This window comes from Neltuma alba, unplaced genomic scaffold (genome assembly GCF_004799145.2).
Source record: "Neltuma alba isolate B1F8T4 unplaced genomic scaffold, ASM479914v2 tig00010377_pilon, whole genome shotgun sequence".
Taxonomy (NCBI): Eukaryota; Viridiplantae; Streptophyta; class Magnoliopsida; order Fabales; family Fabaceae; genus Neltuma; species Neltuma alba.
Window position 1 is genome coordinate 118,937 of NW_021635281.1, and position 144,179 is coordinate 263,115.

Below are 144,179 nucleotides of genomic sequence, written 5' to 3' on the forward strand. Positions count from 1 at the left end.
TTAAGAAAAAGTCAAATCAGTCTGCCTCTATGGAAGTGTTTTCAAAAAATTGCCCATCTGTCATATTTTTTTAACGAGAGAATCACAATCAAGCTCTATGAAAGAAAAAAAAAATACAAAACAAGTCTTAGAAATTGTCATTTTTCACTGTAAAACTTATCATTACAGGTTTCTTATGTTGTTATTGGAACCTTTTAGTAATTATTTCTTTTCTGTAGGACTTGATTGTAATTCTCATTTTCTTAACAGACATTTGGGCACAACTAAGTATGGGTAAAAAATTGCATCATAAATAAGACTACATCTATTTTTTAATATAAGACTCAGTTAAATAATTTAAAAATATTAAGAAAGCTAAATAAATTAATTAATTAGAATATATATTACATGAACTACTTATATGCATCATTATATTATATATAAATTTATAAGTAAAAAAATAAATAAAATAATTTATTTATATTTTTCAATATTTTTAAATTAGTCAGCTGAGTCTTATATTAAGCATAAAAGAAGTACTATGATGCTATTTTACCCTTGAATTTTTCTAATGATGGGGGGTGATGATATATAAATGTATATTTATATATTGATTGCTGAGTGGTATTTGAAATTTTCATTAAGTTGACAAAAGGAAAACAATGAAACGGTCATAAGCATAACAAGCTCTTGATTTGCTTGGATATGATTTCAGTTCCTTGGGATGATACACTGGAAAGTAATATTTATTTTAAAAAAAAAAAAGAAAAACGTTTTACAATACATAGAAATGAGATTTTTATTTATTTTGATATTTTTTTATTATAAGTTGACCTATAATTTAATTTTTCACTTGCTTGCGGAAATTGACACCTTTAGGCGCGGCATTCACATGGCCGACCCCAAAATAAGAGACCTTTTATGAATAAATTAAGAGTCCTTTTTTTGGACCTTGGAGCAAAATTCACTTTTATTTAACTCCATCTCTATATATATTAATTAAATTTCTAATAAGCTATACTCTTTGCAATGTATTAACAATGTAATTTGATCATTCTTAATAATAAACCTCATAAAATGATTAAATATTATGAAGATATTATATCATTCATTTTTTGTTTACATTTATTTCCATCTTAAGTTTTAGATTAACTCTTCGACAAAATTTCAATTAAATAAATGTATACAATATTTTAACAACCAAATTTAACTAAAATTTAAGGAAATAATTGTATAAAATATTTTAGGAACGAACTTTTCAATTTTAAATACAACCTTAGTCCTAAGAACATTTTTGGAAAAAATAATAATTATAACATGATAGATTTTCAAACAGTCAACTTAGGGATAGTTAGGTTTGAGAATTTATTAATGTTAATATTAATTTTTTAAAATAAATATAAATATGATTTTTCAATAATAAATTATTATAATCACGGTTTCTTCCACATAAAGATATTTAAATTGATCATGGGAATAAATAAATAATCCATACTTAATATAGTTTGATTGGGCCTAGTTTTCAAGCCCCAAGCCCAGAATTTAGTGAAGAATTTTGATTTTGGGCTTGGACTTTTTATAACAAAAATGCAGCCCATTTCAATTAACTTATTAGTCAACCATCTTTTAGGAAAAAAATAAGGGTCGATATAATGTTTGGTCCTCATAATATATGTTCATTTTGGTTTTGGCCCCTACACTTTCAAGTAATAGGTTTTGGTCTCTCAAGTTTTATTCCATTTATAACATTAGTCCCTGTAGTTTTATAAGAACCTAAACAGTGTTAAGTTTGCTGATGTGTTATTAACACCATTTATTCTACTGGCATGGCATGCTAACTAAGCAAGATGACTAATATGTTATTTTAATTATTTAAAAAAAGCCATAATCTTTTTCTCACCGTGCATCAACGTCATCATCAGAATTGCATTAAGCATTTCCTCTGCTAGCTCTAATGGCGTTCTCCCTTCCTCTCCTGGTTAAAACTCACTCCTTCGACGGTGCCCTCCACAGCTCAAGTTGTCAAACCTCCAATGAAGAAGAGGATTCAGTCTAGTCAAGGTGTCTCTGTCTAGCTCTTCCCATCCTTCTCTCCCTCCTCTTGATGAAGAAGATGATCCCCCGTGACTCCTCAACCCTCCTTCCTTGTTTCACTTATAAAAGGGGAAGCCAAAATAGAGAAGAGAGCAGACGTGGAAAACAATCGGTTACTTGGGGAGGAAAGGTGGAAAGGGGTGAAGAATGTCTATGCTTTGAAGAAATCACCATTGTTTTGAAATTATATGTTCATACGAGGCGTTTGTTGTGGGTTGGAGGCGAAGAGACTACAGAATTTGTTTGAAATTTATTAGCATTTTATATGAAATATATGTCACCTAGCTGGAAAAAAAAATCAATCAATTAGAAAGCCAAAATCACGTGGGACATAGATATCTTATCTAAGTCATCATTAATTTATGGGAGTAATATTATTGGGAAAAAATAAATAGAATTGAAGAATAAGAGGACCACAAAGTCCAATTGCTCTGTCATTGCAAAGATCTTTAGGCTTGCAACTTTCAGATTCATGGCTACGTTAATCTCTGTTTTTACAAAAAACAGAAGTGGCTCATGGAGCAAGTACTTGTCTTTCTAAATTTTGCCCTTTAAATTATTGATCATTTAGAGATTGAGTAATCAAGAATGTTCATGTTACATTACTAATCATCATAAAGATGCATATAAAAAGCCTGAAAGCAGATTTGATCTTGAACAAGACAGTGGAGGAGCACATTGTAGAATCAGAAAGTGATGAGGTAGAGATTATGTATGAGTTTGAGATTGAGCTAACACTTGGCCCCTTAAGTTATTACAACCGTACAAGAAAAAAGCGAGATGATGACAATGAATCAATGGTGCACAGTGAGAACACCCCATTACGCAAAGAAGATGATGGCTTTTTATATATGTATATATATAATTAAAATCACATATCCAGTCATCTTGCTTAGTCAGCATGCCATGTTAGTAGAATAAACGGTTTTAGTGACACATCAGCAAACTTAACACTGTTTAGGTCCTTATTAAACTGCAAGGACTAATGTTATAAACGAAATAAAACTTGAGGGACTAAAACCTATTGCTTGGAAGTGTAGGGACTAAAACCAAAATGAACATAAACTATAAGGACCAAACATTATATTAACCCAAAAAATAAATATTTACATTATAATAAAAGAATGACAAAATAGTACATTTATATTAAAAATTTAATAAAGTGACTTATAAATATGACTAAAAAAAATTCTCTCTGTACCTTATAAATAGAGCTAGATGAGTACATCTTAGAGAATCGATGGCAAAACCAAAATACATACTAGAGAATTACTCACTCTGCTCCTTATGAGTTTTAAATAACTAATTTACGGATAATAAATAATTAGTTAAAATTATTTTAAAATAATAAATAAATTTAAAATATAATTTTGTTTTTAAATATGCCCTTATAATAAATGAGAAAAAGGATAAAGAGAATACGTGGGGAAATATGAAATAGAGAAATAATTAAGAATAACATTAAAAAATATTAAATGTTAAGACAAACCCTAAATTGAAGCTTATAAAATAGATCACATTCCTTCATAAATTTGAAGCTTATAAATAGAAGCTTGAGAGTATTGTAAATGCAAATAATCCCATGTTATGAGGGTTCAGTTTCAAGATCAGAATTGATCAAATAAAAAATTAAACAATTCATATTTAATCTAATTTTTTTATCATTTAATATTTTTATATGTGTAAAGTCTAAAATAAAAACTATCTCCTAGCTGTCAGATCTTAAGAATTATTTTCTTGCTTAAAAACCATCCATTAACAATTTTAAATGTCGACCGTTATTGCAATGATTATCATAATATTGGTCATAAAATTGGTTCCTAGTACAAGCCATTTTGATAAAAGTTGTGGGCGGGTATTTGAGCCATCAAAAGGCCAATAACTTGGCTCCCAAATTAGCTTTTTTTTGTTCCGCTCAGTCTCTTTTTGTTTTCATTTTTAGCTTTTTGTTTTCAATAAGCGCCATCCCAAGTTGTGGATTTTCTTGCTTTAGTAAATTTATTTTCCTAGGAACAAGTCATGTGTCACCATAACTGGAGTAACACGTTCTAAACTTTATTAAATGATAAAATGTTTGCCTATTGCTTTCCTATCTCTCTACCTTAGCATGCTATTATTCGTAAACTAATCCTTCATGCTCTCTGAAATTGGCATCTCCAAACAACAGCTTGATAGGAGTCATTCCTATGACCTTGACTACTTCTAATTCACCGCAAGTCCTGTGGGTGTTTTTGCTAAACTTCAATGATTTTATGCACATGTAGAAATCAAGTTATATACATGTGGGCATATATATATAATGATGAACTGTAAGCTCATAGTCATTAATGAGCAGGAGCATATCAAAATTCTACTAACCACTCTATTCCACTTAATAGTTTTAGGCAATAGTGCTACTGGAGCTATTATTGCTGTAAATGTTTATTAATGGAAAAGGAGACAAAAAAGATTATTTCTTCGATGTTCTTGGTAATAAGCTGAATAATGGAAAAGATGCTATATATAATGATTAATGATTTATGTGACAACCATAATTGATTTACTAACATAACATTTTGCCTTTTTACTGACAGCTGATTTCAAGAGGGCCTTGAAACTCACTTTGGTCAACTTGAAAAGTTTTAAATTGCAAAAGATAAGTTTAGTAACAAAACATTATGGGTAGAGGTGGGTTTGGTGAGGTTGCTTCTAGATATACATTTCTTATAATTCAATTTTGATACCTTATTTAAACAGAATAAGACAAATATCAACTGCAACAAATTAAACATATGGCAGATTTCAAATATAGACTTTGAAGCAAGTCTTTAAAGGTTTCATTTGAGGTACAAAGCAAATACTAAGCCAAATCTCCAAGCTTTTTATTGCATTATTGGCATATCTTTATTCACTAAATGTTGGATTGAGATATTATTGAAAGGAATTGCTAATGGAAGGTTGGAAGATAAAAGCCTTTGAGACACCTGTTGCATTGATGGTCGAGATTTGGGAGATGGGTTCAAGCATGCTAATGCTATTGTGACCAAAAGAATTATATCTCTTGCATCTTTTTGTGATGACAAAGGGAGATGTGAGTCCAAAATATCCTTTAACAAAATGCTTGCTGTACAGGTCTTTGATAAAGATAATATCAAATCTCCAGGATGTCTTCCCATTATTGTTTCTAATGTCACCACCCCAAAACTATAAATATCGCATTTTTCAGTAACAGCTAAGGTGTATGCAAGCTCTGCAATGGGCCAAAAATTAAATAGTCATGTATTTATCCCAAGACAAGTAATATACTATAGAAATAAAATACAACATAGAAGGAGTAGTAGTAGAGAATTAGAAATGCTCACCTGGAGCAACATAACTATAAGTACCAACTAAAAGAGTTTGATTAGATGTATCTAGATCAATGATCCTAGCTGTGCCAAAGTCTGATAAAAAAGCTTCCATCTGTGAGTTCAACAATATATTATTGCTTGTTATGTCTCGGTAGATAATTGGAGGAGCACAGTGATGATGCATATACAACAAAACATTTGTTATTCCTTTGACAACATTCACTCTCTTACTCCAATTCAACTCTTTAGCTTCATCATCATCATTCAACACATAAAAAAGACTTCCTCTTTCCATGTATTCATAGATGAGAAACATACATTGATTATGCAAACAAAAACCATGAAGCTTTACAATGTTGCGATGTCGAATTTCACTCAACATCTTCACTTCATTGTGAAAACTCTTGGCCAAAAATGTGTTTCCATATTCTCTTTTATGGAGCTTTTTCAATGCTACGATTTTGCCACTTGGAAGTTGTGCCCTATAAACACTTCCATAAGCACCGGTTCCAATACAATATTTGATGTCAAAGTCCTCTGTCGCTTCAATGATGTCTTCATATGCAATTTTTCCATCATAATTCCATATGGAAAACAAATCCCCATTTTTTGCTTCTCTTGCCTTACTTATGGATTTCTTGTGCTTTTTGAATGATTCAAATAAGACGAAACCCACAACAAATGTGATGACAAGAAAAATTGTGAAAGGAATAATGATTTTCAGCAAAGACTTTAAGCCTTTATGTATCTTCTCTGGTCCAAGTAATTCTTTATTACCATTTAAAATGTCATGATGAAAAGAGCTATAAATTTCAGTTGGAACATAGCCGCTAAGAAGATTGTATGACAAGTTGATGTACTGTAGCCTACCAAATTCTCTGGGTATGCTACCAGAGATACTATTGTAGCTTAAATCAATGCTACATGATGGTGGTTCACTGCATATAATAGATGGTAATATTCCATTGAATTTGTTGTGACTAAAGTTAACATCAACATCTAAGTAGTTCAAAATGTCCGGTACGTTTCCACTCAGATTATTTTGGGAGACATTTATGTGAAAGCCAATATTGAAATTTCCTAATTTTTCTGGAATGCCGCCACTTAATTGATTTTGAGAAACATCAAAATCTTGTAAATATCTCAAATCGAAAATTGAAGAAGGGATGCCACCTGTAGTGAATAAATTTGAGTATAAATATAAGCTGTGGAGATTTGTCATAAAACCCAAAGTTTAAAGAATGACCCCAATGATTTTTTTGTTTCTACTCAAATCTAGTTATTCTAAATAAAGTTGGGAAGGTTGGAAGGTAGAACACCTGAAAGGTTATTGCAAAACAAGTCCAAATAATTGAGATTTTGAAGGTCTCCTATATGAGTTGGAATGATACCTGTCACCATTCCATGAAAATTTAAATACAATATTTTTTTTATATTATATGAGTTGGGAAAGGTGGAAGGTAGGGCACCTGTAAGGTTGTTGTAAGACAAGTCCAAATAATTGAGATTTTGAAGACCTCCTATATAAGTTGGAATGATACCTGTCACCATTCCATGAAAATTTAAATATAATATTTTTTTATATTATATGAGTTGGGAAAGGTGGAAGGTAAGGCACCTATAAGGTTGTTGCAAGACAAGTCCAAATAATTGAGATTTTGAAGACCTCCTATATATGTTGGAATGATACCTGTTACCATTTTATGAAAATTCAAATATAATATTTTTATAATGTAGTGAATAAATGTGTGCACAAATGTAAGCCTTTTATATTTGTCATAAACCCAGTGTTGAATGAACAACTCCAAGAGATTGTTTCTATTCAAATTGAGTAATCCTAAATAATTAAGGTTGGTAGAAGTAAGTAAAATTATTGCAAGACAAGTGTAAATATTGGATGAATGAATGAAAGGCTCCAATTTGAATTAAAGTTGTACCTGTTATCCCCATTCCAAAAAGATTTAAGTAATTTAGTCTTTCTAATTCAGTGAAGTTGAGATCTGCTATGGTCACTACGAGTTTCTAGTGATGCCTTTTGGATTAACAAACACCCAGTGGTGTTTATGGACTATATGAATAGAATTTTTAGGCCTTATTTAGATCAATTTGTTATAGTTTTCATTGATGATATCCTCATATACTCAAAAAGTGAGGAGGAGCATTGTAAACACCTTAGTATTGTATTACAAATATTAAGAGAGAACAAGTTGTATGCCAAGTTGAGTAAGTGTGAGTTTTGGTTAAATGAGGTAAAGTTTTTTGGTTATGTGGTATCTGTCGAAGGTATGGCCATGGATCCAAGTAAAGTAGAGGTGGTGTTAAAATGGAAAAATTCCAAGTCTATGATTAAAGTAAGAAGCTTTGTGGGGTTAGCCGGGTATTACTGACGTTTCATTAAAAGCTTTTCTCAGATAGCCATGACACTAACTAAGCTGATGAAGAAGGACAAACCTTTTGTATGGACAGAAAAGTGTGAAACTGCATTTCAAGAGTTGAAAATGAAGTTGACCACGGCAACTATCCTCACTATGCTTGAACCATCACTACCATATATGGTTTACACGGATGCATCTTTGAAAGGTTTGTGCAGTGTATTGATGCAAGATAATAAGGCAGTAGTTTATGCATCCAAACAATTGAGACCTCATGAGGAGAATTACCCCAACCATGACTTGGAACTGGCAGTAATTGTGTTTGCCTTAAAGATTTGGGGACATTATCTTTATGGTGTGTAGTTTGAGATTTTCAGTGACCATAAAAAGCTTAAAGTACCTGGTAGATCAGAAAAAGTCAAATAATCATCAGTGAAGATGGATGGAATTCTTAGCGGATTATGATTTTGAATTGAAGTACCATCCAGGGAAGGCTAATGTGGTGGCTGGTGCATCGAGTAATAAGACAGTTCATGTTTTCTATATGAGTGTGACAGAGCATCACTTACTAGAGGAGCTAACAGAAATACCAGTTATAGGTAAGATGATGGAGATGATTGTTACTCTAAATGCAGTACTTAGGGACTTTGACTTCTTTAAAGAGTTGAAGATAGCCAAATAAAGGATGATGAATTAATTAGGGTAACAGGAGAACTAGAAAATAGAGTTATATCACATTATGAAATTGGAGACGAAAGAATCTTAAGGTACAAGAAAAGAATTTGTGTTCTAGATAATGAAGAAATGAAAAAGACAATTCTTGAGGAGGCAATAGAACTAAGTACACCATTCACCTTGAATAACCAAGATGTACCATAATTTGAAGTTAGAGTATTGGTGGCCCAGGATGAAGTGTGATATGACTAATTTTGTACTCAAGGGTTTGACTTGTGAGAATGTCAAAATTGAACACCAAAAGCCATCAGGTTTAATCCAAAACTTGAAAATCCCTAAGTGGAAATAGGATAGCATTTTAATGGACTTTATCACTGGTTTGTCCAAAACTCTAATGGGTTATGATGCAATTTGGGTCATTGTAGATAGACTGACAAAGTCATCCTACTTTCTCCCAATCAACTCTACTTATTCTATGGAAAAACTCGCTTAATTGTATATAGATGAGATTGTGAGATTGCATAGGATACCAAAAGATATCATATCAGACCGAGATTCAAGGTTCAACTTGAACTTCTCTAAGGCAATGCAAGAAGCCTTTCGCACAAAGTTGAAGTTCAGTATGGTGTATCATTCCCAAACTGATAGTCAAATTGAGAGGACCATCCAAACTCTCGAGGATATGTTGACGGGTTGTGCCTTTTGAACTTTTGGGTAGTTGGGATCACCATCTTCCACTAACAGAATTCACCTATAATAATAGTTATCATGCGAGCATCTAGATGGCACCTTATGAAGCATTGTATGGAAGAAAGTGTAAATCATTGTTGTGTTGGACTGAATTGAGTAAAAGAACTATTGTTGGCCCTGACTTTATGGATGCAACCATAAAGAAAATTGAATTAATCAAATAGAGGTTGATGACCACTCAGAGTTGCTAGAAGAGTTATGTAGATCGATGGCGAAGGCCTTTGAAATTTGAAGTGGGTGACTATGTGTTTTTGAAAGTTTTACCAGTGACTGGTATTGGTAGATCTATCAAGGCCAAGAAGCTGACTCCTCGATATCTTGGACCTTATGAGATTTTAGAGCGAATTGGACTGGTCACTTATCGAATTGCTTTACCATCACATCTCTCTGATAAGCACAATGGCTTTCACGTGTCACAACTCAAGAAGTATCATCCAGATCCATCTCATGTAATCGAGACTGAGGAGATTGAGTTACAAGAGAATCTCACCTTTCGAGCTAAGCTCAAACATATTCTAGATGTCAAGGATAAGCAACTCCAGAATAAAGCAATCCGGTTACTTAAGGTTTTCTGGAAAGGCATGTCTCCTGGTGATGCCACTTAGGAAACCGAGGAGTGAATGCGGCATAATTATCCACATCTGTTTTCTTATGTGTTGATGTGCTAATTGTGTACTATCTTGTGTGTTGATAGTATGTGTATGGTGATATTATCTGTTTCTTTAGTGTTGTTGTGTTGCTATATTTCTTACATGTCATGAATTGTGAAGACAAAATTCTATTTAGATGGGGAGAGCTGTAACATCCTAAATGTTATTTTCGTATTAAAAAAAAGTATTATGATTTCAAAAAAATAATTACATCATATAAAATAATAATATTTTATTATTATAAATAATAATACTTTATTAAAAAAAGAGAGAAAGTTAAAAAAAAAAACACACATTTTCCACCAAATTCGGTGGAAAAGGTAAGAAAAGAAGAAGAAAAACGGGGGAGGTTAATAAATAATGAAAGAAAAATGGGATGAGACGGTTGAGTGGGAAGGATAAATAAGAGGAGGAAGTGTTAGGCAGAGAAAAGAAGAGAAAGAGAAAGAGAACGAGAATCAGAGAAAGAGAGGATGAGAGACAAGGAGAGAAACATTAACATTTTGAAGAGTAATACAAGCTTTGCAGATCATTTAGGTACATAAAAGTACTTCTTTTTATTAAATTTTCTTTTTGAATATTTTCTATATATTTAGAGCTTTATATTAGTAGTAGCATTATAATGTTTAGAAAAAATTTTGGGATTTAGGTATGAAGTATTGAGTTTTGACAATAGATAACCATAGAAATTTAGAGGTAAATATGTAGTTAATTTTAATTGGTTCAGGTTTGTCCATTTATTACTTTTGGTATTTGAAATCAAATTTATTTTGTTGAAAAATCTGTCATTTATGATATATATATATATATATATATCATATTTATACTAATTAAAATTAAGTTAAATAATTTATTTGGGTTGTTTGATATATTATTGAAATTTTAATCAGTTTATATTTATTCATTGATTGTTTTGAAAATTTTGCACTAAGATTTTAGTTGAAAATTGTATTATTTAAGGCATATAGGATGTTTTTAATGATTAAATTTAAGTTAAATAACTTATTTGGGTTATTTAATATATTATTAAGATTTTAATAGGTTTAAAATATGAAATAGATTAAGGATATATTATTGGAAAAAAATTTTAAGCTAGAAACTTAAGTTATAAATTGAAAATTTTACACAATTAAATAAAATCAATATTTATTTATAATTTAAATGAGTTATTTGGGTAGAGAAAAATTGTTATTTGAAGTAAGAATTTTTGGGTAGTGAATATGCATATACATATATTATTAATAATAAATCCTATGCAATTTAAGTTATTTATTTGTATGTATATTAAATTGTATCTACATTATTTGTAGATTATCTTGTATTTCGGAGTCTGTAATTTGTGCTTTTCTTTCTCAAGCTATGAGTTAAGCTTGGAGTAGAGGTAACCAGGGTTAATTTATTTTATATATGTTTTGGATTGTAAGGTGTTTACTATGCTTTTATTTTCTCAAATAAATTTGTGAAAGTATGTCTATGAATAAAGTATATATTTTTTTATGTGATAAATTTTGGTAAAGTGGGAAGTATGTCAATTTAATTACGCCTGAATTGTATTTTATTGGGAATTATGTTTTCTATGGTGCTGAATTTGATATACTAGTATTATATTATAAAATAAAATGAAAATATGTTGTACTTTGTTTGAAGCTATATCATCTTACTTTGCATAACTATGATGTTTTTAATATATATTTTGACTATGCATGGGGCTCATATGTAAAGATTGAGATTTTGTTATGTAGAGGATAATTGTTCTTGAAGCCCGCGTGGCATGCCTACACTACTGATCATAGTGTTTGGTTTTTTTTTGTTAGACCCCTGTAGTTCTTCATTTTTCTTGGCCCGAAGTTGAAAACGAGCTCTTGGGTAGATACCCCTTGCACCATAGTGCATTCTTGGGTGGTGTAGGTGCAGGAGGGAACCCATTGGTTGATGTGAGTGGGGTGATCTTTGGTTGAGTTACTCAGGACAAAAAGCCCATAATCTTTTTAAGGAGTCATAAGGAGGAATATGGTGATGGGAGGGCATATTTTATTGTGTTGTTGGATATGTGTACTTTTGCATGAATTTGGTTGTGGATGGTGAGATATACTCCTTTCATGTGGTTGTATTTATCAAAGCATCATTTATTACTTAAATTATATTTAAGCACTACTTCATCAACTTACTATCCTACTTATATATGTGACAAATTAATACTCTGTTACTGAAACTTTATGCCTCACCCCATTATTCATCAATACTTTTTAGGAGAGCCATCTAGTTTGACTCTGCATAAAGGGAAGCAACTAGAGGCATAGGCAAGCACAACCTAGTATTTCTCTTTTGGTTTGGGCATGTAAAGTTATATATATTGTCATCTTATGGCCCATGATTTTGTTGATATATACTTTCCTTGGTTTGGTTGTTGGATAACTGTATTTGATGGACTGCTATTAGAATGGTTGGAGGCCATAAGACTCTATTGTATGTGTTACTATTATGTGTACGACTTGTGGGTTGGGTTGAGCACCTTGTGTTTCTTGTGCCCTAAGTCTTAGTGGGGTGAATTTTTGTGTTGGGTTTGTGGGCGGTTACTGCGCCTTGAGTCCTTCTTGTGCGTGTTGTTAAATTCATGAGTGTTTTATGTACATTGAGTCTCTTGAAGAGCTTGAAGAGCTCCTATTTGTGACGGAATATTCCTTGTCAACAGAGGTATTGGGTTGTAGAGAGATAAATGCAATATTTCAAAATTTAGTGAATTTGCTAGAGTAAAAATGGAAGATACATAACTCACCAGTAAGATTGTTGCAAGACAAGTCCAAATAAGTGAGATTTTGAAGAGCTCTTATTTGGAATGGAATAATCCCTGTCAATAGAGGTATTGGGTTGTGTGGAGGTAAATACAATATACCAAAATTTAGTGACTTTGCAAGCTAAGAGCAAAAATGGAAGATATATAACTCATAAGTAAGATAGTTAAAAGATAAGTATAGATGAATCAGATTATAAAGAGATCCTATTTGTGATGGAATGATTCCTGTCAATAAAAGTATTCGGTTGCATGGAGATAAATACAATATTTCTAAATTGAGTGAATTTGCAAGAGTAGAAATGGAAGATACATAACTCACCAGTAAGATTATTAAAAGCCAAGTTTAAATTAGTGAGATTTTGAAGAGCTCCTATTTGTGATGGAATAATCCCTGTGAATAGAGGTATTAGGTTGTGTGGAAGTAAATACAATATTTCCAAATTTAGTGAATTTGCAAGCTAAGAGCAGAAATGGAAGATATGTAAATCACCAGTAAGACTATTATTACGCAAGTATAGTACAGTCAGATTATGAAGAGATTCTATCTGTGATGGAATGATCCCTATCAATAGAGGTATTAGGTTGTGTGAAGGTAAATAAAATATTCTAAAATTTAGTGAATTATCAAGGTAAGAGTAGAAATGGAATATATATAACTCGCTAGTAAGACTGTTAGAAGACAAGCTCAGATAAGTGAGATTTTGGAGAGCTCCTATTTGTGATTGAGTAATCCCTCTCAATAGAGATATTATATTGTGGGAAGATAAATACAATATTCCAAAATTTAGAGAATTTGCAAGAGTAAACATGGAAGATATGTAACTAATGAGCAAGTCCAGAAAATTGAGATTTTGAAGAACTCCTATTTGGCATGGAATAATCCCTGTCAATAAAGGTATGAGGTTGTGTAGGGGTAAATATAATATTTTCAAATTGAATGAATTTACAAGGTAAGAGTTGAAATGAACGATATATAACTTATAAGTAAGATAGTTAGAAGATAAGTATAGATGAATTAGATTATGGAGAGATCCTATTTGTGATAAGATGATCCCTGTCAATAAAAGTATTAGGTTATGTGGAGATAGATACTATCATACCTTACTTATATAGTACCTTAGCATTCATTTAGAATCATTCCAGACCATATTGGATGGTCTTACACTTAAAAATTTCAATTTGGACGTTAATTTTTGGAAAATTACTGTTCACTGTCTAGTTTTCAAATTATAGGTCCAACTTTAAAAAATCATAACTAATTCTAGAAAAATCGTATGGAGGTGTTCCAAAATTCTATGGAAATCTCTTTCAATACTATTTAAGGGAAAAACATTCAAATGAAACTCATCCTCACTGAAAATGTATAGTTTATTGGATTAAGATTACTATTCGTTTGGTAAAATCTGGACTTTCCAGATTCTGCGCCTTAACTTTGAAAATTCATATCTCTTTGTATACACATCCAAATGAGGTGAATTACCACTCATTTTAAATATTGGGATGTGTACTATAATTATACCAAATTTCGTAGCTTAACTCATTCATATGATAGGTCAAACTGAAGCTTGAAACTAACTACTTCATGACCTACGTTTTATCCCTTAACATCTCTTTACTTTAATTCTTTTTATTTCTTTGGCATACCTAACATGGGCTTCCTTTTTCCCATTCATGCTCATACATTCCTATACACACCATAAGCTTTATAATTAAATGCATGGCATTCACAACATAAGTCATAACATAGGAGAATTATACATTGAATAATAATATCAATCATTAGCATCAATAACTCTCCACTTCTTCTCCTTGCTTTTCATGCCATTAGTGCCCACCATTGATTGACCTAAATGGTTGGTTAGGGGGGGTGAGATTCGGGGGAATCTCAGTAGCAAACAATACCATATTAATTATGCTAAATGGATGCTCATGCACTACACGCAACTTGTTTATTCTCTTGTTAATTAGTGACATACTAGCATGCTCAAAGCTAACTTCTTGATGCATGGCCATGGAGACATAATCTACTCATCATGAATAGCAATTACAACAGCTAAAACATGTCACAATAACATTCAATAACATGTACACGGCAACACACAAGCATACCACATCAAGCAATGACAATAGGTAAGTTCACTACCTTGCACCTCAAGCTTTCCTTTCACTTTTTCTTTGACTCCCTTGACTTTCCAACCATGGTAGCTTTCGCTCAACATCATCAAACATCCTCTTAGATGTTCCAAGATCCTAAACATAATCACATTGGTCACACAACCCATTAGGACCAAGCGATTATATAAAGTTCAAGACTAGCTTTCTTGGACCTCAACCCTTTCTCTTAGTCTTAGGGTTTTCTTTCTAGCTTTTCTAATATAAATCTTATCATTTCCCATCCTTAAGATCCATTTCTTGTCAATTAGGATAACTTTAAATGGCCTTATATTCAAGAAGATCAAATCTGGAAATTTTGGTATGCAGGTACTGTTCACGCAGAATCTCTAGAATATTTTGCTCAACTTTGAAAATTCATAATTAAATATAGAAAAATCCAAATTGAGTGATTCCAAATCTCACTGAAAGGTACTTAAGTTAAATTTAAAGGAAAAATAGTTTCAGGAACCAATTCTACGCTGAACAGCACCGAAATTGTACGGAATTCAACACTCTTCTAAAAGTTCAGCACTGTTTCCAGATTTCAATCTCTAAATTTGAAAAATCACCATAAATCGTACACATATCCAAATGGAGTGTTCTACCCATGGATATAAAGCTCACAGAGTGTACTTTAAGCATGAAAAATTTGAGAATCAGATATGCACAGTAACTAATTCGAAATAGGCATCAAATCAGCACGTAATTCTTCCAATTTCCACATAGATCCACTTGATATAACCTTTAATCCATGTGTTTTAGCTAGATCTAACATCAAAATCATCCTCCCCTAAGCCTATGTCAATTCGGCCAGCACCTCCTCTTAGGGGATCTCACATTTTTCAACCATAAAACCAAAGATTCAAAGCAATAAACAAGAGGAAACAACTTACTAACCTCAGATCTAAACTCGATTGATCAAAGTAGGTGTCTTCCTCTTGATTTAAGCTTCAAGAATCAAAATTGCAAGAGTTTCCCCTTATGTTCATCAGCTTGGCCGAAATGGGGTGAGGGAGAGTGCCTATTTATAGCCAAAAAGTTGGCTTGAATGAACCAAAATGCCCTTGGTAGCTAGAAGAAGGAGTAAGGGCAATTTTGGAAGTTCAAGTAGACTTTTGCATCATCATTGCATCACCTTATTACATCATGCTTACCTAATTCTTCTAGAAAGTGCCAAGTGTCATAAAAGTGGTGGAGGAAAAGGGAGATCAAATCCTAGCCATTGGATCAAACTTGTTTCATAAGCTTCCTCCGACTTTACTTGGTCCACGTTTCTCCAGCTTTCTTTATGGCCTTCCAGAGTTCAGAAAATTTTTCTGTCTACTCCATAAATTCCCCTTCATTCTAGAGAATATCTATGAATTTTCTCAGGCCATAACACTTCCTTTAAGCCTTGTATAAAAATTGTTTACTAAAATACCCTTTTATCGGCAAAACCGGCTCTTTAATTTATTAAAGCCATTCCACTGGCCTTTTCGTTACGGGACTAATTTTATAAATTAGTACAACCTTCCAACCATTTAATCTCATTTTTGTATACATTTTTGAGGTCTCTTGCTATTTTAAATAATTACCTCAAATGGTATACTTTTTACTGACCATAACCTCATAAATTCCATTTAAGCTGCCTCAGGGGTATTTTTGTCATTTCTCTTCACAGAAGAGTCTTAGAATATTATTTTCCTTTTTTTTTTTGGGATTTTCTTGGAATTCTCTGTGTACTCTTCCATTTTTATCCCTGTTGGTTATAACTTTCGGAATTTACAGTTTAGTCCCTGGTTGGACTTAACTTCACATAATCCTTTCTTTGAGGCTTCTAACTCAACCTTTGGCCTATATCTAGTCTTTTTCTCTCTCTCTAGGCCTTCGAGACTTTACTGGAGTCTTTGACCTTTATTATACTGAAACCCCTAAAAAACTTTTACTTTGCAGTTTAGTCCCTGAAACTGCTTTGACTTCCTTTCTCATCTTTGTGACTTCTGCTAAAAAGGGGTCTGGTAGCCTATCCAATTCAGGCTACTTTTGATACTTCTAAGCCCAAAAGTCTAGATGTTACAGATACAATTTTTCCAAATTGAGTGAATTTGCAAGAGTAGAAATGGAGGATATATAACTCACCAGTAAGACTGTTATAAGACAAGTGCAGACAAATCAGATTATGAAGAGATATTATCTGTGATGGAATGATCCCTGTCAATAAAAGTATTAGGTTGTGTGAAGATAAATACAATATTCTAAAATTTAGTGAATTTGCAAGATAAGAGTAGAAATGAAAGATATATAACTTACCAATAAGACTATTAAAAGACAAGACCAGATAAGTGAGATTTTGAAGAGTTCCTATTTGTGATGGAATAACCCCTGTTAATAGAGGTATTCAGTTGTGTAGAGGTTAAAATATTTCAAAATTTAGTGAATTTGCACGGTAAGAGTAGAAATGGAATATATATAACTCACCAGTAAGACTGTTAGAAGAGAAGTCCAGATAATTGAGATTTTGAAGAACTCCTATTTGTGATGGAATAATCCCTGTCAATAGAGGTATTAGGTTGTGGGGAGATAAGTACAATATTTCAAAATTTAGTGAATTTGCAAGGTAAGAGTAGAAATGGAAGATATATAACTCACCAGTAAGACTGTTAGAAGAAAAGTCTAAATAATTGAGATTTTGAAGAGCTCCTATTTGTGATGGAATAATCCTGTCAATAGAGGTATTAGGTTGTGAGGAGATAAGTGTAATATTTCAAAATTTAGTAAATTTGCAAGGTAAGAGTAGAAATGGAAGATATCTAACTCACCGGTAAGATTGTTAAAGGACAAGTCCAGATAAGTGAGATTTTGAAGAGCTCCTATTTGGGATGGAATAATCCCTGTCAATAGAGGTATTAGGTTGTGTAGAGGTAAATACAATATTTCAAAATTTTATGAATTTACAAGCTAAGAGCAGAAATGGAAGATATATAACTCAACAGTAAGACTGTCATAAGGCAAGTATAGTTCAATCAGATTATAAAGAGATCTTATATGTGATGGAATGATCCCTGTCAATAGAGGTATTAGGTTGTGTGGAGGTAAATAAAATATTTCAAAATTTAATGAATTTGCAAGGTAATAGTAGAAATGGAAGATATATAACTCATAAGTAAGATTATTAGAAGGTAAGTATAAATGAGTCAAATTATGAAGAGATCCTATCTGTGATGGAATGATCTCTATCAATAAAAGTATTACGTTGTGTGGAAATAAATATAATATTTCAAAATTGAATGAATTTGCAAGAGTAGAAATGAAAGATATCTAACTCAACAGTAAGACTATTAGAAGACAAGTCTAAATAAGTAAGATTTTGAAGAGCTTCTATTTGTGATGGAATAATCCTTGTCAATAGAAGTATTAGGTTGTGTGGTGGTAAATATAATATTTTTGAATTAATTAAATTTGGATTGTATAGAAGATACAACTTACCAGTAAGACTGTTAAGAGATAAGTTTAGAAGGATAAGTTTATGAAGGGATCATATCTGGCTTGGAATGGTATCCTTCAAACCCATTCCAGAAAATATGAGACATTCTAGATTGGAAAATGCAGTGAAATTGAAATATGCTAAATGATGGTATTGTGTAGTCATTAGTTGATAATTCATGTCAACAAGGCTTCCAAAATCATTGCAAGATATGCCTTCCCAGTGACAAGGGTCTGACAAGTTGTGTATACTGTTGCTGGAATTCCACCATTTGGTCTGAAGCAGAGCATGTTTCTCCTCTTCTATCATGGCAATTGATGCTACACCATTAATAGGAAAGCAAGTTATTACAACAAAGCATAATAAAAATACCACTCTCATTGCACCCATCTTTAGTTCCTTTGTCTACACAAAGCGTGAAGGGAATTGAAAAACGACGCGCAGCGGAAACAACTCGAAATTTTAAAACTTTCATTCCCTTTCCCGGATCTACCGATCGCGTTTAAGTCAGGTAGTAAGAAGCATTACCTTTAGGCGTTCGATTCCCTGGTGACTTGATGATTCGGCCGTTCAGGATGCTTCTGCTCGCCTCCTTTGTCGTTCGAAGTCGACAACTCCGGTCGGCTTCCTCTACCGGTATCCACACGAGTAGCCCTCAACCTCGAACGGCGTGCTAGCGCCTATGTCCGTCTAGGGTTTTAGGAATCCGTCCTCTCTCCTCTCTTAGGCCGTCACTTATCTGTTGGTTCTCTCTTCCTCAAACCCTAGCTCCTCATATCAAATATATAGGATGCTATATAGGTTTAATTAATAATATTTAATTTCGAAATTAACTCTAAATTAATTCCGAAATTAATACAATATCAAATATTGCCTAATCAGATAAGAGAACAATTAAATAAATATGGTTTAAATTAAATCCGTCTCACAGATTTAATTCACCTGGTAGCTATATAGGTTTAATTAATAATATTTAATTTCAAAATTAACTCTAAATTAATTCCGAAATTAATACAATATCAAATATTGCCTAATCAGATAAGAGAACAATTAAATAAATATGGTTTAAATTAAATCCGTCTCACAGATTTAATTCACCTATTTATTTAATAAAGAGATGACGGAATATATTTAATTTATCCTTATAAATTAAATCTAACAATTTATATATATATATATATATATATACGTCCACCCTATATTATTCATTGAATCTGGACATATCTTAGATTCAATGAATCTGGATATCATAACTCGTGTCGGGCTATTTTGTGTGCGACCCTGTAGGCCCATATGAAGTTGGCAGTGGGCCATTAACTATAATGACTCACAAGTCGTAAGCGGTCTCTAGCAAGACATCACGACTACCCAAATCATATGAGGATCATTGAACGATGCAACCTTTCATACAACCATATCACGTCCCTTTTGTCTCACGACATTTTGGTCATGGATGAGGCATGGAGAACGTCATCCTCCTATCCATGACCGTTACTTTCTCGATCCCTGAGTAGTCTGAGTATAGAAATGGAACTACCTTTCCATTATAGTATGGCCATACATTTCTCAGACTCACTCATCGAGGGGCCCAGTAATGTCTCTCTACGAATGTGAGGGACAAATTCCATCTTGACCATTCACATTCCTACGCATGAAAAACCACTAAGCCTGAACATAGTCTTTATGATCACTTGGTCAAAAGTGACTTTTGACTAGGTCAAAGCTAAGCGTTTCTCATGTATGAATCCATGATGATCTCAGGTCAAAGGGCACAGTGACATGGTTTGTATATGAGAGAAGCTTATGACTTACCCCATGCAGCTCTCTCATAGCGGGTCGGTCCAACACCTTGTACTCTTACATGTGCCTATGACTTTAATTTATATCTCTATATATCTTTAAAGTCATACTGGTCTTATTTCATCTTTGCTCCCACATAGATGACCGACCAGGGACATTTAGGATAAACCATGAGTTATCCAAGGATAGTTACCACAGAAAACATGCAAATAATATGATAACGTAATCAATAAATTCATAAATTAACAATGTTCAAAACATAATGATTGGCCCCTAGGGCACAATTTCCAACAAAGCGATCATGAAATGAGTGCATCCATAGAGTCTTTATATATAGAGCAATATTATTGAATCTCCCTTCTGTGTGTCAAAGTCATTGGAGTGTGTAGGTCCAACGGCAAATGGACTAATCATATCATGTGAGATTGCCTCAGTTGTTAATTAATGGTCTTAGTCAATATTAAAGTCTTTAGTCTTTGGAGTTATTATAGTGAAAATGGGCATGAAATTGCCAAACAAGAGATGATGAACACCACAGCATAGTGGTTTGATGGAACTCCGAATTAAAGAACCCATTATTTTTAACTTTTAGGATTATATTTTGAAGGACAAATCAAATCATGGAAATATACCTTTTCTTACCACTAGTTGCTCTGAAACAGAGCATGTTTCTCCTCTGCTATCATGGAGGTGGCCATATTATTGAAGAAAGTAATGGCAGGGCATAGTCATAAAATCACCATTACTATCACAGCGCTTATTGTTGGAGTAGTCAACATAATTTTGGAGAATGCCACTGATTCATGCAACGTGATCACCAAGTGAGTGCAAAGGCTGAGTCTTTATAGAAGCATAAATTTATTTTTCTTAAAAACAAAATTATAACTTCTGAGTGACCTATAAAGAAACGTGTTAACTAACTTTGACTATTAAAAATAAAAAAAACAGAAAGTAAATAAAATAAAAGCTTGCTTGATTTTATACTCAACTTTTATGTTTTTACAACTACCTTTGAGAATAAGTTTTGAATGCCAAAAATAAATTAAAAAAATGTTAGAATCATTATTTCAAAAACCATACGTAAAATGGTGAAATGAAGGGTCAAAACTAGTTTGTTTTATTAACCTGATATAATTAACAGAAATATAATATTCTGCGTCTCTTCCCTAATTTTGTAAAACAAAAGGCAGAAAAATTTAAAAAAAATGTTTTGATTTTTTTTTTTTTTTTTAAGAACAAATTTTGATTTTGTTACGGAAAGCTTAATAAAAATGCCACTATGACGCCTATCTTTTATTTAATTTCCTTCCACAAAGTGATGATTACAAAATGAGTGCAGTCTCAGAGTCTTTACATGGAGAAATATTGAAATGACAGAGTTCAAAGACTTGTTACTCTTTTGTATTGTTATGTGATCTCTATTTCTCTTTTGCAATGAAAGTTATGCGCACTTCATTATTCACTCTGGTTATTAACTGATAGGGTATTTATTAGTATTATGATCATCATATTTAAATTATTCACATCATAAATTGTAAAATGACTTTTAGATATTATTTATCACACTTTTGTTTTACTCAAAATATGTACATTTTTTTATCATAAAAATGGGGCTAAAGGTTAAAAACACTTATGAAAATATACCCAAACTTTACTTAACACTATGAACTTTCTTTGTGATCAAGTCTACCAATCCAAGTTTAAAAAAGAGATTAATAATGTCAGCGTCATTAAAATTAACAAACATCAGTTTTTTTGGTTGTGGGACCCACATTTTTTAAAATAAAAATACCAAAATACCCTCAATTAAAACGGAAAAAAATTAAGAGTTACATGAACTTATACTCAAAGTTGACCAAACACCATATAATATTTATAAAAGTATCAAAATACACCCAATCTTGAAGGGCTATTGTATTAGAGTGTGTTAAAGATTATTAATTATAACAAAATTTTTATAATTAAAATAAATAATATGAAAAAAGTTTAAGCTTGAATTGCATTGCTCTACAATGTTAAGTTATTTATATCCCCAATCTTTTTTTTGAGCAGACATTATGGATATCTTTTGAAAATAAGTTACTTATATCAACGATACATGGAGCTGTATGTTTATTCTCTAGTCTATGTTATCAAATTTAACAGTCAACCTGAAATTTCTTTTATGTTTATGTTTAAATTCTTTGAGAAAATTTAAGGCTATTTTTAGTAGTTACAAAAATATTTAATTATTATGTATAATATTTATGCTATTAGAATATTTTCAACCATAAATGAATATAATAACTATAAAAATAGGCTAGTTTTTATTGACAAAAATTGGCTAATAAAAAATTTATTGAAAAAGATTAATAATCTTTTTTAATTATAAAGATTGGTGATATAAAAATTTATTATACTTAATAATCTCTAATACACTCTAATGCAATAACCTTTTGAAATTGGTGGTATTTTGGTATTTTTATTAAAAATCATATGGTGTTTGATGAAGTTTATGGGTATTTTTGACCCTTGACTTTTTTTTGGTTTAATTAGGGGTATTTTGATACTTTCACTAAAAAAAAAATCATTGGTCCCATTGCTAAAAAAGGGACGTTTGTTAATTTTGATAGCATTGACATTATTGAGCTTTTTTAAAATTTGAATTAGTCAATTTGAACCCAAAAAAATTCATAATGTTGGGTGGAGTTTTAGTATATTTTTATATATATTTTTGACCCTTAACCCAAAAAAAATATAGACACTATGAATACTAGTTTTTCTCTCCACACGGATTTAATCTAGTTAACAAAATGTTTTTTTTTAAACTTTGTACGTATATAATCTATGAGAATAGATGACGGTAATAATTGTAATAGATAGTAGAGTTTCCCCCCCCCTTCTTTTTTGAAAAATCAAAGAAGAATAAAAAAAGAATATCATTGTTAATGGTCTTCGTCAATATTAAAGTCTTGTATGGTAAAAATGGACGAGAGATTGCTAAACGTGAGATGAACACCACAATACGTATAGAGGTCCTATGAAAATTCAAAAAAAGCAAACTCATTATTAAAAATGTGTAAGACGGGCACACATTAGAGTCAAAAGTCTTTGGAAAACATCCAAATTAAGACAATGGACATAAACGTAACGTGTGAGAAGGGCATAATAAAATACAAAACTAGTCTATTGGGTCCCACATAATTGGAATAGGAATACAATAAACTCTCAAGTATGCTAAATAGATTCACATGAATTAAGTGGATGACAATTAATTAGAAATGCCTAAATTTTTTCTAATTAATTGTTTTGGAAAAAACTACCACCCTCCATGAACTTCTACCAAATGGGTCAAGCTTAGCCTTAACATAATGTCTATCTCTAGTAGTCTAAATGGTATCCGCAGCTTCAGTTGATCAAACACAAAGTTTGAACATTTTTAAAATAATAGTGTTGTGTTCTAGTGGCATATGAAAACTCTTTTCTAAAAGGAAGGTCACAGGTTTGATATCCCCTGCAATGTAATCCTAGGCCTTTATTACCTACTCAGCTGTCCCTTTTCATTGGAAAAAAAAAAAGCTTGAACATCTTTAAATAATTTTTTGTGTAAGGTTATGGGTTGGAAGTTTAAAGATGCAAACTAAAATTATGCTAACTCCTGATTTTTTGTTTATAGTAATGCTTAAATCTATATTAGTAGTTGCAGATTAGGGATTTCAATGTCCTGTTGTGGTTCTGTGTGCAGTGCTCAAGTGTCCCCAACCAGAAAAGAAGAGAAAAAGAAGAAGATAAATGTACTCTATAAGAATACAAAAATATCATAAAAATGTAGAAGGGAAACTCGCGCCTGAAAACATCAACTTTTTTAACCCTTGACTTTTTTTTGTTTTAATTAGAGGTATTTTGTTTCTTTCACTTAAAAAAAATCATGGGTCCCATTGCTAAAAAAGAGACATTTGTTAATTTTGATAGCATTGGCATTATTGAGCTCTTTTTAAATTTGAATTAGTCAATTTGAACCCAAAAAATATTCACGATGTTGCGTGAAGTTTTAGTATATTTTCATATATATTTTTGATCCTTAACCATAAAAAATACTACCTCCGGTCCTTCATATAAAATCTTGTTTGACTTTTATTTTAGTCCTAAATATAAGATCACAATCTATTTTATCTATCATATTTATACATTTTTTTCCTAGGTAGTCCTTCTAATGATAACATTTCTAGCCAATACATTTGATTAGCAAGGATATTTTAAGAAAGACAACATATATTTATTACAAATAACTAATTTAACTTATTTTTTTAATCTCTTCAGATTAGTCAACTAGCTCTTATAATTAGGATCGGAGAGAGTATAAACACTATGGAAACCAGTTTCTCTCTTCACGCGGATTTCATCTGTATATCAAATTGTTTTTTTTAACTTTGTATGTATATAATTTGTGAGAATAGATGACGGTAATAATTGTAATAGATAGTAGAGTTTTTTCTCCCTTCTTTTTTGAAAAATCAAAGAAGAATAAAAAAAGAATATCATTGTTAATGGTCTTCGTCAATATTAAAGTCTTGTATGGTAAAAATAGACAAGAGATTGCTAAACGTGAAATGAATACCACAATACATATAGAGGTCCTATGAAAATTCAAAAAAAACAAACTCATTATTAAAGATGTGTAAGACGGGCACACATTAAAGTCAAAAGTCTTTAGAGAACATCCCAATTAAAGTAATGGAAATAAACGTAACGTGTGAGAAGGGCATAATAAAATACAAAACTAGTCTATTAGGTCCCACATAATTGGAATTGGAATACAATAAACTCTCGAATATCCTAAATAGATTCACATGAAGTGGATGACAATTAATTAGAAATGCCTAAATTTTTTTCTAATTAATTGTTTTGGAAAAAACTACCACCCTTCATGAACTTCTACCAAATAGGTCAAGCTTAGCCTTAACATAATGACCATCTCTAGTGGCCTAAATGGTATCCGCAGCTTCTGGTTGATCAAACACAAGGTTTGAACATTTTTAAAATGATAGCGTTGTGGTCCGATGGCATATAAAAAATCTTTTCTAAAAGAAAGGTCACAGGTTTGATATCCCCTGTAATATAATCCTAGGCCTTTAGTACCTACTCAGCTGCCCTTTTCATTGAAAAAAAAACAAGCTTGAACATCTTTAAATATTTTTTTATGTAAGGTTATGGGTTGAAAGTTTAAAGATGCAAACTAAAATTATGCTAACTCCTGATTTTTTGGTTATAGTAATGATTAAATTTGTATTAGTAGTTAGAGATTAGGGATTTTGATGTCCTGTAGTGGGTTCTGTGTGCAGTGCTCAAGTGTCCCCAACCAAAAAAGAAGAAAAAAAAGAAGAAGATAAATGTACTATATAACTAAAAGAATATAAAAATATCATAAAAATGTAGAAGGGAAACTCATGCCTGAAAACATTAACTTTTTATATCTAAAAAACATTACTAAAAGATGAGTTACACCTATAAGAATATGAGTTGTAAATAAGGTATTTAAGTCTTAAGTTATTCTCAGTTATTTACTATTAAAACCGAGATTCTTATATTTGTTGCTGTTTAAATAAATATTTGTAACTCATCGTTCAACAGAGAATTTTTGGAACCTAATTATTAAAAGATTAATTTGTGTGTTCTTTTTCTTAGATAAGAACAAATAAATATGGATAACGGACCATCAATTTCTTCTTAAGTAGGCACGCATATGGAAAACAGGAGGGTAGTAATTTCTTTGTAAATCACGGTCAAAATTTTGTGACCAATAATTTATTGCAGGATGTTACTCGTCTCTTACAATTCATGCAAAACTGCAAAAGATTCAAAAGTCTACAACTACTATTATTATGGTCTGGTCTTAAAGACCATTCCAAACGCGTTTTTTTTTTCTTTTTATGAGTAGATTTTACGAGTATGACAGTTTTTTTATCTTAATTATGTGAAACTATATAGAATTATTATTCAGTTTTTATTCCATAATTTGTTATTGTAAAGTAATAAAGTGATAAGTAGAATACTTTTTACCCAAAAAAAAAAGATTAAATAATACCAACAACCTGGTTAAGCATTAATACATTCTCTTAATTTGTGTAAGAAGCAACTTAAAACAAAGATTAAAAGGGAAAATAAATGTAGCTATATCAAGAAAGTAATCTAAACCACAGTAAATGTTAGAATGATTGGAAGAGATAACTTCAATTATTATCATGGTATTGAAAACGGGACTGGACTGGCTGGTTTGGACCGGAAACTAGTGAATCGGCCAGGTAACCGGTCTTGTTGTCTGTTGAGTCTGTGAAATGAGTTCACGATGATCCGGTGTGACCCGAACTGAACCAGGGTGACCTGCCCGGTTTGGTGGGTTAACTCAAGTCCCCCCTTTTTTAAAAAAAAAAATTATTTTGATGATACTTTTTTAAAAGCTGTTGATAATTAGGACTTAGTGATTGGATAATTATAGGGAGGAATATTTTATTATCATATATCTATTTTGATATTTTGTTGGGATGAATATTTAGTGATTTTAGTAGTATGATATTATAAGAAATTGTAAGGATGTGATTATTTTACTAGTGATTCAAGATATTAAATTGATATCTAGTTGTTAGTGAACATTGAAATTAATTTTTTTTATTTCTCACCTGTTTGACCCCTAGTTTGGCTCTGGACTGATCCATTGTCTTGATCGGTTCAGTTGTGGGTCCGGTTTTTAGTACCTTGATTATTATAGCCTCAATTGGATAAGTGATAATAAATTGCCAGGCAAAAAAAAAAGATAATAAATTGAGAGAATTGCCATGAAGTTCCAAGTGAAAAATATAATACTAGTTTTTTTTTTTTTTTGATATAAACGGAAGAAAAGACAAAATTAGGTGGGGCCTTCCTCATGCAGACGATGAAGCTTTCCGCGCTAAGGATTTGCAGGCCTGGGGCACATTGCAGTGCTTTCTTTGCAAGGAAGTCAGCTTGAGTGTTTGCTTCACGACTGATGTGCTTCAATTCAACGGTCCAGTGACGCTGTAGCATTTCCTTTGTTTCCCGAATCACTGCCCAGTCTTCGTGAGTTTCAGGGGTTTCATTCTTGATTGCATCAATGGCTTCAGTTGAGTCGCTCTTGAGGGTGAATTCTCTGAGACCCAGGTCCCAAGCTCTTTTCAAGCCTAGGAGACATGCCCAAATTTCAGCTGTGAGGGCATCACCGTATTGGAGATTATGAAAGAAGCCTTCTAGCACGCTACCATCACTGTTTATGAGCACACCACCACATCCAGCTTGTTTCGTTATGCGGGAGTATGCGCCATCCACAAAGACAGATGGCTTACCTTGGTGATCTGCTGCCTTCTCGTTGTGATCATTGCTTACATTCATCTTTGTTCCTGCCAGTTTCCTTGTATTTGAGGTCATGCAATTTAAAATTGCTACGGCTCGGGCATGGATAGCACCTCCCTTTGTTTCCCTGTTTGAGTGCACCCGTTCATTTCTGCATTTCCATAACAGCCAACAGATTACTATGAAGAGACTCTGCCAGTTTCTATTTGTCCTGCCCATGTCAGTTTTCCAATTGAGATGTAGCCAATCGTGAAGGTTGCCTTCGAAGAAAGCTTGCTTTAGTTCTTGTTTCACGATAGTCTCCCAGAGGATTTTGCTTTCTTTGCAGTCTCTTAGGACGTGAATCTCATCTTCCAAGCAATCTCTGCATATGTCGCACGCGCCGTCCACATGAAGCCCTCTTTTCCACTTCATTTTATTTGTCACAAGCCGTTCATGAGTAAGGAGCCAAGCAAAGGTTTTGCAGCGTTGAGGTGTTTTGATTTTCCAGATAGGATCCCACCTCCTGGCCGATGGTTCAGTGGTTTTCAGTAGAGAGAGGTAAGCCGACTTGACCGTGAATTCGCCACTTTTGGTCCACTTCCATTTGACCCTATTGTTTCCATCTCTATCCTGATAGTTTTGCAGACCATCCAGGACATTCTGCCAAGTGTTACGAATTCCGCGCCAGGTGTTTGTTCCTGGTTTTTTGCTGTTAATGACAGGGAGTAAATCCTCTCCACATCCATACTTACTAGAGGATTTACTAGTACAGCATGCAATAATAACTTTCAGAGTGATAAATGACAACTACTCATCTGTCATGAGGACTAACTAATAATTATCTTCTTTTTTCTTTGAACCTTATCATAATTCTCCCTAATAAATTCTCACAAAAATAATGACAAAAATGACATCAACAGACATCAATGAGAATATTGTTGGAGACAAATCAGTATGTAATAATGATAAGCTCAGACGTATTAAAAAAACCAAATCATGACCTATTAACTAATCAAGAAACTTTTTAATAATTGAATTATTTATGTGGGACTCCACCATAATTTTCCCAAAATATAACGTGTGGAATGGGTACAATTGGATACAAAGGTATAGTCTATTGATCTAGAGCTAGTGAAGCGGGCTAGCAATGTCGATACGGGCCAACCTACGGTGATGAAGGCTGAAAGTAGCTGCGCCTGCCAGCTCCCTTATATTTTTTTTTAAAAAATTCTAAATTATTTCCACACACTAGTAAATGATCTATGTATCTGTCTCCTCGTCTTTGCAATATATAGCCATATATTTAACAACTAATAGGTGTGATGGAGTTTAAAAAAGTAAAGTTCCAAATGTAAGCCTAATATACCACTATTTATTATTTTTTTGTGCAATATTTATTAATTTTTAGATAAAAAGCTCTTATCATTGCCTTCTAATAAGGCTTCATTTGCTTCCTTTATCTGCATATAAGTCTTAGGTAATGGATCTTGTAACCTCTTGATTCTCTCTCTTGTTATTTGGCGCTTTGATGTTAAATCCTCCACTTCAGATATTTCTATTAGAAATGGTAACAACGCCTAAAATAGGAACCTAGTAAATTGGGTGCCTAGAAAATTTTCCCTACCTTTTGAAACTATTCCATAACAGCACTATAAGATACATTTGAGTAATCTTTATTATAAAACTTGTTTTCTAGAAAGATAAATCAATTTTCTAAGCTTAACGATTATTTAGGAAAATGTTTCCAAGTGGAAGGGTAGAGTGTTCGATAAGAAGCAATTCAAGTTCAGTTTTAACATAAATTGATGGTACTCTTTATTATAAGAGTGTAAGGAGTGGGTACTTTTGACATTTGCTTTTACTTTAAAACCACATGCTATATGCTTTAGTTATAACATGTAATAAATTAAATATCACTTCCATTATCATTGCAATATATATGGCATCCCATTCATCACAATGGTCGGCTGAAGAGTCGTAGCTATTCCACCAGTTGATCAGAGGGGGTATTATATATTTGGCTGGTGCTTTTAATTTGATATCACAAAACTTACACAACTTTACAACTTCTTTTTCTACGTCCTAATTTCTAAACACCTTGTTTGCAAGCCATCATCAACGTCAAAGTTGGAGTATCCCTCACGACAAATGGATATAATCATGACGGTGTGATGGGAAGAGTTGACTTCATTGATATATATGTGTGTGTTTGTGTATATTTGACACAACGATTTTTGGTAAGTTTGAAATGTTAACAACTTTAATTAATTTTAACTAAATCTTTATATTTATACAAAGTTGTTAATAAAGCCTTATAAAAAGAATCAAATGAAGGAATACTTATTAGAGAATTAATGGGTAGATAGAGCTCACCCCTTATACAGGAGATTCAGTTTGGGAATCTGAATCATTCAAAATAAAATTGAACGATCTCGATTTAATATAATTTTATTTTTACGTTTTAAATAATTTTATATTTTTATCTGTGAAAAAATTTAAAATACAAATAACATCTTAATTATTCACATTTTCAAGAAATTAATTTTTTACTTGCTTAAAAATCATTTGTTAAAAAATTATAAATTTAAATTGTTGAAACTACAATTATACATATATAATGTCATTGCAATGATGAGTATCATGGTGATCATTCCTGCCATAAGCACTTTAAACTGGTTCCTATTACAAGTGTCCTGAAAAAAACTTGTGAGCAAACATTTGGGATATCCAAAATCCGATAACTTAGCTACAAAAAATTAGCTTGGTTTTCAGTCTCTTCTGTTAATTTTGCCTCCTTCTATTTTGTATTTTTCTGAAATTTCAGAAAAAGGGATTGATAGATCATCAATATTTTAAAACCTAGATAACCGAAGTTCACAGACATAGTTCTCATAATCCAAGTGATGCATAAAAGGTCACCGACAAAAGCTAGAATAAATAGTAACTTGCTAGTATATGAGTGAGTTTTGGTAACTAAGGGTAAATGTTAATTAATTTATACTAGCAAGATTGTTTTGAAATAAATAAACAATAATAAGATTTTGAAGAGCTCCTATCTATATTGGAATTTTAGTTGTAAATAGATATATTAGATTTGTGGAGGTAGATATAACATTTTGAAACTGAGTGAATTTTGCAAGGTAAGAGTGAAAGTAGAAGGCATATAACTAACTCACCAGTAAGATTGTTATAAGACAAGTCCAAGTAAATGAATCTATGAAGAGATCCTATTGGAGGTGGAATGGCATCTATCAAACCCCTTCCTTTAAGTATCAAATATTGTAGGTTGGGAAATGCAGTGAGGTTGAGATCTTCTAGCTAAGGGTGCTGTGGAGGGATCCGTGGTTGATTCATCATAACAACGCTTCCAAAATCATTGCAATATATCTCTTCTCAGTAACAAGGGTATGAAAAGTTTTGGTGCGAAGTAGAGCAAGTTTCTCTTCTATCATATTAATCTGTTGGGAGAAAGCTGTAGCAAAGCATAATAGAAGTACCAATATCATTACACCCATCTTTCATTAATTTTGCTTGCATAAAGTGATTATCACAGAAAATGAATGCAACCGCAAAGTCTTTATATGGACAAAAGCTTAACTGGCTGCCTTATTGGGATGAAATGATGATTCTCAACCGTCCAAGTCAACACTAAAGTCTCCATCACTTCACTTGTACTCAGAGAACAAAAAAACGGGATCGAACTAGTTGGTTTACCAGTGGTCCGATTCGGTTTGAATATTAAACCGGCGGGAAATTGAACCAGTAGTGAACTAGTCAAAGCAGAGTGAACTAGTGAAAACCGGTGTGAACCAGTAATAAACCAGTTTGGATGATTATATTGTTATTGGTTTTTTTTTTTTTTCATTCAGCTTCTAATATCTCACCCCCATAGATTTAAATGAATTTTAATGATGATTTTGGTATCAATGATTATTAAGTTTAGTTAATGATAAACAATAAAGATCAAAATTCTTAATGTTATTATACTTTATTATTATTATAATCAAACTATTGTTATATTTCGATATATTTTGTTATTAGTGATTATTAATGTTGTTATATTTTGTTATTTTTAATTAAATTATATTATTTTAATATGATTGGTTGGACCTCGAGTTGACCCCGATCCGATCAACTGATCTTTAAACCACTACCTTAACCGATTTAATGTCCGATCCGGTTTTTTATTCCTTGCTTGTACTCCTCTGTCAGTTTACTTATTACTCGCATATAGGGAAAGAAAAAGAAGCAAAATGAAAGTTAACTCAAAGTAAGTTTACTAAAAGAAAATAATAATACTGTTTGGCATTTTCCCTATTAAATTTAAGAGTAAAATATATTACCTATCTTTTTGTTTTATCCAAATTATAGAAATATCTCCTTTATTTTAAAAATGTATATAAATTTTTTTTGAAATTAAAATGTATATCACAAAAACTGCTTTTATATATTTGAGATTTCATTTCCATCTATCCAACTAATAGTTGACCATTAAGATTGATTTTTAAAGTTTTATTTTGATCAAAATATCCCCTCTTAACATAAATATTTTTTCAAAGTTATAGGATGACAATTAAGACAGCTCTTCATCATTAGTTAATGAAAGATTGATCACCAAAAGTAGCATGAAAGCCAATTTAGGAAAGTTGTTATTCTAATGAGGAAGGCTGAGCAAGTTTATTTCCCATTATTAAAAATAGCAGAAGCAAGAAATAAACATGTTTGCCTTTTTTTATTTTTTTGCCAGCGTTGCACTTTTTCTTTAAATTGATGTTTGGTTTGCCTAAAAAATACTTTATAAGTTTTTACCGAAACACTTTATTAATCAATGTGGTGGGCTTATTCACACGACGTTTCAATATATTATCTATTTTGCTGCTTTTTATTTTGATAGCACAATTACACAATTTTATACTCTTTTTTTTCCAGATTTTAAAGCCCCCCTCTTTTATATAAGGCGCCGTCGACATCAAGCCCGCTGGAGTATGTGGCCGCCTCCTCAAAACAAATGGACATAAACATAACGTGTGTGATGAGAAGACTTGATTTCATTGATATTTTTATTTATTTATTTATTGACTAAAATTATTTTAGTTAATTTTAAAATTTTAAAATCTTCAAGTAGTTTTAGGCAATTTTTTTAACTGAAATCATTTGTCACATACTTATTTTTAACACCATTAAGCCATATCAACATAGTTAATTATTGGCAGAGGGAGTTTAAACTACAAGCATCCAAATTCTAATAGATAAACTCTAACGACCTTAGTTAAGTTTACTGAGTTTATATTTTTCCCTAAAGCTTAAGTATTCTCTTCTTAGAGGTAATCTTATTCGAGACACTATTAAGCATTAAATGTAGGCACTTCTGGCATCAGAGATTCAAACATTGGTTCGTCACATTATGAGGGACTAACACCTTTCACTTGACCCAGTTCCTATTACTAAGTTTAATTGAAAACTACAAGGAATACTTTCCTTCTTTCTTTTGTTTTCCCCTTTCATACCATGTTGTTACTAAATTCTTATAAAAAGAATGGGCTGTCAAAAGCACAATAACTCAGCCACCAAATTAGCTTAATATTTTACTGTTTGTTTGGTAATGGTGATGTCAACAATAATTTTTTTATTATAATTTACGGAATATAAAATAAGTATATTAAGAGAGTTTTCTCTCAATTTATATGAATGTATTTATAAGTACTTAATATAAATAGCTCCAAACAAGACATTAATCTGCTCTTCTGATCTTTTCGCATGCTGCTATTTTGCATTTTTCCAATTTCCTGTATTTTCTTATTCTTAACACAGTTTTGGTTTTCACCAAAAACCTCCCCAGATGCTAGACAAAGTTAAAGATTGTTTTTGTTGTTGCTGTTGGTGCCTCCTCTTCCTAAATCCTTCATAATCATATTACACACATGTGCATGCGCGCGCGCACATATATATATTTGCGTGCCTACAGTGTCAAATCTGTCACAATTTGGCAATTTCCATGCCATTTGAGTATTATATTTTTCTTAATCAGTTATGTACAATGTAGGTTTATTGAATTATTATTAAGTTTTTATTTGATGCTTCTACGTACAGATTCCATATAATGCCTGAAAGGTTGGAGATATTCCACCAGTCACCCTAAAGCAGAGCATGTTTCTGTTTCTCCTCAGCCATCATGGGCATGGGGGTAGTAATAATGGGAAGAAAGGAGTGGCATGATGTAATAGTAATATCCCAGTGCTTGATGTTTGAGCAGCGCACATGATATTGGGGAGGTTTAGTCTTTATATAGGAAGATAATTTAATTTTTATTAAAAATACTCATCTAATTTTAAATGTAAGACCTAATAAAAAAAAAAGTTTGTTATTTTACAAATTAATTATTTAATTTCTATTTCAGTTATTTTACAAATTAATTATTTAATCTCTATGTTGAGAAGAAATATAAATTTTTAAAGAGTTAATGTGCAAATTTGTCTCAAAAGTTTTAACTCAAGAGTGCTAAGCATCGGAAAGCTTTTTTTTAATTGCAAATTTATCGTGAAAGTTTAAAATCGTAGCAAATTTGTCCCCTACTATTAAAAATATTAACAGTCAATATTACTATTTAACCAATCAACGTTAGTTTTTTAATAGTAAAAGGAAAAGCTGCTATGATTTTATACTTTCGAGGCAAATTTATACAAAAAAAAAAAAAAAGACTTCCGAGTGCTTAGCACTTATAAGTGAAAACTCATGGAACAAATTTGTACCTTATATAACTCTACCAACACTACCAAAAAAAAAGATCTTTGACGACGGTTAAAATGAGCTTTTCATAACGGTTTTGAAAGTGCAGTGAATTCCGTTAATATTGTAAGGAGAATATTACATGGCGGTTTATAAAAAAAATGTTTTTAATGGTGGTTAAACAAATAACCACCATTAAAAGCTGCATCTCTTTTTTTTTAACATTCTGCGTGAACTTGCTATACAACCTTCCTGCAATTTATAGAGTCAAATACAACCAGCAAAGTAGAAGAATATGTAAAACCATTTTAAGATGTTTATCCTAACACTAACATCTAATCCTTATTCAATTACCTACACATTATAATCAACAGCTACTTAACTAGTTAATAATAAAAAATGAACTAAAATGAGATGAATGACTTAACTATTTCACACTTTAAAACTTCTCAAGTAATGCTGTTGACAGAGTATCCCTCATCAAGTTAATTTCCTCGATGTAATATGGCACTCTATCTTGGAATGTCTGTAACTTAAAAGTAACATAGTCAACTTGATCAAAAACGTGAAAAGAATTGAAGAATTACATACAATGTAATTAACCTATATTTATCTCGTTTAACTTCTCAATAACTCCTGTCTCAATGATGTCATTTATATAGTAGATGACATAATTTCCGCATTCAACACTCTTGGATTGACAACGGTACTAACAAAACGAAATAAAAAATTGAATATTTGACTTTGATTATCTAAGAAAAATTTATAAACATTAACTTTGGCTATTGAAAAAACTTATAAACGTATACTTAGCTCAAAATAACATACTTGTGGGAGAATCCATCTTAGTAGTGGCTTATGTTTCCCCTTGGCCACAACATTGAAACTATGAAAAGTCCTATCAATAATCAAAAGAAAATGACATTAGAGCACATTTTTATAAACTTTACATGTACTAAATATATAAACATAAATTCATGTGTCAGTAACATCTCCGGTTTCTTCTTGTGGACCTCTATGCAAGGAATCAAACCATGTTAGGGTCTAATAATAACTGCAAAATACGAACCATGTTAATTATAATCTTGTATATATAACTTGTATATCTCAAATACAATAATATACTTACCCTTCCACGTAAGGTGCAAAATATAACTTTTTTTTTGTCCGAGTCATTATGGTCATCATGTAAATCAACCTCGCTTCCACAGTATTTACTATTTTCTACACCTTTTGAGGACACAAAAAGCCATATGTGCCCTCAAGTCCTCTATGCCAATAGATGTGAGTGAAGTGCATGTTGTTCAAATAATACACATTAGGACATATATAAGCATAACATGAAATAAAAAAAAATGATATTATAACTTACAAGATAGCCAGCTGCATGAAGAATATATCCAGCTCCTCAAAGTTGAGGAACTGAATGAGGTCCTTCTTATCAATGGTGAAGTCGTATATTACATCTAAACCCACAATTCCCAGTGGTATGTTGAAAGTAAAGGGGTTCTCTATATTTCCCACTATGGAATGAAGAAGCGTCAAACTTCTATATATAACCCCAATGTGATCAAGAAGAGACTGGAGGACAAGATATGCACTCTTTGTCGCCTTCTTCACAGCCACTAGCTTTCCCACAAATCTTTTTGGTCACAAAATGAAATTTCCTTTAGCCTGAACCAGTAGTCGAACCTCATCAGCAATGTTGGGCACTAGTGTACCACCATGACCACTACAGATCTTATCTACTTTTACCCTTACTTGATCCTTCGGAACTTTCTTATCATGGATCTTTGTGCCCAAGAATGCTCAACCATTAGTAATATGAAGAGATGAATCTTCAAAGTCCACATAGAGAGCACACGACAGTCCATTGTCTTAGGCAGAGTCAGGGCTAGAGTCAGTGTCAAACACTGTCAGCTGTTCTATCATATCCCACCAAATTTAACCCTGAGAATATGAATAATAAATTAGAGAGAGGTTTAAATAGCAAAGTAGACTTAGAGGTGAGACAACTTTTGAGTTAAGCCCTAACCCTTGCCCGAACTAATATTTTTGAAATTATTGGTTTATGAAGGGTAAAATAAAAAAATTAGAGAAAATACTAGAAAATTCTCAAAAAATAGTAAAAAGGTGAATTAGAGGTTTTAGAACCCTATTTAAAGCCCTAAAGATGGAAATGGCATGAAAATAAATTATTACAGAATTTTCTGTAAATAGAGGCTTTTTGAAGGAAAAAAACAGTGAAAAATTAGTCCGAAATAATTATTTTAAATATGTAGAGGCTTCAATAATTCAGGAAAAAATATGAAAAAATTATTTAAAGATTTATTGGAGCTTATGAATTTTTTTCTAGGCCTCGGAGGTGAGAGGATTAATTTTAGAACATTTAGTTACAAAAATATTATTGGTAAAGCTCTGTTTTAGAAAAAATTCAAAATAAATACCTAGGATTTGAAATAAATTTCAAAGTTTTTCAGGGGGCTTTCCTATATTAGAAAGGATTTTTTTTTATGGGGAAAAATGAATTTTTAGAGGCCTAGAACTATTTTTGAAAATAGTAACCAAAATAGTGAGTTTTAGTCAAAAATTGATATTTATGGGTGGGCCTCACATTTTTTTTCCTTTTTAAATCAGATTTGGGGTTCATATTGGGTCAAGAGGGTCCAAAAATTTTGTGCAAATAATGGCCCAACAATTAAAGAGTCTTAAACCCAAATTAAGTCAAAATATCAATGGAAAAACTCAAGCAAAGGGACACTTGGACAAATAAGAAAAATTGAAACATTTGATGGCAGGCTATTTTTGATGGCCAATTTTTTTCTACAAGTGAGGAGAGAGAGGTCAGGTTTTTAGCCCATAAATACCCGCTCACTTCATGCATAATTTGGCCAAATAGATAAAAATAGGGGAAAATTATGCCAAAATAAAAACTCAACTCCAAATAGCTCCTAATACCCTCTAAATCCAAGAAAAATTATCAAGCTTGAAGTTAGGATCTATTAAGGTATGTTTAAACTTGATTTTGGTTGGATTTAAGAGTTGTTTTGGTTGAAATTTCATAACGAAATCCCAAGGTTCTATGCTGTGATTTTCCTTCAGTTTAAGGATGGATTAGGGAAGGATAGAAATTATAAATATGAGCTTGAAATTTTATATTTATTTGATATTTGGATTGAATTTTGAAAGAAATCAAAGTTAGCGCTTATATAGCCCCTATTTGGCCACTAAGGTTTCCTAGGATAGGAGTTTGTTTCAATGTGATTTGATGATTCCAATAAGTTTAGAAGGTGTTTTTGTGTAGGGAAATACCAAGAAAAAGTATCTAAAATCATTGGAATTAAAAATAAAAATTTTAGAACATAAATCCTACCTATTCAGCCAAAGTGAATTGAAGGGGAAGGAGTGTGATTTTGTTAAATCTGAATTGATATTTGAATTCTACATAAAAAAAATTGTATAGAAATGAGCTAAGAGATTGATAGAATTAAAGGAGGAATAATTATGACAAAAATCAAGAAAAAGAGGATTTAATTAGGTTTAAGGTTAAGTACTTGTCATCAAATTGAGTGGTTGATAATATGGCTTGTAATTATACTTGGATTGATGGGTTTTGTGGAGAAGGACCAAGGAAAATACCAAATCCTTAAGGAGGCTGAATTGAACCAAGTATAAAAGGAAGCATTGAATCTAATTTGATTGTTTTTCTTGCTTACTTAATGTGTACGCGTTGATTGCTTTGTTTTGCTATGAAATGATTGATTTATACTATGGCACGGAATGTTCTTCAATGCTTGACATGCTTTGGCCAAATGTATATTGATATGAATTATGAATATGTGCTAATTTCCTTGATGGAATAATGTGTTATTCATGAAATTGAGAATGGTTATTATGCATTGTGGCATGTCACATTATGTAAAGCATGATTAACATGATAATTATGGTTCATTACTACTGAGATTTTCATGAAATCTCATTCTTTTATATTCAAATATTTACCAACTAGGAGCTAGATCAAGTAAGAAGAAAGAAAAGGGATTCACCTTGGAAGATAATTAAGCTTAATGCCATTGAAGTTATGTTTTGTAATTACTATGTATTGTTATGTGTATTATGAATTATGTTGGAATATTGTGTTAACGATCAAGAATGCTTTATATGTGAGCAATTAATTTAAGAATCATGTTTAAGTATGTGATGTGTGATTGGAAGGATTATATGGATTGGATAGAGGAGAAAAAGATCAAGAATTGAATGAAAAGGGATAAAAGTTGACTTTTTAAGAGCCAACAAAATTTTGTTTAATTGGATGGTTCTTGAGCTGAAATTTGTCAGACCCGTAGATCATATTTTTAGCTTTAAAACAAGTAATAGTTCATTAAATTTAGAGTTTTGTACAAAAAGTTATGCCTTTCCAAAGTTGGGTATAAATCCTGAAAAATTAAAAAATAACCAAATAAACAGTACCATTTTGCACAAAATCTAAGCTTGATGGATGAATTCTGGATACCAATGAGTATTTTTTTCCTTAAAGATGACATTATGAGCATCAAATAAAACTTGGAACCACCTTATTTTGATTTTTTTAGAATTAGTTATGAATTTTTAAAATTTAGCTTTTATAAGGGTTAAAATGAATAGTAATCCGAATTTAAGAAATCTCAGTTCAAATTTCTCCAATCTAAGGCCATAAGAAATAATTCCAAATAGTTTCAATTGAGATAAAATGAGGTCTAAAAGTAAGGTGTGACATGTTGCGTCTGGTTATTACTTTCCTTCCCACTTTTAATCATAGGTGAATCTCGAAATATAGAAAGAAATTACTTAAGGCAAATTAAATATGTTTAAATGGATGAAATAAACCTTGAGAAGATGTATGATTATTACTTGTGACGGTTCAGACACTCGGGGTATCTGGAATCCGATCGTGCCCATCATCATCATAGCTTGTTGAAATTTGGTATCGAACTCCTCACGCATCTTTTGCATTTCCGCCTTGTGTTATTGACTGAATTGAGATCAAACTCTCTCTATTTCTTCTTTTAATCACTAGTCAAGCTCTTTTTTAGATACCATATCAGCAAAGGATGATCCAGTACTTCTTCGTAAATCAGGGCCAAAGAACTGTTTAATGCCAATCCCTTTAGAGACTGCTTTAACTCTAGCAGGATAGTCAGCCTTTTTAATCACAGTGGCTAAGATATACATCCATCTGTGAGGAACGAATACCTTAGGATAATTGCTCCTCAAATGTATCCTATAACATTAAAGCAACAAATTCAATTTAAGATAATTGAAAAAAGCAATTAATAAAGCATAATGCAATGATATTACTTACAATCCTCTCACCAACAGTAGTAGTTTCTAGAGTGATATATTGACCCTTTTTAACCCTCGCTGCCTTCCAGTTTTCTTGGTTAGAAGGATGCTGGATGGGTAGAATGACTCCAATAGGGTCTGAAGTAGCAGCCATTTGTGCAGCCTGCAAATGTTCCTCTATCATACTTCTTTCCAAGCTGTTGTATCCTCCACAAGACATGGTATATGGGTACACATTAAGCTCAGATATTTGTTTATTCTTCCTACTTAGTGCCTATGACAAGGAAACAAATTCAACAAAGTTAGTTTAATTAAATAAAATATAAATTCATTAATAACTAAATTTGAAGAAACCAAACCTGAAATGCAAGGTTTTCCTGCTGCTTCACAAATCTCTCACATGCCTTGTCATTACTAAAAGAGTATCAATCCTTAGAATGCTCGCCCTTTCTTTTTCTACCAAGATACTCTTTTGTAAGCATGGATTTAAAATCTTTCCACCGTTCATCAAGTTGCTTTAACACATGATGTTTCATCTCCTTTGTTGCGGGAAAATCAAATGTGAGCTGCGATACAATACAATAGAGTTAGAAGTAAATAATCAATTATAATTGAAACAAATAGAGAAAAGAATCCGTAATGTACCAAAATATCCTCTCAAAGCTTGTTCTTTACTTCTTCTTCTTCTATCATCCTCTAATTAGGAATATCAATTTCAATCTTACTGCATGCTAGATAACCCACATAACTATTAAACTGAGTCCCTTCAGGACCTACAGCCTTTAAATCATCAATCAAACTCTACTGTAATCCTTATGGATTGTGTGGTCTCATCATGTAAAGCCAACTTTTTCATACGGATCGGCCCTCTACCCTTTTTCTTACTAGTAAAGGAGTTGTCGTTGTCAGAGCCCTGTTGACTGGATCTGTCTGTTTCCTGTTCAAAGAACAAACATCAAGTAAATTTAACAAAAAAATCATATTATGAATAAATAATAAATATCAAATAAACTTAATAAGAAACATCAAATAATTTATTTAGGCCTTATAATGATTATCCTCCCAAATTCCTTCCCAATGATTATCGCAAACAGCATAGTCATCATTTACCAAATTGAATTCAGTTGTTTTAGGTCGAGTAGCTGTGAAAGGCAGGGTTTCGTCAAGATTGAATTCTGAGTCACTATCATCTCCACCAACTCCTTGTCTCTTACCTTGGAGCATGATAGACAATTTTTTCTTTGCTAGATCGGTGATATAAAATACTTGTTTTACTTGACTTGCTAAAATAAATAGCTCATCTCTATATCCAACCCTCTCAAGATCGACCAAAAAAAATTCAAATTCTTTATTTACTTGTATAGCATTATTATTAACCCACTTACATTTAAAGATGGGAACTTTAAACCTGGTATAGCTAACCTCCCATATCTCTTTTATTACTCCATAATAAGATATTGACACTAACATTGGGTTTTTATCTTTTGAACAAGCAAAATGCATAGCTTTGACTACTACTATCACCCCCGCTATTTTCTATAGTACTCTTATCATCTTGGGTTTTTGTGTAAAATGAATAATCATTTATGTCATATCCACCCCAACATACAACTTCAAAATGAGACCCTACAGTTAGTCATTGTATTGTCTCAAAAGGATTGACATTCTTTAATACTTCTTGTTTGAACCACTCTGCAAATGACTTGTTATGCTCATTAGCTAGTTGCATATCGTTCTTTCTTGGATTTAAGTTCTTCAGCATATTCTTGTAAGCATCCAAGTAAAACCAAACTTCATTTGTGTTGTTTAAGATATATAGATGTGTCTGTATTACAACTTCACGAGACATGGACCTCACTATGACACCTTGTGTTCCCTTACTTCTCCCTTTTCATGTCGAGATTAGGGAAGTCCAAGTGCCTTTACCCTATGAAGATATGCTTTACAAAACTCAACTGCTTCCTCAGCTACATATCTCTCAACAATTGATACCTCAAGCCGGTAAGGATTCTTAACGTACCTTCTTTAGGATTTTTATGTATCTCTCAAATGGGTACATCCACCTTAAACATACAAGGCCATAAATATTTATCTCTTGCATAAGATGAGCTATCAAAAAATGATGGAAGAAAGTGCATTTCCAATTGGGAAAGGATCACATAACCTTCTTTTTCTAATTCATTTAACTCAGCATGATCAATGACTTTGCCAAAGTCTCGTAATAGTACTTCTCAAATCGTTTTTCACAATGTCTCGAATAGCAACTGAAAGTAATTTTTACATCAACACATGACAATCATGACACTTTATACTCATTATCTTCAAATTTTACACTAAAACAAACTTCCTCAAATTAGAAGAATAATCTTGTGGCACCTTAATGCTATTAAAAAATATACAAAAACTTCCTTTGATAATATGTGTAAAGCTAGATGTAAATAAGTCCTCTTACCCTCTCTTTCTTGTGGGTGGAGGAGTTTTCTTATTCCAATTTTGACTAAGTTCTGTCTTGTATTGATTCCATCCTTAGTCTTTCCACTTATATGTAAAAGTGTACTGACAAGGCTCTCACACACATTTTTCTCCGTATGCATCACATCTAAACTATGCCTCACATCAAGACTTCGCCAATATAAAAGATCAAAAAAGATAGATCTTTTTTTTTCATATATTCCTCTTACTAGTAGTCTTCTTCTTCTTTTCACTGAAGATCACATTAACTCCCTCCACCCGTTGATAAACTTCTTCTCTAGTTAATGGTATTGAAGCTGTTTGGTATTCTTGTGAGTTGTTAAATGCCTTCTTCAACATATGGTAAGGGTGGTGCCAACTAAGAATTCTTCTGTAACCAACGTAGATCATCTTCCTTTCATGTCATGTGTAATGAGTGCCTTCTTCTCATATCAGACATGCTTTATGCCCCTAAATACTATATCCTGACAAATTTTCATATGCTGGAAAGTCATTTATTGTGGTGAAGATCATGGCACATAAATTGAAGGTCTCTTGTTTATATGCATCAAACATATCAACACCTTCCTTCCATAATTTGTTCAAGTCCTCAATCAAAGATGCCAAATACACATCGATATCATTCCCGGCTGTTTTGGCCCTAAGATGATCAAAGATAACATGATATCCTTTTCTTTTCATACATAACCAAGGAGGCAAGTTGTAAATTACTAGGAAAATCAACCAAGCACTGTGTGTGCTACTAAGATTACCATATGGATTAATTCTGTCTGTACAAAGCCCTAGCCAAATGTTTCTTGGCTTACTACCAAATTGAGAAAATTTTTTATCTATTGCTTTTCATTGACGAGAATCTACCAAGTGCATCACGTATTTTCTCATTAGAATGCCATCTCAAGTTTTTTGCTTCTGTGGCATTAGCAAATAAACACTTAAACCGTTATATTATTGGAAGATACCACAATACCTTCAAAGGAGGACATTTGGTTATCTCATTATAATCACTACCACCTTTCCTGACTTTATCTCTTGAAATTTCACATTTAGGGCACTTATTCAACCATTCATTCTCATTTCTAAACAATATACAGTCATTAAGGCATGCATGTATCTTTTCATATTCCAAACCCATCAGACACAAAATTTTCTTTGCCTCATATATTCCTTTTGGAAGTGAATTCCCTTTTGGAAGAATATCACTCAACAGTTTAAGCAATTTCGTGAAACTAGTATCGGTCCAACCATTTCTTGCCTTCAAATTCATCAACTTCAACACGGTTGTCAACCATGTGTAATCATCTTTACATTCTGGGTACAAAGACGTCTCTGTATCACTACACAAGCTTTCATATGTGGGAGAGAACTGTGCAAAGAATTCAGACCTTATGTCACAAAGCATATCTGAAATTCTATCACCAAAGTCATCATTCATAACCTTCTCCTTTCCAAACAGTGTGGTCTTTCTAATTTTGCCATGCCATATCCAATTTGTATATCTCAAATTTATCTCATCACAGATAAGATGCTCTCTTATCTCAGGAATACTTTGCCAACTATTGTTTATGCATTTGACATAAGGATAACAATACAAGTCATCTCTTTTACTAGGTGCATTTCTCTAAGCAAATTCAAAAAACCTTTCAACTGCATCCTTATATTTTTTGCTAATTCTCTTAGCTTTCATCTAACTACAATCTATTGTTCTACAGAGTCAATAAGCATAGTTATACTGTCAAGCTCAATTCTAACTACTTAATTCAAATATTCAAATAAATAAAATAATTAAGTGGTAGTTAATAAATTAAAATTGACTAATACTTAATTATAAATTAAAAGAAATGTCTTTTTTATTTATAAAAATTTTGACAGAATTTTTCTTTAAATATAACAAATCCCAAATTATTTAAACAATGGACAAATCAATCAATCAATAAACCAACAACATAATAAACAAATATAAGATAAATTTGAAGAATCATAACTAACAAAATAAAAGTAACAATTCAATCTCAAACCAATTCAACAAATAAAGATTCTTAAAGTTAAAATTTCTGAATTCAAAACGGGAACACAAATAATATCTATTTGCCATGAAATTTTAAATAACACTTTATCATTAATCAAAGTTCATAACAGGAAAAAAAAAAGCCAAAACACTTAACAGATTATTGGAAGATTTTACCAAAAGCTTATTACTATAATAATAAATGGAAATTGTTAATAGACAATGAAATTGAGTTTGCTGGTAAATCAGTAATCATCTTCCATTGTTATTGGGAATTAGGCCGTCGCAAGTGGCTATTTCATGTTAAACAACAGAACCATTCAGATAGTTAGATAGAAAATCAATTTCATATGCAGCTTATGGTATATGAGACCAGACAACAGTTAATTATGAATTTAGGATTTTTTTAGACATCTTAGAGGAAATATTTTGGAAAAATTCCAAAAAAATGTCACTAAAATTTTAAAATTCCAAATCAGGAATAACTACAAAATTGTGTTGTCTATGTTTTTCAAATGTCATCAATTGTTATTGAAATGTAGTAAACAAAGCTAATTTAAAATTTTCAAATTTAAAAGTATTTTTTTGGGATTCTCCCAAATATTTTTGTTTTGATTATAATTTTATTGTTACTTTTTTATTATTAATTATTTCTTGCATTTAATCTTAGGATTTTAAAAATATTTTACATTTAATTCATATGGTTAAAATTGAAGTTATATATAGCTCATAAAATATACTCTTAATTGGGAATTGAAAAAAAAGCGTATTCCCTCTCTTTGAGTTTCTTCTCTTTTTTTTCTATTTGTCTGGTTTCTCTCTCTCTCTCTCTGTTTCTCTTTCTCACGTTCTTTTTTCCTCCCTCTTCCCCCTCCCTTTCCCGTCAAAACCACAGTTTTGGCAAATCCCACCCAAATATCTATATTTTAATTAAATTGATTATACAGCTATCAACCAATTACCCATGTTTTTTGAGTATTTCTCTAATTCTAGTTATAAATCACTTTCAACATGTTTTATCAGAAAAAAAAGACCTTAAACATCATTAATTTTACCTTAAAATTTAACTATTTTCTAATCTAGACCAAAAAAAAAAATCTTTCCTTCACCTTATAAATAATACTAGAAAAGTATTTTTTTGAACTGACCAAAGTAGTTCAAGCAGTACTTTGAATTTGAAGTTCTCAACGACTTTCTTACCAGTAGCATGAATACAAGAATTATGATCTCCAATTGTCATTCTCCCATATAAAAAAAAAAAAAAAAAAGACTTTTATTGCTGGATTTTTTTTCTTGGATAAATATATATATATGTAAAGTCCATTAAAAGTTGTTATTTAGAAAGTTTTTATTGGCAAAAGGATACTTATAAAGTTTGAATAGTGGGACTAATCTATAGCATTGCATTTGTTTCATTTCTTGAGTTGTCATTTGCATATTGGCAGCTTGTGTTGGAAAAGCGGTCCGGTGTACTATATGGTCCTTTTCTTTATCTTTCTTCTTGTCAAATGATATTGATTTTGATTCATAAAAATAAATAATAAGAAGAAAAAATCTATCACCTCAATAACAAAGCTACGATGAAAGCATTTGACTTTTTTTTCATTGCTATAGATATCTTTTTTATTGAATATAATCATATTTGAGGTAACTAAATATAACTTTAATTTTTGGGTGGCCAAATTTAAAATTTTTTATATAATAAATTTATCTTTTTAAAATAATTATCAGTAAATTATTACATTTTAGATTCTATATCCATTAAAATATAAAGGTAAATAATACTAGATATAGACTATCTAATTTTAATCTCGACAATCATACATACATTGAAATTTTTCTAGACAATCATGTCTAGGGGAATAGGTAAAACTACCAACAAGAAAAACATTGCAGAGCCCAAATATCAATTCTTATTAAAGAATCTACAAAGTCAAGCACAGACTATCAAATTATAAAGTTATCTTAAATTTATCCTCATTTTGATTTTGATTTTTTAAGTTTAAATCATAGATTTTAGTTCTTGTAAAGTGGTCCTAGTTTTTATTAAATTACAGGAACCAATATTTTAAATGAGAAAAAATTTAAGTAATCAAAACCTATAATTTGAAACTTGAAAAATCAAAACTAAAATAAGAACAAATTTAAGGAACCAAAAATTATATTAACTAGATCGTTGTTCATTTACAAGATTTATTTACAAATATATCCCTTATTTAGGACTTGTCAATAATTTATTCATCATCAATTATATTCTTGAAAACTTATAATACCCGATTCATTTGAAAATAGGTCGGGTACGATATTATTAGATCTGAATATATTTAATTAATGAGATTTCAATAACATGCTGATTGAAATTTAAATATATTAAATTAAATAGGAAACATTATAAATAAATGAAGTTTCAATTGGAGGCTCAAATGAAAAAATTAATAATTAATTTTGAATTTAACTAATATTTTAATTGAGATTTGAATATATTGCATTAAATGTGGAGCATCATAATTAAATAGTATGTCAATTGGAGGCTTAAATAGATAAATAAATAATTATTTTTAAATTTTTATCCATTCCTCTTAAATTTTGCACCTTTAATTTAAGTTCTATTTGAATGAATAAAAAAATAATACTCCTATAAAAAGTAAATATTAAGCTACAGTAGATAATACATTTTATTAGAATTTTAAATCTAATCAAATATGTTTATCCGTGCATTGCACAGGAAGAAATTTCTGGTTATAAACGAAAAAACAACCATACAAGGAGATGCCCTTTTTAAGGGTTATTAATATTTAAATATGAAATAGGGCGTTGTATTTGATACAGAAATAATTATTAAAGAAATATCTTTATCATATGACATATGCCAATGTTTACCATGCGTCAACGCTGACTAGAATTAATCAGAAGGTGTTTGGAAGCATTCACAAGGGCTTTTTAGAAGCATTTTTGCTCAAAACGAAATAAAATCCTCCACATATTACTTCGTCTACCGTAAAAACACTTTTAAGATTATGATTTAGTTTCTACCCAAACTATCCTAAAACCTTCGTACTATTATAGAATGATTAGGTAATAGTACAAAATATTTAGACTTCTAATTTTCACCAAAAAATTAAAACTCATTCCTTTATGGTTTCTTTATTTCTTTGGTTTGGATTTAATTCAAAATTTTAGGAAAGAAGCCAATTTCTTATTTTTGGTATAGTTCAAAGTATCTTCAAATCACTTTAGACTTAATCTAATTTTTATCAAGATGGAAATATTAAGGTTAAAACTCTCTCAATAAATATTCTTTTCAAAATTTAAACTTACACTTAAACTAAAATTTAGAAAAGAAGCAAATTTCTCTTTATTCTGTCGTTCACTCTGTTTTGTGATAATCATTTTTAGATATCTTTCTTTCGATCATTAATAATCATCAAATTATTTGAATAAAAGAATTTTTTTTTTGAAAAAAGAGGAATTAGTAAATAAATCCATAAAAGAGATTGCTTAATGGAAAAGAATGCCCATCTTTTTTTTTAGACTGAAGCTTTAGTCCATTCAATAATTATTCACGTGTTGACCCAATTGGGACTCCTGTCCGAAACATTACTTTTTGACATCTTTTCTGCCTTTGGTTACGTATTTAAAAACAATATTTTTTTCTGATTTTAAATATAACAGTTAAATAATTAATTTTCAAGTTAAGTTTGTTATTAACAAAAGTCTCAAGTCTACGTTTTATGGATGAAAATAATGTCCTAAAAAATGAATGAAAATAATGATGTTAATAAAGCCCCTCCTAACAGATATTTAAGCAATTTAAAATGAAATTACCTTATAGTGCAAGATATTATAGGTTAATACAATATTTATTCTTTAAAATTTGCTCTTATTTTGATTTTAATCTTTTTAGTTTCAGATTATAGATTTTAGTTTCTCAGAGGCATAGTAATCCAAACATTTTTTTTTATTTTTCAAACTTGTTCTCAGAAATTACTCCAGAAAATTTTTCTAAAAACATAAAAATAGAAAATAAAATCAAACAAGACCTAATTTAGGTTCATTTTTATATTTATGAGACATAATTCTCCCATAAAATTTTAGCACAAGAATTTTTCTAATAATAAAAACTTACATGGTTAAAATTTTGTTAAGTATTATTGATAATAAAAATCTTGATTGGATGATTGGATCTGATAACTTGAGTAAATTATATCTAACTCTATTTTGTACTTAATTTATTTGTTATAGGCACATGATAAATAAAATCTCATAAGATAATAAACAAAATGTGCATAATATTTTTTATTTAAAATTTTATTATAAATCTCTTAAATTTGGACAACCTAATGTCCCACTCGTCCTGGGATTTTCGAAGACCTTGACCCGCAAAGAGCAATGGGGTCCTTGCACATAAATTTTTTTAAAGATTTATTATCATAGGAGTATTAAATAATCTAACTAATTTTAAGCTTATAAAAGATGTATTGCACTTTGACCGACACACACAAATAAAAATCAAGGCTAAATTGCACAATTTTTTTTCAAACTTAAACATAACCATAAGATAGCCTTTGATATTTGATATGAAACATCCTAAAACTTCTAAATATATGAAAACACTTGCTTTCATTCTAAATATAATTATCCTTCAATCCTAAATGTAAGACTCATTTTGTAGTCAAAATCATGCTATAAGATAACTTTTACATTTAAAACAGGAGGAGTATAAGTCCTAATTTTAACTGTTGTCCTTTAGTAATTATAAATTATAAATACGGCAAATTAATGTAATATGAAATTTAATGAAAAATCAATACAGCAACCTAATAAAACTTATAATTATTTAATTAAAAATCAAGTGAAATTATAGGAGTCAACATATTAATATTTTTCCATGGGATAATTGATTTAGTCAGTTGATTTCTGTTGGATACAAAAGAAATTAAATTCTCCGTGAATAACATTGAAAATGAATGAAAAAAATTCACCTCAACTCAGGTCAATAATAAATTCGTTAGCAAGTGCATGGGCATGTATTATTTATTATAAAGTATATTTTTTGACAAGTAAAAATAAAAGTAGTAAATTTTAAACATATATATTTTTTCCTGTGAAATCTATGGTAGATCTAATTTTGTCGCAAGAATTTGGCGCTAAGTGACTATGAGTCTCAGAAATTATTTTGTAAGTCTAATGTTATCTATAAATTTTCTAATCGTGACGATAACAAGATAACATGAAAGGAATTAAAGATGCAGAATCCTACAAGAGTTAGATGTGGGAATTCTAATTAAACAAAGAGTTAATGTATAATTTTGACTTTGATCTTATTTTTCAGGTGTACTTTTGCCCGTCATTTTTTTAGTGGTATCTGAACTTGTTTTAGGGGCAAAATTGCATCCTAAAAAGAAAAGATGAAGACAAAACTGTACTTGAAAAATAAAATTATGAGCAGAATTACACTTCTAAAAGGTCAGAGACAAAATTATACTTTAAAAATAAGATCATGGTTAACTCTTAAACAAATGGTCAAACTCCACACTTTTTAGCAAGAAGATGATTTGAGGGGGAAAAAACTAAACTGAATGTATAAACTTAAGATGGTATAACTATAAAATAGTTATTGGCATTAAAATCTCAAATAATACATATTTTACACAGATAAAGAAAAATCTTAAAATACAATAACTCTCCTTTAAAATTTTTTTATATATAGTAAGCATTTGATTTAAAATCTTCATTTGCTATCACTCAATAAATATATATTGTTTTGAGTATTCAAATGTTGTGGAAGTTTCACATCACCTGATGAATCTTTAAAGTCTTCAACTTTGCAATTTAAAAAATTTGATTTAATTTCCCCATAATTTCCAGCAACATGCATCTAATTTATTTTATTAAGAGATAAATTAAGTCTTAAATTATGTCCGTATTTAATATTGATTCGCTCAGATTTCTTCAATTAACTAATTAATTACTAATAGAGATAAGACTCTTGTTTAATTATTTATATATACATATATATATATATATATATATTTATATATGCAGACTGTGTTTGGAATAGCTATATTCCACATTAGAATTTATAAGTTCATATATATGTGTGCATAAAATTTAAAAGAAGACATAGAACACGGTTTGTGAATAATGCAAGTTTCAATATCTTGTATATTTTATGTTATAAATATCGATCACCAGGACATGCTACAAAAAATTTTCCGAATTTTCTCTAAATTATATGATTATTATGTTATTGTTGTCACAGAATTATCATGTTATTTTAATATAGTAAGAACCTCGCTGGCATCGCACGTTTCGACAATTACGTAGATCTTATTTGTGTTCGAAATTGATCATGTCACTAATAATTAAATGGAAGGGCTGATCACTTTGAGCGTCTTTCATGCTAATCAAGTCTCTATAAATGTAAATTAAATATGTATAATAAGATTTGATTTTATGCATGATTTTAATATTTTATTATTTTATTATTGACTCATTCAGATTTCTTCCATTAATTAATTAATTACTTAGCTGCCCCAATAACAGCATCATCGTCATGCTTAGATGGGGTTTCAAATTTAAGCTTAGTGTTGAGATATTTGCAAACGTACCTGTTTAAATTGTATAAATAAAACAACTAATTATTAATTACTACTAGAAACTGCCTCTGTTTGGAGTAAATATTTATATTAGAATTCATAGAACTCATATTTGCATATAGCTAATAATAAGTCATAGCGCTAGAGCACCATTTACGAATATTTCTGAATTTTTTTAATTATATAATTGTCATGTTATTTTATTTTTACCAGAGGATTATTATGTTATTGAGGACCGGAGATAGTACATTTATTATTTGAAAATTACAAATTAAAAAAAATTAAATTTGAACTGTTTGAATAAATTTTCAATGGTAGATAAGAGCACACGAGGATCGTTCAGTGTACACTTATGATTACTCAAACACGAGAATTGGAATTTAAGAATGATTCTGCAGATTAGGGACATAAATTTCCATGTTCAAAATTAAGAATACAAACTTTTATATAAAATAAAATTTACGATAAGGGAGCAAGTTTGTGTATTACCTGGGTATATAAATCATATAATAAAAACTTATTAATATAAATCATAATAAAAAATAATTTTCTATAAAAAAATATAAAATTTTCTTTTTATCGTTTGTTTGGCTAACAGTATAGTATTAAATATAGTCTGCTTTGAACTTTATTAAAATACAATTAACTCAGTTCAAATCCATCCAAAGTTACGTGTTTTACCTTCAATTTTAATTAAATTGCTAATTATCACATGATAATCTCTAATCAATTCAATGATTATATATGACGTATCAAAGCCTATATACAGATAAGTAGTCTACCATAAGATCGTAGAAATATAAAATGAAAATCAAATAATTCATAAAGTCCACATCTTATTGTGAAAACGAAATTTATCATCATTTAATAACGAGGCCTTCCTTGATGCTAATATAAATATGTAATGTGCGTGAATAAAATAATTAAACAAATCCTAAAGAGGAAGTCCTAAAGCAATTATAACATAAGTCAACACAAGTTTTTGTGATTCCAATTGACCACTAGAAAAAAACTAAGAGATCCTATAATATAATACTATTTTTGGTTCTAAATAAAAAAACTAGACGATGAGTTTACTTTAATTCTAAATATAAGATTTTATCTGTTTTATTTTTTTTTTTTTTTTGTCTACCCAATTCACCAGAGTTTTGTTCCGACTACATCTGGATCCGACCACGTCGCACATTATCTGTTTTATCTTTCGCACATTATCTGTGTTATCTTTCAAATTAATAATTTATCTCCCAAATTATCAATGAGCAGTTACGGTGCACATATTTCATTGCCAAGTTTGGGAACACTGGAGGACAAAAAAAAAAAGAAGAGCATTTTCAAAGGTAAAAAACCAAAAAAAAAACAAAGAAGAAGAAAGCTTTTTACATTTTAACATGTGACATGCAAAGGTTAAACAGGTAAATGAAAAAATTGACAGCTTTAAAATTGAAAATATTTGGCAAAAAACTAAAACGATGGGAGGTCCCAAAAAAAAAAAACAAATACAACAGTCTTTCTTTCTTTTTGGGCATCAAATACAACGGTCTTTTAATGTGTCCTCCCTCTTAAAATATTAAATAGTAATTGTCCGCATATACACATATACATCAAATTTCCGATATGCCAATGTCGGTGAAGTTGAAATGATGGGGAGGCACTCTGCACGCTGCGACCAATGAAAAACAATAATTATATTTACCAACAGAGGTTGTGTCTAGCAGAAGGGACTAATCCCTCATAACATAGCGAACTAAGGTTTAAATCTCCACGAGGAGAAGTGTCCACATTTAGTACCCAACAATAACTCGAATAGGATTGCCTATAGCGGAAAAAAAAACAATTATATTCTTTATCACTTATTGAGAGGATTATTTCTCAATTACTCCAAATCTAGAAAAAATTAATCTCAAGTTCAAATTTAAGTATATCTTTATTTCACCTGAAAAAAGGAGGGAACAGTCATCATTGGTTGGCCAAAAAATAAAATCATCATTGGTAAATAAATTGATTCATTGAAGGGGGAGAAAACCTTCGAATTTGTTTTATTTTGGCATGCTGTAGGGTAACGCTCCCGTTTTTATTATAAATCACTTTTAGGAAGAAAAATTTTATCCTAAATATAAATCACTTATAAAATACATAATTTAAGCAATGCTAATTATTTTCTAATTTTGTCTTCATTTAATTCTCATTAAAAAAAAGGAAAAAAAATGTGAGAATAATGTGCATAGAAAGAAAATCTTCGTCCCCATCTCAACATCATCTTCATCAACTGACAAAGGGAACCCCCCGTCATTCCCATTGACGCCTCAAATGCGGCGTCATCTTCATCCCAATTCATATATCATTTTTAAGATTGGCATGTCCTAGCATTTAATTCTAATTAATATAAACTTTTTTGGTAAATCTTACTCTTCTGATTTTATTTATAAAGTAGAGAAAACATATATTTTTTACTCTTATCTATAGAATACTGAGAGAAATTTTTTATATAGAGATACAATTTTATCCTTCATTTATTATTGTGTTGATTTTGTTTACATAAGTTATAATGTATATTTAATAGGGATAAAGTTAAAAAGTTAATGAATTTTAAATAAAAATTACTAAAATTTAAATTTTTTAAATTTATGTGAAACATATAAAAAATAACTTATAAATAAGATCGGATGAGTATTTGCTAACAAGGGCTTCAGTGGGATTTCACGTTAGGTATAGAAGGAATACAAACACCACAATGAATTGGATCTTATCTTTCAATAGATCGTTTCCACACCTAAGACAAAGTTGCTCCCACTTGGGTTCTCCATCGGGTTTTCTCGCCCTCCGTCCAACCTCTAGCCGGTTGTATTTATTTATTTAAGTGTTTATAAATATTTTTAAATCTTATAATCCACGTTCCATCGAGTCAACAATTTTTTTTTTAACAGAAAAAGTCAAATCAGTCTACCATGTCACTTGCCTCTGTGGAAGTGTTTTAAAAAGATTGCCCATATGTCATGATTTTTTAACAGACATTTGGCCATTTGGGCACAACTAAGTATGGATAAAATTGCATCATAAATAATACTACATCTGTTTTTTAACATAAGACTCAGTTGAATAATTTAAAAATATTAAGAAAGCTAAATAAATTAATTAATTAGAATATATATTGCATGAACTACTTATATGTATCATTATATTATATATAAATTTATAACTAAATAAAATAAAATACTGTAAAATAATTTATTTATCTTCTTTAATCTTTTCAAATTAGTTAATTGAATATTTTATTAAGTATAAAGAAAGTATTATGATGCTATTTTACCCTTCAATTTTTCTAATGATGTGGGGGGTTGATGACATATAAATATATATATATTTAGATATGAGTAAAATATATTGATTACCCCTCTATTTTACTTAAATTATAGAAACCTCCCTTCTATTTTGAAAACATATATAAACTTCCCTTCAAATTAAAATGTATGTTACACAAACCTTCCTTATATTTTTAAAATTCAATTTCCATCCATCCAACCGTTTGTTGACTGTTAAGTTTGATTTTTAAATTTTTATTTTGTTCAAAATATCCCTCTTTAACATAAATGTTATTTATACATTTATATCTTTAAAAAAAATAATTTTTGATACAACAAAAAATAATTATAATACATGTATTTTCAAAATTTTTAATATTTTATAAAAATTTTAATTTTAATTATAGTATAGAATTATATAATTTTAGTTCCTCATAAAATATTGAAAATTAAGATTTTTTTAAATGACTAGAAAATATTTTGAATGCTTATTTTCTTATCACATAATATAAATTATGCGAGTTTGAAAACTTATATAAACCATTTAAATTTATGTTTGCATGAACTAAATTACTTAATTTTTGGCCTAATACAATAAAAAAATTAAACAAACAACAATTTTCAAAAATAAAATAAATAAAATTAAGGTGAAGGAGAAAATTTTAAATTCTTCGATATAGTTTTAACCAAGATTTTGGGATTTAGGATTATGAATGGTAATTTAGCAAATAGAAAGTATTTCAATATAAATTTGAATTTAAAAAAATATCTTTTTAAAATATTCTTAACGGAGTTAATGGTTTAGATTTAAGTGTATGTTTTCAAGATAGAGAGGAGGTCTGTGTAATTAAGACAAAATACAAAAGAGGTTATAGTATTTTACTCTTTAGATATTAATTGCTGAGTTGTGTTTGAAATTTTCATTAACTTCACAAAAGTAAAACAATGAAATGGTCGTAAGCATCATAACAAGCTCTTGATTTGCTTGGATTTGATTTCAGTTCCTTGGGATGATACACTTGAAAGTAATATTTATTTAGGAAAAAAAGGTTTTACAATACATAGAGAGTTGAAATGAGATTTTTATTTATTTTGATATTTTTTAATTATAAGTTGACCTATAATTTAATTTTTCACTTGCTTGCGGAAATTGACACCTTTAGGTGCGGCATTCACATGGTCGACCCTAAAATAAGAGACTTTTGTGAATAAATTAAGAGTCCTTTGTTTGGACTTTGGAGCAAAATTCATTTTCATTTAAGTCCATCTCTATATATATGAATTAAATTTCTAATAAGCTAACTCTTTGTAATGTATTAACAATGTAATTTGATCATTCTTAATAATAAAACTCATAAAATGATTAAATATTATGAAGATATTATATCATTCATTTTTTGTTTACGTTTATTTCCATCTTAAGTTTTAGATTAACTCTTGGACAAAATTTCAATTAAATAAATGTATACAATATTTTAACAACCAAATTTAACTAAAATTTAAGGAAATAATTGTATAAAATATTTTAGCAACCAACTTTTCAATTTTAGATATAACCTCAGTCCTAAGAACATTTTTGGAAAAAAAATAATTATAACATGATAGATTTTCAAATAATCAACTTAGGGATAGCTAGGTTTGAGAATTTATTAATATTAATATTAATTTTCTTAAAATAAATATATATATATGATTTTTCAATCATAAATTATTATAATCACGGTTTCTTCCACATAAAGAAATTTAAATTGATCATAGGAACAAATAAATAATCCATACTTAATCTAGGTGCACTGGGCCTAGTTTTCGAGCCCCAAGCCCACAATTTAGTGAAGAATTTTGATTTTAGGCTTGGACTTTTTATAACAAAAATGCGGCCCATATCAATTAACTTGTTAGTCAACCATCTTTTAAGGGGAAAAAAATAAATATCTACACTAAAAAATAACAAAATAGTACATTTATATTGAAAATTCAATAAAGTGACTTATAAACATGAGTAAAAAGCCCTTCTCTCTCTACCTTATAAATAGAGCTAGGATTATATGTTAGAGAATCGATGGCAAAACCAAAATACATACCAGGGAATTACTCACTCTGCTCCTTATTATGAGTTTTAAATAACCAACTTACGTATAACAAATAATTAGTTAAAATTATTTTAAAATAATAAATAAATTAAAAATATATTTTGTTTTCAAATATGCTCTTATAATAAATGAGAAAAAAAGATGAAAGAGAATATGTGGGGAAATATAAAATAGAGAAATAATTATGGATAACATTAAAAAAAATATCAAATGTTAAGACAAACCCTAAATTGAAGCTTATAAAATAGATCACACTCTTTCATAAATTTGAAACTTATAAATAGAAGCCGGGGAGTATTAGGTAAATGCAAATAATCCTGTGTTATGAGGGTTCAGTTTCAAGATTAGAACTGATCAAATTAAAAATTAAACAATTCATATTTAATCTATTTTTTTTTATAATTTAATGTTTTAATATATGTAAAGTCTAAAATAAAAATTATGTCCTAGATGTCAGATTTTAAGAATTATTTTCTTGCTTAAAAACCATCCATTAACAATTTTAAATGTAGACCGTTACTGCAAAGATTATCATAATATTGGTCATAAAATCGATTCCTAGTACAAGCCATTTTGACAAAAGTTGTGGGCGGGTAGTTGAGCCATCAAAAGGCCAATAACTTGGCTCCCAAATTAGCTTTTTTTTTTTAGTCTCTTTTTATTTTAATTTTTAATTTTTTGTTTTCAATAAGCACCATCCCAAGCTGTGGATTTTCTTGCTTTAGTAAATTTACTTTCACCAGAACTAGAGTAACACATTCTAAACTTTATTAAATGATAAAATGTATGCCTATTGCTTTCATATCTCTCTACCTTAGCATACCATTATTGTTCAAACTAATCCTTCATGCTCTCTGAAATTGGCGTCTCCAAACAACAGCTTGATAGGAGTCATTCCCATGACCTTGACTACTTCTAATTCACCGCAAGTCCTGTGGGTGTTTCTGCTAAACTTCAATGATCTTATGCACATGTAGAAATTAGGTTATATACATGTGTGTGTGTATATAATGATGAATTGTAAGCGCATAGTCATTAATGAGCGAGAGCATATCAAAATTCTACTAATCACTCTATTCCACTTACCAGTTTTAGGCAACAATGTTACTGGAGCTATTATTGCTCTAAATGTTTATTAATAGAAGAGAAGACAAAAAGATTATTTCTTTGATGTTCTTGGTAATAAGTTGAATAATAGAAAAGATGCTATATATAATAATTGATGATTTATGTGATAGCCACGATTGATTTACTAATATTTTGCCTTTTTACTGGCAGCTGATATGAGGAGGACCTTGAAACTCACTTTGGTCAACTTGAAAAGTTTTAAGTTGCAAAAGATAAGTTTAGTAACGAAAACATTATGAGAGGCAGGTTTGGTGAGGTTGCTTCTATGTATGCATTTCTTATAATTCAATTTTGATACCTTATTATTTAAACAGAATAAGACAAATATCAACTGCAACAAATTAAACATATGGCATATTTTAAATCTAGACTTTGAAGCAAGTCGTTAAAAGTTTCATATGAGGTACAAAGCAAACAATGAGCCAAATCTCCAAGCTTTTTATTACATTATTGGCATATCTTCATTTGCTAAATGTTGGATTGAGATATTATTGAAAGGAATTGCTAATGGAAGGCTGGAAGATAAAAGCCTTCGAGACACCTGTTGCATTGATGGTCGAGATTTGGGAGATGGGTTCAAGCATGCTAATGCTATTGTCACCAAAAGAGTTATATCTCTTGCATCTTTCTGTGATGGCAAAGGGAGACGTGAGTCTAGAATATCCTTAAGCAAAATGCTTTCTGTACAGGTCTTTGACAAAGATAATATCAAATCTCCAGGATGTCTTCCCATAATTGTTTCTAATGTCACCACCCCAAAACTATAAACATCGCATTTTTCAGTAACAACTAAGGTGTATGCAAGCTCTGCAATGGGCCAAAAATTAAATAATTATGTATTTATCCCAAGACAAGCAATATACTATAGAAATAAAATACAACATAGAAGGAGCAGTAGTAGAGAATTAGAAAAGCCCACCTGGAGCAACATAACCATAAGTACCAACTAAAAGAGTCTGATTAGATGTATTTGGATCAATGATCCTAGCTGTGCCAAAGTCTGATAAAAAAGCTTCCATCTTTGAGTTCAACAATATATTATTGCTTGTTATGTCTCGGTGGATAATTGAAGGAGCACAGTGATGATGCATATACAACAAAGCATTTGTTATTCCTTTAATGGCATTCACTCTCTTACTCCAATTCAACTCTTTAGCTTCATCATCATAATTCAACACATAAAAAAGGCTTCCTCTTTCCATGTATTCATATATGAGAAACATGCATTGATTATGTAAACAAAAACCATGAAGCTTTACAATATTGCGATGTCGAATTTCACTCAACATCTTCACTTCATTGTGAAAACTCTTGGCCAAAAATGTGTTTCCATATTCTCTTCTATGGAGTTTTTTCAATGCTATGATTTTGCCACTTGGAAGTTGTGCCCTATAAACACTTCCATAAGCACCGGTTCCGATACAATATTTGATGTCAAAGTCCTCTGTTGCTTCAATGATATCTTCATATGCAATTTTTCTATCATAATTCCATATGGAAAACAAATCCCCATTTTTTGCTTCTCTTGCCTTACTTATGGATTTTTTGTGCTTTTTGAATGATTCAAATAAGATAAAACCCACAACAAATGTGATGACAAGAAAAACTGTCAAAGGAATAATGATTTTCAGCCAAGACTTTGAGCCTTTATGTATCTTCTCTGGCGTAAGTAATTCTCTATTACCATTTAAAATGTCATGAGGAAAAGAGCTATAAACTTCACTTGGAACATAGCCACTAAGAAGATTGTATGACAAGTTGATGTATTGTAGCCTACCAAATTCTCCAGGTATGCTACCAGAGATACTGTTGTAGCTTAAGTCAATGCTACATGTTGGTGGCTCATTGCATATATTAGACGATAATATTCCATTGAATTTGTTGTGACTAAAGTTAACATCAACATCTAAGTAGTTCAAAATGTCCGGTACGTTTCCACTCAGATTATTTTGGGAGACATTTATGTGAACGCCAATACTGAAATTTCCTAATTTTTCTGGAATGCCACCACTTAATTGATTTTGAGAAACATCAAAATCTTCTAAATATCTCAAATCGAAAATTGAAGAAGGGATGCCACCTGTAGTGAATAAATTTGAGTATAAATATAAGTTGTGGAGATCTGCCATAAAACCTGAAGTTTAAAGAATGACCCCAACTATTTTTTTGTTTCTACTCAAATCTAGTGATTCTAAATAAAGTTGAGAAGGTTGGAAGGTAGAACACCTGAAAGGTTGTTGCAAGACAAGTCCAAATAATTGAGATTTTGAAGGCCTCCTATATGAGTTGGAATGATACCTGTCACCATTCCATGAAAATATAAATACAATATTTTTTTATATTATGAGTTGGGAAAGGTAGAAGGTAGGGCACCTGTAAGGTTGTTGCAAGACAAGTCCAAATAATTGAGATTTTGAAGACCTCTTATGTGAGTTGGAATGGTACCTGTCACCATTATATGAAAATTCGAATATAATATTTTTTTTATAACATAGTGAATAAATGTGTGCACAAATGTAAGTCTTTTATAGTTGTCATACACCCAGTACTGAACGAACGACTCCAATTAGATTGTTTCTATTCAAATTGAGTAATCTTAAATAATTAAGGTTAGTGGAAGTAAGTAAAATTATTGCAAGACAAGTGTAAATATTGGATGAATGAATGAAGGGTTCTAATTTAAATTAAAGTTGTACCTGTTATCCCCATTCTAGAAAGATTTAAGTATTTTAGTCTTTCTAATTCAGTGAAGTTGAGATCTGCTAGCTGAGGATGCTGTGAATAGATTCTTGGTCGGTTAATTAAGATAACTCTTCCTAAGCCATCGCATGATATGCCATCCCAGTCACAATAGTAGTGGGAGCCACCATTTGCTTTGAAGCAATGCATGCTCATTCCCCACGGTCATGGCAGTTGTGATATTATAGCCATGTGTTTGAATAACAAAAGCTTACACCATCACTTTAGAAGTTTCACTGAAGGAGTTTCCATTACAACCAAAAGCTTGTTTCTTTATTATTGTGGTTAATTCATAAAGCATTCAGCATATTATTCTCTTTTTCTTATTACATTGGGAGAATTACAATCAAGTCTTAAGGAAGAAAAATAATTACAAAATAAGTTCTAAAAATTGTCATTGTGTATTTTGGCACTTGTCTTTATAGGCTGCTGAGGTTGTTATTGTTTTAGTAATTATTTCTCTTCCTTAGAGCTTGATTGTAATTCTCCCTATTATGTTTGAATTGTTTGTATCATAAAGCTTAAAAGTGACTTCGTAATGCTATAGTTTTTTTTTTTTTTAGCTCAAAACATATGCTAGGTATTTTGATCATTTAAAACATGTCTTCAATGTAATATTTCATTTTTCCTTTTTTTTAATTTAGATAAGGATGAGAAGTAACTCACTTGAAACAATATTGTTGTAAGACAAGTTTAGATATGTGAGTTGTGGAAGATCTTCTATTTGAGTTGGAACTGGATCTGTCAAAATCAAAACACATTCCTTTTAATTGCAAATGTATGTCTTAGGTTATTTTTGATCAAATAAAAAGTTGTTATGAAACAAGTTCAAATAATTGAGATTTTGAAGAGCTCCTATCTGCGTTGGAATGGTACCTGGTAATAACCTATTTTATTAAGTCATAAAGGTAAATATAACAGTTTTAAATTGAGTGAATTTGTAAGGTATAGTATAAGGCACATAAATTACTAGTAAGATTGTTGTAAGATAAGTTCAGATTTATGAGATTAAGAAGAACTCCAATCTGAGTTGGAATGGTACTTATCAACTCTATTCCATGATTATTAGGCTATATACTACTAGTTCTTTTGTGATGCAATAAATAAACTTGTGTACAAAAACAAGTCTTTAATATTTTTCGTAAAATACAAAGTTGAATGAACGGGTCCAACTGGATTGTTTCCATTCATATTGAGCAACTTTAAATGAGTAAGGTTGGCAAGAGTGTAATGTAAGTAAGATTATTATAAGACATTAGATGAATGAACGAATGAATAAAGAGCTTCGCTTAAAATCAGAGTGGTACCTGTTAACCTCATTCTAGAAAGATATAAATATTTTAGTTTTTGTAATGTGGTGAAGTTAAGATCTACTAGCCGAGGTTGCTGTGAATGGATTCTTAGTTGTTCTATTGAAATTACATTTCCAAAGACATTGCAAGATATGCTATCCCAGTCACAAGGGTAGTCGAAGCCATTATTGTAGATTATCGTCAGTTGAATAAGGTCACAATTAAGAATAAGTATCCCCTTCCAAGAATTGATGACTTGCTTGATCAGCTTGTAGGTTCTTCTGTGTTCTCCAAAACTGATTTAAGGTCTAACTATCATCAGTTAAGGATCAGGGTAGAGGACATTCCCAAGACCACTTTCAAACTCGTTATGGTCACTATGAGTTTCTAGTGATGCCTTTTGGGTTAACAAACACCCTAGCGGTGTTTAGGACTATATGAATAGAATTTGCAGGCCTTATTTAGATCAGTTTGTTGTAGTTTTCATTGATGATATCTCATGTACTCAAAAAGTGAGGAGGAGAATCGTAAACACCTTCATATTGTATTACAAATATAAAGAGAGAACAAGTTGTATGCCAACTTGAGCAAGTGTGAGTTTTTGTTAAAGGAGGTAAAGTTTTTAGGTCATGTGGTATCTGCCAAAGGTGTGGTCGTGGATCCAAGTAAAGTAGAGGCAATGTTAAAATGGGAAACTCCCAAGTTTGTGACTGAAGTAAGAAGCTTTGTGGGGTAATCAGGTATTACCGCCATTTCATTAAAAGCTTTTCTCAAATAGCCATGCCACTAACTAACCTGATGAAGAAGGACAAACCTCTTGTATGGACAAAAAAGTGTGAAGCTGCATTTCAAGAGTTGAAAACGAAGTTGACCATGACACCTGTTCTCACTATACCTGAACCATCACTATTGTATACGGTGTACACAGATGCATCTTTGAAAGGTTTGGGCAGTGTATTGATGCAAGATAATAGGGTAGTAGCTTATGCATTCGGACAATTGAGACCTCATGAGGAAAATTACCACACCTATGACTTGAAACTAGTAGCAATTGTGTTTGCCTTAAAGATTTGGAGACACTATCTTTATGGTGTGTAGTGTGAGATTTTCAGTGACCATAAAAGCTTAAAGGACCTGGTAGATCAAAAAGAGTTAAATAATCGTCAATGAAGAGGGATGGAATTCTTAGCGGATTATGATTTTGAATAGAATACCATCCAGGGAAGGCTAATATGGTGGCTAGTGTATTGGGTAGAAAGACAATTCATGTTTTCTATATGAGTATGACAGAGCATCACTTGCTAGAGGAGCTAATAGAAATACCAATTATGGCTAAGATAATGGAGATTATTGTTACTTTAAATGGAGTACTTGGGGACTTTGACTTTTTTAAAGAGTTGAAGATAGCCCAAATGAAAGATGATGAATTAATAAGGGTAAGAGAAGAACTAGAAAATGGAGCTGTATCGGATTATGACATTGAAGACGAAGGAATCTTAAGGTCCAAGAGAAGGATTTGTGTTCCAGATAATAAAAAAATAAAAAAGACAATTCTTGAGGAGGCACATAGAACTAAGTACACCATTCACCCTGGAATAACCAAGATGTACCATGATCTAAAGCAAGAGTATTGGTGGCCAGGGATAAAGTGTGATATGACTAATTTGGTACTCAAGGGTTTGACTTGTCAGAAAGTCAAAATTGAACACCAACAGCCACCGAGTTTAATCCAAAACTTGGAAATCTCTAAGTGAAAATAGGATATCATTTTAATGGACTTTATCATTGTAGATAGACTAACAAAGTCATCCTACTTTCTCCCAATCAAGTCTACTTATTCTATGGAAAAACTCGCTCAATTGTACGTAGATGAGATTATGAGATTGCATGAGATACCAAAAGATATCATATCAGATTGAGATATGCAAGGAGCCTTTCACACAGAGTTGAAGTTCAGTACGGCGTATCATCCCCAAACTGATGGTCAAACTGAGAGAACCATCCAACTCTCGAGGATATGTTGAGGGCTTGTGCCATTGAATTTTTGGGTAGTTGGGATCATCATGTTCCACTAGCAGAATTCGCCTATAATAATAGCTATCATGCGAGCATCAGATGGCACCTTATGAAGCATTGTATGGAAGAAAGTGTAAATCACCACTGTGTTGGATTGAATTGAGTGATAGAACTATTGTTGGCCCTGGCTTTGTGGATGCAACCATAAAAAAAATTGAATTAATCAAAGTTGATGACCGCTCAGAGTCTCTAGAAGAGTTATGCAAATTGACGGAGGCCTTTGAAATTTGAATTGGGTGACTATGTGTTTTTGAAAGTTTCACTAGTGACTGGTATTAGTAGATCTATTAAGGCCAAGAAGCTGACTCCTCGATATCTTGGACCTTATGAGATTTTAGAGTGAATTGGACCGATCACTTATCGAATTGCTTTACCACCGCATCTCTCTGATGAGCACAATGTCTTTCATGTGTCACAACTCAAGAAGTATCATCCAGATCTATCTCATGTGATCGAGACTGAGGAGATTGAGTTATAAGAGAATCTTACCTTTCAAGCTAAGCTCAAATGTATTCTAGATGTTAAGGATAAGCAACTTTGGAATAAAACAATCCAGTTACTTCAAGTTTTCTAGAAAGACATGTCTCGTGGTGATGCCCCTTGGGAAACGGAGGAGCGAATGTGACATGATTATCCACATCTGTTTTCTTAAGTATGTGTTGATGTGCTGATTATGTACTATCTTGTGTGTTGATAGTATGTGTGTAGTGATATTGTCTATTTCTTTAATGTTGTTATGTTGCTATATTTCTTACATGTCACAAATTTTAAAGACAAAATTCTATTTAGAAAGGGAGAGCTTAACATCCTAAATGTTTTTTTGGTATTAAAAAAATTATTATGATTTCAAAATAATAATAATTAAATCATATAAAATAATAATATTTTATTATTATAAATAATAATACTTTATTAAAAAAAGAGAAAAAGTAAAATAAAAAAAACACGCACTTTCCACCAAATTCGATGGAAAAGGCAAGAACATTTAAGAAGAAGAAGAAAAATAGAGGAGGTTAATAAATAAAGAAATAAAAATAGGATGAGACAGTTGAGTGGGAAGGATAAATAAGAGGAGGGAGTGTTAGGCAGAGAAGAGAAGAGAAAGAGAGGGAGAGAACGAGACTCAGAGAAAGAGAGGAAGAGAGAGAAGCAGAGAAACATTAACATTTTGAAGAGTAATACAAGCTTTGTGGATTATTTAGGTACATAAATGTACTTCTTTTTATTAAATTTTCTTTTTGAATATTTTTTATATATTTAGAGCTTTATATTAGTAGTATCATTATAATGTTTAGAGAAAATTTTAGGATTTAGGTATGAAGTAAGTATTGAGTTTTGACAATAGATGACCATAGAAATTTAGAGGTAAATAAGTAGTTAATTTTAATCAGTCCATATTTGTCCATTTATTACTTTTGGTATTTGAAATCAAATTTATTTTGTTGAAAAATTTGTCATTTATGATATATATCATATTTATACCAATTACAATTAAGTTAAATAATTTATTTGATTTGTTTGATATATTATTGAAATTTTAATCAGTTTATATTTATTCATTGATTGTTTTAAAAATTTTACACTAAGATTTTAGTTGAAAAATGTATTATTGAAGAGATATAGAATGTTTTTACCAATTAAATTTAAATTAAATAACTTATTTGGGTTATTTAATATATTATTGAGATTTTGATTGGCTTAAAATATGAAATAGGTTAAGGATGTATTATTGGAAAAGATTTTTAAGCTAGAAACTTAAGTTATAAATTAAAATTTTACATAATTAAATAAAATCAATATTTATTTGTAATTTAAATGAGTTATTTGGGTAAAGAAAAATTGTTATTTGAAGTAAGAATTTTTTAGTAGTAAATATATGTATATATTAATAATAATAAATCCTATGTAATTTAAGTTATTTATTTGTATGTATATTAAATTGTATCTACATTATTTGTAGATCATTATTTGTATATTACTTTATATTTTGGAGTCTGTAATTTGTACTTTTCTTTCTCAAGCTGTGAGTTAAGTAGAGGTAACCAAGGTTAATTTATTTTATATAAATGCTTTGAATTGTAAGGTGTTTACTACATTTTTATTTTCTCAAATAAATTTGTGAAAGTATGTCTATGAATAAAGTATGTTTTTTTTTACATGACAAATTTTGATAAATTGGAGAGTATGTCGATTTAATTATGCCTGAATTGTATTTTATTGAGAATTATGTTTTTTTGTGATAAACTGATACTAAATTTGATATACTGATATTATATTATTAAATAAAATGAAAATATGTTGTACTTTGTTTGAAACTATATCATCTTACTTCGCAGAACTATGATATTTTTAATTTATATTGTGACTAAGCAAAGGGTTCATATATGGAGGTTGGGATTTTGTTATGTAGGGGATAATTGTTCTTGAAGCCCGCGTGGTATGCATACACTACTAATCATACTGTTTGGTCTTTTTGTCAGACCCATATAGTTCTTCCTTTTTCTTGGCCCGAAGTTGAGAAAGAGCTCTTGGGTAGACACCTCTTGCACCATAGTCCATTCTTGAGTTGTGTAGGTGCAAGAGGGATCCGTTGCTTGATGTGAGTGGGGTGATCTTTAGCCAGGTTACTTAGCACAAAAAGCCCAGAACCATGTCAAGGAGCCATAAGGAGAAGTATGGTGATGGGAGGCATATTTTATTGTGTTGTTGCATATGTGTACTTTTGCATGAAGTATGCCATGGTTATCATCAAAAAAATGGTTTTATAATTATGTATTAAGAAGGGGTCATTTCAAATATAGCATTTTTAAATTGGAGTAAATTTGCAAGAGTAGAAATGGAAGATATAACACACCAGTAAGACTATTAGAAGACAAGTCCAAATAAGTAAGATTTTGAAGAGCTCCTATTTGGGATGAAATAATCCTTGTCAATAAAGATATTAGGTTGTGTGGAGGTAAATACAATATTTCAAAATTTAGTGAATTTGCAAGGCAATAGTAGAAATGAAAGATATCTAACTCACCAGTAAGACTGTTATAAGACAAGTCCAGATAAGTGAGATTTTGAAGATATCCTATCTGTGACGGAATGATCCCTGTCAATAGATGTATTAGGTTGTGTGGGGGTAAATATAATATTTCCAAATTGAGTGAATTTACAAGGTAAGAGTAGAAATGAATGATATATAACTCATAAGTAAGATTGTTAGAAGATAAGTATAGATGAATCAGATTATAAAGAGATCCTATCTGTGATGGAATGATTCTTGTCAATAAAAGTATTAGGTTGTGTGGAGATACATTTGATATTTCAAAATTGAGTGAATTTATAAGATAAGAGTAGAAATGAAAGATATATAACTCATGAGTAAAATTGTTAGAAGATAAGTATAGATGAATATGATTATGAAGAGATCATATCTATGATGGAATGATCCCTGTCAATGGAGGTATTAAGTTGTGTGGGGGTAAATATGATATGTCCAAATTGAGTGAATTTACAAGGTAAGAGTGGAAATGAAAGATATATAACTCATAAGTAAGATTGTTAGAAGATAAGTATTGATGAATCAGATTATCAAGAGATCCTATCTGTGATGGAATGATCCTTGTCAGTAAAAGTATTAGGTTGTGTCGAGATAAATATAATATTTCCAAATTGAGTGAATTTACTAGATAAGAGTAGAAATGAAAGATATGTAACTCATAAGTAAAATTGTTAGAAGATAAGTATCGATGAATATGATTATGAAGAGATCCTATCTGTGGTGGAATGATCCTTGTCAATAAAAGTATTAGGTTGTGTGGAGATAAATATAATACTTCAAAACTGAACGAATTTGCAAGGTAAGAGCAGAAATAGAAGATACGTGACTCACCAGTAAGACTATTGTCAAACAACTCCAAATAAATGAGCTTTTGAAGAGCTCCTATTTGGGATGGAATAATCCCTGTCAATAGAAGTATTAGGTTGTGTGGAGATAAACACGATATTTCAAAATTTAGTGACTTTCAAAGGTAAGAGCAGAAATAGAAGATACGTGACTCACCAGTAAGACTGTTGGAATACAAGCGTAGTTCAATCAGATTATGCAGAGATCCTATCTGTGATGGAATGCTCCCTGTCAATAGAGGTATTAGGTTGTGGGAAGATAAGTACAATGTTCAAAAATTTACTTAATTTGCAAGCTAAGAGTAGAAATGGAAGATATATAACTCATCAGTAAGACTGTTAGAAGATAAGTCCAGATAAGTGAGATTTTGAAGAGCTCCTATTTGGGATGGAATAATCCCAGTCAATAGAAGTATTAGGTTGTGTGGAGATAAATACAATATTTCAAAATTTAGTGACTTTCCAAGGTAAGAGCAGAAATGGAAGATATGTAACTCAATAGTAAGACTGTTAGAATACAAGCGTAGTTCAATCAGATTATGCAGAGATCCTACCTGTGATGGAATGGTCCCTATCCATAGAGGTATTAAGTTGTGGGGAGATAAATACAATATTCAAAAATTTACTTAATTTGCAAGCTAAGAGTAGAAATGGAAGATATATAACTCATCAAATAAGTCCAGATAAGTGAGATTTTGAAGAGCTCCTATTTGGGATGGAATCATCCCTGTCAATAGAGGTATTAGGTTGTGTAGGGGTAATTATAATATTTCTAAATTGAGTGAATTTACAAGGTAAGAGTAGAAATGAAATATATATAACTCATAAGTAAGAGTGTTAGAAGATAAGTATAGATGAATCATATTATCAAGAGATCCTATCTGTGATGGAATGATCCTTGTCAATAAAAGTATTAGGTTGTGTTGAGATAAATATAATATTTCCAAATTGAGTGAATTTACAAGATAAGAGTAGAAATGAAAGATATATAACTCATAAGTAAGATTTTTAGAAGATAAGTATAGATGAATATGATCATGAAGAGATCCTATCTGTGATGCAATTATCCCTCTCAATAAAAGTATTAGGTTGTGTGGAGATAAATACAATACTTCAAAATTGAGCGAATTTGCAAGGTAAGAGCAGAAATAGAAAATACATGACTCACCAGAAAGATTGTTGTGAAACAACTGCAAATAAATGAGTTTTTGAAGAGCTCCTATTTGAGATGGAATAATCCCTATCAATAGAAGTATTAGGTTGTGTGGAGGTAAATACAATATTTCAAAATTTAGTGAATTTGCAAGGTAATAGTAGAAATGGAAGATATCTAACTCACCAGTAAGACTGTTATAAGACAAGTCCAGATAAGTGAGATTTTGAAGATATCCTATCTGTGACGGAATGATCCCTGTCAATAGATGTATTAGGTTGTGTGGGGGTAAATATAATATTTCCAAATTGAGTGAATTTACAAGGTAAGAGTAGAAATGAATGATATATAACTCATAAGTAAGATTGTTAGAAGATAAGTATAGATGAATCAGATTATAAAGAGATCCTATTTGTGATGGAATGATTCTTGTCAATAAAAGTATTAGGTTGTGTGGAGATACATTTGATATTTCAAAATTGAGTGAATTTACAAGATAAGAGTAGAAATGAAAGATATATAACTCATGAGTAAAATTGAGTGAATTTACTAGATAAGAGTAGAAATGAAAGATATGTAACTCATAAGTAAAATTGTTAGAAGATAAGTATCGATGAATATGATTATGAAGAGATCCTATCTGTGGTGGAATGATCCTTGTCAATAAAAGTATTAGGTTGTGTGGAGATAAATACAATACTTCAAAACTGAACGAATTTGCAAGGTAAGAGCAGAAATAGAAGATACGTGACTCACCAGTAAGACTGTTGGAATACAAGCGTAGTTCAATCAGATTATGCAGAGATCCTATCTGTGATGGAATGCTCCCTGTCAATAGAGGTATTAGGTTGTGGGAAGATAAGTACAATGTTCAAAAATTTACTTAATTTGCAAGCTAAGAGTAGAAATGGAAGATATATAACTCATCAAGAAGACTGTTAAAAGATAAGTCCAGATAAGTCTAGAAAAGAATAGAAATAGAAGATATATAACTCACCAGTAAGACTGTTAGAAGACAAGTCCAGATAAGTGAGATTTTGAAGATATCCTATCTGTGACGGAATGATCCCTGTCAATAGATGTATTAGGTTGTGTGGGGGTAAATATAATATTTCCAAATTGAGTGAATTTAGAAGGTAAGAATAGAAATGAACGATATATAACTCATAAGTAAGATTGTTAGAAGATAAGTATAGATGAATCAGATTATAAAGAGATACTATCTGTGATGGAATGATCCTTGTCAATAAAAGTATTAGGTTGTGTCGAGATAAATATAATATTTCCAAATTGAGTGAATTTACAAGATAAGAGTAGAAATGAAAGATATATAACTCAGAAGTAAAATTGTTAGAAGATAAGTATAGATGAATATGATTATGAAGAGATCCTATCTGTGGTGGAATGATCCTTGTCAATAAAAGTATTAGGTTGTGTGGAGATAAATACAATACTTCAAAATTGAGTGAATTTGCAAGGTAAGAGCAGAAATAGAAGATACGTGACTCACCAGTAAGACTGTTGTCAAACAAATCCAAATAAGTGAGCTTTTGAAGAGCTCCTATTTGGGATGGAATAATCCCTGTTGATAGAAGTATTAGGTTGTATGGTGGTAAATATAATATTTTTGAATTAAGTTAATTTGCATGGTAAGAGTAAAAGTACAAGATATACAACTCACCAATAAGATTGTTAAAAGATAAGTTTAGATGGATAAGTTTATGAAGAGATCCTATCTGACTTGGAATGGTATCTATCAAACCCATTTGAGAAAGTGTGAGACGTTCTAGATTGGGAAATGCAGTGAAATTGTAATTTGCTAGACGATAGCATTGTGTAGTCATCTGTTGATAATTCATCTCAACAAGGCTTCCAAAATCATTGCAAGATATGCCTTTCCAGTGACAAGGGTCTGACAAGTTGTGGGCTCTGTTGCTAAAATTCCAACATTTGGTCTGAAGCAGAGCATGTTTCTCCTCTTCTATCATGGCAACTGATGCTACACCATTAATGTGGAAGCAAGTTATTACAACAAAGCATAATAAAAATACCGCTCTCATCACACCCATCGTCAGTTTCTTTGTCTACACAAAGCAATCATAAAACGAGTGCATCCGCAGAGTCTCTATATATAGAGCAATATTATTGAATCTCCCTTCGACGTGTCAAAGTCGTTGAAGTGTGTAGGTCCAATGGCAAATCGTCATGTGAGATTGCCTCAGTTGTTAATTAATGGTCTTAGTCAATATTAAAGTCTTTAGTCTTTGGAGTTATTATAGTGAAAATGGGCATGAAATTGCCAAATATGAGATGATGAACATCACAGCATAGTGGTCTGATGGAACTCTAAGTTAAAGAACCCATTATTTTTAACTTTTAGGATTATATTTTGAAAGACAAATCAAATTATGGAAATATACCTTTTCTTACCACTAGTTGCTAGCATGTTTCTCCTTTGCTATCATGGAGGTGGCAATATTATTAAAGAAAGTAATGGCAGGGCATAGTCAGAAAATCACTATTTACTATCACAGTGCTTATTGTTGGAGTGGTCGACATAATTTCGGAGAATGCCACTGATTCATGCAACGTGATCATCAAATGAGTGCAGAGGCTGAGTCTTTATAGAAGCATAAATTTATTTTTCTTAAAAACAAAATTATAACTTTTAAGTGACATATAAAGAAACGTGTTAACTAACTTTGACTATTAAAAATAAAAAAAACAGAAAGTAAATAAAATAAAAGCTTGTTTGATTTTATGCTCAACTTTTATGTTTTAGAACTACTTTTTAGAATAATTTTTGAATACCAAAAATAAAAAAATAAAAGATGTTAGAATCATTATTTCAAAAACCATACATAAAATGGTGAAGTGAAGGGTCAAAACTAGTTTGTTTTATTAACTTGATATAATTAACGGAAATATAATATTCTGCATCTCTTCCCTAATTTTGTAAAACAAAAGGAAGAAAAATAAAAAAAATGTTTTTTGTTTGTTTTAAGAACAAATTTTAATTTTGTTGCGGAAAAGCTTAATAAAAATACCACTATGACGCCCATCTTTTATTTAATTTCTTTCCACAAAGTGATGGTCACAAAATGAGTACAGTCTCAAGAGTCTTTACATAGAGAAATATTGAAATGACAAAGGGCAAAGGCTTATTTCTCTTTCGTATTGTTATGCAATCTTTATTTCTCTTTTGCAATGAAAGTTATGCGCACTTCATTATTCATTCTGGTTATTAATTGATAGGGCATTTATTAGTATTATGATCATCATATTTAAATTATTTACATCATAAATTGTAAAATGACTTTTAGATATTATTTATCACACTTTTGTTTTACTCAAAATGTGTACATTTTTTATCAAAAAAAAAGGGTTAAAGGTTAAAAACACTTATGAAAATATACCAAAACTTTACTTAACACCATGAACTTTTTTTGATCGAATTTACCAATTCAAGTTTGAAAAAGAGATTAATAATGTCAGCGTCGTTAAAATTAACAAACATCCATTTTTTTGTTGTGGACCCACAGTTTTTTTAATAAAAATACCAAAATACCCTCAACTAAAACGGAAAAAAATTTAGAGTCACATGAACTTATACTTAAAGTTGACCAAACACCATATAATATATATAAAAGTATCAAAATATAATCTCGAAAGGCTATTGTATTAGTGTGTTAGAGATTATTAATTATAATAAAATTTTTATAATTAAAATAACTAACATAAAAAAGTTTAAGCTTGAATTGGATTGCTCTTCAATGTTAAGTTATTTATGTCCCCAATCTTTTTTTTTTAGTAGACATTATGGATATCTTTTGAAAATGCTACTTATATCAACGATACATGGAGCTGTGTGTTTATCCTCTAGTCTATGTTATCAAATTTAACAGTGAACCTGAAACTTCTTTTATGTTTATGTTTAAATTCTTTGAGAAAATTTAAGGCTATTTTTAGTAGTTACAAAAATATTTAATTATTATGTATAATATTTATGCTATTAAAATATTTTCAGCCATTAATGAATAGAATAACTATAACAATAGGCTAGTTTTTATAGAAAGCGAAAAAATTGGCTAATAAAAAGCTATTGAAAAAGATTAATAATCTTTTTAATTATAAAGATTGGTGATATAAAAATTATTATACTTAATAATATCTAACACACTCTAATGCAATAGCCTTTCAAAATTGATGGTATTTTGGTACTTTTATTAAAAATCATATGGTGTTTGATGAAGTTCATGAGTATTTTTTATCCTTAACTTGTTTTTGGATTAATTAGGGGTATTTTGATACTTTCACTAAAAAAAATCATGGGTCCCATTGCTAAAAAAGGGACATTTCTTAATTTTGATATCATTGGCATTATTGAACTCTTTTTAAATTTGAATTAGTCAATTTCAACCCAAAGAAAATTCATGATATTGGGTGAAGTTTTAGTATATTTTTATAAATATTTTTGACCCTTAACCCTAAAAAATACAAACACTATGGAAACTAGTTTTTCTCTTCACACGGATTTATATTTATCAAATTGTTTTCTTTTTAAAACTTTGTACGTGTATAATCTGTGAGAATAGATTACTGTAATAATCGTAATAGATAGTAGAGATTTTTTCCCCTTCTTTTTTGAAAAATCAAAGAAGAATAAGAAAAGAATATCATTGTTAATGTCTTCGTCAATATTAAAGTCTTGTATAGTAAAAATAGACAAGAGATTGCTAAACGTGAGATGAACGCCACAACACATGTAGAGGTCCTATGAAAATCCAAAAAAAGCAAACTCCTTATTAAAGACGTGGAAGGCGGGCACACATTAGAGTCAAAAGTCTTTGGAGAACATCCAAATTAAGACAATAGACATAAAGTAACGTGTGAGAAGGGCATAATAAAATACAAAACTGGTCTATTGGGTCCCACATAATAGGAATTGGAATACAATAAACTCTCAAATATGCTAAATAGATTCACATGAAGTGGATGACAATTAATTAGAAATGCCTAAATTTTTTCTAATTAACTGTCTTGGAAAAAACTACCACCCTCCATGAACTTCTACCAAATGGTCAAGCTTAGCCTTAACATTTCTTTCTCTAGTGGCCTAAAGGGTATCTGCAGCTCCAGAGTGATCAAACACAAAGTTTGAACATTTTTAAAATAATAGCGTTGTGGTCTAACGGCATATGAAAAATCTTTTCTAAAAGAAAGGTCACAGGTTTGATATCCCCTGTAATATAATCCTAGGCCTTTAGTACCTACTCAGCTGCCCTTTTCATTGAAAAAAACAAGCTTGAACATCTTTAGATATTTTTTTATGTAAGATTATGGGTTGAAAGTTTAAAGATTCAAACTAAAATTATGCTAACTCTTGATTTTTTTTGTTTATAGTAATGCTTAAATTTGTATTAGTAGTTGGAGATTAGGGATTTCGATGTCCTGTTGTGGGATTTGTGTGCAGTGTTCAAGCGTCCCCAACCAAAAAAGAAGAAAAGAAGAAGAAGATAAATGTACTATATAACTAAAAGAATATAAAAATATCATAAAAATGTAGAACGGAAACTCATGCCCGAAAACGTCAACTTTTTTCACCCTTAACTTTTTTTTCGTTTTAATTAGGGGTATTTTGTTACTTTCACTAAAAAAAATCATGGGTCCCATTGCTAAAAAAGGGACATTTGTTAATTTTGATAGCATGGGCATTATTGAGCTCTTTTTAAATTTGAATTAGTCAATTTGAACCCAAAGAATATTCACGATGTTGGGTGAAGTTTAGTATAATTTCATATATATATATATATATATTTGACCCTTGACCTTAAAAAATACTACGTCCGGTTCTTAATAAAAAATCTTGTTTGACTTTTATTTTGGTCCTAAATATAAGACCCCAATCCATTTTGTCTATCATATTTATACATTTTTTAAGGTAGTTTTTCTAATAATAACAGTTCTAGCCAATACATTTGATTAGTAAGGATATTTTAGAAAGACAACATATATTTATTACAAATAACTAACTTAACTTATTTTTTTAATCTCCTCAAATTAGTCAACTAACTTTTATAATTAGGACCGGAGGTAATATAAACACTATGGAAACCAGTTTTTCTCTTCACATGGATTTCATCTATTTATCAAATTGTTTTTTTTTTTAAACTTTGTAGTTTGTACGTATATAATCTGTGAAAATAGATGACGGTAATAATTGTAATAGATAATAAAGTTTTTTCCCCCTTCTTTTTTGAAAAATCAAAGAAGAATAAAAAAAGAATATCATTTTAATGGTCTTTGTCAATATTAAAGTCTTGCACGGTAAAAATAGACAAGAGATTGCTAAACATGAGATGAATGCCACAACACATATAAAGGTCCTATAAAAATCCGAAAAAAGCAAACTCATTATTAAAGACGTGTAAGATGAGCACACATTCTGAGTCAAAAGTCTTTGGAGAACGTCCAAATTAAGGCAGTGGATATAAACGTAACGTGTGAGAAGGGCATAATAAAATACAAAACTAGTCTATTGGATCCCACATAGTTAGAATTGGAATAAAATAAACTCTCAAATATGCTAAATAGATTCACATGAAGAGAATGACAATTAACTAGAAATGCCTAAACTTTTTCTAATTAATTGTTTTGGAAAATACTACCACCCTTCATGAACTTCCACCAAATGGTCAAGCTTAGCCTTAACAATTCTATCTCTGGTGGCCTATATGGTATTTGCAGCTCCAGGTTGATCAAACACAAGGTTTGAACATTTTTAAAATAATAGCGTTGTGGTCTAACGGCATATGAGAAATCTTTTCTAAAAGAAAGGTCACAGGTTTGATATCCCCTGTAATATAATCCCATGCCTTTAGTACCTACTCAGCTGCCCTTTTCATTTAAAAAAACAAGCTTGAACATCTTTAAATATTTTTTTTATGTAAGGTTATGTGTTGAAAGTTTAAAGATGCAAACTAAAATTATGCTAACTCCTGATTTTTTGTTTATAGTAATGCTTAAATTTGTATTAGTAGTTGGAGATTAGGGATTTCGATGTCCTGTTGTGGATTCTGTGTGCAGTGCTCAAGTGTCCCCAACCAGAAAAGAAGAAGATAATAAATGTACTATATAACTAAAAGAATATAAAAATATCATAAAAATGTAGAAGGGAAACCCATGCCCGAAAACATCAACTTTTTACATCTAAAAATTCAAAAGTCTACAACTACTATTTTTATGGTCTAGTCTTAAAACCATTCCAAACGCGTTTTTTTTTTTATAAGTAGATTTTACGAGTATGACAGTTTTTTAACTTAATTATGTGCAACTATATAGAATTATTATTCAGGTTTTATTCCATAATCCGTCATTGTAAAATAATAAAGTGATAAGAAGAATATTTTTTACAAAAAAAAATATTAAATAATACCAACAACCTAGTTAAGCGTTAACACATTCTCTTAATTTGCGTAAGAAGCAAGTTAAAACAAAGATTAAAAGGAAATAAAATCTAGCTATATCAAGAAAATAATCTAAACTACAGTAAATGTTAGGAGGGATTGGAAGAGATGACTTCAATTATCATAGCCTCAATTGGATAAGTGATAATAAATTGAGAGAATTGTTGTGAAGTCCCAAGTGAAAAATATAATTACTAGTATAGCATGCAATAATAACTTTCAGAGTAATAAATGATAACTACTCATTTGTCACAGGGACTAATTGATAATTATCTTCTTTTTTTTTTGGATCTTATCATAATTCTCTCTAATAAATTCTCACAAAAATAATGACAAAAATGACATCAACAGTCATCAATGAGAAAAATGCCAGAGACAAATCAGTATGTAATAATGATAAGCTCGGACGTATAAAAAAATATGACATATTAACTAATCAAGAAATTTTTTAATAATTAAATTATTTACGTAGGACTGTACCATAATTTTCCCAAAATATAACGTGTGGAATGGGCACAATTGAATACAAAGTTAGTCCATTGATCTAGAGCTGGAAAAGCGGGCTAGCAGTGTTGATATAGCCCAGCCTGCGGTGGTGTAGGCTGAAAGTAACTGCGCTCCCCAAGCCTACCAGCTACCAGCTCCCTTATTTTTTTTATTTTTTTAAAAAAATGCTAAATTATTTCCACACACTAGTAAATGATCTATATATCCGTCTCCTTATCTCTGCAATATATAGCCATATATTTAAAAACTGATAGGTGTGAGCGAGTTTAAAAAAATAAAGTTCCAAACGTAAGCCTAATATGCCACTATTTATTATTTTTTTATGCAATATTGATTAATTTTTAGATAAAAAGCTCGTATCATTGCCTTCTAATAAGGCTTCATTTGCTTCCTTTATCCGCATATAAGTCTTAGGTAATGGATCTTGTAACCTCTTGATTCTTTCTCTTGTTATTTGGCGCTTTGATGTTAAATCCTCCACTTCAGATATTTCTATTAGAAATGGTAACAACGCCTAAAATAGGAACCTAGTGAATTGGGCGCCTAGAAAATTTTCGCTACTTTTTGAAACTATTTCTACAGCAGCACTATAAGATACATTTGAGTCATCTTTATTATAAAACTTGTTTTCTAGAAAGATAAATCAATTTTCTAAGCTTAATGATTATTCAGGAAAATGTTTCCAAGTGGAAGGGTAGAGTGTTAGATAAGAAGCAATTCAAGTTCAGTTTTAACATATATTGAAGCTACTCTTTATTATAGGAGTGTAAGGAGCGGGTAATTTTGATAATTGCTTTTACTTTAAAACCACATGCTATATACTTTAGTTATAACATGTAATAAATTAAATATCACTTGGATATATAATGAATGAATTATTGTAAACAACATCTGCCCGGTTCTATGGGTTTACCGAAATCAGTCACCTTACAGGCATTTTCCTCACAAGACAATAATCTTTGGCATTTGTCTGTGATCGTAACATCTTGAAAGAGCCAATAGTGACTGTGAAAAAAGATAATTAATCCACCATTCCTCACATGCCATCTGCTTCCTTGGTCATTAAGCAGATTCACTCGGCTCCACAATACTGCCTCCAGTCCTAAGTATAAGAGTTAGTTGACTAATTTGAGGAGATTAACGAAAGAAGTTAAGTTAGTTATTTGTAATAAATAAGCATTGTCTTTCTTAAAATATCATTGCTAATCAAGTGTATTGGCTAGAACTACCATTGCTAGAAGGACTGTCTTGGAAAAGAAAAGTATAAATATGAGAGACAAAGTGGATTGATGTCTTATATTTAAGGCCAAAATAAAAGTCAAACAAGATCTTATATTAAGGACTAAAGGTAGTATATCTCTTTTCACTAACAAATTAATCTCCACAATATATTTAGAGTCCCCCTGCTGAGCATTAGGCAGATGCACTTGGTTCCTAATCATATACTACCTCTGATCCTTAATCTAAAAGCTAGTTGACTAATTTGAGTAAATTAAAAAAATTATTTATGTTAGTTATTTGGAATGAATAAATATTTTTTTTCTAAAATGTCCTTACTAATCAAGAGTATTGGATAGAACTATTATTATTACAAGGATTGCTTTAGAAAAAAATAGATAAACATAAGAGATAAAGTGGATTGATGTCTTATATTTAAGATTAAAATAAAAGTCAAACGGGTTTTATATCAAATACAGGAGGCAATACTTATGATGCAATACCTTATTATTAGCCCACTGTGCATTGGAGCCAACCACTAGTTTCACCAAGCCAAGTTAGCTCCAAAAGCCCAGTTGACTGAAGCTAATCTCTTAAATCCTGAGCCAGCTCCATAATTATGTGGAAGAGTATTAATTCTCCCCCTTCCAATCGGATGAAAGCCATGCTGGAGATGATTCTTCCCCAAATGAAATTTTCGCTGAATTCTTTCTATTTCATAGCAAATGTTCATCGGTAGCTTAGCAACTTGCATAGGATATATTGGAACTGTACTTAAAAACGACTTGGCAAGTGTAATTGTTCCGGTAGTTATGAGGCAATTCGCTTTCCAAGCATCAAGTTTAGATTTGACTCTGTCCACTATATATTAAAAGGTCTCTGTAGGACTTCTATTTCTAGAGAGGGAAGCCCAAGTATGTCTACCAATCTCCTCTGTAATCTTCATGCCAGTCAGCAAGCTAATTTTCCTCCTTAGAGCCTCGGGAACTCCAAGAGAGAAGAAAATGTGATAACCTGTTCATACACAAGACAAACAAGTAGGGTGGCTCCTTGGGAGAGTCCCCTCTTTGGAACAAAATAATTAGTAAGATGCCCATCCAAAGAACATTATAAGAGGGGGTGGAAACACACTGCATGATGGGATTTATGAAATTACTCTCCATTCTTGCCTCCGAGAGCACCTTCAGTAAGAAACTCCATTTGATTCTGTCATAGACCTTCTAGAGATTAATCTCTTAAGGACATAAAACCTCTCCTGCCTCTCGCTTACCTCTCCTGCCTCTCGCTTACCTCGTAGTATGCATTAAGGAATTAATGCAGTAAATTTTTATTATTTCGTGTTTTTATTTGGGAAAAATTTGAGTTTGTCTTTCCTCTATCCCGGTGTTTGGATCAATGAATGCCTACTGAGAGAAAGCCAAACCATATTTTAAAAAAAAAACATTTTGCTTTTTAAACCAAATAGAGCCGAGTTCATCGTATGGTTGGTAATTTTTTAATTTTTAAAAATAATATTAATTTTCAAAAAAATAAAAACCTTTACTGATAAATTAAGAATTCCTGTTTTGGCCTAATTTGATTTTGATCAAGAATTGAGTTTGAAAATAAATTTGAGTTCTTTTATAACAAAAAAAAAGCATTAAATTAAAGTTAAAATAATAAAGCTCTTCAATTCTTATGACAGAAGGATTCAATAAAATTAAAAATAAAAAAGCTTGAGTGTTTCACTGGGGGAAAAAACCTTCAATGACAGTTGTTGCAACAAATTTTGAGTTGATGACATATGTCTATTTGTCATTTTAATTAAGCACCAACCTAAACATGTTATGATTCTTAGTTGTCTATTATTTATCATTTCAATTAAGCACCGATCTAAATGTGTTGTGATTCTTTCTCTAATGAGCTAATATCTAACGATCATAAGATCTCACTCTCAATACCCAGTGGTTATAAGATTATCCTATTAAAGTTGGTAATAAGTGGGTTTTGCCAACCCACCAAGGTGTGGGCTATTTAAGCCCACACCGCTTTGAGCCTGCGGCAGCTTGCGGGGCTGGCGGGTTAGCCCCTCCCCCTCTTTTTTGGGTAAAATTAATTTTTGGGTAAAATTAATTTTTATACATGGTTTCACTTAAATATGCACTATGTAGCATATAGTCCAAGTCCAACTTTAATATTTCAGATTTTAAAGCCCAACTCTCATTTCCCCACCAACAATAATATAAAATAATAAAATTATAATCATAAAATTGAAAAAAAATAAAGACTAAAATTTTAATAATAAGAGAGAGAATTAATGCACGTCTTCTTCTCAACATGTTATTTTTATTTAATGCCATAGTTTTAGTTTACACTGTGACTTTATCCTCATAGCATTATGATAATGTAAATGTGTGTAAGATTTTTCTCCCAGTAACACGGTTTAATCTTGTACCTTGCATGTCGCACCTATATTAGTGCACTAATATGTACAATTAGCATTGACATAAAAAACTCAATACTACATCAAATAAAAAAATTAATACTACAGCCAGTACTATTTATAACATTTATTTAGATAATTTACATGAAATAAAGAAATATTTAAATTTTTTTCTATTCAAATGACAAGCTTATATTCAATAATAAATTTACTTATTGTTAAACAATTATTAACTTATGCTTAAAAAATCAAGTTTGATCCTCTTAGCTCTTGGTCATTGCTTCAATTATGTAACAACAAAATTTTCCTTAAAAAAATTAATTTAGGAGGGCTGACATTTTGCGAGCCCACCAAAGTGCTCGAATTTGAGTTGGAATGATACCGGTTAAAGAGCCAGTCATTTGAGTTACAAATGTGTCGAACATTATGTCTTATCAAATAAAAAATTAAGCGTTAATCTACTCTATCAAGTTATAGACGCAAATACAAATCTAAATTGAGTACATTTGAAATTTGTGAAAGTAGAAGGTACATAGCTCACCAATAATATTGTTATAAGACAAGTTTATATAAGTAAGATTTTGAAGAGTTCCGATTTGAATTGGAATAGTACCTATTAAAGCCAGTCATTTCGAGTTGCAAATGTGTTGTAGATTATTTCTTATCAAGTTTAATATACTCTATTAAGCAAGAAACAAAGAACCAGATCGGACACCAAATCGGTTGAGATAGTGGTTTAAGGATCAATAGGTTAGACCGAGATCAACTTAGGGTGAAATTGGTTATATTAAAAATAATATAATTCAATTGAAAATAACAAAATACAACAACGCTAATAATTACTAACAACAAAATATAAGGAAATACAACAATAGTTTGATTGCAACAACACCAAAATATAACTACATTGAGAATTTTGATCTTTACGATTTCTCAATAACTAAAATTAATAGCCATTAATACCAAAATTATCATTAAAATTCATCGAAATCTATAATAACTGAGATATTAAAAGCTAAATGACAAAAAAAAAGACTAATAGTAACATAATAATCCAAACTGGTTCATCACTGGTTTTCACTGGTTTTCATCGGTTCATCCCCCTCTTTGACCATGTTTATACTAGTTCAATTTCTGGCCAATTTATTACTTAAACCAAACCAGATCACTAGTCAGTTCATTGATTTACCGGTTGAATTGGCCGGCTTGGTCTGGTTTTTTCACTACTATTAAGTTATAGACATAAATATAAATCGAAATTGAGCAAATTTGCAAGATGAGAATATAATGAAAAGTGCATAACTCACTAACAATATTTTCGTTAGACAAGTCAAAACCAATACGATTATGAAGAGGTCCAATTTGAGTTGGAATGGCACCCATCAAATCCAATCATCCAAGTTGCAAATGTGTTGTAATTAATTTCTTATCAAATAAAGAAATTTTAGAACAATCGTGGGTCTCCTTTTTTTTATTTTACAGTATTTCTGCATTGACATTAAAAATGTAGTGTGTAAAAGAGCTAGAAACTTCATTGTAATATTGCCACTAAGAAAATTGTATTGCAAGCTGAGGTATTGCAACTTCAATTTCCTAGTTTTCTAGGATCCTATTTGAATTAGAACGATACCTATCAATATAATCCTTATTTCTCTAAGATCCAATTCTGTAAGATTGGTAAGTGCAATGAAGTTAAGATCTGCTAGCTGAGGTTTCAGCTTGAAATGGGTCCATACATAGATGGGCGTTATCAAAATAACACTTCCATCACCATTGCAATACATATGGCATCCCATTCACAATGGTCGTCCGAAGAGTTGTAGCTATTCCACCAGTTGATCAGAGGGAGTATTATATATTTTGGTGCTTTTAATTTGATATAGCAAAAATTACACCAGTTAATAAAGCCTTATAAAAAGAATCAAAGGGAGCAATACATCCTAGAGGATTAATGGGTAAATACGACTAACCCCCTATACAAACTGCAACATTCAAAATAAAGTCTAAATTTAATATAAAATATTTTGTATGTTTTGAATAATTTAATATTTTTATGTTTGCAAAATTTAAAAAAAAATGCTCCGTTAATTATCACATCTATTTATCAAATTGTCTTTTTAAAACTTTATTCGTATTTAATCTGTGTGATATATAGATGAATGTAATAATTGTAACAGATAATAGATCTCTTTTCTTTTTCTTTTTTTTAATATTTTGAAAAATCTTAGTGCTCAAGTGCACCACATCAAAGGGAAAAAAAGAAACTAAATATGCTCTAACTCCACTTAACCATCGCACATAAACCTCACTAAAGTCACAACAGGAGATCTATATTCTTTTAAAAAAAAAATACATTGAAGAAAGGAAACTAATGTACCCAAACATCAGCTTTTTATATCTCGAAAACTTTTGCTAAAAAAAATGAGTCACAAATACAAGAATGTAAGTTGTAAATAAGTACTTATTTAGGTCTCAAGTTATTCTCAGTTGTTTAAAATTAGAACTAAGATTTTTTTATTTGTAGCCATTTGAATAAATATTAATAACTCACCGTTCAACAAAATTTCTGGGGCCTACTTGCTGGGGGGGAATCAATTCGTGTGTTCTTTTTCTTATAAGAATAAGGATGGAGGGAAGAGAGTATGTGTGTGTAGGACCATCAATTTCTTCTTGAAGTCCCACATATATAAAGAACAAAAAACCTCTCAATCCCATCCTCATATTCTTTGTTAATTTTCTTAACTTTCATCCAACTATGATCTACTGTTCTACAAAGTTAATGAGCAAAATTGTACTGTTAAACTCAATTCTAACTATTTAATTCAAATATTCAAATAAATAAGATAATTAAGTGGCAGTCAATAAATTAAAATTAACTAATACTAAATTACAAATTAAAAGCAATATCTTTTTTATTTTATAAAAATTTTGACAGAAATTTTCCTTACATATAACAAATCTCAAATTATTTAAACAATGAACAAATCAATCAATCAATAAACCAACAATATAATAAACAAATACAAGACAAATTTGAAAAACTATAACTAACAAAAAAAAGTAACAATTCAACCTCAAACCAATTGAATGAATAAAGATTCTTAAAGTTAAAACTTCTGAATTCAAAATGGGAACACAAATAATATTCATTTGTCATGAAATTTTAAATAACACTTTGTCATCAATCAAAGCTCATAACCAAAAAAAAAAAAAGGCCAAAACACTTATAAGGTTAATAGAAGATTTTACCAAAAGCCTATTACTATAATAACAAATGGAAATTGTTAGGACAATGAAATTGAGTTTGCTGGTAAATCAGTAATTCATCTTCCATTGTTATTGGGAATTAGGCCATCGCAAGTGGCTATTTCATGTTAAACAACAGAACCATTCAGATAGTTAGATAGAAAATCAATTTCATATGTAGCTGATGCGATATGAGACCAGAAAATGGTTAATTATGAATTTAGGATTTTTTAGATATATTAGAGGAAATATTTTGTAAAAATTCCAAAAAAAATTATACTAAAATTTTAAAATCCCAAATCAAAAATAACTACAAAAAAATGTATTGTCATTTGTTTTTTAAATATCATAAATTGTTATTGAAGTGTAGGAAACAAGACTATTTTAAAATTTTAAAATTTTAAAGTTTTTTTTTTGGGGATTCTCTCAAATATTTTTGTTTTGATTATAATTTTATTGTTACTTTTCTTATTATTAATTGTTTTTTGCATTTAATCTTAAGATTTTTAAAATATTTTACATTTAATTCATCTGGTTAAAATTGAAGTTATAAATAGCTCATAAAATGTACTCTTAATTGGGAATTGAAAAATGAGTATTCCCGCCTCTTTTGAGTTTCTTCTCTTTTCTTTCCATTTGTCTGGTCTCTCTCTCTGTCCGTGTGTTCTTCTTTCTTACTTCCTCCCCCCCCCTTTCCCCCTCATTTTCCAGTCCAAACCATAGTTCTCGCAAATCCCACCCAACCATCCATATTTTAATTAAATTGATTATACAGCCATCAACCAAATACCCATGTTTCTTGAGCACTTCTCTAATTTTAATTATAGGTCACTTTCAACATGTTTTATCAGAATGAAAAAAACAGACCTTAAACATTATTAATTTTACCTTAAAATTTAATAATTTCCTAATCTAGACAATAACAAAAAGATCTTTCCTTCACCTTATAAATAAGACTAGAAAAGTATTTTTTTGAACTCACCAAAGTAGTTCAAGCAGTGCTTTGAATTTGAAGTTTTCAACGCCTTTCTTACCAGCAGCATGAAATACAAGAATTATGATCTCCAATTGTCATTCTCCCATATAAAAAAAAAACAGACTTTTATTGGTGGATTTTTTTTCTTGGATAAATATATATGTGTGTGTAAAGTCCATTAAAAGTTGTTATGTTTAGAAAGTTTTTGTTGGCAAAAGGATATTTATAAAGCTTGAATGGTGGGACTAATCTTAATTTCTTACAGCATTGCATTTGTTTCATTTCTTGAGTTGTCATTTGGATATTGGCAGTTTGTATTGGAAAAGTGGTCCGGCGTGCAATGTGGTCCTTTTCTTTACCTTTCTTCTTGTCCAATGACACTGATTTTGATTCATCAAAATAAATAATAAGAAGAAGAAATCTATCGCCTTAGCAACAAAGCTACGATGAAAGCATTTGGCTTATTTCCATTGTTGTAGATATCTTTTTATTGAATATAATCATATTTGAGGTGACTAAATATGACCTTAATTTTTGGATTGTCAAAATTTAAAATTTTTATATAATAAATTTGTTTTTAAAAAATAATTATTACAAAATTATTGCATTTTAGATTATATATCTATTAAAATATAAAGGTAAATAATACTAAATATAGACTATCTAATTTTAATCTAGACAATCATATATATATATATATATTGAAATTTTCAAAAAAAAAATTGAAGAGCCCAGATGTTAATTTTTATTAAAGAATCTACAAAGTTGAGCACAGATTATCAAATTATAAAGTTTAATTTAAATTTATGCTCATTTTGTTTTTAATTTTTAAGTTTAAATCACAGATTTTAGTTCTTGTAAAGTGGTCCTAATTTTTATTAAATTACAGAAACTAATATTTTAAATGAGAAAAAAAACTTGAGGAATCAAAACTTATAATTTGAAACTTAAAATACCAATATTAAAATAAGAACAAATTTGAAGGACAAAAAATTATATTAACTAGATCATCGTTTATTTACAAGATTTATTTGCAAATAAATCCCTTATTTAGGACTTGTCAATAATTTAATTATAAATGAAAAAACAACCATACGCTGAAATAATTATTAAAGAAATATCTTTCTGGGAAAATTGTAAATGAAGACCCCATAATATGTGAAATTATAATTTAGGATCCTAAATTTAGAAAATAGCAAATAAAGACCCAGTCTCATTTTTGCAAATATAAAATCATAATGAAATGTTTGAAATACCCCTTCAAATGATAAATTGACTATAGAAAATGATAAGTTTACTTTAACGAATGATAATTTTAGTAGACCAAATCACAAATTAGTTGAGGGTATGCCAAGTAACGAGTTAACTATAGGAAATGACAATTTCACTTTAACGAATAACAATTTTAATAGATCAAATTACAATTTGGCTAAGGAAGTATTTTAGACATTTCACCCACATTTCATATTTGCAAAAGTGAGACCATGTCCTTATTTGCTATTTTCTAAATTTAGGCTCCCAAGTCAGAATTTTATACATTATAGGGTTTTATTTGCAATTTTTCCTATCTTTATCACACCCCAATCTTTACCCTACGTCAACTCTGACTAGAACTAATCTTACAGAATCACAGACTTCTAATTTTCCCAAAAAAAAAAAGTTAAAACTCATTCCTTGATGGTTTCTTTATTTCTTTGGTTTGGATTTAATTCAAAATTTTAGGAAAGAAGCCAATTTCTTTTTTTTGATATAGCTCAAAGTATCTTCACATCACTTTAGATTTAACTTAATCTCTATCAAGTCAAGAGTATTAAGGTTAAAACTTTCTCAATCAATGTCCTTCTCAAAATTTAAACTTATATTTTTTTTTTACAAGAATGAGACCGCTTATCATGCTAACGAAAATTTAGGAAAGAAGCGAATTTCTCTTTATTATGTCTTTCACTCTGTTTTGTGATAATCATTTTTAGATATCTTTCTTTAGATCATTAATAATCATCAAATTATTTGGACAAAAGAATTTTTTTACAAAAAAAAGAGGAATTAGTAAATAAATCCACAAGAGATTGCTTAATGGAAAAGAATGGCCATCTTTTTTTATAAGACTGAAGCTTTAGTCCATTCAATAATTATTCACGTGTTGGCCCAATTGGAACTCCTTTCAGAAACATTACTTGTCAAATTGATGTTGAAATAATCCTGCTTTTTGACATCTTTTCGCCTTTAGTTAGGTATTAAAAATAATATTCTTTTCTGATTTTAAATATAACAGTTAAATAATTAGTTTTCAAGTTAAGTTAGTTATTAACAAAAGTCTTAAGTCTATGTTTTATGGATGAAAAAAATGTCCAAAAGAATGAATGAAAATACTGATGTTAATAAAGCCTCTCCTAACAGATATTTAAGCAGTCTAAAATGAAATTATCTTATAGTGTAAGATACTACAGGTTAATACAATATTTATTCTTTATAATTTACTCTTATTTTGATTTTAATCTCTCGAGGCATAATAATCCAAACAGATTTCTTTTCTTTTTTATTTCTAAAACTTGTTCTAAAAAATTACTCCAGAAAATGTTTCTAAAAACGTAAAAATAGAAAATAAAATCAAACATGCCCTAATTTATGGACAAAACGTAGGTTCATTTTTATATTTATGAGATATAATTCTCCCATAAAATTTTAACACAAGAATTTTTCTAATAATAAAAACTTACATTATTATTAATAACAAAAATCTTGATTGGATGATTGGAGCTGATGACTTGAGTAAATTATATCTAACTCTATTTTGTACTTAATTTATTTGTTATAGGCACATGATAAATAAAATCTCATAAGATAATAAACATAATGTACAAAATCCTTTATAAATCATGTGTAGATAATATTTTTTTATTTAAAATTGTATTATAAATCTCTTAAATTTGGCCAACCTAATGCCCCACTCATCCTGGGATTTTCGAAGACCATGACTCGCAAAGAGCAATGGGGTCCTTGCACATAAAATATTTTAAAGATTTATCATCATAGGAGTATTAAATAATATAACTAACTTTAAGCTTATAAAAGATTGTATTGCACTTTGACCCCCCACACAAATAAAAATCAAGGCTAAATTGCACTTTTTTTAAAAAACTTAAACATAACCATAAAATATCCTTTGATATTTGATATGAAACATCCTAAAACTTTTAAATATATGAAAACACTTGTTTCCATTCTAAAAATAATTTTTCTGGTTTTAAATATAAGATTTATTTTGTAGTAAAAAATTATATCATAAAATAAGTCTTATATTTAAAACAGGAGGAGTATAAGTCCTAATGTTAACTGTTGTGCTTTGTTAATTAGTAATTAAAAACTATAAATACAGAAAATTAATATTTATCTAATTAATATAATATGAAATTTAATGAAAAATAAATACAGCAACCTAATAAAAGTTATAATTATTTAATTACAAATCAAATGAAATTATAGGAGTCAACATATTAATATTTTTCCATGGAATAATTAATTTAGTATGTTGATTTCTGTTGCATAAAAAAGAAATTAAATTCTCCGTGACTAACATTGAAAATGAATGAAAAAAATTCACCTCAAGTCAGCTCAGTAATAAATTCGTTAGCAGGTGCATGGGCATGTATTATTTATTATAAATTATATTTTTTGACAAGTAAAAATAAAAGTAGTAAATTTTAAACCTATATATATTTTTTCCTGTGAAATTTATATTAGATCTAATTTTGTCACAAAAATTTTTGCTAAGTAACTATAAGTATCACAAAGTTTTTTGTGAGTTTAATGTCATCCAAAAATTTTCAAATCGTGACGATAACGCGATAACATGAGGGGAATTAAAGATGCAGAGTCTGCAAGGAGTTAAATTACTGAGCACTATTGCTGGTCAAAAACAAATTATTGAGCACTATTGCTGGTCAAAAAACAAAATTATTGAGCACTATGTAGGAGTTAGATTTGGGAATTCTAATTAATCAGAGGGTTAATGTGTAATTTTGATCTAGCTTTATTTTTCAGGCACAATTTTGCCTTTTATCTTTTTAGTGGTATCATTTTGACTATGATCTTGTTTCTTTAGGCACAATTTGTTTCTAAAGATTAGGGGCAAAATTGCGCCCTAAAAAGAAAAAATGAGAAGCAAAACCACACTTAAAAAATAAGATTATAGGCAAAATTGCACCGCTAAAAAATCATGGTGAAAATTACACCTTAACTCTCAAACAAATGGTCAAGCTCCGCACTTTTTAACAATAAGGTAACATTACTATAATTTGAAAATTTATTAGAGGATATTGAATTCAAAAAGAATTAAGTGAACAAAAATTTTCATAACAAAATTAAACATCCAGTAAAATTTCAAGTTTAAATACCAGGGAAAATAAGTTTCAGGAGGAGAATTTTATATTAAATGCAACCAAACCTGACTTTATTTTAGACTACTTGATGTAGCTTTCAAAAATTCATTGGCATCACAAAAATGAAGATGATGATTTGAGGGGGAAAAAAACTAAATCGAATGTGCAGACTTAACATGGTATGGCTATAAAATAACTATTGGCATTAAAACCTCAATAATATACTTCTTCTAATCCTATTTATAAGGTGCTTTTAGTATATTTTGTACATATCAAGAAAAATTTTAAAATATATTAACTTTTCATTAAAATATAATAATTTTCTAATTTTATTATCTACAATATAATAAATAAAAGATGAAATAATATGTTTAAATTAAAAATTTAATAAAATAACTTATAAATTAAACCACTCAATTTTTTTTATTTTATAAATAGGATTAAAGGAATATTTTTGTAAATTTTTCATGAAACGTATTATATTTTTTAAAATTTTAAAATTTTTAATTAAATTATATGATTTTGTTTCGATGGCAAATTTCTTTGACAAGCAATGCCCCAATCTGTCAATAAAAAAGCAACGGCTTCGTCCTCGTCATCATCTCTCTCTCTCTCTCTTTTGCAGACGCTGACTTACTCACTGGCGAAGTCATCACTCTCTCTCCTCTTAGCTTTTAGTTTTACATGTAGAAATCAACACTTCAGAAGCAGAAGAAGCCATTGAAGCTTAACGAGGGCGTTATAGGAAGAGGAAGACGAAGAGCCTTCCCAAAATGACTACCAGACCTAATCAACAGCATCGGCGCATAGAGGAGAGACCGCTCCAGAACGGAGACCACCGGCCACGGCAACCGCCACCTGCACGTGGGGCGGCACCGCCACCACAGGCATCGTCTTCCGGTGGGAACCACCACCAGCCCCAACCCCAACCTCAACCCCAAACACAACTTCCCCGCCATTACTACCCGCCGCCACCGACGCCGTACCGGCCGTCGTCTTCCGCCTCCTTTAGAGGCTGTTGTTGTTGTCTTTTCCTTCTCTTCTCCTTCCTTGCTCTTCTCGTCCTCGCCATAGTCCTTGTTATCATACTGGCCGTGAAGCCCAAGAAGCCTCAGTTCGATCTCCAGCAAGTAGGCGTTCAGTACATGGGCATAACGCCATCCTCCGTCGCCGGCGTCGCCTCCAACGACCCTACCGGCTCCACCGCCTCTCTCTCCCTGACAATCCGGCTGCTCTTCACAGCGGTGAACCCTAACAAGGTGGGGATCAAGTACGGCGAGTCCAGGTTCACCGTCATGTACAGGGGAATTCCGCTGGGCAAAGCTTCGGTGCCTGGGTTCTATCAAGAAGCTCACAGCGTAAGACAGGTTGTGGCCACCATTTCCGTCGATCGAGTCAATTTGCTTCAGGCCGACGCCGCCGATTTAATCCGAGATGCTTCACTCAATGACAGGGTCGAGTTACGGGTCTTGGGCGACGTTGGAGCTAAGATCCGAGTAATGAACTTTGACTCCCCTGGCGTTCAGGTTTGCCCTCTTCAATTGCGCTCTCCTCTTCCGTAGTTTAAATGCTCTGCTGATTCTTATCCTCTCTAATTTCGGCTTCAATTTTATTGTTAGCTCTTTCCTGATTAAGCTCTGCCTACAATTTGCTTGCAAATCAAAACGAAACCTTCTTCGTTAGATTTCATTTAAACTCTGGTTTTTCCTCTCACTTTTCCTCTGGGTAGTACGGAGAGAATGTGCGAAGAGTACCGACGGTAGGTGGCATGGGATGTGCCTGTATCTGCGGATTCCATTACCCTCTGTCGCATTTTGCTTTTTCATGACTTATCTTCTTCCTTCCTTTCTCCACTTTGTCGTCTTCCTTTTCCGGTGGCTAACGTGCGCCGCTGAGAATGTACCAGATTTGCCTGTGATAGCATGCACCGAAAGCAATTTTGGGGATATTAGTCTTCTGAGATATCATTACAAGGGTCTTATAGTCATACTAGCCACAGTGTTCTTCCATTGATAACCTTCCTGTTTGATTTGATGCTTTTTCCTTTATCTTTTTGTGTGTTTTTGCAGTATCTCTTACAACTGTTAGTGTGAATAATGAAAATTCGCGGTAACAGACATTTTTGGTTAAAAAGCTTAGTGGGTGTCCCCTCAACTTTAGTGTTGTGCATGGCTTGGCCCTGGCGCCTATTTCTGCATTTTTGTTCCCTGTCTTGGCAAGGATGGTATCCGTTTTTAGTGGAATTTTTGTTTTAGTGTGGGGTTCTTGGGGTTTTCCCCTTAATATATGGCTTTGTTTTTTTTCTTCACGGTAGACGTCCTGTATATGGCTTTTCTTACTAGTTCTTTAACATTTGTTTCTTGTGCAATCACATGGTCACATTGAGAAGACTTAAAAAATGAATTATTGGTCCCACAAAAAAAAAAAAAAAAGGAATTATTCGTTGCTCAATTCTCATGTTTAGGAGATCTTTGAAATGAATTCTTGAATGATGCTAACAAGTATACTTTCTCTTCACATTTTTCTGTGCATTTGTCTTGTCACTATTTTAGACATTCCAATAGCTTCGCCCCTATGTGCTTGACTGCTGTAATCTTCACTTGTTTATTTTATACTATCACCTTTTAGATTCTCTCTTGTTTTTAGAAAATAAATAAATGTACTAATTCATAGACTTTAAGTTTTTAAAAGTAATTTTTAGGGGGTTTACTTGTAATTTTGAGGGATCTTAGTTGTAATAAAATCTTTTATCTTAAATTTTACAAATTTAAGGTTCTTAGTTTCGGTTCTTTTCTTTTTATATCTTATTCTTGTTTATTTGGTTTTTAGTTTGGGTAGAGCTCTTTTTAATTATGCAACTGTGAAATAAGAAATGATTAAGAACAAAATCGTTGTTAAAAAAAAAAAAAAAAGGTCAAGGTCCCACCGGGAGTTGAACCCAGGTCGCTGGATTCAAAGTCCAGTGTGCTTACCACTACAACATGGAACCAATCACCTTTTTCCTTGATATTACACTTACCTGAATTTATTTATTCTACTTTTGTTGTTTTGTATTTTGCTGCGATATGTTTCTGTTCTAAAAAATAATATAGATAATGGCATAATGTTAATTTTTTTTTTTTTTCCCATTTCAAAGTATGGAAGTTCATGTTCATTATGTGTATTTTGATATGCGCCCAAGTTATCAAACTTGAAAATCAGGGAGTTGAATAACCCAAAAAAGAAGCTTTGAAATGGGAAGACATTGCCTTTCAAATCCCTTTCTTTTTCTTTAGGCCAAGGTAAAGAGTTAGCCATGTGACTTTCCTTTTTGTGGGGCACATGGGGTCATCCTCCTCTCTGTCCGATGTCCATATGTTCGTGGGGGAACACATGGATCTTTCAGGTCTTAATTTTGAGCCCCACACCTCCCCTATCTTACCCCTTTTTCCTTGTCAAGTATCAATGAAATTGTGGTTCGCTACTCCCTCTCAAGTCCTAAATATAAGATTTTGATTCACTTTGTCTTCCTTATTTAATATATATTTTTTCACACTGCCCTTACTAATTTCTCTCTCTTTTTCACTCTCTTAGTCCCCCACATTTAATATTCTCATTAAAAGAGGGATACCCTAACAAACCGACTGGCAATCTTTTCATGATAATAGAAATAACTATCTAATTTCTTTAATCTCTTTAAATTAGTTAACTTGGTCTCATATCTAGGATTAGAGGGGCATTTCCCTATCTTCCCCTCTCTCTTCATTACAAATATTAAATCATTTTTTATTATTAGTGTTCACTACAGCACCAATGGATCATGTTTAACCGGCACAGTTGCTTTTTGAGCAGCAGTTTCAACCTCCAAACAACGGCTGTTCATTTTTGTTTGTATATCTGTTTTGTGTTTTCTTTTTTCCGAGATATGGATCACAGGAACTGCACAATAGAGAAACCAATTTTCTCATTTTAGTCTTCATTTTATTCTGCTCTATTTTGTTATGAAACAGGACCTAGTATGCGGTTTACTGGAACTCTCCTTGGCAATTTGTGCCATTTTCTCATTGTAGTCACTGTACCCGAAAAAGTTAAGATACTAAAGAAGAGAATCATGTGAGTTAGGAAAAGTAGACAAAGTTATGAATATATTTAATTTTTTTCATATAGATCTTATATAATTTCTAGTAAATATTAAATACACCGAATCAATTACAATAAGATACTCTGTGTAAAGATATTAGAATGCATGAATTATATTTTTAAGATCTCTGTTTGTTTATTATTATTTCAGTTTATAGCATTTTTGTAGCTGGAGCCTGGATGAAATGCTTCTTGTTCAGACTATCTTTAACCAAACAAACCATCTTCATTTAATCATCTATCTCATAGTTATGATGGTCTTTTAACGAACCAAGTTCATGTTTAAAAATATGATCATTGTGTGGCTAAAGGAAGATGAAAGATCATGAACTCAATTTTATATATGCAGGTTTCGGTGGATTGTGCTATAGTGATCAGTCCAAGGAAGCAGAGCCTGACATACAAGCAATGTGGATTCGATGGACTGAGTGTTTGACCAGAAAAGTGCAGAGCAGATCCTTCCAGTTGTCATTGAAGGAGAAAGTGAAGAGACATAGAAATGGGGGTGAGATTCAAAGTTTCATCCTTATTTCTTATCTTTTTTTCTCTTTATTTTTTTAAATTCACTTTCTTCTCCATTCACTATGAAGGATCTAAATCCATGAAACTGACATTCCCCTTCTTTTCTTTTCCTCCTTCATCGATGCCCTTTCCTCTCTCACACTCACTTGAGCTCTCATTTCTTCGAGTAATTTGAGGAAGAAATGAGAAAACATTATATATGCCCAAAAAAAAAAAAGAAGGAAAAAGTGAGTTTCTCATTCATAATATGCATTTTTAGGCAGTGAGGTTTGAATGCTGATCTGAAAGGTTCTCACATAGAATTGTGAAAATAGAAACCCAATGGAGGAAGAACTTAAAGGATAAAAATTTCTCAAAAGATTTTGCATTTTTTTTTTTAGTTGAAAAATTGGTTGCTTCATTTGGAAGGCTAATTATGCGGACATCGTGTAAACTGTAAAGTTTTAATCAGATGAGTGGCTATTTGATATCCTTTTGTTGTTTTGCTGTCTGTCTTCTTTTCTTTTTCTCTGTTTGGTGAAATCTCTCTTTCTACTTTTCTTTTTGGCTTTCGGAAAGTGTAGAGAAGTTATACTAATTTAGTTGTTAATTATTTGTACAGCTTGACGTGGGAACTTTATTTTTTTTCCTTTGCAGCTAAGTAATGTTATAAAAATGAGATTCGCTGGGAATCCGGCGATCTTATTTTGCTTTTAAATATTTTAGGAATCAGAAATATTAAAAATTAGTTTAGAACTATTTTTTTTGTGTGTAATGTTAACATGTAAATTGAAAATTTAATAATATATTAATCTCATTATAATCGGATGTACTACTGTTATGAAAGTTTGTTGATTAAAAAAATATAATGGGAAGAATGAATAATTTAGAATTAATATAGTTAGATTGCAAGCTCATGGTTTCTCAAAATTGAATGTAAACTGAATCAATTTCCATAAATCTTGTATTATATATGAGAGTATCTTTTGGCCAAAAAATATGTTATATAAATATATAAATAATAATGTTCAAGTAGAAGATCACTAATACAATATTGTGTGGTCATATATCATGGCTTTGTTAATCTGATCGGAGGTATGCATTAATGAAAATATAAATGGATATTTCATCATAAAGTAGTACTCCTCTAGTTTTTAATATAACATATAATTAATTAATTTGAGTAGATTAATTATTAGTAAAATTATTTAATAATATGTTTTTTCAAAAACACTTTAATCATATTCTTTAATTTCCTCATTTTTCTCATACTTGATTATTGTTAAGAAAATATTAATAGAGTTAATTTTTAAAAAAATTAATAAACATGTGAAATAAGTTTTACATATAGAATTAATATCAATTTTTAAATTAGGTGATAGGAGGAGTATTTTTGAATATTTTTTCTTGTGATGACTTTAAAAATTTTTGCTTATGTTTGAAATTTTTTTTTTTTTTACTGATTTTATAACTCGGAATCGACTTTAAGAAAAACTCTAAAAATAATAGAGCAGAAAATGGCATATTTATCAGCTCCATCAACAGATGCGTGGCAAGCCTTTGCATTGATATCCAAGCTTATTCTTCAACTTATTTAAGTATATATGTCTCTGTGTGTGCGTGGTAGCTGCCTCTCAAATTTTTAGAAATATAACAATAATATAAATCGAAATTTACATAATTTCATTTCCTCTCTCTTGATTGATTGATTCCATAACTCTTCCATTAGAACAAGAAAGCCCATTTTTATAATAGATGAAAAAGCCGGTGTGCTCTGAATTTTAATTTTAGCTTTAGGTGCGAACTTTCTCGCTAGTTGTTTGTTGGCATGCGACCTTATCCGTGCAGTGACCCTTTTATTATTACTGATTAATTTATATACAAATAAAAAATAATAATCTTAACAAAGGAAAATCCAATTCCTTTGAAAGTCGCAGGGTTAAACACAAAAGTACCTACTCTCATAAATATTTCTCAAAATAGCTAGCCCTACTATCTTGTACTAGTTAAAATTAAGTATTTGTATAAATAATATTTGTCACTCACTTTGTTTAATTTTACATGTTAGATACTTGCATTCTTTTCATGTCCCTCTTTATTCCAATTCCCCTTTCCGGGTTTCCTTTCACATTCCCCGGAAAACCTCGTCTATTATCCCAACAGCGACCTGAACGCATATTCATATCATATTCATTAGGCCAAAGGCTGGAAAATAAAAATCCTCTGTCTTCACCAAAACATAAAAGTCATTTGTTGAAAAACGTGCGAAATCTTCCACCGGGTTCCAGGAAACAAAGTTAACTCAAACTGAGAAACTATTATTTCTAGCATGCCCAAACAGCAAGTAGAGGACCGTTTCTTAAGGAAGTATTATAGATAAACAACACACCGCATGATTAAAAAGAACCTAAAACTCAGTGCATAATCATACTCATGTCTAAATATTGACTCTCCGGCATCTTAATCTTGGTAAATAAAAATACCCAGATTAATCAGCACCTAGAAGCTGTAATGAACAAGACCCAGCAGAAACACAATCAGGCCTTGAGGCGACCGTAAAACTTCTGTTTCTCCTGAGTGGTCTGGAAGCGACCATGTCCAAACTTGGAGGAAGTGTCAATGAACTTGAGTTTAACCTCTTCAAGGGCCACACGAGAAGTCTGCTTCAGTAATGACTGGCGAAGGGTCAGCACACGCTTTTTGGGTCCCACACAGCATCCCCTAATCATAATAAAATCATCCTTTACCACACCATAGTGAGGGAATCCACCCATTGGAGTGATGTCCTTCTCAGTCCTGCAATATCGTCATTGTGAACTGTTAATGCATGATATAGTGGAGGAGAAAAGGTTATGTATGGTTGAATAAAGCCAGAAACAATACGGAATACAATATACAGTTGGTGTGCAACAATACCTGTCATAATCAGTGATGGCCGAGTGTGACTCTTGCCCTGCCTTGCCAACCCTGTAGATCTTCTTATTCAACTCAGTGCGGTGATGATATCCATTTTGTCCAGCCCTGGCAACTGTGAATGAAACTCGGGCAGGATGCCACGCACCAATACAAGCAACCTTTCTTAGACCCCTGTGTGTCTTGCGTGGAAGGCGAGTGACACCCCAACGAGTTACAACACCTTCGTAACCTTTACCCTTCGTCACACCAATGATATCTATCATCTCATCTTTCTGGAAAACAGCATCCACTGGGATTTGCTTCTCAAAGAAGCCATATGCATAGTCCACCTTCTGTGCTATTGTCCCCCCATTAACTTGGATCTCCATCAGATGTGCCTTCTTTTGCTTTAGACCCTTCACCTTCCGTATCTTCAAACAACAAAACAAAACGTCATGACTTCGCACGAAAGTGCAAGCCGTATTCCAGGACAACATTTTTTTTCCATCAATTAGCCATGCTATGAATTAGCTCCAAGGCAACGTAACAAACGAACAAATCATGAACTACCTTGAAAAGATAACTTCATGGCAAAAATACAGGATATACAAGGGAATAAAGGCACCAAATCCACCTATTAACCAGTCATACCTGAGTATGGGCCAAAACACGGATGACAGTTGCATATTTTTTCAATTTTTCAAGTTGTGCTTGAATATCCTTCTTCCCTTCCTCAGTTTCGTGTTTCTTTGAATATTTGGTAAATGCCTTCTTCTTAGACTTGCACCAGTTCTTGTAGAACCGCCTTTTAACTTCCTCACTTAGATGCTGAGCCCAGACTGTGTTTAATGTGCGCAGTCCACGAGGTGTCTTCACATATCCAACAACTCCAACAACCACAATCGGAGGAGTTTCAACAATAGTAACAGCTTCACAAGTCTCCTTCTTATGAAGCTTTGATCCAGGTTTCTCAACATCTCTAACAATGTGGGTCATCCCAGCCTTGTAACCCATAAAGGCGGTCAACCTGCAAGGTTTGCTGGGGTCATCCTTTGGAAAGGCCTTTGCTGCAAAATCGAATTAGGATATAAAAGGTAGAAAAAGTAAGCATAATGCATTTGTCAAATAATCAAATAATTTACATATATCTATTCCTTCTTCCAAAACAGAGTCATTTAAGCCACAAGATAATCTTTCTCACCACAATATATCACTTTTTAAATAATGAATACTTCTAATCAAAATAGATAACAAAGCACACCATACCAGAAGAAAAAAGGGAAGGGTTAAAAAACACATCCACTAGAGTAATGTTTATATTCTATTTTGTGGAAATAATATACTACTCTCTGCAATATTTTAACAATAGTAATGACTTGGTAGATACAGCGAACTGAAACTGGGTAGCTTCATCGAGTCATTAACACCATGTGAGCAAATTTCACCAGACTGAGACCAGATTAGGGACCACTATTCAATGCATGGGCTGTTGGTGAAAATCCCATGCTATTTTCTTTTGAAGAGGCAACAAACCAGAATCCAGTAACAGATGGCCCCACATATTTGAAATCCACACTGATCGCTTACTTTGGGCCACAACAGCACTCATTTCCCCATAACCAACAGATATTGGTTATATGTACAGTGTACTAAATACCATGACATCTTCGCATTTGCAAAAACCATCATTTAGCAGCCAAAATTTATGACATCTTAACCAATTAAGATAAAAGAAAGATATCCACATGATATGAAATTTAATTAGTAACATGAAACGTGTGCATTTTTCGCACTGCATCTCTACATCACATGGAGATGGAACCCGAAGGCACTTCCACAGACAAAATTGTCTTCCTCCGTATACCATACAATTGTAAGCACGAATACTGCATAATATTATCAATGCAGCGTTGTTCTGTATCATTAATCATCACCTTAGAAAACATACTGCTTGAATCTCTTAAATATAAATATATACAATCATCTCACGTTATTTCACCAAAAATGTGAGAAATGAAAAACAAAAACACAAACAAACACAGTGGGGGTCGGCTAAAAACATAGAAACAAAAAAAAAAAATCTTTGCACGTTAGATAAATTTAGACATAGACATTTGATGTTAAGAATGTAGCACCAAACCGACACAACCCGTCAAAATCCCCATAAGCATGCATATACATTATTTTGCACCTAGTACATGCATGCTTATGATGATTTAGCACCTATGACCCAAAAAAAATGGTACTTAAGCCGAAAAAGACTATTCCATCTACTAGTCAACTTTGAACCTATGCCTTGTAAAACATAAATCATCGATGCCAAGCTCAAATCTGCAATGAAGAAATGCTCCCCAACCAAAAGCCCATGGCACAAATAATGCCAATTCTCTCAGGCTCCTGGGTATTCCTTCCCAAAAACCCTTTACAGGATCTTTGGCTAGAAGAGCCCTTTCAGAGATTCCAGCCTTGATTCATCAGTTCTTTAAGGGAGCAAAATTTCAACCATTGCTCAGAAATGGCAACGTGATGATTATGATTCACAAATGCATCGGCGCTTGTAAATAATTTTGAAAATTAACTTACAAAAATATTCAGGAAAAAATCGTAACTAGTCCGTCGGTGCTCGGCTAATTTAGAAGAATGAAATTCGTCCGAAGAATTTGTTTTACATTGTCTTCCTATTCAAGTAGTAGAAAAATGTTAAATACCCTTTCCACGATGACGAGAAGCACGCTTCCTAGGCAGAAAGCCAAGGGAACCATGTCTGGGGTGCTCAAACTTTCTGTGAGACATATTTCCTGTTTCAACAATGAAAGCATTCAGATCGTTAACCGATGCCTAAACACGAAGTATACACAAGACATCTAACACGTAGTTAGAGCAACAAATCAAACTACGTTATAACCACAGAGAAAAATTATGTGGCAAATGAAATTGAGATTTCAGATATCAATAAAAAATCAAGTTCAAAATTGGGAGGAAAAAGAAAAACTCATTCATAGCTAAACAACAGCAGGTCCACCTAAGTCACGAAGAAAGTCACAAAATTGTTGGATCTACCGAACTATTATAACCCATCACATCAACATCTCACGATTCCAAACACACAGATGTATGGATTCACTCATCGATATTTTCTCCACGAACTGATTAAATAATGATGCGGAATAAGAAAATGAGCAAAGACACAATAGATAGAGCGAAACGATTTGAGCGATAATTAGAGTCGCTAGAAAGCATACGGTTCCAGATATACCTGCTGCTGAAGCTTGGACACGAACGAAGCGGCGCCCGAAATGCTATCTTCAGCTTAGAGCATCAGGCCAGCACAAGCATGTCATTATATAGGAGAATGACTCATTGTCTGCGGTTATAATGGAGCCCTAGATTCCTAAATTTGGGCCTATGGATCAAGTGATCGGCCCATGTTATCAACTTTAAAGTGTCTCGCGGCACGTGGCGGAACCGGATCCTGCAAAAAAATGATTTAAAAAATAATTTAAAGGTAAAATTAAGCTTTCGGCCTCTATAACTTTGATTTGATTGCCATGCAGTATCTAAATTTTAACTTAATACAATTCACTTTGTACGGTTTGGTTTTAGTTGTAATTCAATTTCTAAATTTTGACTTGAGAAATATTTTGAGTAGAAACCAAATCATAATTTTAAAAGTAATTTTATAATATACAAAATAAATATATAGAGCAGTTTGTCTCGTAAAAAAATATAAAAATATTTTTGAGTGTTTGGAAACACCTCCCCACTATGACTTTTAATTCCTATAAATTTAACTGTTTAAAACTTTAGTTTCCTTTTCTTTTCACCGAAAGCGTTTTGTTTTTGGAGGGGGGGAATCAAGCTTGTTGGGCCGGCCGTATATAGGCTTGAAAATTGTTAGGATTGGGTTTTAGATTTTTTACATTCAAATTGCAAACAATCCTGTAACGATCAACCCATTTAGGTTCTTTTTTATTTTTTAAAAATTGTTCATATGATTTTAACATATTGATTTCTTTTTGCATTGTCAATGATGTTGCAAATTTTTATCTGTTATTATTTTTTTTAAAATTAAATTTCATCAAATAGTTTGATTTATTTAGTTTTGGACAATGAATTGTTCATTTAAACTTTTTAAAAAAATGAGTTAATTTGAACTTTTGATAATGCTTTTTGATTTGCGTTATATATTTATATATATTAATATTTTAAATATATATACACATTTAATTAGAGAATATTTTAACACTTGTATAACTTATGATTCTATAATTTAAATTAAAAGTTTGTGAGTTTTAAAAGTAATGTATATCAAACTAAAATAAAATAATAATTAGACTGTAAAATTTGAAAATGAATTTTATTTGAATGAAAATGAAGATTTTAGTTTGCAAAGCTAATATGAGTATGTAGCATAAGTCCTAAAACTTTAATTTTTCTTATAGTTCTATTGCAATGTTAATCCTGTAGCAACAAATAGTTCCATACCTAATTTATATTACTTGTTATAAGATTTATTGTTTTATCATTTAAGAATTTTATAAGATTTAGTATTTTAATATTTTGTCTCTTAAAAAGAGTTAAGTTTTGCTCAAATTATTGCATTCTAGTTTCACTTACCCCCGGGAGAGATTCTTAAGCGTAGATGTTGCGCAAAGCATACTTAAATTTCTAAAGACCAAAAAAACAAAAAACAAAAAAAATTACAGAGTTGAGGTTTCAAGAAGAAGGAAAAACTTAAGAGTGAATTCCTAAGAAGCACACTAATATATTAGTGGGAGATATCAACTTGTATATTACTGCCTCTGGTTCTTAATATAAAACCTCGTTTAACGTTTATTTTGGTCCTAAATATAAGATCCAATCTATTTTGTCTTTAATATTTATGCATTTTTTCTTAAGGTAGTTGTTCTTCTAATAATAGGAATTCCAGTCAACACACTTGATTAGCAAAGATATTTTAGGAAAGACAACACATATTTATTACAAATAACTAAGTTAATTTATTTCTTTAATATCTTTAAATTAGCCAACTAGCTTTTATAATTAGGATCGGACGTAATACCATGGAAGACGGTTGAATATATAGATTTCAGGCTAATAGAAAACAACAGATGATATCACTTATAAAGTAACACAACTCATCATAAAATAAGACCACAATGATACCAAAGTAAAAGCTAAAGCTAATGACTCAGACAACAACACACGTAACTCAACCCATGTTTGGAAGGGTGTTTGTGACAACTAGGATCATGTAAAACGGGTTATTGGTTTTAAGTTGGGAAATGGGCAGATGGCTAACTTCGGGTTTGACAGATGGACGCCTCCTCACCGTGAGGAGCTAGCAACTCTGGTCAATCGTGACTCGTGAGATTCCTCAGGAAGCACAGAAATGGAAGGTAATCTCCTATGGCGTTGGTCCGGTGAAGTCAGCCTACAAAGTAATCCTTAATCCAGTAGCACGGGGCCACCATAGACATTGAAGGCGACTGCGGAAACTACGTGTACCCCAAAGATGCAGGACTTTTCTCATAAAATGTATAAAGAGATTATCCTCTTTTTCTTTCTCGTTTCTTTCTCCACCTTGAGAGTAAAAAAAATGAAAAAAAGTTATTTTGAGAATAGATTTTGAAAAAATAAATTTTGTAAAAAAATGATTTTGATAAAATGAGAATGTTTGTATAATTATTATCAGCATCACTTTTTCCATGTATAAATTATTAAAAAAAATATAAATTAATATGATAATCACATAAAAAGATTAGATTTACCTCCTCTCATACACGCTGCCTCCATCCCTTAGCCTCCACCCCTTACTTTTGCTTCTTGTTTGCTTACGATATCATCAATTGCATTGATGGCTCATACTTCTTTTGTCCTCAATCAATATTGATTGCGAGTCATGTTTCCCTACAGCCAATAAACTCTTACTTTTTTTTCTTTCATTCCATCCTGTATAATTAATCACACCACCACTATCTTTTCCTTCTTGGACTCGTGTAAGTCTCATTCTCATGATAGAGTTTACTTAATCCAGGTACACTTACTTTCAGATTTTAAAAGTTTAGCTCCACAGTTTATCTTTGTTAGATTTTTGGGCTTGGATCCGCCCTTGATGGGCCGAATTATTTGACCGGGTATAAAGAGAATATATCAGTCAAATATCCAAGCGATATTGTGATATGTTTGACTTGGTCAAACACCCTGAATCATATCCAATCGGTTACGATATAAATCTAATTAATTTATATTAAATTAATTAATTTATATTGTGTAGATTAAATATATATTAAGTATATATATTTAGAATTAATTGTGATTGATTCTGGATTTAAATTCAAATATCATGATATTATGAGATAAGAATATATTATATCTTATCTCAGATTTTATCTGATGGGCTCAGTGGATATTTTTATGCTACCCAAAATATCCCTGACAAAAGCTATAAATAGAGGCTTCCCCCCATCAGTTCAAATCACTCCAGTAGTAGAGCTTTCCTACTATCTCTCTCTCTCTCTTATTTTCTTTCTTGCAAAAGAGGTGCTCTGCTGTGCACTTAAAAGCTCAGACTTTTATAGTCTAGCTTAAGCGTGAGCTAAAAAGATCCGACCGACCCGACCCGAGATCCGACCCGGTATGTTTTCGATCCATTCTGAAATTTATCTTACATTGGCATTAGAGCCGAGATGTTCTTGAGGCTCTCAATATATGTGTGCATATATATATTACACGCTCATTTTTTCCGCTGCATCGTGAATATGCCGTATGCAATTCGAACTCTATATGCTTGTGTTTTAAATTCACATAAACACTCCATTTATATAAGTGAAGTTCGAAAACAATTACCTGTTATTCCGTAAGGCTTAAAAACGTGATCGAAGTCCACTTTCTGAAGCTTCCAACGTCGGCCGTTCGAACCATTTTTTTTGGGTCTTTAAAATTGACGTTTTTTAAAGAAAATAAACCCATAGAGTTGTAGAGCACGAAAATACGAGTCCATAGACACCTAAAATGCATAAAACGGAGCTCGGAGGAGGAAGATACGGCGGTTCGAAAATGGCGGGTCGCGACGGACCCGCCGGAGCTCCAGCCGGATCTGGGGCGACCCGGCTGGAGGTCAGGGACGACCTGACCAGCCCAAAACGGTGTCGTTTTGGGCTGGCCAGGACGCAGCGTTTCACTTTAAGTGAAACGCTGCGTTTCGGGTCCGTGGACCTGGATCCCCTGGAAGTCGGGTCGGTCGACCGAAATTTAAAAAAAAATTATTTAAAAAAAAAGTTTTTTTTGAATTTTTTTTTGGACGTGCCATGTGGGCGCGTGGGGTCCACCTAGGGACCCTTTGGTCATAAAAAGCACATATATAGACTCCTTGAGACGTGAGGAATCAGATGGAATAGGTCAGGTGACGGCGAGAGGCCGGAATACACGCGCCGGTCCCGAGAGTGGGCAAACCTAGCCCTAAAAAAAAAAAAAAATTTTTTTTGCTTATTGGGGCGCGTGAGGGCGCGTGAGGGGCTATTTTTGAGCCCTGTTTGACCTGAAATATTTCTAAAATCATGAGCTATGAATTAATATATTATGTGCCTATTTTTTATGACCTTTTGGGTACGAAAAATAGCAAATAAATGTTTTTGAATATTTATTTTTATTTTTCTTAACTTGTTCTTTTTGGGTTTAGGAAATGACCAACTCAAACTCAAATTCTAACTCCTCTTTTGGAAAATATCCAACTTATTCTCCTCTTTCTGATGATTCGAAATCTTCAAATTATTATGCTGCCGAAAGTACAAATAAAAGAAAAGCGCCTCAATCACAAGTAAACTCTAATATACCTGAGGGGAGCAGTGGTGAAAGGAAATGTGTTCCTGACCAACAAGAGGAAGAAGTCTGCAGACCCAAGGACATAATTTTAATAGAACAGATAGCAGAAAAGCATGCTGATGAATACAAGCATCAAAAGTGCCTCTTTTCAAAATTGACTTATTATGCTAAACAAATTGTCAATGAGCAAGACGCACTCTTTTTCTCAAATATTGCAATCCAATACCGAGAGGAACTGGCGAGGAGGGGACACATATTTAGTGAAGCATTTTTTAAACAATGTCTCTGTAGATGCTGGAAAGGTGTTAAAGAGAGTTTGAGAGAACCAATGATAAAATATATCATGAACGAATGAGTTTTTGTTCACATTTATATTTCTTTTAATGTTTACTCTTGAGACTTCATTTTTGGAATTATCCATTTTTTTGTAAACATTCATGCTTTAATAAATAAAGTTTTTTTTTAATTTTCAAATGCTTTATTTGAGTGGGAGTTTCATGAGGAAAACTCCAAATTGGGGATATGTTCAAGGAAAGTCAAAGGTAAGAAAGGTAAGAGACTAACCAGGAGTAATGGGATGGGAGCCAACCTAGTTGTCTCCTGATCATGAAAATGGTGAGACTCTTACCCAGACGACCTATGACCTACTTGAATAAAGTGTGTATACTGCATACCGTACTAAAATGCATTGTTGTCTATGTGATAGCACGATGTCTCAAAGAGGAATCAAGTCCATCATAGCTGACCTCGTAGGAGGTGACAAGCTGAACGGAGACAATTACAGCATGTGGCGTCGTAAGATATCGTATGTCCTTGAAGAACAAGAAGTCACTGATGTGTTGACTACTTTTCTTCCAGAGCCTGAGGCAAATGCATCGCGAAGGGACCAGGACGGCTACGCGGCCTGGAAAAGAAGGGACACTATCGCCAGAATAACCATGCTAAGTGCCATGACTGACGATGTGTTGGTGCAATTCGAAACACACCCTTCAGCCTCTGCCATGTGGGCAGCACTGAAATCCGAATTTGACGGTACCTCTGCTGCGAGGCTTAGGAGACTCACCGTCAAACTTGATAATTTCAAGCTGGGTCCTAACACTCCCATAAGGCATCACCTAAGGGCAATGCAGAACTTAATAAGGGAGCTTAAGGAAGCCGGAGGCGCTTTATCTGATGAGCAACAGATTCAAGCTGTCATGAGATCTCTCCCAGCAAGTTGGGATACCATGAAGCACACCATTACTCATAATGAGAGTATAAAAACCTTTGCTGATGTAGCTCGCCACCTCCAACTGGAGGATGATCGGATGGAAACTGTGAAGCCTGTCAGTAAGGCATATTTAACTGAAGGAAAGGGAGGGGCAACCTCCCAAAACCAGTCCAAGAGAAGCAAAGGCTCTCAAAATAAGAAAGGCGGCCCTAAAGTGAAGAAAGGAAAGAGTTCCTTCAAGAAAGGCAAGAAACCTGCAAAGAAGCGGAACATAGCAACCATCAAATGCTATGCTTGCCAACAAAAGGGGCATTATGCCAAGGACTGCCCTGAGCAGAAAAAGGTATTGGATTCAGATTCAATACATTTCTCTTATGTTTCTAGCACTGCGTTTATTGCTGAAACTAATCCTGTTTGGGTTATAGACTCAGGGGCCACAGACCACGTGAGCAAGGATCGTGGGAACTTCACAGAATTTCGTCGGTTACCAGCAAGAAGCAGATGGCTTTATGTTGGGAACAACGCGAGAGTAGAAGTCAAAGGGATCGGTACTTGTGAGCTGACCCTGCATGGAGGAAAGACCCTAGTCCTGCAAAATGTCCTCTACGCTCCGGAAATCCGACGAAATCTTGTGTCTGTTATTTCCTTAGTTAGATTTCATTTCAATGTCTTTTTTCATGATTTCACAGTAGACATTTCGTATGGGACCAATTTTTCAGTTTCTGGTTATGTTTCGGATGGTTTCTTTGTTTTAGAAAATTTCAATGATAATTTTTCTAGTTCTTGCTATGCGCTTTCTTCCGATGTCAATTACGATATATGGCACGCTAGATTAGGACATATTGGTCAAGAACGCATGACCAAACTGGCAAAAGAGGGTTTGCTAGGAAACGTGTCCAAAAAGGAAATGTCTCTGTGTGAACATTGCCTTGCTGGCAAGAGCACAAGGAAGCCTTTCGGAAAGGCAACCAGGGCTAACCATCCTCTTGAGTTGGTACACTCTGATATTTGCGGACCAATGAGTGTTAGGGCACGTCATGGAGCATGGTATTTTATTACCTTCATCGATGATTCTTCCCGATATGGCTATACTTACCTGATTTCCCACAAATCTGAGGCATTAGAGTGCTTTAGAAAATATCTCAATCTAGTGGAAAATCAGCTAGGTTCAAGAATCAAAGCCTTAAGAACTGACCGAGGCCGAGAATACCTCTCTGATCAGTTCAAGGAGCTCTGTGAAGAAAGGGGTATTGTTAGGCAACTAACAATCCCTGGCACTCCTCAACAGAACGGAGTTGCTGAAAGGAGAATAGAACTCTCCTCGATATGGTTAGATCAATGATGGCACAAGCTGAGCTTCCAACCTCATATTGGGGAGATGCTCTTTTAACTGCCACATTCATACTTAACCGAGTGCCTTCTAAATCAGTCACTACAACCCCTTATGAATCATGGACAAACCGCAAACCGGATCTAAGCATCCTAAGACCATGGGGGTCAGCGGCCTATATTCGTGATTCTTCCCATAAATATGACAAGCTAGAACCAAGGGGCAAAAAGTGTATCTTCATAAGATACTCTGAGAACTCTAAGGGCTATGTCTTCATTGGTGAAAATGATGACGGCTCAGTGACTGAGATAGAGTCAAGGGACGCAACATTCATAGAAACCGAATATCCTAGCAGAGGGAGTATTGATCGAACAAGCCGTCTTTATGAGGATGATGGCAATGAGGTACAACAAAGTGTTCCTCAGTCTACTGATCCGAGTGGGAGGGTTGAGCCATTTTCACAACAAGGTTTAACCCAGTCACAGGAAGTAAGTCCTACAACAACCCCACTTAGGAGAAGTAACAGAGATAAAACTCCTAAGAGACGCTTCTCAATTGAAGGAGCAACCTTCATCGTTAGTCCAGAACACGATGAAGAAGACCCTGTAAGTGTTAAAGAAGCACTAACAGGACCTGCTAAGGAAAAATGGCAGAAGGCCTTACAAGAGGAAATGGATTCCATGGAATCCAACCAAGTATGGGAATTAGTTGATCTACCACCTGGCCGAAAGGCAATTGGGAGCAAGTGGGTTCTCAAGTACAAACGTAAGGCTGATGGATCAATTGATAAACCCAAAGCAAGGTTAGTTGCCAAAGGGTATACACAACGGGAAGGAGTGGATTACGCAGACACCTTCTCACCTGTTGTACGTTTCAACTCGATACGACTGATACTGGCTTTAGTAGCAAGTTTAGACTTAGAGTTACATCAGATGGATGTAAAAACCGCTTTCTTGAATGGAGAACTAGATGAGGAAATCTATATGGAACAGCCTGAGGGCTTCATACAGAAAGGGAACGAACAAAAGGTTTGTAAACTCTTGAGATCCATTTATGGACTCAAGCAATCATCTAGGCAGTGGTACTTAAGGTTCCACAAAGCCATAAGCTCCTATGACTTTGAAATGATCGAGGAAGATCACTGTGTTTATATCAAGCGGTTTGGAGACAACTTTGTCATTCTATCCCTCTATGTCGATGACATACTACTGGCTGGTACCAATCTGAAACTAATAAAGATGATCAAAGAGTGGTTATCCTTGAACTTCGAGATGAAAGACATGGGCGAAGCAGAATATATCTTAGGTGTTAAGATAAGAAGAGATCGTTCTAGAAAATTGCTGTCATTGTCACAAAAGGCATACATAGCAAAGATTCTTGAGCGTTTCAATATGAGAGACTGCAAGCCTATGGATACCCCTGTGGTTAAGGGACATAACCTAAGTGAGGAAATGCGCCCTACAAAACAATGCGATATAGAACGCATGAAGAGAGTCCCATACTCAAGTGCCGTTGGCAGCCTAATGTACGCCATGTTGTGTACCAGGCCAGACATATGCTTCGCAGTCGGACTTGTGAGTCGATTCCAATCCAATCCAGGAGTCAAACACTGGGAAGCTGTAAAGAGGATTATGAGATATCTAAAAGGAACCATGGACTATGAGCTATGCTATCAAGGAAATGGCCTTCGTGCGGAGGGTTATTCCGATGCTGATTGGGCAGGAGACCTGGACGAGCGACACTCGACGTCAGGCTATGCTTTCCTACTGAATAACGGAGCAATCTCCTGGAGCAGCAAGAAACAAACGTGTGTGTCTCTTTCATCCATGGAAGCAGAATATGTAGCTTGTTCTGCAGCTGTCCAAGAAGCTGTGTGGCTCAAAAGATTCTTAGTACGATTGGGAATCCATGGTGGGAGTGAGGGACCAACTCTGATTCACTGCGATAGTCAAGCAGCAATAGCCTATGCAAAGGACCCTAAGTACCACAATCGTACTAAGCATATAGACATAAAGTATCACTTTGTAAGGGATATGATCGCTAAGAAACAAGTGACAGTTCAATACTTGTCCACTCATAAGATGTTGGCAGATCCCCTAACCAAGCCTATAGCTAGAGATCCTTTCGTCAAGCATGTAAAGGCCTTGGGCATGCGTAGAGCATGATGTATTGAACCCCTTTTTTCTTTTTGATCCTTTTTGTTCAAATACGCAGGCACAAGGCATGTTGTACTGAACCTTTTTCCTCTTACTTAGTAATTCAATGCATTTTATCCAGTTCAAAGAAATTTTTCTTATATATTTGTGTATTTATACATGCATAGGCACAAGGTATGCAATACAATTATGTCGTACAGGTCACAAGGTTGGCTCACTCACACGAGCAACCGCCTCGCTATGTTCTCATGGGATATAGAAGGTTTGACAGCAGATGATCACCATGAGATGGTAGAGAAGAATCACTGCACAAATGTCACCTCAGCTAGACTGAGATGAGACCCATAAAAGTTTGGGCCGAATCATGGATAATGTGTCATCCATGAGACCTGTAGCCAGACAAGGAACTCTTTACTAGTGAGACGTCATATATAGTTGTGATGAAAGAGCTCCTGGTTCAAATGTTGGAGTGCATTTGGAACTTAAGTCTGTATGGTGCTATTAAAACCAAAAGCGACATACTCCACTTGGTGGATTGAGCACCGTAACATGCAATTCATACTGCATGAGCTCACTCAAATCCGCAATAAGGGACGTAGATGGAAGATCCCTGATCCATTACGGTGTGAGTCCCAGAAAGGAAATAAACCTTTCATAATGCCCTTAAGACTTAGACAACATCACAAGGTTTTGGTTTAGTGGCAGCTACTCTAGCCTAAACCCCATGGTCAAGAATGATGCGATCTAACGGGTCAAGACTGAGAAAGCGACTATGCCAAATCTAAATGATGAATAGTCAGAGGAAGATTTATCCTGAAATACACATCTACATTGGTGTCTGTGACATGTCCCTTGCAGGTTGAACAGAACAACTAAGCAAGTGTGGATACCATACGTATAAAAAGGCAATCTGAGTAAACAAAATAACTCGAGAGGGATTAGATATGCCACAAGTAAAGTGTATGGATAAAACTAGGGCATTCGAGGCAACAAGCATATAATTTGCAGGTACACCAAGGGTGTTCTTGTGTGCTGGTCCTGAATAAAGGATTCCTAGTGCACAGGCGCCCGAATCGATGACGTCATGCCCACGCGGTCACGGCAACACCTAGTATGAAGCAATGAAAGATTTAGCTATCGCACGATGGGCAGCCCATCAAGTGCGAGTGGGAGATGTTAGATTTTTGGGCTTGGATCCGCCCTTGATGGGCCGGATTATTTGACCGGGTATAAAGAGAATATATCAGTCAAATATCCAAGCGATATTGTGATATGTTTGACTTGGTCAAACACCCTGAATCATATCCAATCGGTTACGATATAAATCTAATTAATTTATATTAAATTAATTAATTTATATTGTGTAGATTAAATATATATTAAGTATATATATTTAGAATTAATTGTGATTGATTCTGGATTTAAATTCAAATATCATGATATTATGAGATAAGAATATATTATATCTTATCTCAGATTTTATCTGATGGGCTCAGTGGATATTTTTATGCTACCCAAAATATCCCTGACAAAAGCTATAAATAGAGGCTTCCCCCTATCAGTTCAAATCACTCCAGTAGTAGAGCTTTCCTACTATCTCTCTCTCTCTCTCTTATTTTCTTTCTTGCAAAAGAGGTGCTCTGCTGTGCACTTAAAAGCTCAACTTTTATAGTCTAGCTTAAGCGTGAGCTAAGAAGATCCGACCGACCCGACCCGAGATCCGACCCGGTATGTTTTCGATCCATTCTGAAATTTATCTTACAATCTTTATATGTGTTATTGCAACTGAAAGCCAATATATATACATGTGTATATATAAATATATATGTTTGTGTGTATATGTATTTTCTTTTTATTTTCACGGAACAGACTCCTTTCATCACATCATGTAAAGTAATTACCTTTGTTTTACTTCAAGCCCCAATTAATGATTTCTTCCACAGGGTTACCATTAGGCTTTTCAAATGTGCTCCTTTATTTATTTGTAAAGCTTATAAATGGATCTCCTTAATAACATATGTATATAAATATATACACGGCATGATTTAGGTAGGAGGAACGATTTATACCTTATATAATTAAGTTTAAATAAAAAATAATTATAATAATTTGATCATATACTTATTTTGATTTAAAATGATACACACACACGAATCAAAGATTGCTTTGTTTTATAAATTGAGAAAAAAAAAACACAAATTTATTCTAAGTGCTTCAATCTTTATACATACAGCCAACTTCTAGCAATATGTATATAATACATAGATTTAAATAAAGACTAAGATCTGTAGAATTTACATTATGATAATATAACATTTCTTTGGACCTTCTAAAGTAACTTTGAAATATTAGGATAGCTTTAGGATAATCTTAAAATTATCTTAAGATTAATATCTAGTAGTTTTGAGTTTTAAATTAATTTTCTTGTAAATATGTGACTTGTAGACTCTCCTTAAGAGCCTCATTGCTTGGAATCAATTGTTTGACCGCTGGAGAGCTAAAGGAAACCAGGTAACTTGGGATTTTTCCATGTGTATACAATCTTTATCTATGATTAAGTTTATATTGACAGTAATATATATATCTCTATCAACTTATTTGATATAAATAAATAAGGCTGTAAAGGTGAAGGGATATAAGTGTATTATCTTCTATGTTATTTGAATTCTCCTTTAAGCATTAGTGTGTTTTGGTTATTTTGTGAAGATGTATAGTGATTTGTTTCTTTTCAAGCATACTTGCATATGCTAGATTTGTTATATATTCATGACATGCATAGTCGGTTGGACTTGGGAGTTTATGATACTGATATATGTGACAAACTGTGACCACGTGGTTTGCCTCCACTTAGCACAAAGTGGTTAGCTTTTTTAGGGCCCCGTTCCTTGCCAGGTTTGTAGAGGGGGAACATGGAACAGTAACACCTTCTGGTTCTTTTAAGGAGAAGAGTCATAGTCTAGGCTTGGGCTTTGTATCTTTGGCTAGATATATCTTAAGTACTGGAGTACCTTTGGTTAGTCCAGTGTGTGGCTCAAACCATGTATAAGCCTATGGTTCCAGTGAGCAGAATAAGGTTAGATGGAGCAATAAGGGAGGAAGCATCCATTGCATATGAACATAGTATATTATTAAATTAGTTATATATTTTGCTAATAATTATTTTAAGCTGTTGCAATATTTGTTTGTTTAGCTAATATGAAAATGTTTGGGTAATGGTTGTATGTGCATGATTAAACTCTGAGTTACTGAGACGTTAGTACTCACCCCTTTAATTTAACATTTTCAGGAAAAGGTTCAAAATGAGGGAAGACACCTTAGGAGTGAGTTTTATATTCCTCATGTGTGGTACATGTTTCCTCCATTTATATTTAATTTTGCCATGGCTCTCGGATATTTCTTTTGTGTTCATTTTCTTCTTCTTCTTCTTCTTCTTTTTTTAAAAAGGCTATACTCAATGTACATGATAACTCAGCTAATCTACTGCTTAAAATTCTATTTATACTTTAACCTTAGTTTTAAAATTAGTTTTATTTTTGCTTGTTAACGAGGATACATTTTTTTATCATGGAAGACTCCTATCACTCTAGTTTTATCTTTTCTACTAAGGTAAATGTCTTTTAAATTTGTTTTCCTTGCAATTACATAACCTTAAATCATTATGATTATTATAAAAGAACAGTGTTACAAATAGCACCCTAGACATTGGAGGCAACTGCGATATGTGACATACATTTTAGTTTTAAGGGGTATGAATCTGGATTATCCTCTTTTTCCTTCTCCTTTTTTTCTCAACCTTGAGAGTTAAAAAAATGAAAAAAGTTATTTTGAGAATAGATTTTGAAAAAGTAAATTTTGTGAAAAAAATGATTTTGATAAAATAAGAATGTTTGTATGGTTATTATCAGTATCACTTTTTTTCATATATAAATTATTAAAAAAAATATAAATTAATATGATAATCACATAAGAAGATTAGCTTTAATTTATATTGGTGTTTGAAATAATAAATTTTTAAATAATAAATGATATATGAAAAAATATAATTAATTGATATTACTTTAATTCTTAATATAAAAGCTAATTAGATATACAATTTGATGTTGAAACCTAAATTTACTTTGTTTCACACCTTTACTCATTTTTTTCAAAGTAATTTTTATTTGCACATTATTAACAAGTAATTGATATGGGAATGTAACATCTATTTATTATAAATAACTAATTTAACTAATTTTTTAATATTGAGAAATTAGTTATCTAACTCTTATATTAAGAATAAAAAATATAAGGTTAAAATATATTTTCATATTCCAAACTATAATTTTATACTTTAAAAAAAATCACTTTATTCACTTCAAAAATGATTTTGCAAAAAATTATGAAATTACGGTATTTGGTTTTTTTTCCCAATCAAATCAAGGTTTTGCATCCAAACCATAATTTTGCTTTTCAAACAACCTAAAAAAACCCAAAATCCCCCGCCCCCCAAAGTTTTCATGCTCTTGGCTATTTTCTCCTCGTCTTCCTCGCCCCCGGCCGCCCGGCGACTCCGTCATCTGAAGGCTATTTTATCCTCATCTGCGTTCACTATCGCTTCCAACCTTCACAATTGAGAGAGAAACTTGAAGCAGCAGTAGAAAAAGATGGGAGAAAGAAAAGTCTTGAATAAGTATTACCCTCCAGATTTTGACCCCTCAAAGCTTCCTAGGGTTCGAAGACCCAAAAATCAACAGATCAAGGTTCGCATGATGCTTCCTATGAGCATCAGATGCAATACTTGTGGGAATTATATCTATAAGGGCACCAAGTTCAACTCACGAAAGGAGGATGTTATCGGCGAGGTTTCATTTTCTACTTCACTTTTCAGTTTCTTTATTTTCCTCCTCACTTTTGCAATTTGTTGTTGTGATTTTCTTTTTGTCTGGGTAAATTTGGTATGCGGCTTATCTCTTAATGGGCATGCTGAATTATCTGCTCTTTCCCCCTCTATTTTGGATTTTGATTTTGAGTAACCTAAAAATGATTATTTGATTGCCATTGAATTTGCTTTTTGGTTCATATTTTGAGCCTTTAATTACAATGCTATGTACGTTTATTGTTTAATCTTTTTGCAGACGTATCTGGGAATTCAAATATTCAGGTTTTACTTTAAATGCACTAAGTGCTCAGCTGAGCTGACGATTAAGACCGATCCGCAAAATTCTGATTATGTTGTGGAATCCGGGGCAACGAGGAATTTTGAACCCTGGCGTGCAGAGGATGAGGATGAAGAAAAATTGAAACAGAAGAGGGAAGCTGAAGAGATGGGAGATGCTATGAAATCCCTAGAAAACAGAACTTTGGACTCCAAGAGGGAGATGGACATTCTAGCAGCTCTTGATGAGATGAAGTCTATGAAGGTACTTGTCACTTTTATTGTTTTATATCGAACATTTCATCTGACCCTTTCACATGAATGATTATATTTTAGGTTAGCATATGTCGTATGGTGTCATATTGACATGGCTTTTTTATAATCATTATCACTTGTGTATGCATTTGAAATCTATCCATATTGATCACTAACTGATGCCTCATTTATTTTCTAGTCGAGGCATGCTACTGTCTCTGTTGACTCAATGCTGGAGGCCTTGCAACGCACAGCTGCTGACAAGGTAAGTCTTGCAATTTATATTTGCTTTGCTTTAAATGATTTCTTTCTCAAGCAAGTAATTATAATTGATTATACAAGTAAAATATGCGACATAAAGCATAATAATATTCTTGGCATGTATTTGGCTTGTAGCTTTAACGATAGGTTTGTTTACTTCTACTAGTTTGATCCTTTAATCAATTGAGTTGATATTTTATGTTAATTATAGAATCATGGATGGTCAATTTGGTGGTTGATTGAATAGCTAATTTGACCCTCGCAGATGATTGCATAAGTCTTGGGTCTGTTGGAAATTGAATTAAATCAGATGTAGTGCCTAGATGCTATATTAATAGGCATGGTATGACTGATCAAATCACGGTTCTGTAATTAACTTATACATATTCTTCATTTCTACTGTATATCTACTACAGAAAATTTCAATTAACTGTGCTTTCTCCTTATTTCGTTGAGGAAGTTAAAAGCTTTGCACCTGCTAAAACTGCTCATTCAACAGGAGTAATTTTTTGCTTAACTGTTTCTCTATTTTATGATTATGAAAAGTTGTTCACTCATTCAATTATAATGGGTTTCATGGGGAATGGGAGCTTAAAGTGCATTCTCTGAATGAATTGATACTTTTATTCTCTGTGAGCTTTTTGCACATTTATATGTAGTCCCTTTTCTAAAGGATATCATTATGGAGAAATGAGCTATAACTCGACTTTCAATTGTTGAATATCCCCCTACTACTATCTTTTTCTTCTTTATGCCCCACCTCTATTTTGAAGAGACTTCATGCAAACCTTTCAAGTTGGATTGAAATCCTATTTCTGCAAACAAGACTTGTTAGCTGCAGAGACTTTTTGAAGAGGAAGAGGTTTGAAGTGCTAGTTTGGATTGGATTAAGGATGGAGTGTTATTGGGCACAATTTTGACCAACAAAGTGCTTTTATCTCTTGTTGGCAAATTTTAGAAGCTTCCTTAGGGTGGGTTTGGCTCAAAAGAGGGGAGGGGAGGAGAGGGATTTTAATATTATCTTGTTTGGATTGATGAGAGGAGGGATTTTTTTATGATATGATATATGGTTTAATAAGAGTGCAACAGTTACCATCCCTTCCATGCGTAATGTAAGATTAGAAGGTAATACAGGGATATTAAAAACTAATTATAGGCATATTAATCAGAGCAAGCTAAAATATTACTCTTTCCTTTCAAATCCCTCCAGCTTGGGAGGGTTAGGCTATGAGGGGAGAGGATTTTCCCTCCCTAAAAATTTTAGCAACCTAAACAAGGGAAGGGGAGCAAAATCCCTCCTACCCCCTCCCCTCCCCTCATACCAAACAAGCCCTTAGTGGCAAGTGAGGTTATGGATGATATGGTGAGAAGTTGAAGATAACAATACAATATTTTGTTTGCCTGTTTAGAGTTTACTATATTTTCGCAAAGCTATGTCCATGCTTTTGGCGTAAGTCTGGTCATGTTTTGGACCAACAAAGTCTGGTCATCTAGATGGGAGCTTGGGTCGCAAACTTGACTTCAAACCTTTTAATTGATAACCTGAAAAACATGCGAGACAACCAATGTGAGCAATTTTTTATCTTAAACATAAAGTAAGGCAATGTCTTTTATTTTTTCAGCTAAACAGATTATGTCTTATATCAAGGGTATGACTTCTTGTCATTCAATTTTTTATACTTCATGGCAAATTTCATTTAGCTATACGTTCTGTACTGTCAGGAGAAACTGCTGGAAGAAGAGGACGAAGCACTGATAAAATCAGTTTTCTCAAGTGTAAGTATTACTGTTCTGGGAATCGTTTATAAGTTAATCTTTCAATGTATATATTACTTTTTTGAAATTAACACCGGTTTTCATTCTATGATCATAAACAGAAATCAAAAGAACTTGTCAAAAGAATTCGGGATGAAGATTTAGAAACTGATGATTTTATTATTAAGCCTTCAAATGAGAATGGTGAAGCATCTGACGATCATGTGAAGGTATGAATATTTCATTTAGATATATATATATACGTATATGTTGCTTCTGTTTGCTATTTATAAATTGATATTTGCCTTGAATATGGTGTCAATTTATTAGCATAACTACTAAGTTAAGATTTTTATATTATTTTTTGTTAATTTCATATCTGGGGATCCTGCTAACTAGGTATTTTTTTAGTTATCAATAATCTCCCAGCAGATTAACATGTTGAAATTATTTAGCACCTGTATTGGCTTATGTTTCGCCATGTCTGCGTGCAGAGAAGTAGAATGGCTGAAGAGCTTCCAAGCAAAGCAACTGATGCTCTGACAAAAGCTAGTTTGGATAATTCTGACAACCCAGGTATGTGCCCTTCCGGAAGCTCAGGCAGAGCAACTAGATACATCAAATCTCACCAATGCATTATATATGTTGAATTTTTAGCTTTGTTGTCCAAACTGGGTGGATTCATCTATGCTGAAAATGTGATTAAACGGAAATAAGATCCTTTTAATTGCTTTAGGTGTAGCTGGAGCTTGATGTACCTGCCGTGGCATACTTTGCAATGATCTCTCGCCAATTGCTGCTCTTGCGAAGCTGAAGAGGATTTTAATGTTTCGTGTCTTGGATAAAAGTGGTTGAGTTAAAAAAAGAAGTACCAACTAAGATTAGCTCCAAAATATCCTGAGAATCAAAAAGAATTTCTGCTGTCATTGGCCCCTTGCCCCTTAATCATTTGCATAGGATGCTGCTCCGATTGACATAAACCCTTTTAATATATGCACGTAATGGGGATAGTTTGGGAAAAACATTAATTTTTAAAAGACAAAATGGATTAAAGTCCTATATTTAGAGCTAAAATAAACCTCTCAATTAGCTCTAATATTTAAAAAGAGAGAATATTAAGAAATGTAGTGTCTTTTTATGACTTCAAAGCTGCGATTTATTCATTTTTCTCTTTCCCTTTTTGGATGTGAAAGAGGTTTTATGTTTTCATAATTTCATTCAGAACATGATGCATCATGCTTCTCTTTTCGAGCCAGCATATAATTATCTAACTCATGATGTTTTGCAGAAAATTCGCGGGGTTCGGGGGCTTCTGGGGGAGCAAAACCTCTTCCTTGGGTGAAGATCAACGTCATCAGGAGAGCCATCCCTAATCAAAAGAAAATAGAGGAAGACGGCACCACTGGGCTTCAATCCCTCTGTCAAAATTATGACAGTGATGACGATTAGTAACAATTTGTGAATATGAAAGTTTGTCTTGTACATGTACAATAACAAAGCCTTATCCCACTATGTGGAGTTGACTACATAGATCACATGATGCTACTGAGTTCTATTTAAAGCCAAATGTTTAGATATATTGTTAATTGAAAAATCTCTCTTAATAACTTTATTATGTTTTCTCTTTGGCCTTCTTCCACTCTTTTTTAGAGGATTTTATATTGTCTAATTAACCCTTCTCACTGGCATATTTAAAGGCAAGGTTTTTTTTATATGTAACCAAATCATCTCAAACGATTTTTTACTATTTTCTCATCAATATCTTTTCTTGTAAACATGAATTGTTAAATTTTGATTGTAAGATGCTACTCAACTTATTTACATTTAAGTTTGTCTTGTAAAGATAAAAATTTTGAAACCTATTTATACTCCTCCGGTCCTTAATATAGGACCCATTTAACTAATTTGATTAGATTAAGGAAATTAGGTAAGTTAGTTAATTATAAAAATTGTGACATGTTTTTCCTAAAATACCATAATCATCTTTCTTAATACCCCTCTCTATCTTCTACTTGATTATGGTTGATGGAGTATCCATAGGGGTAATTTAGAGAAAATTGATAAATATGATAAATGGGTCTTATATTTAGGACCAAAACCAACTCAATAATTGGGTCCTATATTAAGGACCGGAGGAGTATTTAGTTATTTTATGCAAGGCCTATGGATAATTTATTCTTTAATTTTATGGCTACTGGTGCAGATGGTGCGCTTATCTTAGTTTTGGATAGAGAGGGGTTTGTTGGATAATTAATTCATAGTTTATTGTTGTCTACTGTTTGTTTGGTTTAGCCGTAGAAGCTCATATAATCTCATTTGAGGTTAAAGAAGTGTTTATAAAGCATATTCACGTGCTTGTTTGGAGCTGCTTAATATAAGCATTTATATTTATTTTTATATAAGTTGAGAGAAAACTTGATATATTTATATACTATTATATAGTGTATTTTATAAATCTTGTAATTTGGGGTAATTTTCCTAAAATATGATAAGTTTTAGCATAATTTTGTGATTACAAATGCGGTGAGTTTTGGCTTTCTGCAACGAGTACAGGTGCAATTTTAACTTTAATTTCATTTTTTAAGTGCAATTTTATACTTATTTTTTTAATAACGTAATTTTAATTTTGATCTAATTTTTCAGATACAATTGTACTTCTGATCCTTTTTTTGGGTGTAATTTTACCACTAATTTTTTTGGATGCAATTTTATATCAATATAAAATATGAAAATAAATTTTTAAAATTCTAGATTAAATTAACTCCTAAGGCTTTGTGGGAAGGGAAAAACAAAGATCCCGTTGCATTTATCCTTGCCCACAATTGGTAAATTGTATCGCCAGTAGTCTGGTTTCCAGGTTCAATCAATTTGGTTAAATTGATGAGCAATGGCTGAATAACGCTCTCAGTTATTTGAAAAAGAGAGCTATTAATTTACTGCACGGGGACAAATAAAGGAACAGAAAATTGATATTATAGGAGAGTGCAAACAATAAAAAGGAGATAATTTTTCTGGCCAAAATGAAAAATTACACAATCTATTGTTATATATAATTATGTATCTTTCTTGGACAGAGCCAAATAAGTGGGGGTAGCATAGCTTTCCTGCTGCCTAGCTCTACCTGCGGTAAGTGAAGCCCAAAGATGCCCATTATTGTTCAGGCCTTTTTTCTTCTTAGGCGGGCATTTTTTCTTTGAGTTCAGGTGGGCAAAGCGAGCATTTGGACCTGATGAACACCCTTAGTTGGCAGAGAATGCTGCTGTTTTGGAGTGCTCATGAGACCCAGTTGTCTGTTGTAAAAAAAATGCATAGCCTGACTAGAAAAAAAGCAACATGAAAAAAAATAAGCATTTTTGGATTGAGCTAATTACAAGCAAGGTCGGATATCAGGCACGACATGCCACCTTGCCTGTTTGGCCATACCCATAAAAAAATATATGATTATTTTTTTGCAAACTATATATATAATTATATAAGACTGATGTGAATGTGAAATTATAATATATAAAATATGTTATGTATTAAAATATATTAATATATTATATTATGATGATCTTTTTGGGTTGGTATGTTAATACGATTCGAACGGATGGGAATATGAAATTTGGAGAGATGAAATGGAAGACGGATGAACGTGAAATTTCATATATATATTTTTTGACCTCGACAACTTTTCAGCGCTAATATTGATTTTATTATATTACATTACAAAAAGGGTATAAATTATATTTTATTATCATTCACATAAATTCGAATTGAAGAGCTCTCGCCTCACCCTGTTAAGTTTGAGTCCAAGCAGTATTTGATATTTCTGTTATATATTATATTTATATTTTCCTTCATATTAGAATATAAATTAAGAAATCATAAAGCCACACAAGTAATAAAGTTCATTCAAAGCTCATTTAAATTGGGATTTTTTTCCGCTTATAGTAGGAGAAGAAAAACCCGTCCTATTTAACCCAAAATGATTAGGGTTTTTATGGGCAGGTAGGGTAGTGGGCTACAAAGCTTATTCTGAGTTGGCATCCAACAGAGGCTCTGCTATGCTCAATCTTGTTCATGCACACTCTTACAGTTTTACTACTGTCCATGTCGTAGAATTTAAGAAGAAAATGCGGTGATGGAGGAAGGAAATGAAAGAAATTGAGCCAGGTCAAATAGATGAAGGAAAGGTAATAATAAAGGAAATTTTTTAATGAGGTGATGGAGGAAGGAAAGGAAAGAAATTGAGCTGATTCAAAGAGATGAAGGAAAGGTAATAAAGGAATTATAAAGGAAAAAAAATTTAGGCCAAGTTTTTCATACCCATTACGTTAAACTTTCCAATCACATGTGACCTTTTTTTATGTGAATTTTTAATTAAATTCTAATATTTTAAAAATAACATACACAATTAGTGTAATTATAGAATTTGACATATTAGTTATAATAAACTTGACGTAAATTGTCCAATTATAAAAACCAAGCATTTTTTTATTTTTGGGTTAAGATACATTTAGCATCCCGAAATATTTTTTTATGTGTGTCCAGCATCTTAGAATATTTTTTGGTGCATCTAGTACCTTAAAATATTTTTTTAGGTGCATTCAGCACCTTTTTTTTTTTTGTGCATCCAATGTGCATCCAACACCAAGACAAAAAAACATACTGTAAAGTGTTGAACACACCATAAAATATTTTAGGGTACTAAGTACACCTGATAAAATATTTAAGGTTGCTGTATATGCCTTGGTCCTTTAGTTTTTTAATAGCCTGGCCTCACCACAAAAAGTAACTAACATTAACTTATTTTAATGATTGTGTTAATTTTTTTCCCTGATTTTAACTATTTATAGGTATTTTTGCACGTACAACTTTACTTTTTATTTTATTTATCCAAAGAACTTAAATTGCCCTTTTATTAGATATCTTAGGTTTTCTTATTAGATATCTTAGGTTTTCTTATTAGATATCTTATGTTTTTTGAAATTTTAAAATAGGGTAAATTGGGGATAAATTCCTATTTGGCAACTTGTTTGTAAAATGGGATTTGAATTTTCGCAAAGGTTAGAGGTCCTGAGGTGGGAATCAGTTTGAGGGGTAGAAAGACCAAATCACCCTTAATGCTTAATAGATGAGAAAGGGGAAAAATCATAAAGGAAAAAAAAAATCCCCCACAAAAGTTTTCTCCTCCCTGCGTCCTCTCCTACATCTATAATCGCTGAGAGTCCTATCAGAGCTCCGGTTCATTAGTGAAGGCTAGGAAGGTAACTTATATCAATACCTTTTATGGATTTCAATATTTGGTGGTGACTGTAGTTATATTCATTATTGACTTAGCTTTCTTTGTTGCTATGTGTGTGGGCAAAAAACTCCTTAATATATTTGTGCCCTTATTAGCTTGTACTCCTTCTTCCATTATCTCCCCATTAATTATATATCCATCGTCATTATATAAGCAAATGCACTTTATGAGATTGACATAATGCACTTTATAAAACTATGAAGGAAAATGTTATCTCCAAATATGTTGTTTGATTTGAAATTTTTTTTATTATCATAATCTAGTTCTACAACAATAGATTTTGAAGGGGCATCAAGAATTGAGTTTTGGTTTAACTTTTTGAAAGAATAAGTCTTTATCTTATCTTGGTTTGGCATTATGCCAACATATAATTTGTTGAAAACTGAATGAACTCATTGATTCTAATTATACTGAATATTTACAAGTGAAGAATATTGTAAACTTCGGTTTATTTGACATTGAAATCATGTTATTGCAGATGTATAGTAAATATGATGAATAGATCATCGAAAGAAATGTATTGCTTCTTTCACATAAGTGGGAAGATTGTCATTAATGAAGACAGGATTCAATATGTTGATGGGAGAGCAAATAAAAAAAAATGATAAGAGAAGGAATGTCAATAAATGAGCTTAGAAGAATAATATCTTTATGTCTTAATATTCAAGGTAAAGGATTTCAGTTGAAGTGCACAATGATAGAATTAGATCAAAACACTATTATAGACATAGAAGATGATGAAGGCATGCAGCAAGTAGTACAAATTAATGATAAATGTGCACACTTATATATAGTTGAAGATGTGAGTGAGTTGATAGATTAAGGATTGCCCATGATAAATTCACAACGATAGCTTCCATGAATAATTGAAAATATGTACACCAGTTTAAAAGAATTAGTTATTAGTTGACAATATTTTTTTTTATGTAGGTCTATCTTAGAAGGATTATATGGATTATGTATAGTTGGATCTTTATCAAGTAGAATATCACAACACATGCCATATTTAGTTTAAAGTGCACCTACACCTATCCTTGAGCATGGGGCTGAGAAGTGGAAAGACTTGCTTTCTGGTCCTCCTAAAAGTTTCACAAATGCTGTTGAATTCAGAGAAGCACTATACAAGTATAGTTTGACACATAAGTTTGCATATAAGTTGTCAAGAATTGTGCAAGTAAAATGATAGTGAGGCATAAGGTGGATAGGTGCCCATGAAAGATCACTACATATCAAGTAGGGCAAAAAGAGTCAAGTTTCTTGCTTGTGCATACATTTGAGAAAAAGCACAATCACTTAGCACAGGACAATCTAATCGCACGTTTGCAAATTGACCTCAACCTTAGTTTCTTCCATAATTAAAAATAGTTTGACGAGCAGTCTAGAAAAATCTCCAAATGAGCTAAGATGTGAAATTTATAAATAATAGAATTTATCAATGTCTTAGGATCAAGCATGGAGAGGTAAAAAGCAAGCATTGGCAGAGATACAAGAAGCACCAAAGTAGTCATACATGTTGATTCCTTGGTATTGCAATAGACTAATAGAAGTAGACCCAAAAACAACAGCAAAATGGGAAGGTAGTAACCATAGGTTTATCATATTATTCATTGCATATGGATGTAGTATAGAATGATTCTTGGAAGGATGTCGGTCTATTTTATATATTAACGAAAATCACCTTAATGGGCCTACAAGGGGACTATATTATCTGCATCAGCCTTTGATGCTGATAATCAATTATACCCTGTTGTATATGCCATTGTGGATGAGAAGACCAATGATGATTAGACCTAGTTTATGCATCCTATGAAAGAAATTTTAAGCTCTAATAAAGTGGTGATTGTATCAGATAAACATAATACAATAATACATGCTATCCAATTTGTGTTTGGTGTTGAGAGGCATTTTAGTTTAGAGTCTTTAAAGGTTTATAGAGGCCCAAGACAAAATATACTAATTATGAAGGATGATGCATTGAAGATGTTGGATGGGATTGCATATGTTAGAATTGATTGTGCCTTTCAAAGAGCAATGAGCAATATGAGACGCTTTAGTCCTAAATTGTCAAAATGGCTTGAAAATATGGTGATATTAACCATTAGCCATTGTTAACTTTCCTATTTAGGAAGTAGGACAACATACCAAAACAAGGGATTATATTTGCATGTGTGTGAAAAGAGGCTACATCTATACTACTTTATCTTTTCTTTTTTCTTTTTTTTATCTTTTGTGTGTATTAATCTTCTGCATGATCTTGCTTTGTTTTTTATTCTTCTCATACGTTACCAACCACCACACCACGTCAACTTTTTTTCATGCCATATCTTGCTAGAGAAAATTTTTTTGTTATCACAACATTATACTATAATCAAGTAGTAAATATTACAATAACTTCTTATATTTCAATAAAAATCTTACCTCACGCATTGTCATACCATTCCACTCAGTCTTTCTGTTATTTTCCCAGCTTTAAAGCTAAGATATGACATACATCCCACAACCCCAACTACATAAAAGCTTAAAACACATAATTACTATATATAATGTATACATGCATTATTTTAAGAATGTCTTAAGAAAAACCCAAACTTACTTATTGTTCTGTTATGGAATGAGAGCAAACTTGAACTCAAGGTGAAGCTTATCTCTATATACATCAAGTTTTAAGTGTGAAAATAAGTAGGAAAAATATTTAGTCTATTAACATGCAAAGTAGAATGTAATTAAACCCCGTGTTTGACAATAAAATAATTTTGCATCTTTATTATTGTGAGTACAATACCATTTCAAGTCCTCTCTCCTTTATTGCCTCAAGGATGCGTTGACTAGAGAACCACTACTTGTTGGTAGTAGTGAGATATAGTAAATAGATTGTCAATTCTTTTTTAACAAATGCATACCAAAATCAATGTTGGTCACAAATCACAGGAGCGAACACAAAGTCACATTCAAATATGTTATATCCTAGTCTTGTAGAGTAAAAAAAATCTTATATTATCCTCAACTTTCTAATTATCAAGATCTGTCAATATACGTTCCTGGAGGGGAAGAAATGATATAGCTATTAGCCATCTAAAAAACCAAAACTTATAACTCATATATTCTTACCATGAAAAGAGACTAAAAATATGTCATCGAATATGTCCATTGTCTCTTTCTTTTTGTTTACCAACCAATAGATTGCAAATAAATGTTACAACTTGCAATGGTATTTGATTAGTGGTTTCATCCATAGTACAAGTCATTTTCAATGACATGCAAATAAAGTAATTATTTCTAACAACACAATTTACATAGTCACTTATCCATCATCCAGGATGAAAGCAATATAATTATGCCCTTTTAACAAATATCCGATTATGATTATCATAATCTCCTCACCCTCTAGTGGGTTTGTCCTCCTTGTAGAATAGTGATATATCCGCTCCCTCTCAGTAGGCCAACTTGCATTCTCTAAATCTGACACGGAAGGTGAATGTATTGCAGGTCTTATTACTCTTTGAGACTTTCTCAACTTTACCCCATATTCAAACTCTTTATTAGAGGCTTCCTCCTCAATGGTTTGTTTCTTTGTATCTTCACATTCACATTGATATACTTTGGAAGGTTCAATTGCTAAGAAATGAGCTTCTCGTATCTCACAATTAGTTTCTTCCTGTAGGGAAAAATCTTTATCTTCAATGTTGCTTCCTTCCTTACTTCAACTTTAACATCATGATCTCTTTTAATACATTGTCTCATTTCTTCTTTCATCTTTAAAAGCTCAATTGCAATAGTCTTACCAACTATTTCCATAATTTGACAATGCATATGTCTACTTCTCTACAACAAAAACATATATCATATATAATGTTATATATGATATAAACATTACATATATAGAGACAAACACAATTTTTACTCACCGATTCTTTGAGATTGTGACTTTTGAAATATTAAGTGTGCCATCAGTATTACATTTAGGTGGATTGCACTCTGAGTTTGGGCTGGGTCTTATGTACTCTGAGATTCTTATCATTTGTGAGAATAAAATCCCTTTATGATTATCATTCTCTAGCCTAATGACTTTATCAATTTTATCATCATCTAGTACTCTAGTATGTCTTTAGATAATGGCACATTAGCAATTAATGAAAACATATGAAACAATATTATCTGCGACTAAACAATTTAAGTCATAAATACAGGATGTAAATGATCCAGAGTAATGGCAATTTACAAAACTCCAAATTAAAATACTTACCATCAACAAATAAATGCAGCCACTAATATATTTGCTTATTACTTCTTTATTCTAAGCATTCTTATGCTCGCAAACTCTTCCCATCATCTCCTTTACCATAAACTCACACCAATTATAACACGTTAGATTTTTCTTCTCACAATAAATAATATTCACTAAACGTTGACTAATACTTGCACTTGTAGGAAGACACAACAATTTTCCTAAAGCATATAAAACTAACATTGACTCAAATATATCCTCTTCTTTCCCTAAAATAATCAAGTTCTTTATGTCTGACAACTTTTTTTTCCTCAAACTTCTTACTCAGCTGTTTAAACAATTAATTAGCTTGTCTCGGCTTCCTCCACTACATCGCTTCCTTCACTAGGTAACCCTGTCAATATTTGTACAACTTTCCCATCTATCTATTACCTAACATTTTGAACACGTTGTAGGGTCAATCACTTTAATCAACTGTTTACAAAGTTTATGACTTATTTTTATGCAAGTAACCTCAGCTTTGGCTTTTAGCTTTTCATCCTTCTTCACATGTTTTGCTACTTTCACAAATTATTTTGGTGAGCATCGTATTCTCAGCTTGCCTTTTTTCACAGAAAGACATGCTCTACAATCTCTTTCCTCCTTTACCTTTCTTATACGTTCACTCCTCTCTTCCTCTGATAGGTTCTTCCTTGCTTTTCTTACATCTTCATTTCTGTCTTCTTTTGTCTTAAACTTGCCTTTCCTCCTTTTGTCTAACCAATATTCTTTCTTAAATAAATGTAGTCTAGTCACCAACCTTCCTCCTTCTTTTCCTTTTATTATGTTTTCCTGCCAATGTATGTTTTGCAATGTTACCCAATATATTAGGTTCAATGGTTCCCCTAAAAATCACTTGCAAAACAAAATCATAATATAATAAATTTGTATGAGGTTCAATGGTTCCTTCTTTTCCCTTTACCATGCTTTCCTCTCTTGCTTATAGAGGAATTATATTTGACAGACTTAAACAAAATAGAAGACGACTCAGTTATAGTGAATGATATTTTGTTTTGGCAAATTCATATTAATTAATAGATATCCTAACGCAAGATCTAGTCCTGATGCATTATATTCATGCATGTGCTTACGTGTAGAGCCAGTAATATGAATTGAGCTCGCGGGCTCAACCTACCAACTCGCCAAGAAGTGACGGGTTAGGTTGATAAAAATTGGGATCATTTTAAAACAAATATTTTGAGTTCATAACCACTAGGCCTGTAATTGTAGTGTGCTAACCCGCAGGGTTGGCGGGCCAACCCATTTTACTTTTTTTTTTAAAAAAAAAAATTTTCTTTTGAATGGAACACATTGTGTAGGAGTCATGAGTCGTGATTAAGTACTTGACACATTATGTTTGTGACTTTGTAGTGTTATACCATTGTTAATTTGGATTTGTTTTAATTTGGGTGTTTATTAAATCATTTTGGATGGATGGATTATGTAATCATGTTTAATATTTTGAGATATTTGAAAGTTAAACTTTGTATTCTATGTTTTATTTTTTATAATTTCTATATTTGTATGTTTTATTTTAGATATTTAGGAATTTGAGTAAATTTTATTAAAATAAAAAAATAAAAAATAAAAAAATTGGCAGGTTGGCCCCGCCAACCCACCCTGGCTGGCTGGGTTGGAAAAATCCCAGCCCTCCAGAAGGTAGTCCTAAAAAGATGGAACCGCAGATCTTCAGATCCATCACGGGCCAACCTGTATTACCAGTTCTACTTACGTGTAGGGAGAAAAACATTGAGCGCAGTAAGATTAATATTTGAACTTGAAAGCACAAGCAAAAAAACAAGCCTATATAGTCCTAACAAAATTAGAGGAATTTAGAAGAAATAATACATGAACTTAGGACTTCCACTGCTTCTCCTTTCCCCTTTGTGATTAGGGAACAATCCTTTGTAGAGACTATAACTCTTTGCCCCTAGCTGCCTTTACTATCTTGATCGAATAGTCCACTCTCACCCACCGTCATTGATCACTCTCCTTCCTCCATGCGTCACTGTTACTGATTACTCTCTCGCCTCCATACGCCACCATTGTCTCTTGTTCTGCTCTGTCCGTGCACGTTCAGGCTAAATTCCATTAACTGTAATTTCATGCTTGCGTTTTCAATTTTCAATTTTTAGGCTTTTCATTGAGGGTATTTTGGTATTTTCAACTGTGTTTTTAATTCTTTAAAAGGACCTCAAACCTTTTACAAAAGTCTAGATTTCATTTTAAAAATAAGTTGCTAAGTGGGGATTTATCCCTAATTTTCCCTTTAAAATAAGCAAGTTTTGAGGGGGGGGGGGAATTTCTCTGTGATACATATAAAGACAAAAGGTTGATGTGCAAATTTGTCTAAAAAATTTTTATTTAGAAGTGTTAGGTATTTGAAAAAAATTTTTAGTTCAATATGGCCCTATAAGTTTCCAAATCATAGTAATTTTATCCCATTATATTGCTATCTAAGTTAAATTTGACTGTTAGTTAATCAAATATGTTGAACTAGTGACCCATGTCATTTTTGTTAAGGTTTAAATTTATCTTAAAAGTTTTTACTCAGAAGTGTTTTGTATGCAAAAGTTTTTTTAAGTCAATATGCTCTAAAAGTTTTGAAATCATAATAATGTCACCCTAACCATTTAGGTTAAATTTAATTATTAGTTGACTAAATATACTGAATTAAAAGAATGAACAACAGTGAAGAAGAAGAAACTTCAGTAAAGGAGAAGCTCATATTCCCCAGAGTGACGAGTAGATGCAGGACACACCGAGAGAGATTGTCAAAAAGCATCGGTAATTGCTGTTTTATATGCCTTTCGTTAAGGATACGTTGGCCAATTACAAGAGATGTGTTAACAAAAATTATAATGGCAACAATGTTTTCCCCCCTCAATTACAAGAGATGTGTGTCTGCCATTTTTCATTTCTGACATAATCCCTATCACATCACTTAAAGTAATTAAGTTCACAAAATGTAATCCTCTTTACACAAGCCTAATTAAGTATCCGAGTCTTGGCTCTTGTGGAATCGAACCAAAACTGGCTACTAGTTTTCTGTATTATTTGCTGTAATTGATTTAAAATTTAAGGATTTATTTGCATACAACAGGATTATATACATCCAAAATTAGATTTTAAACAGTATGAAATTATAAATTAGGTCATATGTACTCGCTTTCATTCTAAATATAAAATCTATTTTTATATTAATAAATATGTAGAGAGAGCCGTATTAAATTTTAAATGATAAAAATAAAACTCTTTTTATGCAGTCTTGTAAAATACAAACTTAAAACAAATTAATCACGTGATTATAAATTGCCAGCCAAAAATCTGGATGTGCCGTCGCGGAAATTACCGAGTTACTCTCCATAGCCTCTGCCGGCAACCCCAAGCAGAGCACCGTTTTTCCCACTCGCTTCACTTGCCCAAGGGCAATCACGACGACCCAGAGGTGGTTGTGATCCTTCTCTCCGGCGACTCAGCGAGTCAGACTAGTAACTGTAACTCACTGAGTTGAGAATCTAGCCGAGTTGCTCCTATGTATTCCTCTACCATATCGGCGGCTTTGGCTTCCCATTCGTACGATAAGATTGCCGATATCTGCGACAACCTCATGCTCCAGGTGATTAATTATTTTTCCACTTATTTCGATTGCATCGCTTAATTTAATCCTAATGCGGAGTATTCATCCTTTTTTTTTTTTTGGCCTTTTGTGTTGAGCAGGTTGCAGCAGAAGGCGTTTCTTATCAGGATGAATGGCCTTATGCGATTCATCTCCTGGGTCACATTTATGTTGATGACATGTAATCTCATTCTCTTCTTGTTGCTTCTCCTTGCAACTTTTGTCTTTGCTTTTCGAATGTTAATTTTGAAATGAGAGTGACATCTGGGTTCCTTCACCTAGTTCTTTTCGCTTTCTTCAATGCAATTCCTTTAAATGATATAACTTTTTTTTTTTTTAATTTATTGAGTTTTTGGGTGAACTATGAACTCCGAAACCGAGAGGCTTTGCTGGCTCTGAAATGTGTCCTATAGGAAGATAGAATGCATGAAGACATATGCTTTACAAATTCCGCTACTCATCTGCGTATCTTTCATGGCTTTTAAACTGAGTGCTCGGGTGTAGAGCCTTAGGTCTTGTGTAATTCTGGACAGTTGTATAAGTAAGGCATTCTGCATTCTTTTTAGTCTTGTAGGGTTAGAACTTTGCAGTGAGTGCTCCTTGATATGCTGATATTGCGATTATTCATATCAGGCGCCTGCTAGTTCTTGTCTTGAATTATTATATTTTTCTAATTGCAGCGGGGGAGTTCTTGGCCCTTTTGGGGTGATATTGTTCTTGGGTTGATCACAATTGCTGTGCTGATATTGCAGTAACAGTGCACGGTTTCTTTGGAAATCAATACCTTCCTCGATCAAAGAAAACAAGCCAGAGGTAGTTGCAGCTTGGAAAATTGGGCAGAAGCTATGGACTCGTGACTATGGGGGAGTGCATGAGGCAATTCGTGGTTTTGACTGGAGTCAGGAGCTTAAAGGCCTTGTAGCTGCATACTCAGGCAAGTTTTAAAATTCCCATTTTTATTTAACAGGGATGCTTGGGAAATCTCGTGTCTTCACTGAAATTTTCTGTTGAACTTTGCTAATATTTCAAGTTTCTAATTTACGTTCATTAAAATGAATTATAAAAAGGGAAAAAATTGGGCAAACGTTTGACTCTAGCTGTGAGGTATAGATTTCACTCTATGATAACTATCAAATTCACTTACTGTGGCATGTAATTGGCATTGAAGTTATATTTTTCAATTTTCAACAAAGTACTCTGAAATGGTGTAGGATAAAGTATGGGAGATCTTACCAGACGATTATTCTGGTCATAACATAGAGATTTCAGTCTGTTCCCTCGCTATCCCTCCCCTGCTACTTCTGGTAATTGGCGGGCAAGCAGTACAGGTTTTTTAATCTTTAGCAACTATTAGGTGAGCTAAGACATAATTTACAGACAGAGATACTGCTTTTGGTTGAAGTATCCTATCATGGGTATTGGGCATCATTGTTAAAAGGAGCCAGTGATGTGTTAGTTGTTAAAGCAACTGTTAAGTGTTAATTAAGGGGTTGTGGCTTATAAATGGAAGCTATTTAAGTGAAAAATGACCCAAGCTAACACCAAGTTGATTGTATTTTAGTGATCCTTATGGAAGCAAAGCATTGTTTCAGTCAATCCGATCTATAGCAGCTTCGGTCAGCGTATCACCCAAATGACTTAAATATATGCATCTCACTGTTAAGTTGCAAGTCCTAATGGTGGTTCTGTAGCATCGTAGTTTTTTAACTTATAAAACCCCCTATCTTATTAGGGATAATATCAAAGCAAGAAGATTTTAAACCATATGGTATACAAAGTTGAACTGATGTGGATGTGCATTCATACAAGAAAATAAACGATTCATATGATTGCATACGGGAAAAGTTGGTGTCACATTTAAGATGGATTGGACATGTATAAGAAAGGTCCATAGAGATGCTAGTGGTCTGAACAATTGAGCATATGGTCTATAGCCCTATGGAAAGATGTAGAGGGAGTTCAAGAAGGACACTTAAGAAAGTTATCAAACAGAATTTTTTAGTAAATGATATATGTGAGGCTTTGGTTGTTGATAGGGAATAATGGTGTTTTGTGATTCATGATCCGCATAGACAACCTTACTTAATTGGATGAGGCTTGCTGCTGCTATAATTGTTGTGTAATTTATAAAATATAGAGATTTCCCCCATCCTCATGATACGCTTATACTAAATAATCCAATTATTTTTTGGTGACAATTAGTTTTGTTTTGTTATTGTCTCGTTAGCTCTGATTGCTACTGCTAGAACTTAATTTAGCCAAAACATGTGTTCATTGTTTTTCTAAACCAATTTATTTTGTGGTCTAATTTAATTGCAGTTAGTCAAAACATGTTGCTGAATGTATTTCCTTGTGTCCATATTCATTATTTTGTGTTTTTGGGTTGCTTATTGCCAGTTTTAAGTATGTGTATAAACTCTGAGACCAAGACTACAGTTATTATAATGCACCCATACTGGATCTGAATGTTGACATTGCATTTACCATACCCACTACATGTTTCTCTTGTTGATCATGCACACAGTCACTCTATTTAAAAACTCTTATTGATTTGACGATGTCAACAAATATAATTTTGCTATGACCTGAAGCAGAGAAATTCAGATTGGAGAGATATTTGGTCAACATGGATGCTTTTTTTCTTTCGTTGGAACATTTTGTTTTATGTCTTCGTTTGCATGCAACGAAAGGATATCAAATTTTTACCCCGAAAGGAGAAAAAGAATGGATATTCAAAGATCTAAGCACTATGGCATGATTATCTAAGAGCCTAAAATAAAGTTCATCGGTCTTTCTTGCCACCATGCTTTCTACTATACAAGTCGTTATATCACTTATCTGCATATCAATTCTTTGCAGAACTTTACACAAAGAAGATGTTTCAGCTGCTTCTCTCTGCTTATTCTACCATAAGCATTCAGGATACAGCTTTATTTCTTGGAATGAGTGAGGATGATGCAACAAGTTGTAAGTAATCATGTTGCTTTGTTTCAATTAAAAATTGTGCGATTCTAGAGATATTTTCCCACTTTTCCCACTTTCATTTGCTTCTTAGGTCAGAGCCAATGCTGTAAGGTTAACCAAATGAAATTTTATACTGGAAGGCACTTAAGACATCTACAACCAACGTCTTTGTTTAATATATGTATGTAGCCATGATTTACACATATTAATGCACGGATTCACAATGAATACCATGCCATAGTCCTTATTGAAAGACAAGAAAGATTATTTCTGCTTGAAAGGATCAAGCATGTTGCTCAAAGTGCCCTACTTAAGCAGAGCTATTTTCCTGTTTTGGATAAAAGAAAGTTTAATCACTAAGAAAGGAGGAGAGACACAGAGTAAAATGATGGAGAACCCCGGGATATACAAATGAAAGTCCCATGTACTTGAACGTGAAACTTCAAAGAGTAGACCTTGAACACTCGTGATGAGCGTGTGATAGATAGCCTTATCCATTCATGTGCTCCTTGTTAACTAACACTCACATAAATACCTTTGTTTCATAATTTCAGAATCTCTCTGAATGTCATGCAAATTAAAATGGCCAATCAAAGCTGGTTTTCAGCTCTCATTGTATCATTATAGTTTGTTGCTCTGTTAATAATATGTTCCATTTCTCCGTGGCCCAAATTAATATTTCTGTTTTATTATACAAGTAATTCATGCTGGCTGTCTGAAGAGATCTTCGGAATTTGGAATTGGAAAAAAAAAAAAAACCTTATTCAGGGTCTTAAAGATAATCAATTATGTGGTTTGGTAAAATTTGTGGTTGACAGAGCAGCGGCTGAATTTGAGGCAAGTTAATTTTGAAGTTTAAGCAGAGAATTTTGTTATTTGGTTGGAAGGTGACGTTTTAACATTTGGTTAAGGGCAAATGAAAAGGGATAATATCTTGGTTTATCGCTTGAAGAGGATAGTCCGGGACATCAAATTGTCCAATAAATTACACCCCAAGGATAAAGGGCAAAAAGAAGATATCACCCCCCCCCCCTTCCTCTCCTTTCATCCACAAAAAGAAGATAAAAACGTTGCAGCTTGCATGTCACTGTCAAGTCCCTATCTGATGGACACCAGGTTGGATTTTGACTTAAACTTTTCTTGCATGGATTTGGAGTACTCGTAGAAATTACTTGTAAGGACCTCAAAACTCAAAAAGACCCCAGGATTCCTATGGTGAATTTGGGTGCCATTGCTGCTCCGATAAAGTTTTGGATTGACAGTATGCTAATTCTATATAATGCTGTAGTTATGAATCATTTTTATGCTAAAATTGTGGCTATTCTATACCATGCCCCGATAAAGATTGGTATTGACAGTATGCTTATTCTCTATAATGCTGTACTTATTGTATATAAAGTTTGGTGTTTTAGTGATCCTTATGAGGCTAAAATTATGACAAACCCCTTGTTCGTTGAACCTTTTCCATTTCTCGCTAGATGTTTCTTATACTCATTTTTCGTTTGTATAATGCCAGACGTGCTACAGCAAGGTTGGGCCGTGGACCCAGCTTCTCGAATGTTAACTGTGAAGAAGCAACCTATTGTGACAGAGCAGAAACTGGATCCTAGTAAATTGCAGTGTTTGACAGAGTATGTCTTCCATCTTGAGCATTAGAATCTTTTGACCTGGTGAAGACATAGGTGCCTCTTCGTTCATAATCTTTACCTTTTCTACTTCCATCATCCCAAAGCAGTGACTTCTAGATATGTTGTGTAAAGCTGCTTTAATGTGTGCCTTTGACACTTTGTTTGTAATGCCCATTCTGGATTTTCATCTCGAAACTTAAACTTTGCTTGCATTGCAAGTAAACCTCATTTATCAATGGTAATTATTAACTGGGCATTTGCTTGAGCTTAAGATTTTCTCGTGCGTGATGGATTTATTTTGTACTTTTGTGCGTATGCAATAACTTGTGAATTGTCATGGGTTTGAATCAATTAATACGGTAGTATAACTATACTGTGTCCTAGAATCCGCTCGACAGACAATAGGAAAGTAGAGTAGGCTGCAAAATGAAATGTTTACTGAAATTGAATATCATATTTGATAAAAATATTAGTTTGAATCATACTTGAATCGGGGCCAATCTAATTTTTATTTAATATATATGAAATTTCATTCAATTTGTTATTTTTTGACTGATTTTCAGTTCGTTATTTATTTTTGGTTAATTTTTTTTTAATGTGATTATCTAGTATAATGTCCAATATTTTAAAGTTAAATATAAGCATTGTTTGTTTTAATTAGAGGTACCATGTCGAACGATTTTTTCCCCTTGCTTACACAAGTAAGTTCTCAATTTTATTTAAATGGAATTGAGTTTTTCTTTAATTTTTTTGGTAAATATAAAGTTTAGTTGATTTTAGTTTAGAGATTAGCCAAGGCAAAACTCAAGCTAATAAAAATCACTTCCAAAATACTTGCAAATTACTCATTAATTAGATTCTAATATAACAACCAACAAGTTAAGCTAAGCAATATCATCCTCCTTACAAGGATACTACAAGAGTTCAAATCTTAGAAAGTACACTTATTAGAAAGGTTTAATATTCTTGATTCGACAGAGATTAATTTTAAGTTCAGAATGATATAAAGATATTTTGAGTTTAAAAAAAAAAAATCTCATGCGATAAGATTTGATTTTTGACATGTCTTAGATGTAATTAAAGTTCAGTAACCAACATGACCAATTTGATTGTGATGCCATGAAGAAAAATTCTTATATTTTCAATCCCTAAACCGAGAAGGGAACATACAATAAGCATGTGAAAAGTGCAGCATTGAAAGTGGGTATGACAATGCCAGCTTCCTAACCTATTCCATTCAATGCCCAAAATTATTTCGACGTTAACCTCACCAAAACCAAGCCATAATATCCCAACTTGTCATTTCACTCCCAAAAGAAAAAAAAAAAGAATATCATAAAATTCATAATGTTATCATGAACACACAATCTCAATCCTCAGCCACAATACCCCCAATATCTTCTTCATAACTTCCTCCTACCAATTAATCTACATGAAAGCAAAAACTAAACTTCATTGTGTTAAACCATGAATCGAATTGCCTTACTTCCCCTGGAATCATCAAAATATTTTTTTTAACAAAAAATGAAATTTTCAATAGGCTACTTCTTTAACACTTTCATTTCTTACAACTTACCTATTACCTTATCCCATAGAGATATACAGATTTTGGAGCTGCGATCCATAAGCATGTTTACGTAAATTAAGATAAAACCCTCTCACATACTTAACTTATTTTGTAAATCTAAACAAACGTCACAACAGTGACATATCCCGTTTGCTGTGTCTACCCAGCTATTTTTCTTTTTTACAAAAAAAAAAGAACCAAACAAGCTTCATGGGAAACGAATATATACAGTATACACACATTGGAATCCCATTTCAAGTTAGCTTACATTACAATGCTCGTTTGCAGAAATCAGAACAACATTCTCTAAAGTGATTTTTGTGTGAAGTGATCAGAGAGAGATCAAAAGACAGTCAAATGTGAAGAAAAACCCTTTTTCTTTCACTCTCTCTCGCAGTGGATCTCATTTGTTTCTTACATCTGATTCTAGAAAGTTCAGTTCGATTTCTACACTTGATCTTCCACAACGTCGTTATTCTCAAACTTGAAAAGCCTCTAATAACAGGAAATCACAGGCTCTGTAACTTTATACAGATCCAGAACGAGGCGATACCTCTTGTTCTTTCTCCCTCGACTCCTTCGTATTTCCCCCAAACTTTCTCCCTCATCCATTGTTCCAACGTTGGAAGATACATCGACATCCTCGAGCTTGCTCTTTTGTTGTTGTTCTTCTTCTCGTGGTTTCCCCTGTACGCTGAAGCTGTTACTGCTATTGTTGTCTTCGACGACGACCTCGCCGCCTGTTAGGGAACGATGACTGGAGGAAGAATCCCCGTGGCTAAGCTGGATGAGTTGCCGAGCTGCCTCCATCTCCGATTCCGACAACGCCGGTTTCTGCTTCTGCTTCTTCTTCTTCGGGACGATGATGCTCTCGTGGTCGAATGCGTATGATGAAGATTTCGATTTCTCCATATGAATCATCATGAAGGTACGAAACGAAGGATTATCGATCTTCTTCTTATTATTATTGTAGTAAGCTTCTTCAAAGAAGCATAGGTCGGTTTGCTAACTTTTGTTAACTTGCTGTGCTTGTTTTCCTCTTTTCTCAATCGTTTTCTTGACTTAGCTAATGTGACACACACACACACACACACACACACACACACACACACACACATTTATATAACATTCTTTTTATAATGATTTTTTTAATAAAACACAACCCTAAAAATTGGAGTAAAAATTTAATATGTCTCATGAAATTAGTTAAATAAATTTGTGTTACATACTTATATGGCAAGTAAAATAATTTTTGTTTCAAAATTTGTTACTAGTTTAATTATGGAGAAAATTTATGTGCTAAACTTTATATAGGTAATGTGCTTGGTTCCAATCAAATCAAGACATGTGGATTTTTTAAAAATATATTATTTATATGATAAAAATTAATAAAATCTTTTTATTTATATCATTAACACTTTTAAATCCGGTTGTTTTGATTTAATTGGACAAGCATGTAAAATTAAGTACGTAAGTTTTTCTGCTTTAATTATTCTAACATGCATATTAAAAATAAAACTACAATATTTTGTTTTAGAAAAAATTGATTATTTAATAAGAATAGTGATAAATACAATATTATGCTCATTGTATAATACGTCCAGGTTTCCAGTTACTAATCGAATTGTTTATTTAGTTTTCCTTTATTTTCTTTGTTTGATGTATGGTCTTATACATAATAATATTGGAATAACTTATCGATAAGGGAAGAGATACTCATTCAATTAGACAAATATTCGATTTAACTGAGGCAATCATTAATTAATTAATTAATTGGTTTTAATATTGTGGCCGACCTTGAAACTGAAAGCATTATCTTTAGCATACGTGGAGGTTCCAAAATATCTGCAGAACGTGAGGTGCACTGTTTTTCACTTTTTCTTGCGGTTTACTGTTTCTTCTTACCCTCTCATCTTTTTTCTTTTGTCTTTTAAAATAATAAATATTTACTTGAATCACCTTCAACATGAAGTCTTCAACTTTTGTTTATCATATAACTCTTTTTCCTTTTTGGGTTCAGAGGGTCATGTCAGGCCCTGTAACAATAGAACTTTTCATCAGTTTTGGGTTTGTGTCTCTTGACAAAATATATGTGGCTCTGACGTTCATCTGACCCTATAAACACCGTTTTGAAATAGTTTTTTTTTTTACATAAACTTAATATCTGATTCATTTAACACCCTAAAATATTTTTACATATATACTACCTCCGATCCTAATTCTAAGATCCAGTTGACTAATTTGAGGGGATTAAGAAAGTAAGTTAAGTTAGTTATTTGTAATAAATAAGTGTTGTCATTCCTAAAATATCCTTGCTAATTAAGTATATTGGCTAGAACTATCATTATTAGAAGGATTATCTTGGAAAAAAAATACATAAATATGAGAGACAAGATAGATTGGGGTCTTATAATTAGGACCAAACAAAAAGTCAAACGAGATCTTATATTAAGGATCGGAGGTAGTATATAACACTCTAAAGAGTATTAAAAAATATTTTAAGATGTTCGATGTACATTCATTTAATAGATTTTTTGAAGAGTTAACGCTTTAACAGTGATATTAAAATTGCTCCTAAAAAATTAATATTTTAAGAATAAAATTACACCATAGAATGCTCGAGTGTGATGAATTAAACTCAACCAAATATCTTTTGATGATGTAGATGTATAGCTAGACTTGTTAAGAATTAGGCTTAACAAGCCTGGTAGCTCAGCTGAATGAGTTTTTAAGGATTTCTTATTTTTAAGTAGTTTTTATGGGGAAAAAAAAAACATTGATTGATGCATGGGAATGGTCCTGTTTTTCTTGTAAACTGGCAAGTGCATGTGATATACTTAGATATTTAAGGGTTGACTTTGGGATATATTAAAGGAAAAATCCCAATTAAATCCATTTAAAATAATGAAATTCCAATTAAGACTTATACTTTTAACAAATTCCTAATTAGGGCAAGAGGCCTAATTAGGGATTTTCAAATGTTGCTAAAAGACCAAAATGCCTCTTTGTAATAAAAAAGGAAAATTGAATGTAGGTGTAAGCCTAATTTTAGTTTTAATTATTCTAGTAGATTTACTAATGAGGATGTGGTCTTTCTTAGACTTTATGTCAAAGTTGTGTTTCGTACTTGTAAATATTATGTCAACTCTAGAATTTATGGCCCTTTAGTTATTTTTTATATAATAAAAATTTGATATTGAATAAATCTTGGAGACTGAAAAATTGAAGATGAATTGATGAGTCTCAATGTAATTTTTGAAACAGTAAAATTAATTTTGATAGATATTCAAGAATTTCATGAATCTTTTATTTGATTTTTTCTCACACAAAAAAAAAATCTTTGATCCTGTTAATCTTTGACATTTGAAATCGTAAAATTTTTATTAGTTCCCATATTTTTGTAATTCTATGGATATCTAGAAATTATGTTTTTTTTTTTTATCTTGACTCTTCAATTTTTTTATTGGCCATAGTCGTGATTTTTATTTTTTTTATATGATAATATTTTTGGCCAAATTTTCATATGATAATATTTAAAGAAAAAACATGTTAGTTAAATTCAATTAAAAGAATTAAAACTAAAATTAGGCTTTTTAATTACAGAGGGCATTTTGGTCTTTTAGCAATATTTAGAAATCTCCAATTAGGCCTCTTGGCCTAATTAAGAATTTGTTAAAAATATAGGCTTAAATTAGGATTTTTCTATTTCAAATGGATTTAATTAGAATTTTCCCTATATTAAATTAAATTTATAAATATTTTATTGCTATTTGATTTATTTCATATGCTTTTTTCCCCTAAATTTAGTTGTTAGGACAAAAAGTGATTTTATCATAAAATCTCCTCATTTTTATTTTGCAAAAGAAAGAAAGAGACAATAAAATTTAAAAAGAAAGAAACAAAGAAAGAGGCAGCGTAAAACTCAAGTTTGTGTTTTTGTATTAACGAATCCCACATCAGTAAGGAAAAAACTGGAGTTTCAACCTTAATTATAAATAGTACTTCATGAATTTTTTTCTGAGATATTTGGCGGAGTAGGAGAGCAACCCCATAGAAAGTTTTGAAGTTGATTTTTCTTTTCTCTCTTTACTCTTTAACTTGTGATTGTTTATCATAATTAGATACTATTTCCGGTCCTTAATATAAAATCTTGTTTAACTTTTATTTTGGTCTTAAATATAAGACCGCAATTCACTCGTATTTATGTATTTTTTTCCCAAAGTAATCCTAATGATATTAGTTTTAGTCAATACACTTAATTAGTAAAAATATTTTAAGAAAGACATCACATATCTTATATTAAGGATCAGTTGTAGTATTTATTAATTTTAATATGTGTTTGTAAATTACTCACTTGAGGAGTAGGTACGTAGCCTGACTAGTGAAAACGAGCAGTTTATATTCTTTCAAGTGTGGCTCTTTGGGGATTTTGATTCATGAACATATTTTGATTTTTCTAGTTATATATACACACACACACATTTGTGCTTCATGTTATTGGTTACTATTGAATTAAATTTTTGAACGATTTTGATGAATTAGGAGGTCAAAAGGGAGCCTAAATATATAAAAGTAAAAATAAATATTTAGACTATGAATAATTCAAGAGATTTGCAGTGGCTTGAAACTATTCTTCATGATTTATTTAGTTGCTTGGACATTTAGGGAATGAATCTAACTTTAATTGAATATTAACTAAAAATAATTCATAAGATTATTACAACACTTTAGAAATATCATTATAATTACTTTAGAATCAACTCGAAATGTGGCAACTAACAATATATTGAGTGAATTTGGACCCCAATCTTCAAGTGATTGTGTTTGTCTTGAATTAAATCGTGATTGTTGTTTTTATTTTTATATGGTTTCTACATATTTTCATGAAATAATTTATTTTATATCACACTCTTAAATTATTAATTATCCGGATTAGTAAAAGTGCAATTTCCATGTGGGTACAGATACAATTTGAAAATACCCTGGGATTTTAACCACATCACTTATGAGAACAACTAAGTTTTTTGGTCGTTGTTAAGAAGGTTACGAATTTAATAATTTTTTAATTTTAGTTTATTTATTGAATACTTTTTCTTAGGCTCTGTTTGGACTAACGATTAAAAAAATAGCTTATTGTGAGTTTGGTTTATGAAAAAGTGAAGTTGGGTAAAAATTAAATTAGATAAGTTGAATTGTATTTGGATTGGAATTCAGAAAAGTTAGCTTGTAAAAGTGAGATTGGTAAAAGATTGTTTAAATTATAGTTGGGTAAAAATAAGTTTGGTTGTAAAATGACCAAAATGGGTATGAGTTTTAACAAATAATAAAACATGATTAAAAAAGTAATTTTACATAATACAATAAATTTACATTAATTTATAATATGAATAGGAGGGAGTAATACATATGTTCACCTATGCGTGTGTGTATATTACATTTACATATGGTAAAATATTAAAAACACCGTTAATACAAAAAGTTATTTATCATATGATAACTTTTTAGAAAATTATGTTATATTAACAAATTTGAAAATGCACAAAATCAACATATGAGGGAGAAGAGCCAGAAGGCAGATTTGGTATTAAATTTGCAATAAATGTTTTTCAGGATTTTTTACCAAAGCAAACACACAAGTTATAAGCATCTCTTTCCAGCTTATGTTTTTCATCGGCTTTTGACTTATCACTGTATTCCTTATTATAGGTTACTTGTATCTCAAAAGTTTGTTTCAAAATATAAGTTACTTGTAGTATAATTAATAATTTTTTTTCAATTTTACCCTTATTAATTTAATAAAAAATTAATTAATCTAAATATAAGCAATGGCTCCTCGAAACACATCCCTCTCCCTTTACCTCTCTGCCTCTCTCTCAACTTTTTATTTTCTTATACAATCCGTCCCCTCCATCCCTCTTTCTCTCTCAACTTTTAATAAGGGTAAATGTAGAAAAAACTGGTTAATTTAATATACTTCTTGGTTTGCGGGTTTGAGATACAAGTGACTTATAATAAGAAACATAGTGGTATAAGCTAAATAAACTTAAAGCTTATCCAAACAATGACGTTACAGATCGAGCTTATGGTATCAATAAGCTCCTTTTCAGCCTCACAAACACCCTGCCAAACAGGCACTTAGTGTTTTTTTTTATAACTTTTTATGCAATTAAGAAATCCTAGTCACTTTGGCTTGATTCCAATTAACTTAGAAACTAAACAATTTTACAGGAAAAATATAATTCAAAGGATAAAAAAAAGGGATGGTCGATGCAAAGCCAAGTGTTACGTTTTGGAATGTTCAACATCTTTTCATTTTTTTAAGGGAAAATTACGTATAGGTCTCACAGAAGATATTTTATTCATCTAAGGTCCCATAAAATGTCAAAATCACTGACAGGTCCCAAGAGACCTCAGAGTAATATATTCTATTTGTAAAATGACATTACTGCCCCTCAGATTCCAAATTCACATTTGCTCTGTCATTGCGATTTATAACCTCAGCAGCGACTATTAACAACCCAATGAGAGGGCGTTAACAACCTAAGCAGTATCCGTTAACAACTTACTTTATCGAATCATATAACCTCCACATAAGAGTAAATTATATCCAAATAGTATAATACAATAACTTTAACACTAAAATGGAAAGCTTTTTGATATCATTAAGAATTTTAACTAAACCCAATAGGATTATAACAACATTTTAATGCGAAGATCCATTTACAACCTCAACGGTGAGTATTAATAACCCAAAGAGAGCTGTTGACAATCTAGGTAGTATCTGTTAACAACTGACTTTATAGGATAATATAACCTCTAACAACTATATGAGATTAACTTTAACACTATTTAGTTATAATTTAGTTAGTTATAATTAGAAATTATATTATCTGATAAAGTTAGTTGTTAACAGACACTGCTAAGGTTGTTAACAGTTCTCCTTAGGTCATTAATACTCACTGTTGAGGTTGTAAATGAATCTTCGCATTAAAATGTTGCTATAATCCTATTGGGTTTAGTTAAAATTCTTAATGATATCAAAAAGCTTTCCATTTTAGTGTTAAAGTTGTTGTATTATATTATTTGGTTATAATTTACTCTTATGTGGAGGTTATATGATTCTATAAAGTAAGTTGTTAACGGATACTGCTTAGGTTGTTAACGCCCTCTCATTGGGTTGTTAATAGTCGCTGCTGAGGTTGTAAATCGCAATGACAGAGCAAATGTGAATTTGGAATGTGAAGGGCAGTAATGTCACAAGCAGAATATATTACTCTAAGGTCCCTTGAAACTTGTCAGTAATTTTAACATTTCGTGGGACCCTAGATGAATAAATTGTCTTTTGTGGGACCTGTACATATTTTTCCTTTTTTTAATACGCTCTATCTTTCCTAACCCTCCCCATAGGAAGGACTGCCCACACACCCAAACACCTCCTGCACACACTTCCCCCTGACCGCACGGGGATTTGATCCCCCAACTCGCCCAACAAGAGGGGTGAGGTGGTGCCATTTGAGGCGAGGCTCATTGGCTTCAACATCTTTTCATTATCCCCAATACATCGTGCATTCAGCCAAGTCCTTCAAAACTACTTACTTGAACACATTTCAACTTTCAATTGGCACTATATGGAAGACGCCCTAGATTGTGTGAAAATTTTATAGGATGATTGATATAGTTGTCATTAAATGATCTGTCAAAAGATAAATGGAAGCCATGTTGTTTAAATGGAGAAGATTGTCAATGACTTTTGCGCTTGTAAAAAGCTTTTCTAAGATATTGGATTGAAATATACGAACAATTTATATATTAAAATATTTTTTTACCGGAAATAGTTCTCTGATAAGTACAAAACAAAGAATAAAGGAGAAAATGATGCATGATGCCTTCAAAGTGTGTGCAACACTTCTTTTTAAGTTTACTTCGTCCACGCTTATTCGTATCTTATAAAGTACAAATTGGATTGATTAGTGAATTTTCTCCCGGATACAATAAAAACCTTTGAATATGAATTACACTTCTAAAATTTAAGCCCAGACAATGATGATATTTATAAAATGATAATTTGACTCTATCTTTGTGTATACTCAAAGACAAAGGTAAATGAATTTAATCTTAATATGTTTGTATTTTGTTGAATCTAAATGAAGTGATGATGAGAGGTTTATATAGACTATGAAATGATATCTTGAAGAGATATCTTTTGGAATAATAACACATTAAATAAAAAGTCACAACTATATATTGATTTATAAACCAACATATTTTAAATAAATAAAAGATATTTAATATGTAAGGTCTTTTAGTATTATAACTTCCTATATAACTCTTTATATAAATATATTAATTTATATGAAGTTATAACTTTTTGTATAAATTTATTAATTTAATAAATTTATACAGAGACATGACTTTTCAAAAACATGTCTCTTGATTTTTAAAATATTCCAACAATATTACTCATCTAAAAAGACTCCATAATTAAGGACAAGATCCACTTCTTCACGGAGTAAAATAGGAAATCATTTCATAAAACATAGGAGCGTTTTAACCTCCTAATAAGCCAATGCCTCATCACCAATTTTCACATAAAATCTTGAAGGATTCCCCCCCCCCCCCCATGATAGGCTAAGTTGCCGATGCCAATCCAAATTTGATGATGCAACTTGAGATGATCCAAGGAACGCGACCTTTGTAGAGAGGGAGGAGATTTATAAGAAGTTAGCAACAAATTCAAGGCAGAAAGCAATTCCAGAACAAAGAGTCATGGTTAACAATGAAGTTACTGCCTCAATTTTTTTGTTATCAACTACAAGATTTAACATAAAGTTTAAATAATACTACCTCCGATCTCTAATATAAGACCTTAGTTGAATTTATTTTGATCATAAATATAAGACTCCAATCTACTTTGTCTCTTATATTTATGTATTTTTTTCTCAAGGTAGTCCTTCTAACAATAGTAATTCTAGCCAATACACTTGATTAACAAGAATATTTTAGGAAAGACAATAC

The 144,179-nt window shown here is 31.9% G+C and overlaps 6 protein-coding genes, 1 long non-coding RNA gene and 1 other non-coding gene across 12 annotated transcripts; 4 read left to right on the forward strand and 4 right to left on the reverse strand.

Moving 5' to 3' along the window:
• Window positions 1-6,212: 6,212 nt before the first annotated feature.
• LOC114756225 (probable leucine-rich repeat receptor-like protein kinase At1g35710) lies at window positions 6,213-70,250 on the reverse strand. The gene is made up of 15 exons (XM_028945163.1): window positions 69,863-70,250; window positions 69,179-69,250; window positions 68,368-68,439; window positions 67,186-67,257; window positions 67,015-67,086; window positions 66,160-66,231; window positions 17,592-17,667; window positions 17,426-17,496; window positions 17,255-17,326; window positions 17,087-17,158; window positions 12,963-13,034; window positions 12,626-12,697; window positions 7,021-7,092; window positions 6,872-6,943; window positions 6,213-6,793 (listed from the first exon to the last, which is right to left on the reverse strand). Exons 1-15 carry the CDS (start codon window positions 70,248-70,250, stop codon window positions 6,687-6,689), a joined length of 1,434 nt encoding a protein of 477 aa, XP_028800996.1. The 3' UTR covers window positions 6,213-6,686.
• LOC114756220 (receptor-like protein kinase 5) lies at window positions 57,298-61,923 on the reverse strand. Of its 4 annotated transcripts, none has more exons than XM_028945157.1 (5): window positions 61,854-61,923; window positions 60,433-60,642; window positions 59,724-59,925; window positions 59,254-59,325; window positions 57,298-57,834 (listed from the first exon to the last, which is right to left on the reverse strand). In XM_028945157.1, exons 3-5 carry the CDS (start codon window positions 59,920-59,922, stop codon window positions 57,470-57,472), a joined length of 636 nt encoding a protein of 211 aa, XP_028800990.1. In that variant the 5' UTR covers window positions 59,923-59,925; window positions 60,433-60,642; window positions 61,854-61,923; the 3' UTR covers window positions 57,298-57,469. The 4 variants fall into 4 exon arrangements, 3 of the variants coding, with proteins under 3 accessions (XP_028800990.1, XP_028800989.1, XP_028800991.1); XM_028945156.1 differs by lacking the exon at window positions 61,854-61,923 and adding an exon at window positions 60,737-60,749 and having other exon boundaries at window positions 60,433-60,507; XM_028945158.1 differs by lacking the exon at window positions 61,854-61,923 and adding an exon at window positions 60,737-60,749 and having other exon boundaries at window positions 60,433-60,529.
• A 3,983-nt stretch (window positions 70,251-74,233) lies between the features above and the next one.
• Window positions 74,234-93,768, forward strand: LOC114756221 (uncharacterized). The gene is made up of 3 exons (XR_003741425.1): window positions 74,234-74,244; window positions 76,508-76,510; window positions 93,213-93,768. It is a non-coding gene; the product is annotated as an uncharacterized LOC114756221 (long non-coding RNA).
• On the forward strand, window positions 89,093-93,239 carry LOC114756219 (uncharacterized). 2 transcript variants are annotated; one of them, XM_028945154.1, is made up of 3 exons: window positions 89,093-89,921; window positions 92,385-92,487; window positions 92,864-92,934. In XM_028945154.1, the coding sequence occupies exons 1-2, from the start codon at window positions 89,169-89,171 to the stop codon at window positions 92,442-92,444; spliced, it is 813 nt and encodes a 270-aa protein (XP_028800987.1). In that variant the 5' UTR covers window positions 89,093-89,168; the 3' UTR covers window positions 92,445-92,487; window positions 92,864-92,934. The 2 variants fall into 2 exon arrangements, with proteins under 2 accessions (XP_028800987.1, XP_028800986.1); XM_028945153.1 differs by lacking the exon at window positions 92,385-92,487 and having other exon boundaries at window positions 92,864-93,239.
• Window positions 91,313-91,384, reverse strand: TRNAQ-UUG (transfer RNA glutamine (anticodon UUG)). The gene has a single exon. It is a non-coding gene; the product is annotated as a tRNA-Gln (tRNA).
• A 1,475-nt stretch (window positions 93,769-95,243) lies between the features above and the next one.
• LOC114756239 (60S ribosomal protein L3-2) lies at window positions 95,244-99,248 on the reverse strand. Its single transcript, XM_028945173.1, has 5 exons — window positions 99,167-99,248; window positions 98,619-98,708; window positions 96,562-96,977; window positions 95,932-96,341; window positions 95,244-95,811 (listed from the first exon to the last, which is right to left on the reverse strand). Exons 2-5 carry the CDS (start codon window positions 98,701-98,703, stop codon window positions 95,553-95,555), a joined length of 1,170 nt encoding a protein of 389 aa, XP_028801006.1. The 5' UTR covers window positions 98,704-98,708; window positions 99,167-99,248; the 3' UTR covers window positions 95,244-95,552.
• A 13,679-nt stretch (window positions 99,249-112,927) lies between these two features.
• LOC114756218 (splicing factor YJU2) lies at window positions 112,928-117,457 on the forward strand. Its single transcript, XM_028945152.1, has 7 exons — window positions 112,928-113,271; window positions 113,545-113,829; window positions 114,019-114,084; window positions 115,803-115,856; window positions 115,958-116,065; window positions 116,330-116,411; window positions 117,124-117,457. The coding sequence occupies exons 1-7, from the start codon at window positions 113,074-113,076 to the stop codon at window positions 117,282-117,284; spliced, it is 954 nt and encodes a 317-aa protein (XP_028800985.1). The 5' UTR covers window positions 112,928-113,073; the 3' UTR covers window positions 117,285-117,457.
• Window positions 117,458-128,749: 11,292 nt separating this feature from the next.
• LOC114756222 (COP9 signalosome complex subunit 8-like) lies at window positions 128,750-133,870 on the forward strand. Its single transcript, XM_028945159.1, has 5 exons — window positions 128,750-129,005; window positions 129,107-129,186; window positions 129,758-129,939; window positions 131,865-131,972; window positions 133,486-133,870. Exons 1-5 carry the CDS (start codon window positions 128,922-128,924, stop codon window positions 133,623-133,625), a joined length of 594 nt encoding a protein of 197 aa, XP_028800992.1. The 5' UTR covers window positions 128,750-128,921; the 3' UTR covers window positions 133,626-133,870.
• Window positions 133,871-144,179: the final 10,309 nt, after the last annotated feature.

Coding starts and splice junctions, on each gene's coding strand:
- LOC114756220 (XM_028945157.1), bottom strand. CDS start 59,922: ATGAGCATGCATTGCTTCAAAGCAAATGGTGGCTCCCACTACTATTGT. Junction 59,326..59,723: donor TTCTAGAATGGGGATAACAG/GTACAACTTTAA, acceptor GAATGGTGACAG/GTATCATTCCAACTCATATA. Junction 57,835..59,253: donor GTCTTGCAACAACCTTTCAG/GTGTTCTACCTT, acceptor GGCCCATTGCAG/AGCTTGCATACACCTTAGTT.
- LOC114756218 (XM_028945152.1), top strand. CDS start 113,074: ATGGGAGAAAGAAAAGTCTTGAATAAGTATTACCCTCCAGATTTTGAC. Junction 114,085..115,802: donor AACGCACAGCTGCTGACAAG/GTAAGTCTTGCA, acceptor CTGTACTGTCAG/GAGAAACTGCTGGAAGAAGA. Junction 116,066..116,329: donor CATCTGACGATCATGTGAAG/GTATGAATATTT, acceptor GTCTGCGTGCAG/AGAAGTAGAATGGCTGAAGA.
- LOC114756222 (XM_028945159.1), top strand. CDS start 128,922: ATGTATTCCTCTACCATATCGGCGGCTTTGGCTTCCCATTCGTACGAT. Junction 129,187..129,757: donor CACATTTATGTTGATGACAT/GTAATCTCATTC, acceptor CTGATATTGCAG/TAACAGTGCACGGTTTCTTT. Junction 131,973..133,485: donor TGAGGATGATGCAACAAGTT/GTAAGTAATCAT, acceptor GTATAATGCCAG/ACGTGCTACAGCAAGGTTGG.
- LOC114756225 (XM_028945163.1), bottom strand. CDS start 70,250: ATGGGTGTGATGAGAGCGGTATTTTTATTATGCTTTGTTGTAATAACT. Junction 68,440..69,178: donor GTCTTCTAACAGTCTTACTG/GTGAGTTATATA, acceptor ATCTATTGACAG/GGATCATTCCGTCACAGATA. Junction 17,668..66,159: donor GTCTTATAACAGTCTTACTG/GTGAGTTAGATA, acceptor CTCTATTGACAG/GGATTATTCCATCCCAAATA.
- LOC114756239 (XM_028945173.1), bottom strand. CDS start 98,703: ATGTCTCACAGAAAGTTTGAGCACCCCAGACATGGTTCCCTTGGCTTT. Junction 96,978..98,618: donor TTCTCGTCATCGTGGAAAGG/GTATTTAACATT, acceptor TCGATTTTGCAG/CAAAGGCCTTTCCAAAGGAT. Junction 95,812..95,931: donor GCCATCACTGATTATGACAG/GTATTGTTGCAC, acceptor ACGATATTGCAG/GACTGAGAAGGACATCACTC.
- LOC114756219 (XM_028945153.1), top strand. CDS start 89,169: ATGACTACCAGACCTAATCAACAGCATCGGCGCATAGAGGAGAGACCG. Junction 89,922..92,863: donor TTGACTCCCCTGGCGTTCAG/GTTTGCCCTCTT, acceptor TTATATATGCAG/GTTTCGGTGGATTGTGCTAT.